General features: G+C 37.5%; 5 protein-coding genes across 13 annotated transcripts in view; 3 read left to right on the top strand and 2 right to left on the bottom strand.

The window, feature by feature from the left end:
* The window catches only part of LOC128621842 (membrane-associated phosphatidylinositol transfer protein 3-like), a 64,050-nt gene extending 60,319 nt beyond the window's left edge, over nt 1-3,731 (top strand). Inside the window, exons 19-20 of one of the 2 annotated variants that reach the window (XR_008388324.1) lie at nt 2,209-2,310; nt 2,942-3,731. The gene's annotated coding sequence lies outside the window, so the exon portion shown is untranslated. Of the gene's footprint in view, nt 1-2,208 lie in introns of both variants that reach the window. The other variant, XM_053647838.1, reaches the window with a different exon arrangement.
* A 31,811-nt stretch (nt 3,732-35,542) lies between these two features.
* Nucleotides 35,543-96,345, top strand: pitpnm3 (PITPNM family member 3). 3 transcript variants are annotated; one of them, XR_008388323.1, is made up of 20 exons: nt 35,543-35,871; nt 49,275-49,370; nt 59,445-59,549; nt 67,340-67,407; nt 68,683-68,903; nt 79,957-80,146; nt 80,856-80,978; nt 81,334-81,518; nt 83,234-83,388; nt 83,612-83,782; nt 87,019-87,210; nt 87,374-87,522; nt 89,072-89,188; nt 90,731-90,847; nt 90,961-91,109; nt 91,419-91,568; nt 93,127-93,310; nt 93,417-93,545; nt 93,684-94,065; nt 95,800-96,345. XR_008388323.1 is itself a non-coding variant. In XM_053647837.1 (19 exons), the coding sequence occupies exons 1-19, from the start codon at nt 35,847-35,849 to the stop codon at nt 94,002-94,004; spliced, it is 2,847 nt and encodes a 948-aa protein (XP_053503812.1). In that variant the 5' UTR covers nt 35,543-35,846; the 3' UTR covers nt 94,005-95,186. The 3 variants fall into 3 exon arrangements, 1 of the variants encoding a protein (XP_053503812.1); XR_008388322.1 differs by lacking the exon at nt 95,800-96,345 and adding an exon at nt 95,197-95,349; XM_053647837.1 differs by lacking the exon at nt 95,800-96,345 and having other exon boundaries at nt 93,684-95,186.
* Nucleotides 96,346-105,008: 8,663 nt separating this feature from the next.
* On the top strand, nt 105,009-117,248 carry slc47a4 (solute carrier family 47 member 4). Its single transcript, XM_053647385.1, has 17 exons — nt 105,009-105,375; nt 105,841-105,942; nt 106,068-106,136; nt 106,402-106,550; nt 108,117-108,159; nt 108,262-108,306; nt 108,433-108,530; nt 108,632-108,729; nt 110,633-110,746; nt 110,822-110,889; nt 113,891-113,999; nt 114,135-114,210; nt 114,347-114,416; nt 115,650-115,782; nt 115,894-115,988; nt 116,087-116,194; nt 116,297-117,248. The coding sequence occupies exons 1-17, from the start codon at nt 105,235-105,237 to the stop codon at nt 116,660-116,662; spliced, it is 1,884 nt and encodes a 627-aa protein (XP_053503360.1). The 5' UTR covers nt 105,009-105,234; the 3' UTR covers nt 116,663-117,248.
* On the bottom strand, nt 117,249-131,081 carry slc47a3 (solute carrier family 47 member 3). The gene is given in 17 exon segments (XM_053647678.1): nt 117,249-117,524; nt 117,555-117,619; nt 117,714-117,808; nt 117,890-118,022; nt 118,188-118,257; nt 118,623-118,698; nt 122,933-123,041; nt 123,172-123,239; nt 123,399-123,512; nt 125,977-126,074; nt 126,214-126,311; nt 126,381-126,425; nt 126,570-126,612; nt 126,718-126,866; nt 130,253-130,321; nt 130,485-130,586; nt 130,874-131,081. Coding segments are annotated over 17 exon segments (1,707 nt in total). The 5' UTR covers nt 130,979-131,081; the 3' UTR covers nt 117,249-117,256.
* Nucleotides 131,082-140,433: 9,352 nt separating this feature from the next.
* slc13a5b (solute carrier family 13 member 5b) overlaps nt 140,434-144,179 on the bottom strand; it is a 10,036-nt gene continuing 6,290 nt past the window's right edge. For 3 of the 6 annotated variants that reach the window (XM_053647306.1, XM_053647307.1, XM_053647309.1), the window contains 2 exons: nt 142,693-142,830; nt 140,434-142,481 (listed from right to left, as the gene is read on the bottom strand). In XM_053647306.1, the coding sequence (XP_053503281.1) occupies nt 142,356-142,481; nt 142,693-142,830 (264 nt within the window). In that variant the 3' untranslated portion in view covers nt 140,434-142,355. Of the gene's footprint in view, nt 142,482-142,692; nt 142,831-144,076 lie in introns of those variants that run through there. The other 3 variants (XR_008388281.1, XR_008388282.1, XR_008388280.1) reach the window with 2 other exon arrangements.

Below are 144,179 nucleotides of genomic sequence, written 5' to 3'. Positions count from 1 at the left end.
TTACCCATGAATGTCAATTTCAACCCCTTTTGCATCACTAAGAGAAATAGTTCATCCAGCAGCTGAAAAGACTCCTCTATTACAGAAGTAAGTCATCCATATAACAGAGTAAAACAGAGGAGGAGGAGTACGGGGACCATTCTGGTGGTGTTCCAGGATTTACTTGAGGATGTCCTCAAGTAAAAAGAAAAAGATATATTTATAATGTCTCTGCAGATCAGCTGTGCCAACATGATGAGGACTTATTGCACAGTTACTTAAATTAAATCTCTTTACGCTTCTTAAGGAGATTATGCAAAATGAGGAGGGAGACCAAATTATACTCCCTGCTGTTTTTAATACTGAAAACAGATTGAGCTTCTGAAATTGCCTCAATTGGACTGTGAGAAAGTAATTTTGCCTCAGCATATTGTTTGCATAATATATCCAAACGCAATGTTTTCTCATGAATTGGGAAATGAAATGTTCTCAGATGTTGCAAGAGAACCACCATGGATCATTGGAGCATTGCTGCTCACAGGTTGAAAACCACTGGTTTACAGTATGTTATATCGTGCCTTAGGTGTTGATTGCCTGATTGTTAAAAAAAAAAAACAACAACCCATACCCCAAAGAAATTCTTTGCTTGCAAAGCCCCTTGGCTGAAGTTAGTGCCACTTTCCTAAAATGCCAGCACATGCTTGAAAGGCTTTAGGTGGCTGTTAGTGCTGAAACTTCAACTGCTGCCCTGGTGAAGGTTCTAAATTGTCCTATCTGGGTGTTTAAGCTTTTGTATGACTGATTTGGGCACAGTGTAACCCAAATTTGCCTAGCAGGGCCTTAAACTGCAACTGTATTCTTACTGACCAGAATCACTTGACAGGCTGTGAGGATTCCCACAGAGCTCCCAGCATGCAGCTGCTCTTTGAAAAGGAATAATATTGAAATGCTATCCATTTTAATTGCAGTCATGGAACCAAGGTGATTATTTTATTATCAGTCTTTAGTAGTCATGCACACTGTATTGATTGTGCACTTATTATAAATGGATGGGATGTCTCTTTCAAGGTTACAAAAGTTCACTCTTAAGCATGACCGTAAATGTGGAAGTTGATAGATTTAAAGTAACTGATATCTTGTATCTGCATTTGCAGTGTAGTGACAGGATACTGCATGCTGGGAAAGGAACCAGCTGAAGCTGTTCCCAGCTGTCTGTCCACAGACACAGAGCTCAAAAGAAAGGGGGGTTCCAAGAATATATTGATGTGCAGGGAGGACTACAATTACCTGCGTCTGGTTTACTTACAAGGAAGTGATCAGCTTCAGATCCTGGACTGAAAATTATGACCTTGTTAAGTAGATTTTGTACCCGAACAAAAATACCACCCTGAGCCCTGCCCACCACTTCAGACTGTGCTTCCTACAACTAGTATTTTACATTAGGCCTGGTGGCTTAAAAGCACTTCAAACATCGGTGCCATTTTATATGTAAATATTAACACTACCGTATTTATCAGGGCTTTAATGTCTCTAATATTCTATGCATTCTCTAGCACACCCTCTACATCTTCATTACTGTAAACAGAATTAAGATGGTGGAATGCACAAGATCTTTGTCTTGATAGAGAGTCCTTGATGTTGTAAAGGAACAAAGTGTTTGGAAAATGTTCTTTAACATTCCTAGGGGAGAGCTGAGGTCTTTGTCCACTCATCATATGAATTGTGTGATGTGGGAGGATTACTTTAGTCATGATTCTCAATTCAACATTGAAAGACACAAGGTTGTTTGAATGTCACCAGTAAGACTCACTGTCAACATCTTACATTTCCAAGGAACTATTTTTACCATCAGAGGTTAAACTCCTTCACAGATGTGAAATTATTATTAATGGTTGGTTAAATGACAAATTATCATACTTGTGAAGACAGTGAACTCACAGGGAAAGCATGAGCTCTTGTCTATTCCATTCTGCATGCATGGCACACATACTGTAGAGTGTAATGAAATGAGATTTCTGAGTGAGTTTGTGTGTTTCGTTCAGTTCTTTCCTACAGAGTGGAAGAAAAGGCAGCCTTGGGTATTTACTGTTCACTAAGTGGAACACATCAGCCTTCAGCTTTTGGATTAACTGTCAATTATTGACTAATGAACTATTTTAAGACACTGTGATCTTTGGCAAACCAACAGGTGAGCTTGTGTTTTTGTTCTATTTATCCTATCTCTTGTAGCTGCAGATCCAATGATGGAGGTCTGAGCTGATGTCAGAACAGAGTGTCCAGTATGTTTGTGAGGAAGATGCAGTGGCTGTCATTACGCAGTCCTCACCATTAGTATGTAGAGGCCACTTTCAAAATTTTGACCAGTCAATCTCCTTCTTCTGTGTAGCAGCACTGTGGTCAATAAGAACTCTTCATTTTTATATTTATATTTCAATAAAATGTTAGTATGTAATTTTGTACACTTGCATTGCCATGTGCTTTTGTATGATTCGAAATCTGTGATTAAAGATTGTAATGCAGGTGTTGTTTTTGGTCCTATTTAGATTACAAAGTGATAAGATTTTAGTTTGTTACAGTGACAGAGTGAATGATCTGTTACTATATGTAATCAGTGCATGTGTGTCTGGACATGTATCTTTGTTCAAAAAGGTTTTGTAATGAGTTTTTGAGCCAAGGCTTTTGACAGCTTTGCTATTTTGAAGGACCCTTCAAGGACAAAACTTTAAATGTTTGAATGAATTATATTTATTTCCACATAGAATAAACCTCATTTATGACAGTAGCAAATATTTGTAAACTAAAGAACCAAATTGTTAGATTAAGCTAGAGCAGTTCAAAGTATAGTAGTACCACAAATCATTCAATACCAAAATTGAAGTAAAGAGAGAGAGAAAAAAGTGTTAAACTGATTAAATTAGTTCCCACTCAATAATCATTCATTTATTCTTTCATTCATCTTCAGTAATCAATTTATCCTGGTTGTGGAGCGTAGACACCGATCCATCGCAGGCAAGTGTAATCGATGTTATCTATCTGGCTGTCTTGCCTGGCACTAGAAGATGCTTCTCTGTAGATGCTCTTACAAGAATCTCTGTGCAGAGACTACAGCAACAAATGTTTTATCATTGAATATCAGTGCAATATGATTTTTGACAGCATACAGTGTTTAATATCCAACCCAAATCCAATCCAACCCATATTTCTGTAATTTCTTATGTTTTCATACAAAGTTAGCAATAGGTTTGTTTTAATGGTTTTTTTTTTAAATATAATTTTTTAAACATTTTTATTTGTGTTGTTACATATATTTGTGCATATACTTGACAGAAGTGCCTAAGTTAAAAATGCTTAACTTTAAAATTTGTGAAAATGAAAATATTGGAATGGGACTTGTGTAAAAAATGTGTTCAGCCCCATTTTCACATTTGCTTGTGTCAATGCTCATTTATTTCTGCATTCGATATTTTCAAAAATAATGCCAAAAACATGAATAAACTTACAGAAAATGACTTGAGTGCATTTTTTAAAGACATCTTTTACAGTTCCAAAAGCGGTGTTCTTTTCTGTTTCTGTTTTTTTTCTGGAATCTCTATGTCAAGCAATTTATTATACCACACACAAAATATGGTCTTTTACACAAATTTTGAAGCTTAAAGTTATCAAACAACTAAGAAAGGATAGAAAAATAAATCTGATCTCTTCTTCATCATACCACTTCCCGCAGTATCATTCTGCACTCTAGCATTACTCATTATTTTTCTGTACTGCATGCTAAGTTCTGGAATTACACTGCCCTCCACTAAAATTGCCACCCTTGGTAAATGTGAGCAAATGAAGCTGTGAAAAATTGTACTATTGTACAAAAATACTCTGTTCTCATGGATAGCACACAATTGCAAATAAAATACAGGTTTATAAAGAAAAATCTTTGTTAAATATAGGTGTGCAACAATTATTGGCACCCTTTTAGTCAATACTTTGTGCTACCTCCCTTTGCCAAGATAACAGCTCTGAGTCTTCTCCTATAATGCCTGATGAGGTTGGAGAATACATGGCAAGGGATCTGAGATCATTCCTCCATACAGAATCTCTCCAAGTCCTTCAAACGCTGGTGGACTCTCCTCTTCAATTTGAAGGTTTTCTATGGGTTTCAAGTCAGGGACTGGGATGGCCATTGCAGGACCTTTATTTTGTGGTCAGTAAACCATTTTTGTGTTGATTTTGATGTATGTTTTGGATCATTGTCCTGCTGGAAGATCCAAACACGGCCCATTTGAAGCTTTCTGGCAGAGGCAGTAAGGTTTTCATTTAATATCTGTTGATATTTGATAGAGTCGATGATTCCATGTATCCTAAAAAAAATTCCAGATCCTCTGGCAGAAAAACAGCCCCAAAACATTAAAGCGTTTTGGGGCTGGGGCACAATATTTAACCGTGGACATGAGGTACTTTTCCATATGGCTACCTCTCTGTGTGTGCCAAAATCACCTCTGGTGTTTATTGCCAAAAAGCTCTATTTTGGTTTCATCTGACCATAGAACCAGATCCCATTTGAAGTTCCAGTAGTGTCTGGCAAACTGACGATGCTTGAGTTTGTTTTCGGATGAGAGTAGAAAAGAATCTAGAATTTTTCTTGAAACCCTTCCAAATAACTTGTGGTGATGTAGGTGACTTCGGATTGTAGTTTTGGAAACTTTCTGACCCCAAGACGCAACTAAATTCTGCAATTCTTCAGCTGTGATCCTTGGAGATCTTTTGGACACACAAACCATCATCTTCACAGTGCGTTGAGAAAATATAGACACACGTCCAATTCCAGGTTGATTCATAACATTTCCAGTTGACTGGAACATCTTAATTATTGTCCTGATGGTGGAAATGGGCATTTTCAATGCTTGTGCTGATTTCTTATAGCACTTCCCATTTTGTGAAGCTCAACAACCTTTTGCTGCACATCACAGCTATATTCCTTGGTCATACCCATTGTTATGAATGACTAAGGGAATTTGGCCTGTGTGTTACTTCATATTTGTACTCCTGTGAAACAGGAAGTCATGGTTGAACAATTTCCTGTTCCTAGTCACCCAGGTGTTCTAAAAAATGTAAAATATCGATGGAAATATATATATATATATATATATATATATATATATATATATATATATATATATATATATATATATATATATATTAAACAAAGATCAAAAGGTTTTCACTGCCTTCTTTGCTCATATTTACCAAGGGTACCAGGTGGAGGGCACTGTACCTGCTGACAAAACCAATTACATGTCCATGGCATCTGCATGACTTTGCTAATAATGAGTCTCATTTACAGTGATTTATGTCATGGTACCCCACTAATTTAAATGTGTAGCCTAGAATGAATGTTTGAATCTTCAGACTTCTTTTGTCTACAGAATAAAAATACGGTATGAAGCTGCAGACTGTCCATGTAGATCAAAGTCAGGAATGCAATAAGACTCCAGTCAATTCATTTTGCTCTGAAATGTTTGTGAATCCATGACAAAAGTGATTTTCAGACCTATTTCACTATGCAAAAATAAATACAATGAAATAAAAATAAATAAAATAAATACAATGTTAATGAGTATTGAATATATAATTTCATTCCTGCTCACCACTATTCAGCAGGATCTCAAATGCAGCAGGAACTTTAACCCAATCACAGAGAAGGCCCTGCAGGCTTAATTTTCTACCACAGTGAAAGAAATATAAACCGCCACAGAAGCTGTTGATCCTATTCTACACAGCCACCACTGAATCAATCGGCACATCTTCCATAACTGTCTAGTTTATCTCTGCAACTTCACGCTTCAAGCACATTTTGTGAAGTATAGAGGAACTCATTGACTGCCAGATCCCCCAGCCCTCCCCCCAACACACACCTATACCAGGGTGAAGAAGAGGACACATAAAATCATGGCCAGTGCCTCACATCCCAATCACCCTCCATTCCAGTGTTTTCCTTCACAGCAGAAACCAAGATTAAGCACCAGCTGACATCCGCACAGCTTCCTCATAAACAAGTTCTCACATTCATCATCTTTAATAAGTCGAAATGTGCACTTCACTGCATATGGCAATATCAGTCTCAGTGTAATTGCACACACTGAAACATTTGCCGGTATGATATTTAACTGTACTTTTTTCCCCCAGTCATGCATATTTTTTAAAAATATGTAGTTACAGGTGTAGTTCATTAGCTATTTCCCAGGATGTGAAAAAAGGCTGTCAAAAAAGGCTCTTGGGTGTCACTTCCTACTCCTCTAAGCCCTGGCCATACTTCTAGTGTGCAAAAAATATCAAGATACTATCATGTTTAATAAGCAATGGCAGATTCACTATGTCACACATAAAAACACATTCTGTCCTCATCATATACTGTATGTGAAGATACAGTGCCCTCCACTAATATTGGCACCCTTGGTAAATATGAGCAAAGAAGGCTGTGAAATTTTGTCTTTATTGTTAAAGCTTTTTTCTTTTGTTAAAAAAATTACAAAAATACTCTGCTCTCATCAATATTAAACAGTTGCAAAAACAAATCTTTGTTGAATATTGGTGTACAACAATTATTGGCACCCCTATGAATTCATATGAGAAAAATATATTTGAAGTAAAAAAGCCTTTACTCTCATCCAAAAACAAACTCAAGCATCTTCAGTTTGCCAGACACTACTGGAACTTCAAATGGGATTGGGTTCTATGGTCAGATGAAACGAAAATAGAGCTTTTTGGCAATAAACACCAGAGATGGTTTTGGCGCACACAGAGAGGTAACCAAATGGAAAAGTACCCCATGCCCACGGTTAAATATGGTGGTGGCTCTTTAATGTTTTGGGGCTGTTTCTCTGCCAGAGGACCTGGAAATTTTGTTAGAATACATGGCATCATGGACTACATCAAATATCAACAGATATTAAACGAAAACCTGACTGCCACTGGCAGAAAACTAGTTAATCCAGCAGGACAATGATCCAAAACATACATCAAAATCAACACAAAAATGGTTTACTGACCACAAAATCAAGGTCCTGCCATGGCCATCCCAGTCCCCTGACTTGAAACTCATAGAAAACCTGTGGGGTGAACTGAAGAGGAGAGTCCACCAGCATGGACCTCGAAATTTGAAGGATCTGGAGAGATTCTGTATGGAGGAATGGTCTCAGATCCCTTGCCATGTATTCTCCAACCTCATCAGGCATTATAGGAGAAGACTCAGAGTTGTTATCTTGGCAAAGGGAGGTAGCACAAAGTATTGACTAAAATGGTGCCAATAATTGTTGCACACCTATATTTAACAAAGATATTTTTAACAAAGATACCTGTGCTTTGTTTGCAATTGTTTGGTATCCATGGGAGCAGAGTGTATTTGTGAATTTTTTTAACAAAACATCAAAAGTTTAAACAATTAAGACAATTTTTCACAGGCTTCTTTGCTCATATTTACCAAAGGTGCCAGTATTAGTGGAGGGCACTGTCCATACAGTATATGTAAAAGCATGGGTATGTGTATGTTACCCGCTGGCCAGTCATGCAGTACTAAACTCTAAGCATAGACTCCCTTGTGGAGTTTAGAGGGAGTCCCATGGAAAAGCAATACATGACCTAGTTGTTTGGTAGAGATTTAATTAAAATAGTCCTCTAATGCTTCTCTATAAGAGGTAAACACAGCTCTACAGCTTCTCTTGGGGTTTCCAGATAAATCTGGTACACATTTTACTAAGTGCAAGCAAGGGTTTGATTACAGACCTGTTAATTCTTGCATATTAGTTTATTCATTTCTGTACTTAATGATCTGTTAAATAATGTTATGTGTTCAGATTTCATTTTGTCGGCTTCTCCACCTGCATGGTGCTTTACACTGTAGCTGCGTGAAAAAAAAAGAAGAAGGGGGGAACACCAAGTACTGAAAAATAGTAACCACTTCATCCTGGTCTGGGGAACAGTGGATCTGGAGCCTGGGTGTTAGTTGGGAATACACCACGGAGAATACACAGAGCAAGCCCATGAGATCAAACGCTGAAACTCCACACAGTTACCCATGCTCAGGATTAAACCAGGGAGCTGAAGTGGTGAGGTGGCAATGCTACCTGCTGTGCCACCATTCTGCCCACCTAGAAAGTTTGTGCGTATTATTTGTCTGCGCTCATGAACCTCCAGGACATTTATATATTTTCCTATAATTCATAAATATATTTTATGAATAAAAATAAAAATAAAGTTTATTATTGTTATTAATTTATTTTATATATATATATATAATCCCATCCATCCATCTTCTATACCGCTTTATCCTTTTCAGGGTCATGGGGAAACCTGGAGCCTATCCTAGGGAGCATCAGGCACAAGGCGGGGTATACCCTGGACAGGGTGCCTATAAAAATAATAATAAATAAATTAATTAATAACAATAATAAACTTTATTTTTATATAGTGCCTTTAAAGCAGCTTCTCAAGGCACTTTACACAATAAGAAAATATCAAGAAAAAAAAACACAAAAAAACAAAAAAACATTAGGAAAAAGCTAACCTAAAAAAAATTTATACTATCAAAAATCATAACAAGGGCACATACAGTAAGTTTACACTACAGGCTCAGAGCCTTAAAACAGGCTCAGTAAATATGCCTGATCATTGGGTCATTGGACATTTTCACAAGTTGGCTTTAGCACTGACCCTCTGTTGCTCACTGTGCAGTGATCTGACAGTAACATGCAGGTCAAAGCACATGGCTGTATCCTACACTGGACTCCTTTTCCTCCTCACCAGAAAAGGAGCACATTTGAAACAGAAATTTGTATTTAATACTAATTCAAGGTCATGACAACATTGCACATAGTGTCTTTACTGACATCTACATTCTCTTAAGTGATCGAAATAGTTTAGCAAGCATGCAGTGCATGAACAATTAGGATTGGTGATTTAAATCAATCAGAAATTGCTAGAGGTAGCTGATTCTTTACTTAATTTATGATTCTACTTAATTTCTACAGCCATAACCTAACCTTTTATTAAGGTTTATAATATTATTACAATTTTATGTATAAAATAAATACTACACCACTAAAAGCATTCTTTGGTTAGAGCCGACCTTTGGCTATGATTCACTGAAGAACCTGCTGAAGACATAAGTCTACACTACAGGCTCAGACCCTTAATACAGTCTCAGTAATCATATAAATCATATTTTCATATAAATCATGTATGGTGAACAGGGCTATGCAATATTGCTTCCCAGTTTGACCAAAAATAAAACGCCGTAGGAAATGAGACTGCACTGTTAGCCCAGATTTCATATCTACTTAACAATTTAATTACAACATACTTAAATTATTTAGGTTTGAGTGCCTTACTAAAAAAATTAAGTAGATTCTACTAATTTGTAGACATATTTCAATGTGTGAATAATTTTAAATTAAATGGATTAAAATGATTAAGTTTTTGTCCTGACCACGCCTCCCCACCTGTTAGCTGTTGCAGAGTCAAGGGAAGCCATTTTCTTGTGTTTGCAGGAGAATTCGAGGAGCTGTTGATGAGTGGTTAGAAAGTATGTTTTAGCCAGTTTTTATTGTTTCTATTTTCCATTGAGAGGCTGTTTGTGAGTAATAAAAATATAGTTTGAAACAATTGTGGATGTTTTCTGCCACTTGAACTTGAACCAGGCGAGTTCAGGGGACATTTTATCGTCTGTTCATTTTAACTGAAAAATACTGTTTCAAACCATTTCAGATGTTTTCTCCTGCTTGAACCGTGCCAGGTGAGATCAGCGGACATTTTTTGTCTGTTAATTTTTATTTATTTATTTATTTCCCCAATTGAGGTGCTGTTTGTGAGTAGTAAAAAAAAACAAAACAAAAAAAACCATTGTTTTCAGCTTTTTAACTAGCTAGTTTTTCACTCACACGCGGTGGACACGATCCCGCTTGAACTCGCCGACATTTTTTCTTCTGTTCATTTTTAACAGTGAAAAACATTGTTTTAAACAATTTTGGACGTTTTCTCCCGCTTGTTTCTCCCCGCGAGTTCAGCGGACATATTTTCGTCAATCTGTTTCTTTCTCTGTTGGGATGTAACTGACAAGGACTTGTACAGTCAAACTCCAGTGGGGATCCTCTGCTTCAATCAGAAAGTCCTCAGTTAAACCCATTCAAAGTGAGCATCATCTTGCAGATCAAAAGACGGGTTTGGTGATGGATGAACTGGCCGACTTGCCTCAGGCCTTCTGTGTTCTTTTCGGACTGATTCATGCCCTGTACCTGGTCTATCATAAGTGTATGAAAAACAGTTTCCACTTTATTCAGCAGGTAATGTTCAACCTGGGAGGTAAGCTAGCACCCAAAATTCAATCTTTGAAAAATCAGCTAACAGTGTAAAACGGGCCTCCCTATTGTTCTGCCACTGCTCCACTAGCAAGTGGTTCATTTGTAATGTTGAAGTGCATCTTTAATGATATTGGCACTGATTTTGTGGTTTGATTCAATTCTTATTTGCAATGTTCCTATTTTATAGAAATTTTAAATTTATTTTATTTATATATATATACAGTGGTACAACACTGATGTCTAGTGAGCATTTCATGTGAATAGTCTCTTGGAAATATATTTACTGAAACAAATGTTGATATGTCCAATACTTATTTCCCCCACTGTGTATGTATGTAAGTATGTATGTATGTATATAATTATTATATTAAATATGTAATTTTTTTCAGCTACAATGCCAAAAAGAGAAACTTTGTAACGTTGCACTTTTAGAGTAACATGTTTACGGACAGGTTTCCTGACACTGATAGCTCAGAAGACCACATCTTTAGGAAGTAAAATTTGGCAAATAATTTCACAGAATTTTCATGACTGTGTGTATTATATTTTCAAATGAAAATATTTCAATTGAAATAAAACATTTTTTTTTACTTTTGGTATTTGCTTGCTTTTATATATATATATATATATATATATATATATATATATATATATATATATATATATATATATATATATATATATATATATAATTTAATTAATTCAAAGTTTACTTAATTTAACTTAAGAAACTAAGTCCCTCACGCAATCTGCGATCGATTAGTGACCGACGCTTAGTAGTACCTACTCAGCGTGGCTCAGGGTCTCTTTCCAGAACCTTCAAACTAACTGTTCCTAAGTGATGGAATGAACTTCTAACCTCAATCCGAACTGCACAATCTCTCACCATCTTCAAAAGACAGCTAAAGACCCACCTCTTCCGTGACCACCTAACCAACTCATTAAAAAAAAAAATTGCACTTACACCTCTACTTTGTGCACTTTGCTTCTTCTGGAACTCAATTAATGGAACTTGTATGGTAGCTTGATATATCGCTTTGCTTGTATTTTCTCATTTGTAAGTCGCTTTGGATAAAAGCGTCTGCTAAATGAATAAATGTAAATGAGGAATTGGACAGAACAATTGATATTACAAATGATTTTGAGTTAAATCAACTTGGAATTTAGTGCATTGAACTTTAAAATAATTGTTGGAAGGGCTGGAATGTTTAAGTTAAGTTCACTTAAGTTATCGAGTAAACATTACTTAATTTTTTTAAGGCAACCACTTTCCGCAAATTTTTAAGTACAATCAAGTTATCCGGGTTTACAGTGTGGTGCCATGTCCATAATAACAATATTGTGTGCATTTAATTTGGTAATATATTCTCTTAGGGTACTAAATATTGGTACAAGATTATTGTTTGGTGTGCTTTTGGTGTGTCTCTGATCTGCTGATATTCTTTGTAGTGTCTTTATAACAAGGAATGTTTGACCTTGGTGCACAAGGTGACGTGCTAGTAAAATGTGTTGTGATATGCTGCTGCTCAATCTCTATCTAGGGTATTTTTAAAATAATTAAAACACTGACATCTGGTCATTGTCATTGTTTGGTCATTGTTCTGCCTTACTTGTTCTGTATTCAGTCACTGTTTTGGTGGGCGTCTTCTTCTTTACTCGAACAGTAAATACAGAGAAGCCCAGTGTGTAGTGGTTATTCGTTGTAAGTGGTTTTGATTTTTGGTTTTCTCAAGGACACTCACTTTAACAAATCTGGGGTAAATTCCAAAACTCTAACTGATGCCTCCTTTTTAATTCCTTGATCCGTATGTCCTTCAGAAATCAATAGAAGCTAGCCAGTTTTAGGATGCACCAATTCTTAAAATACACTCAGAGAATGAAATCAATGAATGAGGAAGAAAGGAGACTTCTAGACTTCTGATACACAAATGCCTCATATACAGAACTATTTTTTTTATTGTTGTATTTGACATAAGCCTATATACTGTAAATACTTATCACTTCCAAAAAACAAATTAAATGATACAACAATATAGAACTGCAAACACAAAATTTATACATTTTAAATGAATACAAAATGTGCTAAAAAAAATATTTGGATATAAGTCAGTTAAAATATGGCTTAGTTTATGAGCCATATGAGAAGTCATGTGATGAGAAGAATCTTGTTTAGGCTAAAACATCAACATTTAAGTGTAATACATATACATGCAATTTTGTTTTCATTAAGGTTAATTCAGGGTGTAGGATTAATCTGCATAGACAGATCTGTTATTTAGTTAATACAGCTAAGCAGGATGTCGCAGTAACATGCTGCATCAGTGAGCAAGTCTTATTTGGTAAATACGTATGTTTGTCCTCAATTACACTTGTCCTCATTTTCCATTCCTGTCATCCTTTCCTCTGTTCCTTTGAGGAAGGAGCTAAGATGTGAGGAAGGGAAACAAGGTAATGAATCAAGGAGGTGCAGTGTAAGAAATGAGGCATACCCTTTGTATATAATGAAGATGCCTTCAGGGACACATGTTGACAGACAAGGTTTTGAAACATAAGTAATTCTGGTGAATCATCTGTTGCAATCGCTCAGTAAATACACTATGGGGAGCAAAATAATCAAAGTAGCAGTATGTAACTTTTTATTCATTATTATTATTTTTATTATTTTTCAACCCTATATTTGATCAACATCAGAAGCAGCTTCCACTAGGGTTTAGTTTTTGTTTTTTGTTTTTTTAAAATGTGCTTAAAAAAAATTACAGAATTAAAATTGGGCAGAAGGACACATACCCCCAAGTTCTTGTACACTAATTCAATGCATGTTCAGGAGTGATAATTCTGATGTGTTTGTTGTTCAGTGCTTTCATTTTTGGTGTTTCTGAACATTTTTGTATTGTGTATTTCAACTTCAGTACTTCCACTCTCCTCCAGGGATAACAGCCTTATGATTATGGCCTCATAGCCCTTATCATATTAAATAAGGGTTCTAAAATTTCCTATCTTTCTTTTTGTGTGTTATTAATTTTTAAAAGGATTTGCCTAGATCCCTTTGTAGGGGCAATGAAATTCTCTCTCTCTCTTTCTACGACACCCCGGTTGTATCTTAAAAGTCCGTCCAGCCAAAGGAGCTGTGATTACACAAGCATTTACCATTTGGACAGTGTGTTCTTGGAGCTGTTGGAAGCAGTTTTAGAGCTTACTGATAGCTTTGTTACATGGATTGATGATTAGCCTGGTGCACTCAGCATTATAAAGTAAATTTATATTTACTTCAGTGGGAACAGTTATCCACTCTCATGACTTCTTTGCTTTATCTGTGCTTATCTCCACGACTCAACTACTGCTACACCATGTGCATTGCACTATGAGGTAGATTCTAATAAATTAAGCAGAATGTCACCAGGAAAGTAAACTTTGTTTTGTTTTGTTTTGTTACTATGAACACTATGGCAAAGTAATGAGTAATTTATATATATATATATATATATATATATATATATATATATATATAGAGAGAGAGAGAGAGAGAGAGAGAGAGAGAGAGAGAGAGAGAGAGATAGATATAGATATATAGAGATATAGATATATAATTACTAATTTATATAACACCTCACCCTTGGTTGCACAAGAGGAGGTAAATGGTAATTATTTGAGAACAGTATTGGTTCTGAGTGTGACCTCAGTGTAATGTTTAGTCGTACTTTAGTATTCATTAGTTTGAAAAGAAGCCTCACTCCTGTATGAACTCATTTCTACAGACTAGGGAAAAAAGGCTGCACCATAAGGCAAGTCATTAAGCAGGACATTTGTTGCTTTATGCTGCCAAGAAGTTCATAGATGAATGCCTGAGGATAATTAATATTTTCAAGGTTAAATGTTATTGTTATGTAAGTCTGCATTGTGAATTTAATTGGGAAGAATCCAGAAATCCTAATCATGGTTCAGAAACAGGAGTCAAAACACAGGCAGACAAAGTAGTATAAGCAACTCCATGATCAAAACCTCAAAAATAACAGGACTGGGTCAAATCAGGTGAAATTCATACACAAAACAAGGAACTGCAACACAGAAAATCAGTGCTTAGGCTTACACAAACATCACTTTGCCAAGCTAAATTCTGAGACAGACAGTATCATGCATTGCATGCATGCTACATCAGAATCCATGACCAAATGAGCTGATTATAATGATTATTTTTAAAAGTTATGGTGCTATTATGTGAGACTGAGTAGGGCAAAGTTGGAGACTTCTCAATTCACCTGTTATCAATTCACTAATAACCTTAATGGAAGGAGGAGGTCTTATTAATGGATAAAGAAACAATAAGAAGAAAGTACACACATACAGTATAGTACAACTGATCACTATTAGATATTTATTTTGCTCATTTTGTCAGTGTTCTCAAATCTTAGCTCATTGTTCTCCTGCTTACTTTGTACAGTGGATTTTTGCCCATAAAAAAGTGTTATGGATTTAATTTCCTCTTGCCTTAACTTGACCGTGTTGTGACCTGGCAACCATTACCTGTGAGGCAAACAAGCAGGGAGCTCAGGGAACTGTATGTGTAAATTGAAGCTTTGTTTTGTCTTTGAAAGCACAGAGACCATAAATCTCTTGGCATACTTAATTTAACATAGTGTTAATTAGGGCAAGGAATTGAGAAATGATCCTCTGTATATGTATGTGAATATGAGAGAAGAGAACAGAGAAAATAATTTCAACAATATGATTTTTCTCTTCAAATATTTCTGTCAGTGCTCTCCATTTCCGATCTCTGGGGGGTAGGGGGACTGAGATCACTGTGTTGATATCATGATGTTTTTGTTTCAGTAAGCCAATAATAAGCCAGTCTTGTGCTCTCAATATGCCATACCAAAATATAGTCTAATTAATCAAAATTAGTCAGTGTTCTATCAATAGTTAAGACATGTCACTGTTATCCACAGTTGTTGCTTTACAAAAGTGGTGAAGGGCAGCAGGTTTCAAGCAGAGATGTACAACTCTGAAATCTGGAGCACACATTCAGAAGATGAATAGGTGTCATTCAATGTGCCTCTTCTTCTTAATGAAATCGATCTCAAGCGATTTACTCTGCCAATTCTCCTGTCAATCTTACAACTCAAATTCCAAAAAACTTGTGATGCTGTATAAAATGTAAATAAAAACAGAATGCAATGATTTGCAAATGTAATAAACCCATATGTTATTCACAATAGAACATATCAAATGTTTAAACTGAGTAAATGTACCATTTTAAGAAAAAAAAAAGGTAATTTTGAATTTGATGGCCGCAACACGCCTCAAAAAAGTTGGGACAGGGGCAACAAAAGGCTGGAAAAGTAAGTGTTACTAAAAAGAAACAGGTGGAGGTTAATTGGCAGCAGGTCAGTAACATGATTGGGTAAAAAAAGAGTATGTTAGAGAAGCTGAGTCTTTCAGAAGTAAAGATGGGCAGAGGTTCACTGTTAGATTTCCAAGTATCTCAGGAATCTCATATTTATGTCTTCAGATCTCCGTCAGCCCTTTCAGCCTGTTCTACAATTATTTACTTCTATTAACTTTTAGTTCTGTGCTACTATGAGCTAGAAAGTGTGGTTTTCCTCAGAGCGTTTCAGATCTGGGGAGCCTAAGTGAACACACACGGACACATGCATGCTCACGGAGACACCCGGTTTATTCATGCTAAACAGAAGTATTTATACACATTGATAACAGCAGTGCGTGGACTGTTGCAGTGCGTCTACTGGTGCAGGTACCAGCCAGATAGACAAAACACACAGCACACAGGGTCATACTACAAAATAAGTCTACATGTGTCAGCTATATTAAAGATGGCAGTTGATCAGCTTATTTAAAGAGGTAATTAAATGAATACATTCATCATAGGTATTTGATAGCACAGAGACACACAAACAGAAACTATAACCCAGTATTCCCCGTATCCAAGGTGTCTTAATACAGTTCATAATATGAGAGTACATGATATAAGAGAATTTCCTTTCATTCACCAGTCTGTGAAAAACTGCATCTACACTTTGTGGAACAATTTCAGAATAAAATGTTCCTCAACGTAAAATTGTGAAGACCATTAATATCTCATCATCTACAGTACAAAATATCATCAAAAGACTCAGAGAATCTGGAGAAATCTCTGTGCACAAGAGACAAGGGTGAAAATCACTGCATGGGCTCAGAAACACCTCCAGAACTCATTGTCTGTGAACACAGTTCGCTGTGCCATCCAAAAATGCTGATTAAAGCTCTATCATGCAAAGAACAAGCCATGTGCGAGCATGATCCCAAAACACCACCATCTTTTCTGGGCCAAAGCACTTTTAAAATGGACTGAGTCAAAGTGGAAAACTGTTCTGTGGTCAGAAGAATCAAAATTTGAAATCTTTTTGGAAACCATGGACGCCGCATCCTCAAAACTAAAGAAGAGAGGGACCATCTGGCTTTTTTAATAGTGCTCAATTCATAAGCCTGCATCTCTGATGGTATGGGGGTGCATTAGTGCCTATGGAATGGTCAGCTTGCACATCTAGAAAGGCACCATCATTGCAACATATGCTTCCATCCAGATTCCATCCCATCTTTACTTCTGAAAGACTTTGCCTCTCTAATATACTCTTTTTATACCCAATCATGTTACTGACCTGTTGCCAAGTAACTAATTAGCTGCAAAATGTTCCTCTAGCTGTTTCCTTTTAGTAACACTTACTTTCCCAGCCTTTTGTTGCCATTGTCCCAACTTTTTTGAGACGTGTTGTGGCCATCAAATTTTAAAATTAATTAATTTTTTTCTTAAAATGCTACATTTACTCAGTTTAAACATTTGATATGTTTTCTATGTTTTATTGTGAATAACATATGGGTTTATGAGATTTGCAAATCATTGCATTCTGTTTTTATTTACATTTATTTACACAGTGTCCCAACTTTTTTGGAATTGGGGTTGTATAATTTCATCTCCTCCAGGAAAGTAAAATGGTGCCAGGGAGCCATGGTACTAGCAAGATCATCTGTTGCATAATCCCTGGAGCATTAGGCATGGGCGCCATCTGTGTTTGGAGAGGAAGAGAAAGGTCAGTAAAAGAAATAGAGAGCATAACAGAAAGTGAGAAGCATGAGACATGCTCTGACACATTGATGCCCAGGGAAAAAGTAATAGAGTTTCTGAACCATATTCCCCCTACTTGCATTAGTGTTTTTATTTCCCATTTGAATTGCTGTTAGAAATGTGATAGATGTGTCTCCATAAAAAATGGCTGGCTTATACCATGCATGAGACATCAGCTAATTAGAGCAGAGACACCCGATGGTTGCATTGAACTTCTCTTTATTTTGAAATTGATGCATGCAACACATTCCAAAAAAGTTGGGACAGGGGCAATTTAGGTCTAAGTGACAAGTTGAAATAAGAAGGTGATGTGAAACAGGTGAGGCAATCGTCTAATCAAAAAAGGCATGGTCCTTCAAGAGCAAGGATGGGTCAAGACTGTGCAATCTACCAACAGATGCATCGGTGAATAATCTAAAACTCTGAGAACAACATTCCCCAAAGACAAATCGGTAGGATTTTGGGCATTTCACCTTCTACAGTGCACAATATAATCAAAAGATTCAAGGAGTCCGATCAAATCTTGGTGCGTAAAGGGCAAGGCTGAAAACCACTTCTGAATGTACGTGATCCCTCAGACATCACTGTCTTAAAAACTGTCATGATTCTGTAATGGATTTCCTGATATTTGCTCGGCAATACTTTGGTAAACCTTTGTCAGTCAACAACATTTGCCACTGCATCCACAGATGCAAGTTAAGGCTTTACTGTGCAAAGCAGAAGCCATACATCAACACTGTCCAGAAGCGCCACCAACTTCTTTGGACACGGCCTCATCTAAGATGGACCTGGTGTCTTCAGTGCCCAAACGCTTAATAAGTGTTTTTAAAAGAAAAGGTGATGTTACACAGTGGTAAACAGTCGACTGTCCCAACTTTTTTGGAGTGTGTTGCAGTCATCAAATAAAAAAAAAAGTAAATTCACAGTAGAACATAAGTAAAACATAAAATAATGTGTTTTCAATATAATACAGTTGGATTGGATTTTCAATTGACTCTTTTTTGCATTTTCCATACTGTCCCAACTTTTTCGGAATTGGAGTTGTACTTCTTACTAGCAGTATGCAGCTGTGATTGTCATTTCCTAAGCCAACTGAGTCTTCCGCAGCTTCCTGCAGTGCCCTGATGGACAAGGCTTCAGTGACCTGGTTGCTCTGGTAACTGTGGACAACTGTATAGTAATGAAAATGTTTGTAACAGGTGTCCTACACTGCTGATGAGATTAGTATTACCATTGATCTCAAAATTCTAGGCTCAGCGTTCAGTTTGTACCAGAGCATTGATGGGTATCTTACCAGTATCTGTCTAATTGAATGCACTCTTGTCAATTCATGATGCACAGGAAAAACTAAGAAAGTGGTCTTTGATTATAACCCTGAGTGAACCAGCACATTGGTAAGGCAGCATGACTAACATATTAACATTGTTATCATCTTATCATGAAGCTGCTGATAAATTTGGGACTGCTCAGTGAATGTGTTTGTCTCATGCTAATATTTGTGACAAATGGGATGTGAAACGTGAAAACAAAGCTTTGGGTAATATTCATCCAAACAATTACGAAATCATAGCATAACCATAGATTTTCTTCTGTAATTTAGAAATTTTGTGAAAGATCTCCCACAGTTGAGCTTTGACTGGCAGCACTGACTATTTTCAGGAGGTTATTTTAACACAAGAACAGCTACAACAGTATGTAGAAGTATTGATTCATCACTAAAACCCACTCCAAAGTCATCTTGCTTCTCTCTTATCTATCTTTTAATTTCATATTTGTTATTTTTCACTTTCAGGTACCTCACAAGTATCTACAATAGTAGCTCTGCTTTCATTCCTGGCAAGTACCCTATCCTTATATTTCAGACTCTCAGTTGCTGTGTTTAATTGCTCACCAGATATCTCTCACTACAGAAAATTATTTATTTATTTATTTATTTATTTATTTATTTTTGGTAAAACAGCTCTATGTAATGGTAATTTTTTGACCAAGTCATGTCTCTGGCTCATATCATAAGTTGGATAAACCTACACTTTTGATAGAAGCCATTTTGATGGACCCAGCACAAGCAACCGTGAACTATTCTGTCAGTCTTCTTTCTTGCTGCCTTTATAAATAATTAATAAAAGACAATGTTACCCACTCTGTCTCCTACAGTCTTCTATAAATAGTCTGTGCCAGTATGTGTATGCAGAAGAAGAAGAAATTTTCTCCTTCTCTGTTGTTTTAAATCTATATGGCCAAAGGTTTGTCGACACCTGACAATCACAGCCATATGGCAGAGTTGTCAGTAAAGTCCTTTATGTTTAGAGCAAAACATATTTACAGTAAAGTACTATAATACTTGAACAGATAATCCCTGTTATTTTAACATTATATTTCTATTTTTTCTAGTAATATACTGTAAATTTAGCAAATAAAGCACTTAGTAAAGTAAATATAATTATAGTATAAAATCAAACATAAACCTGTAGATTTGCTCATTTGGCTGATGCAGGATACAGCTGAGCTGAAAGTTGAGGTTCTTGCTCAAGGACCCACCCATGGCAGTACTGGGATTTGAACACACAACCTCATGCTCTATATTTCAGTATTTCAACCACTGAGACAAAGCTTACTGTAAATTTACTGCAATTTTTTACAGTGTGTTTTTTGAACATCTCATTCCAGATTTTGTTCCTCTTTGCTGTTATAATAACTTCCACTCATCTGGGAAGGCTTTCCACTAGATTTTGCAGCATGGCTGCGGGGATTTGCTCATTCAACCATAATCGCATTAGTGAGGTCAAGCACTAATGTTAGGCAAGAGGGCCTGGGGCACAGTGTTCCAATTCATCCCAGATATTCAGTGGGGTTGAGGTCAGAGCTCTGTGCAGGTCACTCGAGTTCTTTCACTCCAACCTTGGCAAACCATGTCTTCATGGACTTCACTTGCACATGGGCTTTGTAATGTTGGAACATGTTTTGGTAAATTAGTTCAAGTGAAGGGAAATTGTAATGCTACTGCATACAGAGACATCCTATTCGATTGTGCACTTCAAACTTTGGGGCAACAGTTTGAGGAAAACCCACACATGGGTGTGATGGTCAGGTGCCCACAAACCTTTGGCCATATAATGTGTTTTTTAAAACTGTTCCCCCACATTTTTAGGCTCATGTGTGTCTGAGCACAGCTGCAGCAAGCAGAAGAACAGGTAATGCTCACTAAAACTTTACAAGCACACATTGTGGTCTGTGGACTATATGGCAATCTATGGAATACCGGTCCATCACAGCGCACCATTCACACACATTCACACACCCATTCACACCTACAACCACATACATGAAAGTTTTTGAGAAATGAGAGGAAACCGGAGACCCGAATGAAACCCATGCAGACACTATGCAAAACTCTGTACAGACAGTAACCTGAGCTCAGGATTGAATCTGGCACTCTGAAGCTGTGAGTCAACACTACCGGTGCCACCCTACTGTCAAATCATTGTCTAACTTTATAATATGGAGAACATGGTGTGCAGTAAAAGACACCAAAAAAGTGAGAAGAGAATGAAGGAAAAAGGTGTTACAACTTCAGTGGCATCTGTTCACCAAACAATGCTGCAAGGAAGCAGAGCAGAAGAAGCCATTTTGCAGGACTTCTGCTACATATACTGTACTTTCCTCTGTGAGTCATATTTGTTGACTCACCAGGTCACAACTGCTTTCAGCTGTAGAAAAGCAAAAGAAAATGCTAGTCCTCTCACAAATAACATATGCTGCTCCAGTGGGTAATTTTTTTGCTCACAGATAGAAGTATTGTTTATTGAAATGACCGACTGCACCACAATACAAACACCTTCCTACTGCATGCTAACCCCCTCCCCCCTGTCATGGTTCCCCCTTGAAGCAGCGTGCTCTAAGCGCGAATGCGCGAGCACCTGCTTTTCCGTTGTTGACCGTAGTGACATCTGGACACGTGTGTTTTGTTTATGTTTCTGTCATGTCTCCTCCCTTTTCTGTCATTGGCTGGGATTTCACGTGTGTCTGTATTGCTCTCAGCTGCTAGCGGTTTAGACGCTGATAATGTCCGCATATATACCGCACGCCTCCAGCACACAACGCGGAAGATTATCATAGAGTTAGTTTAGTTCGTATAGTAGTCATAGTCACGTTCCATGTTTAGAGTTAGTTCGCGCTGGATTATCCGCTTCCAGTTCCTCGTCATAGTTCGTTTCTCGTTTTGCTTATCGACCCTGTTTTCCGTGACCACGACCTAGATTCCAGCCTTGCCCCGTGTATGCCTGTTTGCCAATCGCCTGACCTCTTACATGTTTGTGGATTACGTTTTGGATCACGTTTTGGATTTGTCTGCCTGTCTCTCTTTTAAATAAACAACTGTTCATACTGCACTTGCATCCGTCCTATCTCTGCTCCGTCACGATACGTGACCCCAATATATACAACAGGTGACATTTTCCCAGCTGCAAGGACACCTGCCTGTGTAAGGCTGGAGCATTATTGATGAGCGGCTATGTAGACCTTTCGTGGTCCAGGGCACTACTGTAGACCAACCTAGAAGCACCTAAGTGTCTAAGAGCAGTGACATGTGTGTTGATAGAGGCAGTGTAGCCTTTTGTTCACTTGGTACTCAGAAGTTGGAACATTAGTTACTGCCTTATGCACAGAATTCGGTTGAAAGAATAAAGACAGCAACTAAGGGAGGGAGGGGAAAAAGTATTGGAACAAAGCAGGACTTTGTTACATTGGTAAGGTCCAACTTTTTTCCTCGTCAGTCTTTACTATGTGTGTAAGGCTACAATGCAGACACTAGATATTCATGCAACAACTCTCTCTGAGAAACATCTCTTTTTTTTTGTTAAATTTGATTGCACAGATATTGAGCCTTTAATGAAAATTTTATAAATGGATATTCTGATACCTGCTACATTACAAATGTGCCTGTCCATTACAAATAAAAAGATCAGAGATCTCATTTTAACAGATCTGTTTGTCAAGATTGCTGATTAAGGCTGTTCAGCATTACTGAGGAGTGGATGTCTGGGATTTGCTACCTAGCACAAATAAAAGTTAATACTGTAACTTTGATTAATGAACCTTTGGACGTACTCAACTGCATGGCAATGCACTTTTCTGTAACTCCATACTCTAAAGTCCACAAATAAGCATATTTTAATGTTACTGAAGATGAATGAATGAAAATGTGTTTAATTAGTACATGCAATAATCCTCAGCACATAAAGAAATAAAACCCATAATTTAACATAGTTATACATCATTTGATATTGTTTAAGAATCGGTTGAGAGTCTGGTTTATGACAGTCTGTAGATGCTTTATAGATGGTCTCAAACAGACTACACAAATGAAGTGTTACTAATTATTCTATACAACTGGAGAATATCAAGAGTAATTAGCAATGTGGTCGATTACCATCTAGGAATAGGTTTAGGAATAAAACTATGTAAGGAATAAATTTGTGCTACATTGCAGTTTTCCAATTTTGAAATCCAAACACTGAATTAAGCAGTTGTAATCTTTGGGCCACTGTAGTTTAACACTGTAGTTGAATGTTCTTCCCCACTCACTGTATTCCCAGCATCCAAGCTGAGAACAGCCCAGTTGATTAGATTTACAGTAGAAAGTTCCCTGAAGCATTTGATGGAGCAGTGTATTTGAGTGGCAGGGTTCACTGCAGTCTGGTTCATAAACCCCAATCCCCTGTTCAACAAAGTTTCCAGAGAAATTCCTAATTTTATGTGTGTAAAAAGAATAGTGTCTTTTGTATTAGTCTGCATTAAAAAGAGGCCTTTTGATGAACTCAGTCCTTGTATTCACATTTTTAGTAAGCAGGCTTTATCTATGGTATGGTCAGATTATTAACCCATCTCTTTATGGGATTTAAAAAAAAAAAAAGGTGAGAGGGTCAAAGATTTTATTTTAAGGGAGGGAGAGCTCCTTCATCAGGGATTTTGAGATTTTGGTTATGTGGAACATCAAATGATTATTTTATAGTAACTATATATATTGTTACATTTTTCTCTTATGTTTTTTGGCAATGTTTCATTTGTTTTATTATGATGCATTTTTGTATGTGGGATTATACAATCCTAATTCCGAAAAGGTAAGGACTAATAGCGATGTGACAAGTTGAAATAAGAAGGTGATGTGAAACAGGTGAGCTAATCGTCTAATAGGTATAAGGGGCCTCCAAAAAATGCCTAATCCTTCAAGAGGAAGGATGGGTCGAGGCTCGCCAATCTGCCAACAGATGTGTCGGTGTATAATCCAACACTTTGAGAACAACATTCCCCAAAGACAAATCAGTAGGATTTTGGGCATTTCACCTTCTACAGTGCACAATAAAATTAAAAGATTCAAGGAATACAGTCAAAAAAGGGCAAGGCTGAAAACCACTTCTGAATGCGTGTGATCTCCGATCCCTCAGACGTCACTGTATTAAAAACAGTCACGAGTCTGTAATGGATTTCCTGACATGGGTTCGGGAATACTTTGGTAAGCCTTTGTCAGTCAACACCATTTGCCGCTGCATCCACAGATGCAAGTTAAGGCTTTACTGTGCAAAGCAGAAGCCACACATCAACACTGTCCAGAAGCGCCGCCAACTTCTCTGGGCTCGGTCTCATCTGCGATGGACAGTAGCACAGTGGAATCATGTTTTGTGATCCGATGAGTCAACGTTTCAAATGGACAAAACAGCCGTCATGTTCTCCGGGCCAAAGAGGGAAAAGGACCATCCCAAGCTGTAACAGCGTCAGGTCCAAAAGCCAGCATCTGTCATGGTATAGGGGTGTGTCAGTGCCTGTGGCATGGGTAACTTGCACATCTGTGAGGGCAACATTAATGCAGAAAGATATGTACACATTTTGCAGCAGCATATGCTGCCACCCAGAGCAGGACAACACCAAACAACATTCTGCCCAGATTACAAGCGCATGGTTGCGTAAACAGAGAGTGCGGGTGCTAGCATGGCCTGCCTGCAGTCCTGACCTGTCTACGACTGAGAATGTTTGGCGCATTATGAAGTGCAAAATAAGGCAACACAGTGGTAAAGTGGTACACAGTGGAAAACAATCGACTGTCCCAACTACTGAATTGATTGTTTAACAACCCGAAGGCTAAGCATTTCAAAAACTGCCCTTGAGGCAGCTTACTATAGCACTATTCAGTAGCTGAAAAACTTGTATTTCTGTATTTCATCAAAAAAAAAATTTATTACCAGTTCGACAGTCACAGTTATCAACTTCAGCTACGTAGCTTTCTGAACAGTTTTTTTTCTCAATAAAACACCGACTCAATAATACAAGAAAACACTGGTTTAAACAAAAAGAAGAAAATATACCAGACAAAAAGAGATCATAACCTATTTAGCAAAAGAAACCAAACACAAAGCCTATACTATCCATTCTGATATTTATGCTTTTAACAACATTTTTGTTTCAGAGCAGCAGTGATCCAAACAGAAAAATGATGACTGGCAGCATCCAATGCAATAAAATACTGACTTTCTGACTTTTTTGTGACTTTTAGCTTCACTCCATTTACCATAGATGAAAGTTTTTGTTCTTGAGATACACCAGACGATCATACACCAGACCACCAATATATGCTTGTTACATCCCATTCCAAAGTTGGTTCCCCCTTTTGCCTCTAAAACAGCCTCAACTCTTGGAAGGCTTCCACTAGATTTTGGAAAGTGGCTTTCTGCTTATTCAGCTACATGAGCATTAGTGAGCTCAGGCACTTGTGTCAGATGGGAAGGCTTGGTGCTCAGTTGGCATCCCAAAGGTGTTCAGTGGGTTTGAGGAACATTTTTGGGCTAGGTCCACATATGGGTTTGATGGTCAAGTGTCTAAATAGTCTTGACCATATAGTGTATTAGTATGTTTCACAAATGTCTATTCAAATGAAGTTTGTGTGGAGGTTTCTGTGGACCTCTTCAACTGCTTATAGTATTTGCATTGTATACATTACCTACATTTAAATGCAATATTTAAAAAAACAGATTACAATTGGTAACAATAGCCTTACTTCAAACTAAATAAAACACATTATGCACCTAAAATGTAACAAAAGTACAAGAATAAACAAACTGAGGTCAATCCCAATTTAAAAGCGGTGATGTACACATACATTAACCATTAAATGTAAACTTTCTGAAGCTGCTAACAGTGGGTTCTTAGCATGTGTGCATGTTCTGTGCATGTGACTATGTATGAAGATACCAACAGCATTTGCAACTGGTTCTGTGAGGAAACAACATTAATGCCAATCTTTTTGATAGGGTGTTGGGTGTGCATAGGGACTGAAAATTGGTAAAATGATGAACTTATTAGCTACACCCTGACCCAAAGTCTATTGTTGTTAAGGTAACATTGACAATTAAACCTCTCATGTGCAAATTTAATGTTCAAATTTATATGCAACATGCATGTACGTAGAAATCTGCAATCCTTTGAAGATTTCCATGTACATGCATTTGTATTCATCCACTACCACAACAACATCTTGTCTGATCTCAGAGATTAATTAATTTATACAATGTTTTCCATGTAAATGTAACCATCAAAAAGGTTAGATACTGTATATGGATCACAGCATGAACTTGGAAAATGTGGTTAACTGATTAGTAGCATAGATGCGTTCTTTCTGTATTCTTTTTGCAAACATTTCTAGACCTACTTTTGATAAATAACAGGATTGATAGGTTTGTAGCCCAAGGGACACTGAGCTTATGTCCTGCTTGTCAGACAGAGCTCTAGCAGACTGCATTCAATTGTGTTTTGGGAAATCCGTATTTTAACTTCATGTCTGCAAACAGAACTTCTCAAAGTCTGATACTCCTCTAAGCAGACCATGCATGAGTATATAGTGTCTTTATGTCATCCTGTAACTGACACGTCACTTTGTTCTTATAAGCTTTGAGGTGTGTTTACTGAGTTGAGTTATTTATTGAACAGAAACAAGCTCCTTTTCTCTTCTCACACTTCTCTCTCCTGTGTTAAAAGAAAGGACGGCTAGTCCTGTCTTCCTTACAGCTGGCTAACAGTGTTCCTCTGCCACAATCTGTCTGTCTTTCCTTTTCTCTCCCCTGTCCTCTCTTCTTCTTTTTATGTCTGTTAATATATTACCTTGTTTCACAGACAGTGTTTCAATACAGGCACAAAACAAAAAATATATATTTTTTCCTTTGCCCACTGTATTTTCTTTTTGCATTTGCTGGTGTTGGATATTAGACCCTGGTGATTCCTCATCATGCACCTGAAAGATGTTTCAGTGAATTTGTATTCTGCTGCTGACTTCAGTATCTGTAATAACATGAGAAATTAGACAGGGTGGAATAATAGGTCAGGCTCAGACACCAGAGAGACTTCCCCAGGAAAATCAACACAGTGAGGAAAATGTTGGGTAGATTTAAGCCATAGAGTGGCTCTACAGATTAAAGTAGATCAATCCTGCTCATGCTCCTTCCCACTGTTCAGAGATAACACTGGTGAACAGAACAGAAGAAAGGTATACTTTGGGCAAATATAGTCACTCATATTAGTAGTTGAACGGGTCAGTGCTCACAACAACACGCAAGCTGTGTCTCAACCTGTTATGTAGCCTTGCCTAATGGTATGTTATGTTTTCACACAGGCACCTGGTATAATGAGAATGGTTTAGGAGGACAGAGTACTTGACTTATATTTGGAAGCATTTAGCCACAGACACAGCAAGATACCACAATCGTATTGGAAATAAGTGGAAGCCAATCTTGGTCTAACAATATCCTAAGTGGTAATAAAGCCTTAAACCATTGCATCTTGCGCCATAGAGCTAATGCATTCTCTTTCTGAGTCAGCCACTGATTAAAGGTTTCAGTAACACAGCATCCCTACAACACATACAGATGAGCAAGCAGATGAATAAAATGGCTACATAGAAAAGCAGGTCATTTAAATGATTCATTTAATTGCTATAGACCCTGTGCTCTACGGCACAACTATCATATATACAATCATTTTGGGATTTATAAGTTGTGTGCTTGTGTGTGCATTTCAGTTTCTGTTATCTGGACTATGCACTGTATTGTCCTGATGAATTGACTGCATCTCCCCTGTGGCTCTCCTTTATCAGTTTCATGCCTCCTGCTGGGAATCTAGTAGCATGTGGCATTTCTGCTCAGACAGATAACACGCAAGCTCTTTTCTCTGGGTATCATGGTAAGTAAGCACGCAAGCAAATCTTTATTTATATAGCACTTTTCTAGATTCATTCACAGAGTGCTTTACAAGGCAATACCATAAAATACAACAGTTTAACACTGTTATAAAATAAAATAAATCAAATAAAATAAAATGAAATAAAAATAAATAAACAAAATAAAGGCAGCACAGCAACACAGTGGGTCTTTACACCATGATGTGTCTGCGAATGAATGTGTAGACTACTTCTCATTTAATGCCATAAACCTTGAGTTTAATGTGAAACTATAAATAAACAAGCCTTATCAAACCAGATATGGTAAGAAGGATGGATCCTCATCAAACATTTATATCATTAAGAAGCACTTTACATGCTGTATGAGAAAGTAAACCACAGAAATGGGTCTTGCCTCTGTTTGTGGAGTGGATAAGTTTTTGAGCCCAATGGTTTTGTCGGATTGCTGAAAACAAACACATAATTTCAAACAAATGAAAACAAAAAATTAAGACTGCTCAAACTCCTTTCTTTTCCCTTTGAAGCCCTGGAGGAAGCTGGCTATTAGGATGCATATCCTAACAATGACAAGCTAATGGTGCACTGTATACCCAGGTGTATATACATACTGATGTTTTACACACACACACACACACACACACACACACACACACACACACACACACACACACACACACATACATACTCCTACCTCTTTCTCCTCTTCTCCCCTCACTCATCCATTCTCCCACAGGAATACATCAATTGATCCAGTAGCATCAACTCCAGTAGCATAGTATAATTATAATTTCAATTCCTCACCCCAGTCTGGGTGCTCTGTTGAGAGGGTTTACCTACCCATCTAATAATAATGTGCATGATAAACTCCTAGTGTAATTATCTGTAACACTTTGTGGCTGACCTGACGTGTAATGATCTTATTTAGTTATCAGTTTGAGGCAAGAAAGAGCAGCCTTCACACACACTTCACTCAAGTGACAGCTCAGGAGGCAGCAGAGCCCTGACATGGTGGAAGAGTGTACAAAAATACCCTCAGTGATACCAAGGCTTTATGCTCATCAAATATTAGCTTTCTGCTCTTAAGCAGAGATTTTCTACTCAATAAAATAAACCTAAGTCTACCTGACCTTCACACACATAATTCAACCAACACAATGCCACTGAAACCTGACAGTGCACAGTCCTCCTGTTATACAAGTGTTGTCTTTCAGAAAACACTGCCATTCAGCTGTTTTTAGCTTTTCATTTGGGTGAAATAAAATAGGCAGGAATATTTCGCTGCTCTCACACCTCTTGATACACTAAGACATTTAGGTCAAAGTGGCTTTATTAAAAAAAAAACCAACAACAACAACTAAAAGCTCTAAAATGGTTAGTGAGTTTAGGGTTAGAGCTAGATGTAGGCATAGCATTATTTAGCTATACTATCAAAAGTCAAAGGAAATACCTCACAAAGCCAGAATTACAAATGTATATCTGTGTGTTGGTGCGTCTCTGTATTTACTGATTGATGTTTAATATAATCATATAGTGTGTTACCATAAGCTGTGGTGAGAATGTATTATAGAGCAGCTCAATTAATATGCAAATCCCTTAAAAATCGGAAACTGTTTAACTGCCTCATTAAAGACAAATCTCCTCAATTGAGCTCATTAGGCACTTTAGGTTAATGACTAAGCACTTTAATCCATGTAGTGCTGTCATTTTAACAATAATCTCCCATAAATCGCTCTGGTTAATGTGGTCAGTTTTGTGTAACTAAAACACTGCAGTGCTATATTAATTATTCTCACTGTCTGCTGTCACATTCTGCACATGACAGTTTCCTGGTTAGCTACCTCAGTAAAGAAAATGGGATTTTTCTTGACATATGAATAATTTCATAGAGCCAAGGTCGGTTTCATAAATCCAAATTTATTTTCTTTGATCTAATCCTGGATTTATTTGTTCCACAACAGTGGATCATTTTTTACCTGGGTACATCACCATGGTAACATGTTGCATGCCAACCTGCTCTGGGGCAGGATCATTTCAGCTCTTGAACTAATCGACTGTTAGAAAAGTGGGACTTGTTGACTAACTAAATCCAGCTTTCTGAGAAGCAGTCGTATCACTATTCCTTGAAAATCCCCTGGATTTAGAAGCATAAACTTTGGGAAGGTCATTTCTAGGATCAATATATAAATAAATAACATGAACGATAGATTTAAATTATTCACATGCAGTTTTATGGTAGATGCTACACATAATCTAAGACTAAAAATAAACACAGCCAATCGGTTTGACCCTGGCTTTTTAACTGAAATCTTAGGCATTGGTCTTTGTCTAATTTTTCACCTTTCCTCCTAAGTATGAGCATCAAACATAAGTTTTTTTCTAAAATCAGGTCAACATTAGCAGTGTCTGCCATTTCATGCCAAAAAGCAGCTACACTGGTAGCTGAAGAAGGAACTAGACTTATAAACAACAAACTCAGAAATGAATCTAAATAATCAATTGGAATTTTATACTTACACTTTATTTACAATATTTACAAATGACACCACTACTGCTGACTCTGAGCCGTTCCGACTGCTGCCGATATGTTTAAGTTTTGAAATGACAATCATGTTCTTTACCATTTCAGTGACTGGCAGTTGGTTATGAGTTTCCACACTTTTGAGAGTTCTACCAATAATTATAAGGAGAAGCCATGCTTCCAGATGACACAAATGCAGAGGACACTGCAAAATACACCCAGGGGACTCAAAATGATGTGTTAAAAGCCTGTTGTCCCATAAGCATTAATCTTTCATCCCATTAAAATACTGTGAACTTGAATTTGCAGTAAATACTCAGAGATGCACAGGCTTCACTGTGTGTCTATTAGCTCTGTATCAGGGCTTCAAAGGAGATTTTTAATGCAGGCTGCACTGTCTGCTGAAAACAGTTTGAGTTAAATGAACTAATTCACCAAAAAATATTGAATTCCACCAAGACTGATAAAAATATAGACACTTTATCATTGCCACATTTTAATGACATTTTAGGGAAAGCCAAGTTTCCCGTGTAGTCTTAAAGCAATTGCCTGTGGTGGAGCCTAGTTTTTGCAATTTACTCCAAGTCATCAGCTCATGGCATGTCACTAAAAGAAGAATGCCATGTTTTATATTTAGATTCATGAGACATACCCCAGATTCCCCTTTTCCAATTTATCAAATCAGAAGACACAATAATTTTATCCTCTGCTTGATCTGCTTTTTCAGACCTAGCCACCTTAGTGCATAAAGGAGGACAGTGGAATCTATTCTCAGTAAGATGTGCTAGTTATTTTCTTGAGCCTGTGGTAGGGCTCTGAAAATCATTATATACTGTATAGTAATTTGGGAAGGGGAGTGGATTGTCTTCAGAAAGGGTAAGAGTGCTTGATCTTATGTGACTATAGTTTATACAAAGTAGTAGAAGCTCACTATTCTGTCTTTGTGTTTGATTTTATGATTGTCCTTTTGTCTATCTTTTTTTTTTCTAGTAGTCTCTCACACACTGTGCTCTCAGTGAAAGTAGGCTATATTTTTACTCCTGTCCATGGCTGTCAAAAAGAACAGAACCTCCCAGTTCTTTCACGTGAGACTTTTTCCAATATACCCTCACTACACAATCCTGTTACAACCCATCAGTTTGATGAAAATCAGAAAGTGCCCCAGTGTGTCATATCTTGTGGCTTGAGGTTCAGTAAGCAGACCCCTTTGTTATTCATGTTCATCCTGCTTGCATGAGATTGATCTACACTCCTGCTGCACGCCTGTCGGCTCTTGAATCCTCTGTAGCATAGTAGAGTCACATACCCAATAATGACTGCAGGAGCTTGTTTGGAAAAGAAAGAGAGAAATAGAAGCAGGGAGAAAGTTATTTTTGGCTCCAGGCTCTATACTGTCAATGGCATTTAGGTCACCTGTGTAAGGCTCTGTAAAGGCATGTCAGTATGTGTGTTTTCATGGTTTTGTATGTATTTATTTAATTGGTGAATTTGCAGTGTTAGTTGTATGTTAGTGTAAGTTGTTAATGGTAGTGGGGTATTTGCAATGTTGTTGTGAGAACAAACCTCTGGTCAGCTTTGGCCCATTCAATGTATTTTAAATGAACATCTTTAGCCCAACTTCTGGCTGCCTTTGTCTGCAAAACAGCACAGGAGCAGTTTAAGCACATACCTACTTCACCAAATCACTTCTAGACTTAAAATTAAGAAAGAACCATAGTGAGGGGTAGTGAGGGGCACAACTCAGTGCTGATCACCCTATCCATGACCAAGTGTTTTTTGGCAATTGTGCAAAGAACCCGATCTGTTATGAGTCAACTGATGCTTTCAGATCAGGTCATGTCGAGCGCATGCCTCCACCAAACCGCTTAGGTGTGCAAGAGACCCACGTGCTAACAACCCTTTGGTCCCCTTCCAACATGCTGATAAAGCTAAAAAGAAGTCTTGATTGGACTGTCATAAACAAAAATGACCAATGCATGAAAATGGATTACGAGTAAAGAATCTATGAATATTAGAGGTAGCCATCCGTGGCCTGCAATCAAACATTGGCAAACTGAGCAGCTTTTTTCAAGAAGAGAAACCATCTGTTGTGATTGTTGGATGCTAGCATTCCAGATGGAGCTGACTGCATCTCAGTCCCTGGCTACAACCTATGCTGTCAATGAGACCGTGAGGATAAATCTGGTGGAGGTATGGCTGTATACTGCTTGGATGGAATAGTTGTTTACCATAACTCAAGGAGGGACCCAGAGGATTTTGAGCTGATGTGGTTTATCGTTGCTCTAAAATCAGGCAAGCTTCTAATTGCTGCTGTTTATCGACCACCAAATTGCAACTCTAGCATAAGTTACCGTGACTCATACGCCCACTTTAACATGAAAGAGTATGGGGCCAACTCGGTAAAGTCTGTGATCTTAATGTCCACCACAAAGAGTGGCTTGTCCATCATGGACTGCACCAGATTTGTCAGTTCTTGTTGTGAGATGTTACCCCACTCTTCCACCAAGGCATTTATAAGTCCTTGATCACGTCTGGTGGGACACATGATTACATGAAATTTTCCACTGTTTTTTCCACCAAATTACTATACAGTATATTTTACATGTAAATACACCATACAAAATGTTTGTGGACACCTGATCATAACACTCACATGTGCTTTTTGACCATCCCATTCAAGATTTAGTCCTCCCTTCGTCCTCCTGTTATAAAACCTCCACTCTTCTAAGAAGGCTTTTTTTTGGAGCATGGGTGTCTGGATTTGCCTGTTCAGCCACAAGAGCATTAGTGACATCAGGCAATGATGTCATTTGAGGAGATCTGGGGTGATGTTGGCATTCCAATTCATCTCAAAGGCGTTCAGTGGGGTTGAGCTCAGGGCTCTGTGCAGGCCATTCGTGCTCTTCCACACCAACGTTAGCAAATCATGTCTTCACAGACCTCGCTATGTGCACAAGGGCATTGTCATGCTGGAACATGTTTGGGCCCCCTAGTTCCACTGAAGGGAAATTGTAATGCTACAGCATACAAAGACATGCAGCAACAGTTTGGTGAAGGTCCACATATGGGTATTTATGGTCAGGTGTCCACAAACTTTTGCCCATATAGTGTGTTAGCTCAGTTTAGGAGGAATGGAGTGGTGCACCCTCTAGTACACCCACCACATCATCAGCATTGAGAACAGAATCTGATGCAATAGGCAAAACCATTGTCTTGGCAGTCCACTGAGAGTAATTGAGTTTGGTTAAACTTAAGCACACTTTCCCAATTTGTAAAAACAATCCCACAGATCAGCTTGAAGCAAGCCCAGAGGAGAATTTGTCCACTTTTCCTGTACACTCTGTGTGAGAGGAGAATTCGAAAATAGTCTTGACTGTGTCTAGATTTTCTGCGTTCACTGCTTTGGCTGCAGAACAAATACACAGATTATTTTTTAAACACACACACACACACACACACACACACACTTCAATACATGCTACCATGTGTTCAGCGGGGTAGGGGTAACGGGTAAAATGTGTCCTGCAAACTGTTTGGTGATGCTTACAGAACGGATATATTGTATATAGTAGATTTACCTGAATGTCCAATGAGTGTATATTTGAAGTATTAACTATTTTTATAAAAACATTTATATATGCACTTGAGATATCATGGGGATGCATGCCATAAAATGTTTGGTCTTTATTTTGACCCTGAGCCAGCTCTTTGCTACTATACATGTGGTTCCACCTTTATAATTGATCAGGAAAGTTAACTATTATGTATTGAGTGCAAAATGAACAGCCTATAAAATGCTAAAATTTTATGGCTTGGCTTTGTGATGGATTTTAGCCCTGCCATCTCCCTGTTACAACCACATTCTTAAGATATATTTGCATCTAGCCTTCATAAGCAAATATAAGAATGTCTTTCCACTTTTTTTCTTTGCTGCAATCCAAATTGATTTCATTTTAAAGAATCCATTAACAAGAGTCTTTGGGTTCCTTAGATCACTTAATGTACTGTCGGTTAACTTGAAACTATGAAAATAAATGTGGGTTGTTTTTTTTCTAAATACAGAACATTTTATAAAATTATTTTTAATTGTTTCAGGATGTTTGGTGGACGGCCATCCCATTCAGGATGAATTTCTGCCTCTTGTCCAGTGTTCCCTTGATAGGTTCAGGATCCTCTGCAACCCTAAGCAGGATAAAGCAGTTACTAAAGACGAATAAATGAAAAATTATTATTTATTACAATTTTTTGCAAATTTCTTTATAACACAATGGCAATGGACAGCAATGGATGAAAGTGAGCCATGCTTTTATTTATTTATTTATTTATTTTTTACCTAGAGTTTCCAGAAAGAGCCCAGCTGGAGGATTTGGCAAAGCACAGACACTGTTCCATTACAGCACCAGCATACAAGCCACTGTGCTGTTGTCTGTACTAGCATACAAGCCAATGTGATATTTGGTGTATCGAAGTTATGTAAAGCATGAGGGCATGGCACAGCAGTGTGTAGGCTAGAATTGTCTCTCCAAATATTCCCAAACTCGTGTTACCAACTTGAATCCAGGTAAAAGCAGCAGAAATCATTCATTCATCATTCAGCTTCAGTAAAATGCGTTGTTCTGAGCAGGGTCATGATGGATCTGGAAACGATCATGGCAACACTGGACACAATGCAGGAGAATACACTCCATATGGGAGGACACACAGTCATACACTTGTTCACAAAAAGGGGCAATCTGGCATAACCAATCTTCCTACCTGCATGTTTTTGGACAGTTGGAGGAAATATTCCTGAAATCTCAGGGAGAACATCTGAAACTGCACAAACAGTAACCCAAACTCAGGATCAAACCCAGGACCCTAGAGCGGCAATTCTACCCACTTGATGCCACCTGCAGCAGAAATCAATATCATGTATTTCCTACTTATCCATCCTCTTTGATCTTAATGTCTAGGCTATAACCACCTCTCCAATAATACCAAACTACCTTTATCAACTTGAATCCAGGTAAAAAGCAGCAGAAAACAATAACATACATTTTCTGCTTGTACATTCTCTATGATCTCTGCTGGAGAAAACAGGAATGCCCTCTATGGACACCACAGTCTTGATTCTTCTCGATGTCCAGACACTGCATGCGAGTGGAATTATTTGTGTATGGACTGTGCATGAAACGGACCATGAAATCCTGTATCATGTGTCAAGACATCACGAAATGCCCTCAGAGAAGGAGGATTGTGTTTTGACATGATGCAATTTGAATTTTCGAAGCGTCACAGTATGAAAAACGAAGAGCAGTCGCCTGCGCCGCTGGAGGCAGTCGAACATAAGGCGCTACACACACACACACACACACGAGCGCGCGCTGGAGAGGGTCGGCGCAAAAGACTGCACAAGTACAGATTTCAGAGCGCGCGCGTATGCGTGTGTTCAGCAGGAGCCGTGTTTTATCTTTCATGACTCGGGACTTCCTACAGACTGAATGCACTGACATCCTGAAGCAGAAATTAATGTGTGGAGGTTTGAGGTGGCGCGTGTCTCTGTCAGCCGCTTCCCCGCTGCACTGAGACGTGCGCGCCGTCCAAACTAACGGACACTCTTCTGTCTTCTGGACGGCGGGGAAACACACACACACATACACACATACACACACAGCACACAGCTGCGAAATGGCTAAGGAGACAAAAAGCAAAGGTGAGTTACAGATGCATTTTCCCCCTCATACACAGCCTCGGTGTTGTCATTCAGTCATGCTGTATTTCATTACTAGACACAAACAGTCACCGCACCTCACGCGCTACTTTGCTCGCTGATGTGTAGGAATGCGTGGTCTATGCGCTCGGAATAGCGCGCGGTCAATATTAATCACGCGCTCAATGCCACAACTAGCATTTATATCAGTATATCATGTTTACAAACTTATATTTCGTGTATACTAGAACTGCTCGATTCTATGCATTATTTTAGTACACAGAATAAAAGTACGACAGGTAGTAAGACGCACAGGTGAGGTAATTCAGAGAATTGGGAATTAAAAATTAAGCACAACTGCACATATATATGGAGGGTTTGACAGTGTTTACATTTTTGCTTAAACCATTTCTCTCATTTCTCTTTGTGCCACAACAATAAAAATTCAATTATGTTATGACCATTGCAAAGAAAGAAATGGAAAAGGAAAAAGAGACAGGCTTTATTTTGTTGTTTAGACTACTCTTGTTTTACTCTGTATACTCATAAAAGCCATGCACAACAGGATATGCACAATACACAAGAGACATGACCATTAAACTACTTGCAACTTAGTACAAGGCTGTCATTAGCACGTTTGTTTTACAGGTCCTGTATACTATCAGAGCAGATGGACAGTGTCGTTTTAATAGTTTTTGGCAGCTGGTAGTTGGAAACCATTGCTGTTGTGTACAATATGATGTAGCAGCATCCGCACTACAGCCAGTGTAATGTTTCATAGCATTATTTTAGTACCGAAAGTCAAGAGCACTTTAGTCTAAGGATTTCTAAAGCTTTCACACAGCTTTGCAACATTGTAAGCCTTCTCAGAAGTTTAGTGTAAGATTTATTAAGCTGTCTTTTTTTTTTTTGTGCCTGTGTATATTTTTAATCTCTCATTCCGAGATTTTCTTGTCCTGTCTGGTTTTAGTACGACATCCTTGCCAAAAGCTGTCAACCTATCTGAACTCTGACCAAAGAAATTGTTACCACTCCACTCCATTCTCACAGACATTGGCTGAGGGGCCAGAAATACAGTATTGAGAGAGAGAAAGCATTCCTTTTGCCAAGTGCATGTAAAATCACAAAAATCACCTTGGCACAGAGAATGTAGAATCAGCATGAAATAAATGTTTAGACAACTACATACAGTAAATAACTAGATTCAGATGTTTTGTGTATAACATTCAGTGTTTAACGCCGGTATCCTTCCCCAGTCCAAAGACATGTGTTGTAGGCTGATTCCCAAATTGTCTGTAATGGGTGTGTGAATGTGTGTGTGATTGTGGCCTGTGATGGCACGCCATCCAGGTTGTTCCCTGCCTTGTGCCCTGAGTTCCCTAGGATAGGCTCCAGGCTTCCCTGTGACCCTGTGTAGGATAAACAGTATGGAAAATGGATGGATGGACATTCAGTGTTTTGCTGGTCTAAATATAGTACTATTACTCTGTGCTTTGGCTCATTTAGCACCTTGCAAGTCTGTTTAACAGCTAACATCTGCCCATCTGTCCATGAGATTGGCAGGTTGCATGAGACCGGCATAATTCTTAGTATATGCAAACAATTATGAGTGTTACCAAGATAAATCTATGCCTGAGCAGGATCATTTTCAGTGTGCAGATGTATTTTTGTATGAAAGCAAAGTAAGGTGTGTAAGAGCAGATGGAATCCTGCTCATGAATTAAAATATTTATACCTTTGAATGTTGGAACTAAAATAATGCCTTAGTGATCGTTCATAGCAACCCTCAATATAGTTACCTTTATACCACTATATAGTATTTATGTTATGTTGCATTTTATCTGCTGCCTTATGAAAGATATTTGCTAACAGCCTGACCAAGACATCAAGACATGGAATTTAATGCTTCTCACATCCCACATCCTCAGTCCATTTCATTACAGGACTCTTCCCATCCAATCCAGGACTAACACCCCCCCCCCCCCCCACACACACACACATAAGCAATTTCTGTTTTATAACAGATTGGTGTGGTATATTTAATATGAAGAAGTAGGGAGATAATGTTGGGGAGACTGGTTTGTTTTTCCATTTGCAAAGGCAGTAACAGGATTTCCAACACTAAAATAGGGGCCTTAGTTTCTCTGCCAGTCATTCATTATTGGATCTGTCATAATGCAGTCACATATCAAACAGACATCAAAGAACACATTTAATTGGACACATGGGTGAGTACACATCTGTGGTGTTTAGAAATGATGTTTTCTTACTGAATGAAAAACATGTGAATGAAAATCTTTGTGTAAAACATCCAAGCAGAAGATTGTGTGACAGATAAAAGCATGGTAAAGTTTATATTCAGCTCAGGGTTATAAAAACAACTGTAGCTGCATATCATATTGTGTACAGTACATTTTCTTATTTCCAATGCATGACTCTTGTAGTGAAATACTCTGTACCTATGAAAATGTGGAATAATCAGCAGGTGTCCATGATCCCTTATGGGGAATCCCATTATTAGTGCTTTATTAATTTTAAGAGCAGCATGTTTTGTTAATAAATTAATTAAAGGTGATATGGAGACCATAATTCATGTAAAATATTTTGGTGTTATTCAGTAATATTTTCATAACATTTAATGTGGTGTTAGGCTGTAATAGAATAAAGAATGTGTTACTGGACTCAAACATCAAACTTTGACAGGGCATCAATATGGGGATCAAATATAACCTGCTGTGCTTCTGCTTTATATTTCTGTTGTTGCTATGGTGATTTGAATAAATTCTGACATGTCCAGCTTGCCTCGGTTAAAAGGTTAAAAGTCTCGATGACAAAAGGCACCCATTATGATCCCTCAGTCTGATGCAATTGTAATAAGGTATCATAATGAACAATATAAATGTTGTGTAAGTGTAGATATCTATATTTTGTATTAAGGTTGTAATATAGCTTAGCTGAAGTAATCTTGAAAAAATCAATTAAAACACATAATAATAATTTCATTTCATATGATCAGCAGTGTGTAATAAATTTATAGCGATAACGGATGCCTTTATTATATATAATAATATTGGCATCAGATTTCATCATGTCTTTTTTGAAGTAAAGCAGTATTTATAATAATACTATAATTATATAATAATTTAATATATAATATATATGTATGTTTTGAATTGATGAGGTGATATCCAACATCCTTAATGGCTTTAAATCAAACAGTGAATTTTCAGCTCTCTCTGAAATATTTGTGCTCTGCCTAATTTGCACAACCATTTGGATGAAGTACTGAGCTAAAAATAGTCTTCTATGAGATGCAATAACAGACAGCAGGTCCACTTTCACTGCTACCCTGCAGTCTTCTGTGAGCAGGAGACGGAGGGTAAGCAAGAAAGACAGGGAGCAAGCAATCACACTTCAGTCACTGCTGTTGGGATATATGTAACAATGAGAGCTACTTCCTTATGCAACTATGGTTCTGTCAATAACTGGATAACTGCCAAGGGTGTTGAGGATCACCTGGTGCACCTCATAGAGCGGCATGTCATGGGTATCCCATTTGTCTGTAGGCCATGGTGATGACCACCCAATGGGACATGGGCGCCCTTTATGTCTTTTTTCCATTGTCTGAGGTGCTATGTTTTATGTGACAAAAAAAGAAGTTGGTGTTATGGGTTGCTTAGCACCATTTCATCTAACTTGGGCACTCCCATTTTAAGAGTGGCTGGCAAGGCTAATTCAGTGCTTGTTAGCAGTGCCTGAGAGCTAGCAAAGACTAATATGCACATTCAAACATTCAGGTGAGGCTGGAGTCATTGTCCACTTGAAATCTCCCAGTTGCGGCAAAAGACACAGCATCCTGGTACGCCATTAATGTGTTTGGAGGGAGATGCTGTGTCTTTTAGATGGTCAATGCTGAGGCATTGAGCATAGCTGCTACCCATTTTTGGCTTAATACTTGTTTTTGTGTGCAAGAATAGGAATAGCACTCCTCAGTTACTAGTGGGTCAGTAACTGAACTTGCCATTACAATTTTTTGATAATAGCTCACTGTTAACCCTGTCAAATGCCTGCTGAAAGATGATGGCCAATGATGGACAAATGTTTTCATTATTAGGTCATCATCAAAAATCCCCTTACAGATTAGCACATAGATGCAACATACCAAATTTCTGCTTGGTCGGACTTACAGATCCTGAGAAACAGTTATGTGACTTTAGCTCCGTTCACTATGTATGACCATGCCATAAACTTTTGTGTAAAAGTCAAATCCCTTCAAGCAGTTATAAGTTACAGCTGTTTGAGTAAATAAGGCTCTGCTCGTTAGTATTGTTTGACAAGTTGCGGCCATATTTTTTTAGAAATGTCAACATTTTTGCTAATTATTGAGATTAATACTTTATTGAGTAGTTCACGAAAGTAGGTTTTGCATATTATGCAAATTCTCAGAATTCTCGGTGGGTGGAGCTAAATGGTTCCTTAGGATTTTTTGTTTGGGACAACCCTAGGAATCACTGGGGAAAAAATTTGTTTGTAGGACTCACTGATCATGAGATATAGACCAAAATGTAAACACTTTGCTTGCCTGATTAGCGGGAGGGAGTAATACCTATTGAACAAGTTTCATGCCTCTATGATTTAGGGTTTGGTACACCCAGTGTTGGTAAACCTAGTGTTGAATTAACACCCAGAGTGTTTATTTGAGTCCAGTGGACTTATATAAACACTGTAGGGTGTGAATTCAACACTGTGGGTGTTACATCAACACTGGTGATTTTGCTGTGTATGCATGATTCATTTTAAGACAGAAAAAAAGAAGAAAAAGAAGAAGAAAGAAAGAAAGATCCGGACTATTACAATAGGGTTTTGTCATGTATTCACGGTGGACACCGATGCATGTGCAGTTAAAGGTTTTTATTAAGAGGCAGGCAGCCATATCCAAAAGGTTAGGCAAAAACGTAGGCAAAAACAGGCACAGGGTCAGACAGTGAGCAAACAGGCAGAACTAGGCAAAGACAAGAAACAAAGTAATGAGGATATGAGTAGGATAAAAAATGGGAAATGAGGACAATGAACAAAAGTCTTAGTACGTAATGGGGGGGGTTAAATACTCAATGTAATCAACACAGATAACAGTTGAGATACATTAGGAAACAACCAATAACATTAAAGGGGCAGAGACAGGACAGAAACCAAAACAAATACATGTGAAACAGTGCCTCGTCGACCTCTGGAGGGAGTTTGGCTGGAGAGGCTGCCCTGATGGCCTCTGGCTCCATCTTGTAGGATGTGGTGTTCATCTGACAGGCTGGCCCTCCCCAAAAAATTTTTTAGGTCGGGTTTGAACTCTGAACTCCCAAACACCTTCAAAAGTTTAACAAACTGGGCTACACTACTTAGGCTGCTGGATTTCATGGCAGTCAGGAGCTCCGCCCACTGCTGGGCTGGGCCAGTGAGCTGGAACAGCAACAACAACCCCAGCCACTGCTTTTCTTTAGGCTTGGGGTCCACCAGGATTGCGAAATAAAACTGGCATTGCAGGAGATAACTTCCTGGATATCCAGCAAAGCCATCAAATGTTTCTGGGGGAATCAGAGAAGTCCACTGGGAAAAAATGACGGAATTAAGCGCTGGCACGGTTATCTTGGTGTAGGCGAAGTATTCTGTCATGTAATCAGGGAGGAGACAGATGCAAGTGCAGTTAAAGGATTTATTAAGAGGCAGGCAGACAAATCCAAAACGACAGGCAAAAATGTAGTCACAAACAGGCACAGGGTCAGGCAAACGGCGAAACTAGACAGAGACGAGAAACAAAGAAATGAGGATGAGAGCAGGGTTTAAAAAAAGGGGGAAACGAGGACAATGAACAAATGTCTTAATACATACTGGTGTTAAAACACAGACACAATACTTCTCCCTGAACAAAGACACACGAGGGGTTTAAATACTCAATGTAATCAAAGGGGATAACACAGAATAGCTGAAACACATTAGAAAACAACCAATAACATTACAGGGGCAGAGACAGGACAGAAACCACAACAAACACATGTGAAACAGTAAACAAAGTAATTATTAAAAACCTGGAAGTTTTTCTAATCAGAAAAAATATAAAAATTGTAACAATAGGGTTCAAGCACATTCAGTGCCTGGGCCCCTAATTAAAGGTAAGTGCCACTTATCGAGTACAGAAAAAATTACATGTGTGAGTAGAGAACAGCACAGTGAGTGTTAACTCACTGTGCTGTTACAGTAGTAGTGTTAGCAAGGGAAGCCATCTGAAAGCAAATGGGTGTCTAGAATTCTGTAGTGTTGCACAAAACAGGACGCTCGAAATGTTTAAAAATTACATTCATTGGGGTAGAAGAGACAAGAAGAGCTTAACCTCAACTTTGGAGGACAGGAAATCTGTAGCTCTGATTGTATTCACAAGCTGATATGCACAAAAATGTATCCAGATGATTCTTACCACCCATGATGGTTAGGAAAGGTATAATAGTAGTAATTGTTTGAGTATTTACTCAAACAATTGTATAATTAGAAGAGTTCAAGCAGCTGATCTGTTATACAATCTACTCTATACAGTAGCATATACTATGAGCTACTGAAACATAAAGAGAGGAAAACCTCTCAGATAAATCATTGTGTCACTCAGTACAATAAACAGTTGAATGAGGATCACATATACCGTAAGTACATATTGTACGTCTGTAACTGTTTCAAAGCGTTACCAGAGCAACAGTAACAGTTTAGAACTGTAATATTATCTGTTATATAATCTGTTAGAACTGTAATATTAATATTTTTTAAATTTATATTTCAAATTGGGTGGCCACAACTGTTCTGTGAGTAGATGAAAGTGGTTAAGATTGGATTTTTCACAGCCCATGTCATAGGATAATGTGGTGAGATAATCATTTCAGACAGTTTGTGGAACATTGTCCATTGACCTTAAATATTCTTAAGTTGCAAATAGGAAAAAAGCAGACTTTGATGGATACTCTTCCAAAAAGCAGGCTTCAGTCAGTGGTCACAGCAGCAGCCAGGTTCTTCATAGCAGTGGTTCTCAAACCAGTCTTCAGGGACCCTAGAGGGTCTATAATTTTGCTCACACAATACAAGGATAGAGCCCTGAGGACTGGGTCATGCATTTTTTCTAATCCCAATTCAAGCTTGAGCAAAAGCAGTGTGACAGTATTTCTGGTTTACTGTTATGTGCCCAAACCCATTTAAAGCAGCTCAGTTTGAATTCCTGCAGTGCTGTAACCATGTAATCAAATTCAAAGATGTTGTTTTTACTTCCTAGCCTGGCTGCTGTCTATATATTCTTGTTGCTCAAACCCCCCCAAACCGTTGTCATTTATTCATGCTGCAGAAGTAGATGTATGGTAGTTTATATAGCTTGTCCTAGTTAATTTGCATGCTTTTCCAGAAATAGTAACTAACTAAAGAATGCAGTCCAGCAGTGTTTTTGAATTTATAGGGTAAGCGCACTTGAACATTTTAATAGCACGTCAGTGTTTTCAGGGTTAGAGGGCCATATGCAGTGTTTCACAGTGGAGAGTGCCACTTCAGGCGGAGAGCTACCAGATGGGAGTGTTTACCAGCCGCACTGCACATATGCTGTGGGGAAACACAATCATAATGGTGACATATTTGAAGGTGTGTGTGTTTGTGTGTGTGTGATTTTTCTTAAATTTTTGTAGCGACACTGGTAGTTTAGCGGAATAGCTGATTGTCATCTCTGATGATGCTCACTTCTAGAAGCTCTCTGGATATGAGTGAAATTCAAAGACTCAAATGGATTGTGTTTATGTTTCCATCTCATTATTTAAATCAGGAGCCTGCACTTATGTTGGCGGCTGTGGCTCAGGTGGTTGAGTGGGTTGTCCACTAATCGTAGGCAGTTTGATCCCCAGCCCACGTGACTCCACATGCTGAAGTGTCCTTGGGCAAGACACTGAACCCCAATTTGCTCCCGATGGCAAGTTAGTGCCTTGCATGGCAGCTCTGCTACCACTGGTGTGTGAATGGGTGAATGAGAACCAGTGTAAAGTGCTTTAGAACTGCTAAGGTTAAAAAAACACTATATAAGTGCAGGCCATTTACCATTTGCATGTTCCCTTACCATTTAAAACTGTCTAAACTTAACAGCCCTCATTAAACTATTAAGCTAGTAATTAACATATTCTGCTGTTTTCAGAGAATCGATGCAAATTTATATACTTAACCATCCATTCCTTATGGATGTGTAGCTATAAAAGGTGTTTCCACTTTTCTGTTCTATAACCCTTGAACTTTTTTGAGTGTAAAAACTTCACCCAGCTTTAACAATTCATATATTACTATTGTTCTCAGATTGGCATCATGCAAAGTTCAGTCTGCATGATATATGCTATGTCCTTTATGGTGCAAGACATATGCAGTGGTACTGAGCTCCAAAGGCATGTGTGGGCAGTCAGAAATTAAGATCATGGAGCAAAGAGAAAAAGCACACAGCCAGTATGACCTCTATTTTATAATAGCATGCTCTCATTTTAGTTATTTATTCCAGAGAGAAGCGAGCACAGCTTGCCCCTTTTGTTTTCTATTGCTCATGCTTTCAAGGGTTCAGATAAAGTTCAACTAAACTCAGGGTGAACCCCTTTTTCCTGTGTTCGGTCTGACCTCCTGACTTCCTATAATGTAAGTGAGCAACCTTTATATTGCAAGTGAAATCATGCATTTTGTTTCTTGTGTTCATTAAAAAGAAACCAAAAACTACATTTAATGAACCTTTCTTTGTATTTGTGAGTTAGACCGAATGAAAACAGTCATGCAAACAGAGCTATATACAGTTAAAAGAAACAGCACTTCCACTGCTTCCAATGGCAACAGCAATGTATTACATTCTATCTAGATGTAGAGCTGATATCGATTTTCCCACCTCTGCAAGCTTTTAGTAAACTTGTGGCGCTCTTTATAGGTTGGTGAATCTGAAGGTTGTTGTCATATACAATTATGAAGGTGAGTCAGATGAAAACCTTAAAACTGCAACATAAATTAGAGGAACAGTACATTACATTTGTAGTTACAAAAGTAAAAATGTTGCATTGTTTGATGCACATTTGTGAAACTTATTTGCAGTAAACAATGCAAAATTAAACCCCTCATATAATCAACACATACATCATTAATATTATGGATGGCTTTAAATATCATCACTACCTCCCCTTTATTTTAAGGAGAGGGTCCTAAGTACCGGTGTTTTTGTGCAACGGCTTTGTTAAAGTCCAGTTTGCAGAGAAACGTGAGGCTAGCTGTCTTTGCAGATTCTTGGAGATGTTCCTTTTAAATGGACATGGAGTGCTTACAAGTGAGTGCTTTTTTGTGTACGTGGAATAGTATTAAATTTCCTCCAGTAGAAAGTATAACGTAATTGCTCTGAAAGCATAATTGTTTAATTGGTAGACTCCAAGATGATGTGTGAGCAGACTAGCACAGCTCTTGCTCAATTAGGCTAAACTGAACTATAAACTGTATATATATATATAAATATATATATATATATATATATATATATATATATATATATATATATATATATATATATATATAAAACCAGTACATTTTAAACACATTGTAAGGCAAAGTGGTAAGTGGTTAGTAAACTATTCTTCTACATGGAGATAATTCACCCACTGGCCTAAGTCATCATTTTGTTTTGTTATATGCATAATCTTTGTAAGACTACAGTATCTGAAAGAAATGAATACGCTGCAGCAAATGGTACAAGATATGCTCATAGTAAATAATGAACTTAGACTATATGGCCAAAAGTGATGTTGTTGCCTGTTGTTTGGTTTTCCACCATGGTCTGCATATTTTACCCCTTTTCAGCAGTGGCTATATGATGTTCAGATTCATCTTTTCACATTTAGGACAACTGAGGGACTCGTACACAACTATTACAAAAGGAGCAAAAAATGCAGTGATTCTCATAAAGGTAACACCGACAGTAAATATGACTAAATATGACAGTCATGTAAAAAGTCTGAATGTGACAAAAGACAAATAAAAATGCTGACAGCCTGTCCAGCTTAACTGGATGTGTACTTGAAAGGAACAACAACAACAAAAACCATGTTTAGTAAATAGACCAGTGAGGTCCACTCTACTTGATTACTGGCTTAGCAATATTAGGTAGTATTTGATGCAAGCCACTCTAATCATCACTTAAAACTCATTCATTGACAGTAATTTCTCAATTCCTCATTTGCTCTCATACAACATGTGATATGTTAATACTGCTGTGAGAAAATTAGCAAATAACCCACCAGAAGTCCATTCTAACTAGATATAGAATTGACATTACAAATGAAATTCTTAGGTAGACAGAAGATAATTGCATTATTTATAGTCATTTTTTTTTATTAAAACTATTGGGGTCTCATGGCATTAGATTATAATGCTATTAACATTGATTTGAGTGAGCCCGAACCCCTCATCTACCCCCTCAGAGACCTTTCTATGTTGTTCAAGGCCAACATTTAAGAAACACATTTTCCTTTTATGTAAATGCATATTTCAAACCCCACACACAATATTTTAAATGCATAAACTGTTCCTATTATTATTAATTCCCATTTTTATTTCAATTGAGATTTTTGATGTTTTGGTATAAATTTTAATATAATCTTAAACAAAGTCTTAGAGGTCATATAGCCTCTAAAATGGTGTAACCATCATTAAATAAGAAATAATATACTTTTCATACAAGAAAGCACACTTGTAAATCAACATTTTAAACTGAAAAGTCACAAAATGTTTGCCATATATATATATATATATATATATATATATATATATATATATATATACACACACACACATGCATATATATACACACACACACACACACACACACACACACACACACACACACACACATATATATATATATATATATATATATATATATATATATATATATATATATATATATATATTGGTTGTAAAGAGAAAACTAATAGACAAACTTTAGGTATTAGGCATGAATGTAAAATTGTAAATGTTCATTTACAATTTAAAATTGTAAATACTAAAATGTATATGGGTTTTAGGAAACATTTTGATAAAACCAGCTGAGTAAAACCTGTTACCCCATGCATTCGTGCATGACATTCAATATACTTTACTGGATTGATATGGTAGTGGTTAGGCTGTTGTGATATTGATTTTTCCATGCAAATTTAAAAAAAATCACAGCAAATGATTTAATCATCCAGAACCGATAGCCTAAGAAAGACAGTAAAACAAGCATTAATTTTAACTATAAACTTATCTAATGTTATCTAAATCAAATATACATTGATAGATTTTTTTTTCACATTAGACCATAAAATCTGATTGGTCAAAAGGTGTGCATTATTTTTATATAACAGCGCAACTCGGACAGTAGCTGTAACATGAACAATAGGTTATAGTTTGACAGCTATAACATGAACGATAGTTGTATTCATTTGCTTTTTCTAAAACATTATTGTTTCTATAGTTACAGCCCATACTGTACATGACGGATGCTCCACATAATCTAAGACTAATAATAAACAGATTTTTAAAAAATATATTGGTTAGCAAAGTAAAATTTGCTGTAGTGACAGAGACATGTAGAGACATTTATTTAAATGCTAAATAGTCTGCACTAATTATAGCAACTTTTAACTGTTGCGGTTCTACAAAGCTGTTTCTCATTCACCCATTCACACACACACACACACACACAGACACACACACACACTCCAATGGTAGCAGAGCTGCATGCTTGGCACTAGCCTGCCATTGGGAGCAAGTTGGGGTTCAACCCTGCGGTTAGTGGACAACCCGCTCTACCATCTGAGCCACAGCCGCCCATTTACTGTATTTAACATTTATGGAAGGAGTCTCAGTTGTAAGTGCTTTGTAACAAAGTTTCCCAGCTCAGGAAAGTCTTCAGGACAGAGGAGCTTTATAACACAGAGCAAGAGAGCGAGAGAGAGAGAGAGAGAGAGGCTGGTGAAGGAATAACTGTCTATCACAGCTACAGTTAGGTGGGAATGGGAACTTGTCATTTGGATGTTCCACAACATTAAATCTAACTTCAAACAATTAAAATGCTTCAAACAATGCTATTATTATGACAATAATGCACTTCAGGGGCATCGTGCCACATCACACCTCCTGCCATGCATTATTTTCATATAACAGTATGGGCTGTCATGTTTTATTCCTTACTTAATAAACTCAAAACATTCTCCATTTGTCAAAACATTTGGCAGAAAATGAGGCCGCATGAGTTTGGGTGGAAGTGCTTTTAGGAGGAGATTTAAAAATATCTGCGCAAATCATTTCAGATGGCTCAGCTCCCTTTTTATTGGGGAGAAAAAGACTGCTGTAGCATACTCCGATGTTAAGTTTAATAATGCCTACTCAAAATGAGTAAAGGTTGGCAGGTCTAATAGTATAATCGAAATGTTATTGTTTATTGTGACAGTGTCATATTGTGTAGAGACAATTAAACCGTTATATTGCACAAGACTAGTAGTGATACCATGGCTAGTAAACAATTATAATTTTTTTCCTTCTGTTTTTATTCACTTCAAACATTCATAATGCCAGAATGTGTTTTTCTGTTTTCTAATATAATGTAATAATATAACTACTTCACATGGTGGTGCGCAAAAAGAAAAAGAAATGCCATTAGACAACAGACATTACACAACATTTTCAAGTCAGTTTTGTCATTGTGTCTGTGCTAAGAGTTGGTCCAGAACGGTGATGACACAAATACATTTTCAGTCCAGACCAGGTTGTAAAACACCACAGTGCTGGCAGATTTTGAATGTCACACCCCCTGTTGTGCTGTTCCACCCACACCAATGTAGGCACTTTTATTTCTGAAAAATGGAAATAGCAGCTGAGCTCAAATGGGAAAAAAGGCTTCTGACCAAGCAAATTAACAAACACCAGCATTACATAAGTAAATTAAACTTAAATTAAAATTGAGCCCATTGTTTGTGTTTTAATTAACACTATTCCCATTTTCTCTCATTAAATTAAAAGGCTATTAACACTGATTTTAGTGGATCAGAACACCAGGGTCATTTCATGTATGCCCTGGCCCTAATTTTCTGAAGCCATTAAAAAATCATTTGGTGTCCTTTAAACTTGCCAAATTAATTCATATGATGTCCAATTCTGTTAATACATTTGACATTTTAATTAGATATATTTGTTTTCTATTGAATGCACTGTTTTAGTCTACATTATCTGTCTGTCCCTCCATAAAATTAGGCAGATTCATGCTAGTGATGTGCTGTATGTTAACAATAAAATCCTCCTAGTTATTTGCTTGGGCACTTAAAATGATTTTTCTGTTTTCTGCCCTGTAGTGACTTTACGCAAGCACAGCGCTTCCCACTGGTGTATGCGCAACATTGCCCAAGAATCTATGGACAGCTCTGATGATGAGTTTTTTGATGCCCGAGGTTAGTGTCATATTCCTCCAATGGTGTACTTAATGCAGCTTTCCTGTCTGCTTTTCTGTCTTTGTCTCTCTCTGTCTTTCTCTTGCCTTTTCTTTTTCACTCGCAGTTTCATTTCTTGAATTGCATCACATTTGGTTTTTGCTGAAGAAGTTTAAGGTGAACAAAACATACAGTAAAATGTGTGGGTGTGCAGATATGATTTCCCAAAGACAATGAATCTTCTAAAGGTTTATTTATTTCCCTCTGAATAATCTGAATAATGCAGTTCACCAAGCTTATAATAGCCACTGGAATCAAGCTAAGAGAAAAGTCTTGTCATCACAGAGCATTGCATGCAAAATGCAGAAGAAATGAGCTTGCATTATCTACATGTCAGGCACAGAGACGCTGCATCTACATTGACCTCTGTGATAGTCATGTTCTCAGTGGAGCTGAGAAATTGGATAATTGGACATTTTCACAGTAGTGAAGTACTATGAAGCACTCTGATAGGGAGTTTATATTATGAGCTAGGCATACCTTGGTAAATTAGGTGCTGTATCAAATGACAGAAATGCTGTAAATCCCAAAACAATTAACTGGATTGACCAGTAAAGTTGATGTCAACAGATGCATGAAAGATGCACGGCTGGGGACAGCTTCCATAGTTTCAGCCACTGCCAGACTCTCAGAAGGTGAATGTGGTTTAACCAAAAAATAATGTTTTTTACCTTACAAATTTTGCACAAAGCCTAATTTTGTGTGAATCGTATAATGGCTTGTGTGAGTCTACAGGTAAACTCCACGAGTTTACACCTACACCTGCGCAAAAGATCATCCAAACATCATGTTACCATACATTTCTTTTGGCAAGTCAATTAAGTATCTACTTTATTCACATCAGAGGTAATTTGAAAACAATTGAGCCAGTGCCGTTTGTCCTTGATACCATGAAAAAAATCCAAACAATTCAGCCAAGCAAAGTCTGGTTCTTACAGTAGGAGCAAATTTCAAAGAAATAAACCACAAGCATCTTTGCAAACTACAAATGCAAATATAAAAACCTTGGGACTACACAGACACTACTTCATTCAGAAAAGAGGCACAAATTAATTTCCAGGGATGAATGAACTTTGATTTAAAAGGTTTAACTGACTAAAACAAAGACAGTAACAAAGGGACTGGTGAAGGAGTTGGGGAAATCATATACCAAAGTATGGACTGCCACCAGAGAGACCTACATCACCATGGCCTGAAAATCTGCCATGTAAGAAATAAGTTTCTATTCTCAGACCATCTAAAAAAAGCCAGACTTAAGTTTTCAGGTGACCACTACCCTTTGGAGAACTGTTCTCTGGTCAGATTAAACAAAAGTTGAACTGATCATAATGATCAGTGCTATGGATGACGCATGGTGGTGGCAGCATCATGTGGAGGTTTTTGCAGGAAAAGGGACTGATGCACTTTAGAAAATAAATGGCATCATGAGGAAGTAGGATTATCTAGAAATACTGAAGCAAAACTCAGCAAGGACCAGGATCCTAAGCATACTTAAAAAGTTGTAACAAAATGGCTTAAAGACAACAAAGTGAAAGTTTTGGAGTGGCCATCACAAAGCCATGAACTGAATCCCATAGAAAATTTGTGGACTGAACTGAAAAAGTGTGGTTGAGCAAGTATACCCTCAAACCTGACTGATTTACACCAGTTCTGTGAGGAGGAATGGGCAAATATTCTGGCAAAGTATTGTGTGAAGTTTGTCGATAAAATACAACGAGCATTTGATTCAAGATCACGCACCTAAAAGGTAATGCCACCAAATACTAACAGAATGTATGTAAACCTCTGAGCTACTGAAAATCTGATATAGTACATAAAAGCTGATTTAAATATGACGCTTAGCTATTATTTTGAAATGATCTCTTATGGAAATAAATTAGATACCCTAATTCATTTACCACAGGAAATGTATGATCAAATGAAAGTTGTGGAGTTTGAATGTCTTTAGCCTACTGTAGGTGTATGTAAAAGTGTGGCCTCAACTGGCCTCATGTATGTGTACAATCTCTGTTCCTCAGTGTGCAGTGAGAGGTGAAGAGACTCATCACATATCACTTCCAAACTGCCATCATGTGTGTAGCACCTCAATTCAACCATGTGTGTAGCTTTCACATCTCTCTTATCACTGCAGTGGTGCAATGGAGCAGAATGTGTAAAGGGCTTCATGTGGTATTAATAATTAATAATGATTATTAATTATTAATTCACATTTTCTTTCTTTTTCGGGATGATATTGATATAATTATTGATAAGAGTTAGCAAGTTGCACTTGTCTGGGTATTTAGAGGACATTATTTTTGGTATTTTGAAGATTAACATCACACTTGGTTCTATTTGTGTTTTAGTGAATTAAGTACATGCATAGATCACACTATTTTTGATGCGTCTTCTCAGAACACCTAAAATGGGGTCTGTAAAAATTCATATACCTCTCCCAATATTAATAGATTGTATGTTTTCCCCTGTATCCTAATCCCATCAGTCTCTCATCCACACTTTCCAATGATGCCAATGGATTTAAGCCTTTTCCACACTCTTTTTAAGTTTATTACTGTGGGTTCCACATTGCATGGACTTAGACTGGACTCATGGCCCTTAGGAATATTTTGGTAAACCATTTGATGGTTTTCTTCACCAGAGCAATAGCATAACTAAATTTAAAATACGTATTCAATGTCAACTCTGTTTTCAGTGTTTTTATTGATATCTTGACAAATGCCCATTATGAGTAATCTGTTATAAAGAACACACTCACTTGAGTAATGACAAGAAGTTAGAAGTCAGAGTAGCCCTAAGCATGACATTTGCAATGGATTCCTCTATTTGTTACTACAGCCATTTGTATTGCTATCATTATGAATTAATTAACATAAAATTATACAAAGCAACACTGAAATGTATTTATATATATATTTTTTTCTTATTGATTATATGGCAGCTCCTGCAGCTCACTGATCGACTGCTAGGTTGCTGTTGTTGTTTTAATCTCTATAAACCATCATTACTAGTCTAATCAAAATCTACTTAGTAGGGCATCTGTGATTCCTGTCAGATTAAAAGGCTTGTCTAAAGTCTTCACCTTTCATTTATAGTGTATGTGGCTTTGTGTCTACATGTAACCTTGTGTGGGGAAACAGAGCATTTCACTTAGGTTCAGCATCAAGTGTGTTTTGTTTAGATCATCAAATGTATGAGTATGATAGGCAGGTGACAGCTGATCCCTTGGCACTGATTAGTGCATCTAAGCAAACAGCTGCACTAATCACAATCTCTGAATGTGTTTACAGAACAGTGTGAGAACAGTCACGTTGTAATTTAATTGCAATTGTTCTAATATATATATATATATATATATATATATATATATATATATATATATATATATATTGTCAGACTCTTTAAATGCCTGTTATCCAGAATGTGACCAGATTAATGGACCCTAAAAGTCATGTATCTTATTTTATTCTGGAATTTTGTGTTATTGGAGTGTATATATAACACATCTCAAGCCGACTCTATTCTTAAAATGCCTATATACAGCCCCAATTCTGAAAAAGTTGGGACAGTATGGAAAATGCTAATAAAAACAAAGAGGAGTGATTTGTAAATGTACTTTGACTTGTATTTAAACAAAAAACGACAAGGTATTTGATGTTTTACCTAATCAACTGCATAGTTTTTTGAAGATAAACGTTTATTTTGAAATTGATGCATGCAACACGTTCCAAAAAAGCTAGGACAGGGGCAATTGAGGACTAATAACGATGTGAGAAGTTGAAATAAGAAGGTGATGTGAAACAGGTGAGGCAGTCGTCTAATCATAGTATATAAGGAGAATCCGAAAAACCCTAGTCCTTCAAAAGCAAGGATGGGTCGAGGCTCACCAATCTTCCAAAAGATGCGTCCGCAAATAATCAACACTCTGAGAATTATTGGGGAATATTTTCCCTAAAGAAAAATCGGTAGGATTTTGTGCATTTCACCTTCTATAGCGCACAATATAATCAACAGATTCAATGAATATGGTCAGATCTCTGTGCGTAAAGGGCAAGGCCAAAAACCACTTCTGAATGCGTGTGATCTTGGATCCCTCAGACGTCACTGTCTTAAAAACCGTCATGAGTCTGTAATGGATATCCTGACATTCGCTCGGGAATACTTTGGTAAACCTGTGCCACTCGACACCATTCGCTACTGCATCCACAGATGCAATTTACTATTCAAAGCAGAAGCCATACATCAACACTGTCCAGAAGCACCACCGACTTCACTGGGCTCATTTGAGATGGGCAGTTGCACAGTGGAACTGTGTTTTGTCGTCCGACAAAAAAACATATTTTTATCAGCCTCAGGTTCAAAACCAGCGTCTGTCATGGTATGGGGCTGTGTCAGTGCCCATGGCATGGGTAACTTACACATCTGTGTGGACAGCATTGATGCAGAAAGATATGTACACATTTTGGAGCAGCATATGCTGCCATCCAGATCAGGACAACGCCAAACAACATTCTGCCCGGATTACAAGCGCATGGTTGCGTAAGCAGAGAGTGCGGGTGTTAGCATGGCCTGCCTGCAGTCATTGCCTGTCTCCAATTGAAAATGTGTGAAATAAGGCAATGAAGACCCCGAACAGTTGCGCTGCTGAAGAACTGCATAATGGATGAATGGGGAAAAAACTTAACCAACTGGTGTCTTCAGCTCCCAAATGCTTAATAAGTGTTATTAAAAGAAAAGGTGATGTTACATAGTGGTAAACAATCAACTGTCCCAACTTTTTTGGAGTGTGTTGCAGTCATCAGATTTGAAATGTGTATACTTTCAAAAATAAATTAAATTTACAAAGTAAAACATCGAATAATGTGTTAATAATGCGTTTTCAATATAGTACAGTGTGAATTGAATTTTCAAATGACTCTTTTTGTTTGTTTTTTTGCATTTTCCATACTGTCCCAACTTTTTCAGAATTGGGGTTGTATTTTTAATTAATTTCTGTGCTCTTTTCAGTCTCTCCAGCCCAAAGCCTGTTATCACTGAGACTGCCAACTAGTTATGAATATTTATAAGCACATCTCAAGTATTCATTAATATTCATTATTTGGCCCATGTTAGTTCTAAAATACAGTATAGCTTGACTGAATGACGCAGAGACAGATAGCAAAATATTCAACAATGAGGGCATCAAGAAAACTGAGAGTGGTGACTTTATTCAATTTTATCAGCAACAGTCCACTTAGTTATAGGAGTCAGCAAGGCACAGTGACTTTAGCTTACTCCACTTAAATGAGCTAGCTAATGACATGGCCAACAAAGGGAGATGTATTTTGCATGTCAATATAAGCCATCTTTAAAACAGCAACCTGCATAAAAAGGAGATGCAACATAAAACAAAGGCAACCTGAGTAAAAACACAATACAGTTTTTTTTTTTATGGAAGCAAAAAAAAGTTATCCAACACTTATCACCCATGTGAAAAACTAATTGCCCCCTTAAACTTAAATCTTGTTGTGCCACCTTTAGTAGCAATAACTGCAACCAACGCTTGAAGATCAGTCTTTCACAGCACTGTAGTGAAATTTTGGCCCACTCTTCTTTGAAGAACTGCTTTAGTTCAGTAACACTGGAGGGTTTTTGAGCGTGAACTGCCTGTTTAACGTCCTGCCACAGCATCTCAATTGGTTCAAGTCAGGACTTTGACTAGACCACTCCAAAACATTAAATTTGGCTTTTTTGAGCCATTCAGAGGTCGACTTACTCCTATGCTTTGGATCATGTTCCTGCTGCATAATCCAGTTCCGTTTGAGTTATGGACTGAAGATCAGACATTCTCCTTTAGGATTTTCTGGTAGAGAGTAGAATTACAATTATTAAGTTGCCCAGGCCCTGAAGCAGCAAAGCATCCCCACGCCATCACACTTCCACCACCATGCTTAAGCATAGGTATGATGTTCTTTTTGTGGAATTCTGTGTTTGGTTTACGCCAGATGTAACGGGGCTACTGTCTGCCAAACAGTTCCACTTTTGACTCATCAGTTCACAGAACATTCCCCCAAAAGGTTTGAGGATTATCAAGGTGTGTGTTGGCAAAATTCAGATGAGCCTTAATTTTCTTCTGGGTTAGCAGTGATTTTCACCTCACCACTCTTCCATGGATGCCATTTTTCCCCAGTGTCTATCTGATAGTGGAGTCATGAACAGTGACCTTTATTGATGTAAGAGAGACCTGTAGGTCATTTGATGTTGTCCTTGGGTTTTTTCTGATTTCCTGGATGAGTAGTTGCTGTGCTCTTGGAGGAAATTTGGAAGGTCGGCTACTTCTGGGAAGGTTCGCTACTGTGCCGAGTTTCTTCCATTTGGAGATAATGGTTCTCACCGTGGTTCTTTGGAGTCCCAGAGCCTTTGAAATAGCTTTGTAACCCTTCCCAGACGGATGTATTTCAATCACCTTTCAATTTTTGCATAGTGTGTTACTGGGTAAGACCTTTTAACCAATTCATGCTGTTGAAAAAGTTTGATTTAAGTGTTGATTTGATTGAACAGGGTTTGCAGTAATCAGACCTGGTTGTGTCTAGTCCAGCTGAACCCCATTATGAATGCAGTTTCATAAATTTGGGGAATTTGTAACTATGGGGCAAAAACATTTTCACACTGGCCCAGCTGGTATTGGATAATGTTTTTGCTTCAATAAATAACATTATCATTAAAAAAAACTTTTTTTGTTTTTTACTCAAGCTGCCTTTGTTTTATCTTAGATTTTATTTTAATTTCCGAAACAATTTAGTATGAGAGATACACAAAAACAGAAGAAATCAGGATGGGACTATGTACCTGATTTGGAGGCCAGGGAAATACACTAAGCAAAGCCTGAAGGTATTCAAAAGCCTTGATGCTTGGTCCTACTTCAAGGTGGGATTTGTTGGAGAAATTAAAGTGACAAGAACACCAAAAAACATTCTGGTTGTGTGTGGACAGGTATATACAAATATTTTTATTTTGTAAAAAATTTTTATCCGGTAACCCTTAAGCTAGCTAGTCCTAGTTTGTTTGATGCTAACACTGCTTCCGCTTTCTAACGTTATGTATTTGTGAAGATAAAACAGAGAATGAATGAGCCCCCATTATTCATCATGGAACTAAGCAGCGTTTAAAAAGAAAATGTGCAAACTATTAATCATTGTACAACATGAATACCAGATGCCAAAACAACTTACACTTACACTGCTGGTCTTAGTAAAAAAAGGAGTGAATGATTTTTTTGGCACTCTGTAGAATGATAGCTCCGAATTCTTGTTGAATCTGTTAGCAAAGTCGATCGCACAACAGATTTTTTCCCATTTTAGATGTGTTTTTGCGGAATTCACGCTGTACACTAACGCTGCCGTTCAGTCCTTTTGCCACTCAGTGGACATGACTGCGGCGAGACGTCACGGCTACAGTGACGTCATGTGACTATCAAGCAGAGCAGTCTGACCGATATCTCAAAATTTTCATTTAAGTCTTGAAGGTGAGCAGGATATAGTGCTGCTTTTAACTGCTATTCAAGGTATCTTTTTTTCTTTTAAAGATTGACTAGCTTTGGTTGCCTTTAATTTGTTTCGATGTGCATGCTTCCCCCTGAGTAAAGTATATTATTTCTTGTCCTGTTGCTCAGGATGAGAAACTGACAGCTGGTGTAAATGAGGCACAGCAGGTGTTTATTTCTTGTGACTGTTAGATAACTGTATGATATCCTGCATAATGCCTTTCCACACTATAGCATTAATGATATCTTATGTTGTTTCTGTGATTGTCTTCTTCACAAGAAGCTTTTTTCCCCTCTAACAATCATCATATTTGTTCTGGGTGTCATGTTGTTTAGTTTTGATAGATTGGCTGTTTATGTATTCATGTCCTTTCTGGTGTTTTATCTGTTGCAATTTAAAAGCACAGCTAAATATTGTGTGGAGTGAAATGAACATCACCTTAAAAGGCACACGATTGCCTATTTTGCATTGGCTTTCTATTACAAATAAATTAGACAATACAAAGTATATAATGTAAAATAATTGGTCAAATAATGTGATTAAAGCAAGCATACCAAATGCCTGAGAAATCTGAGGAACTCTGATTTTGTTTACGTTTCAATCTTATTATAGACAATTCCCCAAGGGTCCTTTACTTCCTCCTTTAGAGTTTAGAGGTTTAGAGTTTCCAGATACATTTACATCCTGATGCATTACATCAAATGAAATATATATTGAAAGAAATATTGGAACTGATTTTGGAAGAAAAAACAGTGGAAAGTGGATAAGTTTTTATGCTGTATAGCTGTATATCTTTTGTACATCTGACAAGAAATGGTAACTGGGTATCTTGGGTAACTGGTAACGGGGTATCTGCATTTTATGTAAGGCATGATTAGATTTAATTAGCTGGCCAGATAAAGCAGTGATTTTGTACCATGGCAGGACTAAAGCAGCTTCATGACAGGATGAAATCAGCTCATGGTGGGACTAAAGTAGCTCCATGATGGCAGTAAAACAGCTTTATGGTGGCATTGAAGTAGCTCCATAGCAGGATTAGTATCTCCATTGCGGCAATAAAGTATCTCCATGGCACAGTTAAAGCAGCTCCATGAAAGGACTAAAGATGATTTATGGTGGGACTAAGGTAGCTGCATGATGGCACTAAAGTAGCTCCATGGCAGGACTAAAGCAGCTCCATGGCAGCCTTAAAGCAGCTCCATGGCAGGACTAAAGAAGCTCCATGGCAGCCTTAAAGCAGCTCTATGGCAGGATTAAAGCAGCTCCATGGCAGGACTAAAGAAGCTTCATGGCAGCCTTAAAGCAGCTCTATGGCAGGATTAAAGCAGCTCCATGGCAGGACTAAAGAAGCTCCATGGCAGTCTTAAAGCAGCTCTATGGCAGGATTAAAGCAGCTCCATGGCAGTCTTAAAGCAGCTCCATGAAAGGACTAAAGATGATTTATGGTGGGACTAAGGTAGCTGCATGATGGCACTAAAGTAGCTCCATGGCAGGACTAAAGCAGCTCCATGGCAGCCTTAAAGCAGCTCTATGGCAGGATTAAAGCATCTCCATAGCAGATGTAATTCAACAATATGATGGGACTAATGTAGCTCCATGGCACGTCTAAAGTTGCTCCATGGTGGGACTAAAGTACACTATATGGGCAAAAGTTTGTGAACATCTGACCATCACACTCACTTCCTTCCTTCCTTCCTTCCTTCCTATCTCCTATTTTTGTTTCTGATTTTAACTTTACTTTGATTTCTTTTGTGTTTTTCTATTTTTTTAGGAGCAATTTAAAGCTTTCCTTGAGGTGTATCCCTCTAGTTGCTTTTCATTTAAGACATTCTTTTCAAATGTCAGAAGAACTCAATTCTATTTCTTCCTCTATATCCCTCCATTTTTCTTCTTTCTCTCTCTCTCTCTCTCATATAGCTCTCACTATTTCATTTGCTGTACTGATCAAATCCATTACTTGCTAAGTGACAATAAGATCATGGCCATTGTAGCTCCTTAGAAATGCGACAACTGTCATTTCTGTGAGAGTATGTCAAAACTTAACTTTACAGTCTTCTGAAAGCATTGAAGTGACAAGATGGTGGAGAGGGATTGTGAAGAGTGGCCTAATATCTGCAGAGCTTGATGGAGGCAAGCAGACCTGACAGAGTCCTGTCACAGCCACCCCTCCACATTCTGCTCTTGAGGACAAAAGACTGAACATGTTGCTGTCGCACCATGCATACTGATCTATCAACTGTTCCATCCTGTCTTGCACAGAAGAGGTCTGTGGGTGCCTCCCAAAAACAGTGCTTTGTCATTAGGTAGTCCCATTGACAGGAAAGTTGGTGAACATTACTGGTCTTTAATCTACATTTGATGTGTACAATTCATTTAGACTCTCAGAGTTTAGTACAGCACAAAAGACAATAGTGCAGGAATGGATCAACCAGAAAGAAACCAGATTGTATGTCATTAAACTGAGAATCTCCATACACAAACTGTTGTTTTTTTGTCTGTATGTTGTTTCTCACAGAGGTACTAGAAGGGAAGACTGCTATGCTGTTGGGAATGAGTCAGTGGAACTCCAATGACCTGGTAGAACAGATTGAGACTTTGGGGCAGATTGGCCAGACACAAGGTAAGAGCAAAAGGAATTTATATCAAATTTGCAGTCACTAAAGCAACTTCCCAATGAAGCACCGCTGGAAATATTATTATAACACAAAACTTCAAAACTGAATAGAACAAAACTGTAAGAACAAATATGGGTACAGAGCAAATGTGAGTGTTTCTCAAGTTTGTAAGTAGACTTTTCTCAATCATGAGGCAGTTTCTCATTGCAGAAACGTCTCACCAATATAAAGGTATTAGTCATGCACCGTAGATAGTGCTAATAATTTAGCTAGCGCAAATAAAATAACTATGTGTAAATACAGTGGATATAAACAAATATCTACACACCCCTGTTAAAATGTCAGGTTTCTGTGAATTAAAAAAAGTGAAACTTTTAATATGATTTAGCAACCAACAAAATGAAAGTGAAAAAGAAATAGAAATGTTTTATGAAAAAAAAAACTTATAATAACCTTATTGTACAAGTGTGCCCACCCTTTTATAATTGGGAATGTGGTTGTGCTCATAATTAACCAATAACATTCAAACTCATGTTCAAAATGAGACAAGCTGTTTCTGTAGGATTTTCTTGATGTCTCCTCTGACTGCTGATGTCTCCTCTGACTTCTGAGACTGCTAGACTACATAGCATGTACAGGACCTCATTTTGGAGAGGGGTACTAAAAATGACCAAAACATGAAGACATTGAAAACATGTACCATGGAACACCATGAAGACACCACAGTGGCATTATCAAGAGCAGGACAACCCACCAAAATTGCTGAAGCTGCCAAAAGAAGCTCAGGAATATCTGACAAGCACTGGTCACTTACTTATTTTTTATACTGTGTGTATATGTTTATCACTATTTATTACCCCACATGCAATGTGAGTTCTATTGTTTTGTCTTTGTGTTCTTGCATATTGGATTTGAAATGAAAGAAAGGCAAGAACAAGCTTGGATTCCATGTTTCTAACTGGACTGAGCATTGGAAGGAGTAGGTGTTCAGTGGGCGATAGATTAATTAGTCTGTCACAGCCTGGTGTGCTAAAGGCAGACATTAATTAGGAAATGCTGCTGAAAAGGCTCTATAAAATGCCACTGGTGGGTGTTCCAGTGCTAGCAGACACAAGCTTTTAAACATTCTAAGCTGTGCTCCAAGGTGTGGATTTCAGTGCTTTTAGGTGTATTATTGTACACAATGTCTGGTGTTTCATTTCGCAATCCACTTCTATCCTGCTTAATTTGCTAGACGTTGATGCTTTCAGACGTTTAGACTGTACTAGGGATGTCACGATACCAAAAATCTAGTAGTCGGTACCGATACCACCAAAAGTACACGATACTCGATACCAAAGTTGATACCACTGTGTGGTATAAAAATAAAATTAATAAAATAAAATTAAAAAAAACTCTCCTGGAGGACATCGTCCTCTGGCTGATACTGGCAAAGAGAGCGAGAGGGAGGGAGAGGGGGAGGGAGAGGGAGAGGGAGGCGGGGGAGGGTATTTTAGTTATCAAATACTGTCTGACAATGACTCTCCGGAGGTGCATTCCTAAACTCGCGCACGCACACACCTTATACTCTGAATGCATTCGTTTAAATTCACGGATATGGTGGCAGGCCAAAACGATGTATTAAAAGCATGAACATTTGAATAATTATTAGTGACATTAGGCTACATTTATCTGACAGGACACGGGCTGAATGGCGATGCATGGTGGCCCATTAGGAGGTAGTTTATAACATCGCAATGCGTTAGCGTCGTTAACAAATAACTGGCTATCGCAAACATTACATGGAGCATAACGTTAGCTGGTTTCACGGCCGCAATGCCAGCTGTCTTAAACAAACATAATATAGGACCGTCTTTCAGGTGCTTCGCCAAATTCCAGGTGTTTCCTCGCTTTGTTTGAAATGAACGATAGCATCGGTTGCACACTGGAAACCGATACTAGCTTTCCTCTCAACAAGTCGGGGCGGAGCTAAACTTGTTAAGCTAAGCTAAACTTCTGTAGTTTTTCCCGTGTGCTTGTCGGCGTTCCTCTTCTTCTTCACCACTTGTGGACCGACTAAAACACTTGTGCGTATTTGCTTCCCCCATCAGGTCCGGAAGAGTCACAGCCTCGGTACTTTCGGAACTTTCGTTACAAACGGTACTAAGGCTACTGCAGAAAAACAAGTACTGTCATGTTTTAAGAATGTTGGTACCGACTTGGTAGCAAAGTATCGGTTCTCGTGACATCCCTAGACTGTACTATTTAGCTGTAATGCTCTGTGTGAAAGCAGGTAGTTTTATTAGTGGTTGGTACATCAGCCAACCTGTATATTGGGCCAATGTTGGGCATTGGTCTGTTAAAAACAGACATTTCTGATACAGGAATTTGTGTGTATGTTAAAGTGCTAGACCAAAGGAGAAATATAATATCTGTACATCTATAAAGTAAATAATGTAACAAAGCTGATGTGGGCCAGGACACAAATGCAAGTGGAGATATTCTTTTCTTAGAAACAAAGGGGGGAAACAGCTGAACTTATATAAGGTAACTAATTAGGGGAACACAAAACAAGTGCACACAAACACAGGAAGTTGCAGGGAAATATGTGCACAAAACAAGGTCCATAAAGAAAACAAGGTCCATAGTTTGAGAAATTGTGGAGGAACATCAGTGGCCTGCACAGAGCCCTGACCAAATCCCACTGAACACCTTTGGGAGGAATTGGGACTTTGATTGTGAGCCAGACATTCTCATCCAACATCAGATCCTGACCTCACTAATGCTCTTGTTGCTGAGTGGGCAGAAATCCTCATAGCTATGCTGCAAAATCTAGTGAAAAATCTTCCCAGAATAGTAGAGGCTGTTATAGTCTCAAAGGGGGGTAACTTCACATTAATGCCCTTGGTTATGGAATGGGATATCCAGTAAGCTCATGTAGGTGTAATGTTCAGATGTCCACATACTTCTAGTCATATAGTGTATTTAGCCCTGAGAACAAACAGAGTGTAAAATGTTATCTAGTATTCACTAAATAAACAATGATTGTTTGTTCTGGTTCACCATGTTGGTGAACGTGGGAGTGTGACATGGTGCATAAAAACAGTGTAGGATAGGTAGACAGGGGTTGTTTATTCACGGATGTGAGTTGCGTGCTTCACAGAGTTGCTGTGGATTGAAACATTGGTTAAATTGGAAGCATATCTGTGTTGTGAGATGTGTGTGAGACACTGAATATATGCTCCAGGGTAGAGGAGTTCATTTGACTGTTTATAATCTCACTTCTGCTCCCAAAGCAATTCTGAAAATGAAAGAATAGGTTAATGGATGGATAGGTGGATGCGTGGGTAGGTGGGTAGATTAATGGATGGATGGATGGATGGATGGAAAACACTGCATCCTATGGTCTCCTATTTTAATGAAGGTGGCATTTTCTACTGAGTTGCTGCTGGTTGTAAAATTTGCCTAATATGCAAACTTCAGATATCTGATTTGTGCCCATTCTAGTTGAAAGCTTTTGTACTAAAAAATAATTTTATTGAACATTACTGAAAATATAGGGCCTTTGTTGTCCTGCGAGCTTTATACAATATGTGTCTGCCCACTCAAGCCTGTGTGAAAGAATAAAACCTGACTCTTTTGGTGTAAATTTGCCTCTATGATGCTGACAACCAGATCAACACTGACTACGTTTGTGCCCATTAACTATTACATCGATGGTGCAGCTTCACAGTGTTGCTGGCTGAGCTGTGTGTAAGAAACATTCCTTTTCCTCTTTAGCTTCACTGCAGTGGTGCAGTTGCTACTGGCAAGAGCTTGCCTCTGCTTCTACTGTAAAGGATCTAACATAAGCCAGTGAACAGGCAGCCTGTTCTGCAGTCTCTTTTTCTTTCTCTCATTCTCTATCTACAGTTTCCATGCCATGTTTAATCACTCCTTTATGTTAATGTATTGTTCCTAACATAATCAAGCTACTAAGGTATGTAGTTTTTTTGTACATGGGTGTTATACTATGATAGGAGCTTCAGAGAAATCTGTAGCTTCTAATAAAAAACAAGCCTAGTCAGTAGCACTACTGAAAACCCATTATGTTTCCATCAGGTCAGGGTTGGATTAGAGCACATGCTGGGTATCAATAAATTAGAACAAATAACTAATTAATCCAGAACGCTTTTGTAGAAAGTAAAATGCACTTCCTCTAGTTCCAGACACTATCAAAGACTTTATCCACTCTGGCCATCAAAGGCTCTGGCCACTCACACACACACACAAAAAAAAACACATTCGTATTTGTATTAATGTATTAATACTAGCTTCTACAAGTCACTTTTATTTAGCTGACAAAGCTACAATGCAACAAAGAAAGTTTGAGGGGCATGGGGTGGGGTATTCTAGTAAGGCTGAGCTTTTTTTGAGGCATGCTTGATTATTTGGTCATTGGATTTCTACTTCTCCTGAAGCAGTGCTGCATTTTTTCACCCCTAAAGAAAATAGACACAGGCTCATTAAACCTAAACACAAAGTCTAAATGAAGAAAAAGCGGAGTTTGCTAACATGTACTGTATGAAAGTGCTAGAGTTGGAAATAGAAATAAATGTGTCTGCTCAATTTTATGCTGTATGGAGCAATGAACGCAGCCGTGTTCTCTCTTTCTTGCACCTAAGTACCATATCATATCATACTTAATTAACACATTTCTATGAAACACAACTCTCTCTCTCTCTCTCTCTCTCTCTCTCTCTCTATATATATATATATATATACTGTATATATATATCTCATATAGGTTTTCTGTGTAACAAATGTCTTGTACTTACGTGTATACTCCAGTTTATCAGAGGTACATACTCATGAAACATTTACTCTGTTACAAGAATAAATTGAACTTGTAAGAGTAGTTTTAATGCATTTTTCCTCAGCTAAATACAAAAATATAGTTTAGGAGTACATGTCATTTTCTTTCATGAGTCAAGAGAGGTTTTTTTGCAACCGGTAATATTTGTTCCACTCAGCTGAACAACAGAATTGTATCAGACAATTGGTCTTTGGTTTGGTTTGGTACATATTAGCTTCATATCTTACTCTTTTTTTTTGGTTCAATTATTGGTCAATTATCTTTGGTCAGACAGATTGCATCTGCATGTCAGATCAGTACAACATGTAATCACTATGAATACTCAGGATTATTTAAGGTGAAATCTCACCTGTGTTCACCTCTTTAGAATGCTCTTAATCTGTTGAATGTTGATGGTTTCAGATGATTGAGATGTAATCATCACAGATAAGGTGTTTACAGTAAACAACAAAGCTGATTGTTTAGCAGGACTAGTTTGAATTTACATTGAATTAAAAACACTCAATTTGAGTGCAAACAGTCACGTTTGTTCATTCAGTGTTGTGTTATGAGCAGGGGGGAAAAGTACCACTCTTGTGGTCCATTGCCCCAATGCAAAGAGTGGTGAGTGGAACTGGCCTACAGTGGTAATTTTTCCAATCTTCAGCTGTCCAGTTTCGGTGAGCCTGCACCCACTGAAGCCTCTGATTCCTGTTCATGGCTGATAGGAGTAGATCCTAATGTGGTCTTATGCTGTTGTAGTCCATCTGCCTCAAGGTTCAATGTGTTCCTGTCAGCTCGATCAAGTCTGGCCATTCTCCTCTGACCTCTCATGAACATGGTGTTTCCGCCCAAAGTACTTACTGGATGTTTTTGGTTTTTACACCATTCTGTATAAACTCTTGAGACTGTTGTGCATGAAAATTCTAGGAGATCAGCGGTTTCAGAAATACTCAGCCCAGCCTGTCTGGCACGAACATGCATGCTATGGTAAGATCACATTCTGATGTTTAATGCAAACCTTAACTGAAGCTCTTGACTTGTATCTGCAAGATTATCTGATTGGATAATTGCATGAATGTGCAGGTGAATTGGCTAACCTAGCATTCACAGCAGCTTGCTGTGGATATAGAATGAGAACAACAACAAAATTTCAGAATGCTTGGTGCTAGTCTGGAGGATCAATACTGACTTGGGCGAAGTCCGCCTCACTTAAAAAATTAGGCCATCCCCAGAAGGTATCCCAGTTTTCAATATGATCCACATCTTTGGTGGCACACAATCTTTTTAGCCAGTTATTGATGACAGAGAAGGGGTTGAATGACTCTATGCTACCACAACCCCAATTCTGAAAAAGTTGGGACAGTATGGAAAATGCTAATAAAAACAGGAGAGCTTAGAACTTCAAGCTTGTTTGTTAGTGTGAGCTCTGGTAGTGATTTTGGAGGCGAATGAGGCTGGGTATGGTGGTGTTCGCATTTCAAGTTGACTAATTAGGTGAAATTAACTGTGGCCAGCATTTATTTAGGGTACAGTTGTAATCCAAAGCCATATTCCTCATCATGACCTCATGGTGACACTATTTTGCGGACTCAGTCATTAGACCTCAGCTGGAGACCAACGGATAGGCTGTGCAATCCAAGCAGCACCTGCAGATCCAATTCAAGGTCAGTCCTCCTCGATTAGGGCTGCGCCTGCTGCTCCAGAATCTACACAATATTTTGCTCCACACTTCAACGTTTGTATCTGATTAAGGTCAGCCCATTCTCAGTGTTTCCCTTACTACTGTGTTTCGTATTGCTTGTTTTTAATGTACGCCATACTTTTTACTAATTTCTTATTAAATTATTAAACACTCAGAATGACAGTGTTGGGGTGTCTTCCCACTTTCCAACAAGTCTGTCTCGCATGAGTTACGAGAGATGATAGGGTCATGGTACAGTCACATCCTTGAACAAAACAAGACTCATGATTTTTTTTTTCAAGGCTTCTTTGGACAATTGTCCAATGTGAGTTATGAGACAGTTATGAGACTGTCCAAAGTGAGTTATGAGACAGTAGTAGACAGTGTGGAAATTTCAGATGAACAAATACAGAACAAGAGAGTGAATTGTAATGGTTTTGGCTCAGTGACACTGATAGCACACTAGATGGAGAACCAAATTGTGAATTCACTCAGCCTGTACACTCATCCTGCAAACTTATTCCTTCTGACTCTAATGGCTCTAGCTTTCTAAAAATTTTTTTTTTTTTTACCTACCATGCTTTTGGCACAGCTGACTGTGTCCTGCACTAATCGCTAATCTGCATGAGCAGCTATGCCCTGTCTAGTAAGCATTTTATTTGCGATGTTCCTTGTAATTTTATTGAAAAATTACTGAATAAATGTAATTATTTTTTTCATTTGAATCTTTTTATTACAAGGCTGTCCTCTCCATCTTTGCAGATACACTGCCATTTGTGATAAGAATGGAGGCCAGGCCAGAATATAAAATCAGATAACAGATCTATTAGCCTCCACATGTGTGCCATGCTATAACCCTGAATTAGTCAGAGAAAGAGCTATGGGCACTAAGAACATGAGATGGACAGTGTGGCATGAGACAGTAGTAGACAGTGTAGAAATTTCAGATGAACAGATATAGAACAAGAAGGTGAATTATAATGATTTTGGCTCAGAGACACTGACAGCACACTAGATGGAGAACTAATTGTGCACTCACTCATCCTGTGCATTCATCCTGTAAATGTACACCTCCTGTACACATACCTGAGATTTTTTTTTTCCTGTGTCAAAATTTATTTACAGATTGTGTTGTTTTTCTTGGAGAGGTTTGACAGTACTGGATCTATGATTTTGTGCACCTTCCTACTGATTTCAGAGTTACCTGTGCATCTGTGTGAAGTGACCGGTAATGGTTCTTTTATTCTCTCTCTCTCTCTCTCGCTCTCTCTGTCTCTCTCCATCCATCTGCTGTTCAGAGAATCTGCGCCGTGACCAGCCTAGGTGCATCCACCAGAGAAGCATTGATGGACTAGATAGCCTTGAGGTAAAACCTCCAATAGCATCAGAAATGCTATATGTTTCTACAAATTATTTCTGTATAGATTTTGCTGTTGTGACTTTACAGTATATCAGCATATGCTGTACACTGCAAGCCAAATATTTGGAAGCAACAATAATGTTGTGAACATAAATATGAACATAAATATGGACAGAAATATAAACAGAAAGTTTGACCAAAATGTCTACAGCAATGATGTACATCTGTTTATTCTTATTATCTGATTTTTTTTCTTTTGCTCTTAAAATATAATATAGATAAACAAAAAATTTAAATACATACAGATCTGGACACACGCACACACACACACACACACACACACACACACACTTTTTATGCTATGTTTCGTTGGCAAATTGATGTACCTACAATATAATTTTGAAACTAAAAAAAAAATCACTTGTTTGCTTCCTTACTTTTGGCCTGTAAAAACAGTTTTGCTATACTGTATACCTTCACTTCATGGTATCTGCATTGTGACAGTAATGTTGATTGGCATTGAACTTAATTTAATTCACTTGTATCGGATATTATTGTAAACTCCATAAACTCTGTTAAGACCACCAGACCTCTTGTCCTTTTACCACTTTCCACCACTCTTTTTCTTTAGTTTGCTTTAGGAGATGTGAACACTCCTCTAGGACTCTGTTATGAACCAAACTACTAAACCTTCATCAACCAAAATTTGGAGGTCTCTACCCTTGTCCAAGTGAACTGTGGTTCAATATGTTGTTGGTGGAAGCACACTTTTATGATAGTCCACACTCAAATGAAGTGGAAAGGACTTTCCAATTGTATCACTAGTGTAAAGTACAAGCACAGAGAATGATGCACACCAACAGTGCTCTAGTTTCTGTAAAATTCCGCATGACTCTTTGTGTTAACACTAAAAAATAATGTCCACTGCCCCCTGCACGAAATGTATTTACAGAGTACATTTAGAACAATGTGTACAGATTTATTTTCCCTTAAAGCACAATAGTAGCTCAGTGGTTAAGACATTGGACTACTGCTTGGAAGGTTGAGAGTTCAAATCCCAACCCTCTTGGGAAAGTCCTTGAGGGTTAAGGCCCTCAACTGCTCAGTAGTATAAATTTCATGAATGTATTATAAGTCACTCTGAATTAGAGCTTTTGCCAAATGCTGTTTATCAAATATTCCCACAACCATACTTTTTTTATATAGCTCTTAAAAAATTCAGCCCTGTTGTCTCTTTTATTTGTTCATCTAAGCAAACTCTCTTGTCTCCTTTGTTCCCAGACGAGATGTAAAACCCAGGTGCTTGTATTGGTGGTGCACGGGGGGAACATTCTGGACCCGGCCAGTGGTGACCTGGGAGCAAAGGCTGCAGATGTGGCCACTCTGTCTTCGGTGCTGGAGAAAGTGGCACAAGCGCACTTTGAGGCTGCCACACATCACATACTACTCAAGCTGGTGCCGTGTCCTGCTGTATGTGCGGAGGCCTTTTCCCTGGTTTCCAAGTGAGTCACTGAGATTGATGTAGAGTCATAAAAAAGGATTTAATATAAAAAAAATTAAATAGTTTTATGGTACAATGTAATAGTATTTGGCTGGTTTAAGTAAATCTTTCATGGCATTATATATAAATTTTTAATATCACCCAGTGGGAAAAAAATCTATAAAAATCTACATAGTGCAGCTTTATATGAAATCCATTGGTTGATATAGGATAATTCTCAGTCTCTCTGACAATCATGATGTGCTTATTGGCAGAAATATGCAGATGTGTAAATAAAACTGATACATTTGCTCATTTGGCTGACTGATTCATGCCATACAGATGATTGGAAATAATTGATGGGAAACACCTCACTGAACACTACACGGATAGGTTGTACTCTATTCCTAATAAAAATTACATAGAGAATGGTTTATATTTTTGATATTAACATAAACATTAAACTATTGATGAAACGCATGAAGAGACCATGGTGGCTTAGTTCAATTCAATAAAATTTTATTTCTACAGTGCTTTTTACAAAGGTCATTGTCTCAAAGCATCTTTATAGAAATATATAAACACAGGATACAGATTTCAAGTGTGTGGATTAATCCCAATTGAGCAAACCGGTGGCGACAGTGCTAGCATGTTTGCCTTGCACCTCCAGAGTTGGGGGTTTGAATCCCTTTCATGTTCTTCCCGTGCTTCTGGGGTTTCTTCTGAGTACTCCGGTTTCCTCCCCCAGTCTAAAGACATGCGTTGTAGGCTGATTGCCTTTTCCAAATTGTCCATATTGTGTGAATGTGTGTGTGTGCGTGATTGTGCTCTATGATGGGTTGGCACCCTGTCCATGGTGTCCCCTGCCTTGTGACCTGTGTTACCTGGGATGGGCTCCAAGCTCAACCACAACCCTGTGTAGGATAAGCGGTATGGAAAATGGATAAATGAAAAGGAATGAGTGTATCATTTATGAGGTTTGTGAAATTGCATAAACGTGTGGGAAATGATCTATTATTGTTTTGGAAGTTTAATGAGTAATGATCCAGAACAGGACAGGACAGGAAAGAGATAATGATCCAGGACAAAGTCAGGATAGTATTAAAGGCAATGAAGAAAATAGAGTCCTTATTATGGCTCTGACTTCATCCAAATGTAAGAAGGCACTATGTATATCAGAGTATTGTCCACGTACTGTACAGGTATGCATGGTAGGTAATCTGGCAAGATGGCAGAATAGAACTTATTTCTTTCCAGCCTATTTGTACCAGTGATTGTCTTCATTTCACTCCACACCTCCTTTACACTGTTCTGCTGTTCTTGTACGTATAATTGTCCTTCCCCCTGCAGATTTTCTTCTTTATTACCAACCTCGCCCATCTGATACTTTTCTCCTGACCTCAAGGCCACTATTTTCTTGTTCAGCATGTTTTTCTTTTAGGTCCTTTATGTGAAACAGCAAGCTATTCTGCAGGCCTCCTCAGCCTCCTCCATATTTATCACAGTACTAGTAGTAACAGAAATCTCTGAATGAAAAAAAAAAGATGTTTACATTGCCAGCAACCACAACCACAACGTACTATGTTAAGTTTAAATTGTGCAAGCAAAATTTGCGTGCGGTTAAGATGACGCCTCTGTCTGACGGTGACTGAGGTCTTGTTGGGCATAAAAGGAAACATTAACATAAACCGTAAAATGTACCAGTTCATTTATGTTATCTGTTTGGCTATTTCGCTAATGCTAGCTCCATCACATTACGTGCGTTTGACGTTATTTGCCCACGACCCGGGAAACAGCATATACTTCCGGTTAGTACAATACCGAAAGTGTGCCATTTGAGATGATACAACCCTTCTAAATTTCATACACTAGACGGCAGAGTGTATAGCGCATAGTATAAGTATAGAGTGTATAGTGTGTCATTTGGGACACAACTAGAGTCTCTTTTTTATTTTTAAATAATATGATCACTCTTGGGTTTTTTTTTCTCCTTCTGGCTTATGACTGTCATTATTTACCATTGGGAGGACTGACAGAGAAGACTGAATAGATGTCAAGGAATTGGTTTCAGTAACTCAATGTATAGTTCACTGCATCTTTAATGCATGCATCCATGAAATACCGAAAATAAGGTTCACTATACCTTCTAACCTTTAGATACAAGGTCAACAAACAGATAAACACGCATAAAAATTTGCACTTTCTTCCCATGTCAACTTCTGTGTCATTGTCATTGTTCTGTGGATGAATGAAGCATGCATAAGTGGGGCTGCTTTATTGATTCAATGTAATGAAAATACAAGCTTCCTTCTAGCAGGCTAATTTAATGTCCCACTTATCTATGTTTCTGCTGGAGACTATTAGCGGAGGGTGAGAAGCCACAAAAGTCTTCAGAGCACAATGTACAGAGCACATGTCTGCTCTGTTGTTATGCAGGCATAGGAAGCATGTACAAATTCATACACAATCGGCTAGAACAATTAAACACTTGTGGTTAAAATGATTGTTATTGCCAGTTTTTAATTCAAGATAATAATGTGCCAACTTTGGCAGTTTTTTTTTTCAAGAGCATCTTTGTATTCTGTGGTGCAGTTTTTGAGAACTCTACTCCTTTTCCCACCTCATTAATTGTGCTGTCATATTTCCATTGTTGTAGGTTGAGATGTTAATGGTCAGAATGAGAATCCTGACGAGAACTTTCAGTGTATTGTAAGGAAACTTTATGTCTTTTGAAAATGAAAGCAATGAAAAATATATTATTGCTTGTTCTTTGCTCTGTGATGGACTGATGGCCTTGAGCCTATTGTTTCCAGGATAAGCTCTGGATAACCCTGATCAGGATAAAATGCTTACTGAACATATGAAAAATGTAAGAAATTAAGCTTATGAATACGCACAACGAATGACTTTACATGTGCCATAATAGAAGGCACTAGACATGGCAATTTTAACAGGATTCTGGGGCTTGTAATGCACAATAACTTGAAGGTTGTCATGGCAAAGAATAGTGCAAAGAACAGAAAACTACCAGTGGTTTGTGATCTGAATGACAAAAACGGGCTTGTGGGCAAAGGTGAATGGCAAGAATCATGCACGTAAACAGACAGGTCATATCTGAATTCAACATTAGTGTGAGTGTTCATTCATGTGCACTCAAGTGCTTTATGCTGATCAGGGTCACTGTGGACATTGTTGTGCCAAGCGTTGCTGTGCCAAATTGGAGTGTTATCCCAGAACCTTTAATGGATTGCAGCAACTGATGATCAAGTTAGGTGATGTCAGCAAAAAAACAAGAAGGCAAGTTTCCAGGGGGCACTGTGGTCTGAATCCATGTTCCTGGATTCTTGGCAGTGTGACTATGAGCAGAATGCTTTCCTAATACACATTAGTCCAGTTGATATCCATTGGAGAATGTTTGAAAAGCATGATGTACAGTATGCATGGTGAACATTGTTGCTAACCAAGTTCATACCTTCATTGCAATTTATTTACTTTCACATGGACCACCAGCATTATAATCTACCATGTCACCAAGCTTGTATATATCATTCAACATTGCTGCTAAAAGCATCAAGCATCTTATAGAATACATGCTAACGCAAATACAGGCTGTTCTGAAAGGTATAAGGAGACACAATCTTCTACTAGATCCAGTGGTGCTTGAAAGTTTGTGAACCCTTTTCTAGAGAATTTTCTATATATCTGCATAAATATGACCTAAAACATCATACAATTTTCAAACAAGTCCTAAAAGTGCATAAAGAGAACCCAATTAAACAAATGATACAAAAATATTATACTTGATCATTTATTTATTGAGAAAAATAATCCAATATCTGTGAGTTGCAAAAGTATGTAAAAAGAGTCATGTGTTTTCAGTCAATGGGGTGACAATCAGGTGTGAGTGAGCACATTGTTTTATTTAAAGAACAGGGATCTATCTGATCTTCACAAGTCTGATCTAAACAAAACGTTTGTGGAAGTGTATCATGGCATGAACAATGGAGATTTATGAGGACCTCAGAAAAAGAGTTGATGATGCTCATCAGGCTGGAAAATGTTACAAACCCATCTCTAAATGGTTTAGACTCCACCAATCCACAACCAAACAGATTGTGTACAAATGGAGGAAATTCAAGACCATTGTTATCCTTCCCAAGGAGTGGTCAACCAACAAAGGTCACTCCAAGGGCATGATGTGTCATAGTCCATGAGGTCCCAGAGCAATTTCTAAGCATTTAAAAATGAGATGATTAAAATGAGAGGCGTTATGTTTGGAGAAAGGAAAACACTGCATTCCAGAATAAGAACCTTATCCTTATCTGTGAAATATGGTGGTGGTAGTATCATAGTTTTAACAGGGCCTGCTTTGCTGCATCTGGGCCAGGACGGCTTGCCATCATTGATGGACCAAGGAATTCTGAATTATACCAGCAAATTCTAAAGGAAAATGTCAGGAAATCTGTCCGTGAACTGGATCTCAAGAGAAAGTGGGTCATGCAGCAAGACCAAAGCACACAATTGTTCTACCAAAGAATGGTTAAAGAAGAATAAAGGTAATGTTTCAGAATGGTCAAGTCACAGTCCTGACCTAAATCCAATAGATATGTTGTGGAAGGAACTGAAGCAAGCAGGTCTTGTGAGGAAACCCACCAACGTCATAGAGTTGAAGCTGGTCTGTACTGAGGAATGGGCTAAAATTCATCCAAGCCGATGTGCAGGACTGATCAACAGTTACCGGAAATGTTTAGTTGTAGTTGTTTCTGCACAAATGGGTTACGCCCGATACTGAAAGCAAAGGTTCACATACTTTTGCCACTCACAGATATGTAATATTGGATCCTTTCCCTCAATAAATAAATGACCAAGAATAATATGTTTTGTCTCATTTGTTTAATTGGGTTCTCTTTATCTATTTTTAGGACTTGTCATTCATTGTGCCTATTCATAAGCTTCTAGATAGTACACACTTCTCCTTCCGATGTAGGCACATGAGCAACATGTATCATATGCAGCTTGTTTGCTAATTGGGAAGATGTCAGTTTCTGATGGTAGTCAGTCATGTGCTATCCAGCTTAATGATTCCGCTAAAAGGTTATGTCAATTAAGCGATGATGAAAATCACAATGTGCTGACATTTTCCCAATTAGCAAACAAGGGTGTTGCGAAGTTGTTAAGCATTTGCATGACATGCTAACATATGTGCACTATCTGGAGTGGTTCTTTGGGAGCATTGCTGATTCTGAGTATGTGCTATAGTGAGTGGATTAAGGTTTAACGACACTGTTGTTTGTTATCTATTAATGAGATGAAAAACCAGGTAAAACTAATAAGCCTCCCAAATGTTTTGGACCATCTTAAAGGGTTATATTGAATGTCTTGCTCAACCCCAACTAAAGCTTGGCTATTTTGAGAGCTGACAGATATCACCTGTAGAGAATCCAAACAGGCACCTCAGCATGCTTAATTTCTAAAGCTTTGAAGGTTTTGCCTTTCAAAGCACAGATGCTACTAAATGCTGTTAATGAGGGTACATATTGTAGAAGGAGTTGATGTAGGAGTGTAAAAAAGAAAAGCAATTTAAGATCAATACCTTGGTTTCCACATTAGTTTACATTTGATCATTAGTCTATTTTTCTCCTTTATGGCTTTTCGCTTCTTTCCAGTTCAGAAGCCTTTGCAGGTGACAAACATGCAGCCATAGGATAACGATGTCCTTTAGGGATAAAAGTCACTGCTATAAATAATTTAGGCATCGGTGTGGAAAACAGCGTATTCTGCTGGTGTCATTATGATACAATGTTCCAGCATGCACATATTTCCTATGTTAATAGCAGACTAGTCGTGTATATTTCTTCCAGCAAGGTAAAACAGTGACAGGGTGCTACAGTACCTCTACCATCAGCTGCTTGCATGCAGTAATTACTTAATTGCATGTGTAGAACAAGTTCCTACATTTGTGCATAAGAACAAGCAGTACGCACAAGAAAATTTTGATTTATCACGTGTGTATGCACAGTTGTATATAATGGATGTTGATAAATTCCACACATTCTGAATTATTGTGCTTGTGCACGGCCACACTCATTTGCTTTATATAGTAAATAACGTCCCTTTAAAAAGCCCAGTAGTCTGCTGGAGAAGCCATTTGTCAGTCCTTCCTGGATTTTGCAATCGCAGTAATTAACTAAGCAGTATTCGGAGGCGCTTGCAATTTTTCAAAATTACCACAGTTTTCAACAATTTTGGGCCAAGACTCATCATGTGATGTAATCACAACGCACATTCAGGCAAAGCCTCTCCAATGCACATGCGTCGAACATGAGTAAAGCTAAAAGTTCTCAATTTACCAAGAAGTATCATTCAAAACAATATCGTGCAATTGCAATTTTGCCAAATTCACGTAATTTTCCGCAAAAATGCACAAAAACTCAGCAAATTGCATTGCAAATATATATATATATATATATATATATATATATATATATATATATATATATATATATATATATAAAACCACCGCAAAATCAAGCATTTTTGGCTGCAACTATCACAAAAAAATCAGCGAAATCCTGTATAGACTGGCTTGTTACGAACAACATGGAGCATGTTGAAAGGTCTTAAAAGATTAACTTCACTGTCAATGAAGTAGAGATACTGTTGCACAAAGTAGAGCAAAACAGAACATTTTTATTTGACACTTTGAGAATTAGTTTGTCTAATAAATAAATACGATTAAAAAAAACATTTTAGAAGTACATGTGTGCATTCTACTGCCTCAGTCACATTTACAAACTTCGGGATGGCATGTCAATTCATCATATTCTGCTACCTGTTCTGAAATGTAATGTATTGCAGTGTGAGCAACATGAATGCAGATGTGCCATTATTCGACTCATAGTTGGTTGGGAAATGCCACCCGTCTCTCGTAGTGATTGTACTGTAGCTAAAAGCGGGAGAATAGAGACCAATTAAAATTGTACTGGACAAACCAAATTGACTGACGAGCCATTCATTACTCTCAACAAAGTTTCCAGTGGTCTCTAAAACTTGGTCCTCCCTCTGCAAAGCTGCAAGAGCCAAATCTTCAAACAAGGCATCATCCCAAATGATCTTTAGCTGTGCATTTGATATGATTTTACTTTACATTCCATCTGTGTCACCTGTCTGCACTTTGTTGTGAGCACCAAAAAGCATGTAATTTCTCTCTTAATTATGGTGATATGATTGACTGTAAGCAGGATAGAAGCGTATACCCCATACTCAGTTTAACCGGTAGTTGACCTGCATATAATATGCATGGTCAGGTGTGTGCAGAAATTTATGCACATTCTCACGCAGAAGCAAAGCTTGATAAACCACATTCTGTGCATAGAAACATGCGTATGCATTGTTGAAACTATGTATACGCAAAGTTAATAAATGAGACCCCTGGTTCTTGTACAGATAGTAGATCAATCAGACTTTGTTATAGCAATGGACACAACCAAACTATGAAAGAAACAAGTGTCCACAAGGCACAGATGCTGCTGAAAGATGTAAAACTTTGTGACTGTTATGCCAAATTTGACAAACGACTTGAATATGCATAAGCAATACTCCAGTGGTGTCCAGAAATGTACATGTACTGTATACCAGAGCATTGAGGCTGTTATATTATTAGCAACACAGGTCTTTCCAATGTAAGATTGCTGTGAGAGTATCCACTTCCATCTCTGTCCTTATAACATGGTCTGCTTAGTCTTCTTAGTTCTTCATGTATTCATCAAAAGGATTCAAGAGGACTGACAATTCTAAAACCATCCTGGGTCCAATTACATAGGAGCTGATAAGGTCCTGTTTTTGCCAGTCCCCAAAAAGTAAAGATTAGCCTCATTAATGTGAGCAGATGTAGCTTTTTGATAGTTTGGATAAATTTATTACCCTGTTAGTTTAACTAGAGCCACCTCTGGAAAACCAAGAGCTGCAAATCTGTGAAAGCATTTCCCAAGTAAGGCTATAAGGCTCAAAGTTGATGGCATACAATTGATGAAAAATAGTTAATTTAGGGTTGCAATAATTCTGGTCTTCATGTACTGTATTATGGTTGATGTTAGAGATGCACCGATGTACCGGCCTATAATCTGTATCAGCCGATAAAGACAATTTTTCACCAAAAAGTTGACAAAGAGTTGACAAAAAAGTATATATTGCACAGAAAAATATATTTGTAGAGTAGTAACCTATATTTCATATGCAGTTAATGTTAATATATATAAAAAAGTTTATATTATATATTACCAGTTTGATGTTCAATGATGAAGTAGAAAAGCTTTTGTTTGTTGTGAGTGAATGTGAGACTAACAGAAGGTTTTTTAGAATTCAGTCAGTTAATTCTGTTAATATGAATTCATAACATTCAATAAGTTAAGTCTAAAGTTAATGACATTAAATAAGTTAAGTCTAAAGTTAATTACTTTAATCTTCAGAATTTAGTTAATGTGTTAATGTTAATTTGAGTAATGTGTTTTCTGTTTATGAGACCAGGTACTGTGAAACAACTTGGTGAAATGGAGAGAATAACGTTTTTATTTGAATTTCTTTCAGAATTATGGAATTAATTATTATTCATTTAAAAGAAGGCATAAAAGGCAGAAATATCGGTTTTAGGTATCGGCCGATATCACTCTGAATAATCGGTTATCCGTATCGGCTGAGAAATTTAGTATCAGTGCATCTCTAGTTGGTCAACGCTTTAGTTAATGTTTTAAAATCAATACAGATACAGGATGCCAAAAAAAAGAAGCCAAGGGCTCCTGAGTCTTTTGATCAATACTCAGACAAGACATCATAAAAGTCAGGGCCAGTTAAGTTCCAGAATCTTTTGCAGAATTCTGATGAAAGGTATCCAGCCCAGGTGACTCACCATTGTTCTGTATTCGCACAGCTCTTGTTATCTCAGTGAAAGTCAGTGGGCTTTATAAATCCCATCTGTCCTCCTCTGAGAGGAGCTCAGCAGCCAGAGAGCTGTCACCAGCCTCTGACTGATAGTTTCTCATAAAAAGGAATTGCAAATGAATGCATTTCTTGTGGGTCCATTGTTTCTTTGTCATCTTGGAGTATTAGCTGATAGAGGTGCTTCATCTCTCTTGCCTTATTTTCTAGTCTTAAAAGAGCAGTAGGGGAATCCATGTTGTGAAGCTGGGAATACCTGACTCATATGAGAGCACATTTGCCTCATTCTTCTAACAAATTCTTTAGAGCTTACTTGAGTGGTGCCAGTGAAATTTGATCCATCTTTGTTGTTGTGGCTGCATTCCTCAAGGATTTCTTGTTTGAGGGCCATAATTTATTTTTGAACTTTTAAGGCTCTTGTGCTATGTTTAATTTATTGTTTGCAAAATATCATTATCATTATCTGTGCTTTGTCTATGGCTCACCGCTGACTTAATGTCTGGAAAGCTGATAATTTGTCTCACCACAATTTTGAATGAGTGACCAAAAAATAATAGCACTGCTGAAAAATTAACCTTTATTGGCCACTTAAAAGATCAAGCCTTGCTCCAGACACCATTTTACTCCCATTTTTTCTCCCCAATTTGGTCACCTGCCAATTCCCACCTACCAGCCAGCTCTCTCCTATCATAAAACAACTACCAACTGGGGTAGGTGAAGGGTACACGTGCTTCCTCTGAGAAATATAAAGCCAGCCAAAGGCATCTCAATTGCTACTCATGCTGTGTCAATGTGTTCCACATACATGACGCCTGCATACACATGTGATTGACTGGTGTTACTGTGATTGACAGGGGAGTTTGAGTATTCCATCCCTCCCACCCCAATTTTGCTCCCTTGGCTCCCAGACAGGGATGGCTCTGGCATTCTCAGGATTCAATCTTGTGATCCACTTGCTTAGAGAAATTATATCAAAGAGTAATGCGAGAGTTGGCTGTCTGATGTCTTTTGGAAATGTTTAAGGAGAAGCACTTTGAAGGCTGAACTGTGAAAGGTAAAAATTAAAGCTAATGAAGAACACTGAGTGAAGGCTGATCTTCAGCTATTTAATTTATATCAGAAAGGTGAACCTGCTTACACATGATTTAGGCTGCACGCCTCCTTCAAAGCTAGTGATGAATAGACTTAGACTGTTTCTGCAGTCCTTCTTTCCGCTGAGCCATACGGCTGCATAGAGAGCTCATGCCAGCTGCAGATGACATTTAACAGAGAGCAAAATGTGTATATCACATTTTGATATTTATTAATCACTAAACCAAGAGGCCTGATTCTCCTGGGATATAAAACATACAACATCAAAACCATATCGGAATGCAATACTGAAATGTAGAACTTGGAAGTAACAATCAGGACTCAAGTTAGGGACTGGGACTTGAGTCATACTTGAGTTGCATGTTGCCCTGACTTGACTCAAACTAGGGAGGCTTGTGAAATTTCAGCCTTAATAAAAATGACCAAAAATTAAGTTAGGATTGACAGTCTTAATGTGTAATGCTTTGTGATTGTCATGCTAAGTAATTCATTGCATGGCTAGTTGCATTGCAAGCAGTGATCGAAGCAGAGCTGTTTTCATGGTGTGGCTAAAGTTTAAATTTATCCAGGACTCAAGATTTTTCTTTTGCCACAAAGTTTTAAACCTGGGCAGTAATTTTATGTAATAATAATTATATGTAGTGACAATGCTTACATAGTCTTCCATATTGTTAACCACTAATAAGAAGCATCACTGAAAACACATACTTCATATCTCATACCATTTGCTAGGCAGAACATCAGTGTTCATTAATTTGGAAGGAAAATTGAGAGAGAGAGCTTCCTGCTACATGTTTTTGACATGACTTTAAAGGGCATAAAAGGGCCCTTTTTCTAGGCTTGGCGGAGACCCAGACTGTGGCTCTGACACTGTCTCTAACTTCATCTCTCCATCTTTCCTACCAGATTTAGTTTGGATAAGAAGGCAGAATAATGTTATCTGTGTTAATCCAAGGTGTTGTATCATGATCAGGGTTGTATTTGCAAGATTTGTAACAATTTGCTTAGTTTTATCTACTGTACATGACATGTATCTCTTTCTGTCACAGCCTGAACCCTTACAGTTATGATGAGAGCTGTGTGTCGAGCAGTGTGGATCACCTTCCACTGGCAGCACTTCCCCTGCTTGCTATTGCAGCGCCTCACTACCAGGATGCTGTGGCAATAGTTATCGCCCAAGCCAATAAGGTCTACCACAGCTTCCTGCAGTCCCCTGAAGGACAAGGCTTCACTGGCCAGGTTGGTCTTCTGTGGATCAGAATCAGATCAGACTTTTTTTTTTAAACTATTTTATTTTACTAGCTTTGATTGTATGTCTCACAATATCCCAGTTAGAGCTTTGGTACTGAGAAGCTGTTCTAATCTGGTCTTAGTACAGCATTAAAATGCAACCTTCATCACAGTAGTAATGGGGAGAATTTGATGGGGGAGTGTGAGTCATCACTGATGAGTCATTCCACAGTAGGAGAGGACTCTCTGCCAATTTGTTCGGATTCCTTAGCCCACATGATAATTGCAGTAATACATGATTGTTAATTTACAATGCACAAATGATTTGTAGAGGAAGTGTCCTTTGTTTATATTTATATTCAGTGTGCATCACTTGAGTGGACCAAAACATTATGATACTGCATGACTAACAAATTAACCTCCTGATCAAGAAAAAAAAACATACGCATCTGAGATTAGGCTCTGAATTTGCCAATGTGTTTGTCATAGACTTTTCCCAAATTCAAATGAAATCCAAGCACAGTTACTGCATGTCATAAGTAATTAAGAAGCCACAACAGTTGTTTTGTTGCTGTAATTAAGGTTATTGACAGTCCTATTGAGCTGTGGCCACCACTAAGCTCTCCTACTGTGGAGCTCTGTGTTACAGCACACTGCTTTTGCTGTAGGATCTGATTTGTTTGTGTGTGTGTGTGTGTGTGTGTGTGCTGTTGACCAGGTGTGTCTGTTGGGTGACTGTGTGGGTGGCGTGCTATGTTTTGATGCACTGTGTTTCAGCAACAGCCCACAGCATGACACACCTAGTCACAGAGGGAGACACAACAGTATGGAGAGCCTAAGGGTGTGTATTTCACGCTAAAACTACTATGTAGCTTGAGGCTGGATTCTGGCTGTAAGTTTACTTAGATCCATTCCAAAGTTGTCTCACTCCACTCTTGTCTGTCCATTACCTCACGTGATTGGTTATTGTTTATTGGTTTCAATATAAGTTCCCTTTTTAATCCAATTTTGATTTTGTTTCCTCAGAAGCACCATATCATAATATGACTCTTTTAGTGACTGTATTACAGTGCTTTTGAAATACATTCCATTATTTAAAAGGAATTGGATTTTTTTTGTACTGAGGTAAAAGTGTTATGTAGTTGTAATGGCGATTCTTTTCTCCTGGCTGTATTGTATGCTCCCATCCAACACAGAATAACCCAGGGCTTCTAGAAGAGGCCAACTTGGGTTTACGCTCCAGTAAGCGCCTCAGCAAAAGCAACACTGACATTTCAGCCCCTGATGGGAGTCGCGTCAGGAGGAAACGGCTCACCCGCAAACAAAGTGACTCGTGTGCGATTGACTCATCCAAGAGCCAACAACATCCACTTCTCAGCAGGCAAGTTTCACAAACACAACAAATTCTCGTTTTCATCGGATTTGTGGCCCATTCTTGTCCCAGCTAAGGTAATACAAGATAAGAATACTTGCATGTATGTTACATTTTCTCAGAATTTCATACAAACATTTAAATCAACTGAATACATCAATTTAGTCTGGTAAGCCTGAGCATATGTGTGTAGCTGGCACTTGGCCATGGTCTCAGTGAATTTGTCAGTCTCCTTCAACCTGCCATTATGTGGCCCATCTGCCTTCCACAGCCTTATACCGTCTGTTCCCATATAAACATGCACTATGTGCATTTACTTCTGTTTTGAAATTTCCCACAGTTGCCTGAGATTCTCTGTGACGTAGAGTAATGCGGCTCTTGGGTATTCCTTGCAGTAGCTAGGCACATGGCAGTGAGTGCCAGAAGTGTAACACCAGCCTCTCCTATGTGTCTGACTCTCTGCAACCCAGGTCAATTTGGATGCTCATTGTAGAATTCACAAATGAGAGCCAAATCCAGCCTTTGCTTCTAGTTTCTCTGATGCTGCTGAGAAGCAATGGCTCATCTCTTGGCCACTTGAGCACTTTCCCGTGCCCTCTTGTACCTTGCCATCACTGCCTCTGGAGAAGGCTGTCTGGAGTTGTTAGCTGGGAAATCATGGAAGCTAATTCCCAAACTGTGCTTCACATGACTGCATACTTACAGAAGCAGTGATGACTTGATTATCTGCCCAAATAAGAATCTACACCTACATAGTGGGATTGTACAACAAAACACATTGCAGAAACATCTACATGCTGATTCTCTCAATCTGCCCTTTTACCCTTGGGATATGAATACCTGCGATTAGAAACCATGGAATGGAGATTACAGACCTGGTGTTGGTCATAACAAATAATGGGAAATCTTAAAGACATCAGCATTCAACCTACTCCAGGATGTCTGACCAGGATTTGATTTGATACAAAGTTGTTCTCTCTCTGACTCTCTGCCTCTGATATATCAGTTTTCCAAGACAGGGCACTTTGCATTGTTGGAGCCTGGTTGGTAGGTGTGGACAACATCAAAATTAAGAAAGTTAAGGGAAAAAAACATCTAACTTCCTTTATTAAAATGTCAAACCAGTGATGTCACTCTTCCAAGGCTAATATTTCCTGCTCCTGTGTAAAATAAGCACAAGACTGGGTTAGCCACCAATTTTTGAAACCATCTCCAAAACTATACTGTATATGGACCTTCACCATGAATGATTATGAGGGGTTTGGATATTGAAAAATGTAACATCTCATTACAGTAATTTCTGTTCTATCCAATTTTTAATATAAATTCTAGAAACGGACCTGTTGATACATGGCATCTCCATCTCACAGCCCATTGTTGGGAGAACTGAAGTCAGAGATCCTATTTCCACATATTTTTTAACAAGGTTTGTCAAGGATGATGACTGAGGTTGCTTTATATTACGGATGATATAGACTAAAGGATTTGTCAGGATTTTGTTCAGGTTTAATGCCTGTTTCAGACACCCATCCTATTATTGTTTTCATTAGAGCCTTCAGTGTATGTGATGAGTTTTGTAGGCAAATCTTATTTATTATGTTGTCATCAAACTATTAATCTCTTTTGCTTAGCATTGGTAAATATACACTGGCCATAAAAACATATTCTTTAGATATAGCTGATTTATATGTGCATTAATATTGTGTGTGTGTGTGTGTGTGTAGTCTGGTTCAGGATGGAATAGACCTAAGCACTGGAGGAAGCAGTCCATTGTTGCATCCAGGCCGTTTTGACTTCGAGGTGTCAGAATGTTTCCTGCTAGGCTGTCCACTTGGACTAGTGTTAGCCATGAGACGCACAGTTCTTCCTTCGGTCGAAGGTGAGTTTGTCATACTAAAGCACCACACAGCCTGTGGCACATTGTCTTCTCCATGCACTGTTAGCTTACACCTGGCAGACAGTCCAGTTCTTCATGAAGAGTGAATTGCCGTCACCTCATTACAGTGGCTAGCCGTCAGTTTCACTACCTTGTTCTATAGAAAACAACCTGTGTATTAAAACAACTGTAAATATATGCAATATTTTCAACCTTTTTGTTGTAGTGACTCAGTTGCAGCCTGCCTGCTCTCAGATCTTCAACCTGTTCTACCCCTCTGACCCGTCAGCCTCCAGACTGGAGCCCCTTCTGCATTCTCTCTTTCACCGGCTGCCTCCATTCACTGTTCCACGATACCAGCGCTACCCGCAAGGCGATGGCCGCTCTGTCCTCATTGGTGAGGCAAATAGACTAAGCTTTGCTTCTCTATGTTATATGTTATGTTATATAAATATAAAGTATCAATGAAGTCATTTGCAACCTTTGAGCAGTGTATTTTCACAACAATGGAGAGACAGTCCGTTATGAAGCTTCCAGAAAATACATCATGCGTACAGGAAAGTCATTGAGACATATATTTTTGGTACCAGGTTTTGGTGAAAATGTGTTATTTATTATGTTCCATACATAATTTTATGGGACCAACTAAAGGCACGAATATGAAAACTGAGATTTTTAATTGTGATTGGAGTGGTGTGTATGACTTACAGCTTCCAAGAAAATCAACTGCTGACTTACAGTTACGTGACTTAATTAATAGCCTATTGACAGTAAGGAAAAAACAATTATGTGTTGAGGATAGATATCAGTAAACATCCTCACACATATTCTGGTTTAGCGCAGTAATTAATAACCACATGGTGTGGGTCTGGAGCCGCCCCATGGGTAAGGTAGTTTCATCATTACAGTCATAATAGATCCGCTCTGCAGGTCTGGGATTAATGTGTGTAATATCCAGGAATAGCTGGCCTGTTTGTTTGTTAATGGTTTTCTGGACATGCACCTTTGTGGATTAGTTCCAAAAGCAAATCATTTATTCTACATGTATAAATTATAATATGATGAAAAATATGGTTGACATACAGGTGTTATTTTTTAACATTCTCAGACCATTGCATTACTTAAGTCTCTCAGTATTCTGTCTCTCAGTGTTCCCTCTCTCCTACTTGTCACAGCTCTACCAAATTGCCTTTACTGCGGAAATGCACGAGTGGTCTGTATATGACTGTATTTCACCTGATTTTTTTTTGGTTTTGATCTCTAAGCTCTCTCTTCAGTGTTCAGAGAGTGGAGACCCAGGTCCTTTATTTGACTCCTTTCAGCTGACTAGCTTTTTCTCTCCAACACAAACTTTCTCTTTCTCTTCTCTCCCATGCTCTTTTTTGTCTCTCGAATTATCCTTCATTTGTTAGTCACTTACATTCTTTCACAGTGTTTAGACAGAGGCAGAAAACAAAAGACAAAATAGAGACGTGTGCAGACAAGAAAACAGTGTATGTAGGATACTAGTGTCTGTGGCCCTGTATTGGCACAGGTGGACGGCAGAGATGAATAGCTGTTCACATCTGCTATTTTCATGTGTCTGGAAGACATTTGCAATGACCACTTATGATCGCATTTCTTCAGTAGCAGGATTACAAAATCTTCCAATGTTATTTCAAACCAGACCCCAAACTAGCCATCACCAAACAAAAATTCAAATAAAATGTTTATATTTAGATGGCATTCTCAAATTAAATCATTTGGAACTCTGGTGGGAGATTAAAACTAGATTCATACTGGCATCGGGGTGCAATGCATGCAGGGTGATCTAGAAATCACGTTTCAACAATCACATAAGCTAAAAGAGAGGGAAGTTAAAACCCAAAAGAAAATATGAGCTACACATATCAGTTTACACTCTGGGTTGCAAACAGTCAACCTCAGCTATTCTACAGGGTTATAACAATGATCTATCTCTGGAGTTCTCTTTTGGTAATGAAATAAGAATCTAAGATGCTGGGTAAATATAATAATCAGCTAATTAACAGCCCTGCCTGAGTTGAACTGAGTGTGTTAGAGCAGGGAAAACAAAAAATGTGCTGGACAGGGGATAGGACCAGGGTTGGGAACCTGTGACATATAAAGCGTGCACCACTACATCTGTATTCATCTCTTGACTCCAGGCTCTCTAATGAGGCAAGAGGTCTCTAATATCTCTTGTGCTGAGCAAAAACATCTGTGGAAAAAGCCAGGCTAGAAAACAATGGTTTTCTCAGCAGAACTCTATGCTATAAGCAAAATGGCCCAATTTATTTTGCAGAGTCAGTAACAAAGTGGATGCAGGAGCCTACACCTGATAAAAGATAAATATAGTATGTCAGCAGTGGCACCCCATTAGCATTCTTCTGACCAAATCTATCCCAGCTCAGTGATGAAACTACCTTAGCTGCCTTCTATATGCCTCTTTGGTTCAGCTTCTAGTTTCTGTGATACTGGGGCTAAAGTCTTAAAGATTGATATATGGAAGGTAGGATTTATCCTTATCCTTATTTATCCTAAAATCCTTTTAATAGTTTTTTTTTTTTTTGCTGTCACATTTACTAAGTCACTGTTGCCTTTTTGGTTGTTAATGTCTTTTGGACATATTGGCTACTGTATCAAGCACCTCTACAGTATGCCTATTACAATGGGTAATTCAGAGGTAATTCAGTATGGACTAAGATCAGAACACAGGACGTCACAAGCAAACAGGCCAGAGAGTAATGGCTTAAATTTACTAGAATATATTAAGACTTTGCAGCAAGCACCAAGTAAATTAATATATACGGACACAGCGCAAATGTGAGCTGCATGTGAGAGTGATGAGGAATCATGACAATGGCTGAATTTGGAAACTGATAGTCTGAAGCTGGTGTATAGAATGGGTATGGCAGTGTGTGTGAATTTGGCAATGACATACACATTAAAGTTCCATTTCTCTGTGCATGTATTTGACTTTTGAGAGACAATACCAGGCCTGGAAAACAATGCAAACTTACGAGCCTCAGCCTGTGCCAAATTGATCCACTTAGAACTTACACATACAGCAACCTGCTTTGTACATCACTGCTGTCTCACTAGGCTTGCTAATAAGAAGACCTAGTTGTTCTAGTAGCTGGTTGTTTGGCTCTGTGATGAATAACAGGCTGTGTGGTGGAGGCAAGCAGGTACAGGGACACATTAATTCAGAAAAATCAGGGAAGCGTAAAAGCTGAGCGTTTAAGGGTTCACAGTCTCTTTTTCTCAACAGTCACAGAAGTAAAAGTAGGGCAGGTTGATACCTAGAAATCAGGTCAATTGAATAAGGTCATTGTTTCTATTTACAGAAAGTGGTTAAGTGGTTGACTGTTTACTGTTTTTTTCCCCCACTTGGTCATCAATGTGCGTCAATGTAAAACATTCAATCTGCATATAAAATGAGATAAACCCTAATCCGGATTATACTGAGAACTGCTAGAAAGTTATTAATTATCAAGCCTGTTGGAAAGACTTGCCAGTGTGTTGTGAATAAGCAGCAAAGCATGAAATTCTATCTACACAATGTGGAGCACTGATTCATTTTAACTGAAACATTTCTCCCCATGTTGCCTTTTCACGTCTCTCCCCTTCTAGCTGATGATATCCATGGCCACCCTGATGTGTTCCTGGATGAAGAAACTGTTCTCCCATTCTCTCTGAGGGTAAATGACTCAGAGGGAACAGTGAAGCAGGTGGTTGGCAGAGGCCGCAGGGCAAGTCTGACCAGCACAGACAGTCAGGCATCCGGCTGCTGGGAGAGCAAGCTCAGCTGCATCACTGCCAACAGTGAGTGTGTAGGCACACTCTGTTATACAAGCTAAACTCACCCACACCCACTCAGAACTGCTATTCTATCAGTCATAGTCTAAAGGTTAAGCTACAGATGAAATACATTTACAATAACATCTAATATATATTATATATGCATGTGTCTGTATGTGTGTTTCAGTCTCCAGTATCTGGTGGGGCTCTAAACGGCTGGACTATGCACTTTATTGTCCGGATGTATTGACTACATTCCCCACTGTGGCTCTGCCTCACCTGTTCCATGCCTCCTACTGGGAATCTACTGATGTGGTGGCCTTTCTGCTCAGACAAGTAATACATAAATCTAACATCGTCCTCTCTGTATTATGGCACAAATATGCCTCTATTTTGTTTTCTAATATTTCCTCATTTCATCGTTTTGAACTGTTGTCCACGTCACGAGAATGAAGATTTACTGTTGAGTCATAATTTTACATATGCCTTGCAGAATCTGCTAAATGTTCATAGTTTAAAAAAAAATGGATCATAAAAATTGCATGTTTTTTATTTAGTACTGCCCTGAATAAACTATTACAAACATTTACTAATGCTCAAGAAGGCAACACACTACATTAACAGCCAGAGGGATGTAAACTTTTGAACATAATTATTGGTATAAATTATTATTTTATTCAAAGATTTTTTTTTACATTTAGTACTGCTTTTCAGAAGCTACATACGATATTTACATGTTTCCCAGAAGACAAAATAATAACAATTTACACCGATGATCTTGTTCAAAATTTTACATTCCCCTGGCTCTTAATGTAACGAGTTGCGTTCTTAAGTATCAATGAATGTTTGCACCTTGTAATACGTAAGTGTGTACGAGTCCCTCAGTTGTCCTCATCGTGAAAAGATGGACCTCAAAATCATATAGCCACTGTTGGAAAGGGATCAGATATGCAGATGCTGGAAAAACAAAGAATGTGCAGGACCTGGAGGATTTTTCTGAAGAACAGTGGGCAGTTTAACTGCGCAGAACAAACAAGGGACTCATGAACAACTATCACAAAACATTAAAAAACAGTCATTGGTCCTCCAGGTAACAACAACACAGTATTAAGAACCAAGCGTATGTAAACTTTTGAACTGGTTCATTTGTGTAAATTCAGTTATTATTGTGTTTTGTGAACTATATGTATACATCTGTTATGTGAACAAGCTTATTCAGGGCAGTACTAAATAAAAAAAAATTGCAATTTTTATGATCCCTCTTTTTTTAAATTTATTAACTTGTTCAAGATTCTGCAAGGCGTATGTAAACATATGACCTCAACCGTATATAATTGCTACGCATGCTAGACTCCCAGTTGTACATTACTTGTTTAATTTCTTTATGCTTATTGTCTGAATATACCTAAAGCAAGAGTTCCCATTTATGGTATAAAACGGCATTGCACCTTGTATTATTGGGTTATAGTAGGCTGGATCTTCAAAGAATGAAAGAATAATGAATAATGGAAAAAGGGTTTTAACATTGTTAACTACTTTCTTACTCAAGTATCAGAGAAAACCATCACAGTTTAATTGTTTTATTAAAGCTTTTTCTAATTTGTGGTCTCAGGACTTAATTCATTTGTACTATGTAGTTCAATATTATTGAAAAATCTAACTGAAGGATGAGAGATGGTACACAGGATAGATCCTTTTCAAACATTCATATCATTATGTAAAACTGGCAACACACTGACTTGTATTTTCAAACAGATTAGTTTATTATTTAGTCTGGGATTTCATCAGATGTCTGAAAACAGACATGGTATTTATATGATGTAATAGATTATATGGAGAAATACATTGATCATTGGTTGCCCATGTGTGGTTGTGTGATTGACAGGTGATGCATTGTGACTGTGTGAAGGCTCAGGAGGCAGACAGCTCAGACTGCATGTCCTTTTCCCCTTCCAGCCCCAGAGAGAAATGGCTACGGAGACGCACACATGTTAAGCTTAGGGTGAGTGGTACAACAGTGTCTCTGACTAAAACCAGAAGTGAGGTAACTGCCGACATAAATACAGAATGTGTCTAAGGAAATAAAGTTTTAAAACAGGATTTTTTCCAGTTTATAATGAATTACAGCTAATATATTTCACCAGTTGCTTCAGTTTTATTAAACATGCTTGCATTAGATATCATGCTAATGTTTATCTTGAATGCAGCTATATGCTCACGGTATTCATTTTTCCTGATTTGATAATCTGCCGATCCCTACCCAGTAACAAGCTTTCCACTGTCATGTGGTAACTACGGTCTGGGGAAGGTGAAAGCTAGTATGTGCTTCCTTCACAAGATGTAAAGCCAGCCACTGCATCTTCTCAATTGATTGCTTCTGCTGTGTCACAGAGCAGCTATGCATAGATATATGACACATAGATGCTACTTTGGCCTTGACATATTTTTATTGTTGCCCTCTCGGTGGGGATTTTATAGAAATAATATCATCCATGAAGATTTTTATGTATATGCAAGCAGACTGGACAGAATTTTGATATAAGACTCTGTACATTAAAAAGGAGACTAATTGGCTAATATTTGAAAGCTCGTGTGGTTTGGTAGTTTATAGTTGGATTTCAGATTTGGATTTGTGATTGAATGCATTGACTTAGTTTGTCAGCTAGGCTATGTTTATCATGATTTAATTAAGCTAGTTTGAGACTTCGGCCATGTTATATTTAGCTTGCGTTGTTACTTGATCAATTTATATCCATGAAGTAAAGCTATTTTTAGATTAAGCTTATGACTGTGATTTTGTACAATTTTCATTTTGCTGATTTCTGTTATATCAATTTTTTAAAAAATTTAACCTTTTCTTGGTTCTGATTTATTACTAGGATTTAGGTGTTTTTTTTTTTTTTTTAAGTGTGTAGTACTTTTAAAAGTATCAATTTCAGTCAAATTCAAGTTAGTTTAAGTCAGGCAGGCCTTGTTTGTGATCGGTTCTCTCCTGCGCCTCAGACTCGCTCGTCTCCTCTGTTCCAGGCAAACCCGTAAGCATATCTCAGACCTTTGTAAAACAAATTTTATTGGAGTAGATCGGCATCTCTCCATAGACTTGCACTGGCTTCTGAGTGATGCACTAATGTGTTGGGTTGTTGATGTATGAAAGTTGTTAGTAACAGCGGCATTTAGATTTCCTATATTTATGGCAGTTGAACTCAGAGGAAAGCAACAGTTTTTATATCCAGTTTTATGCCTCACTAGTTGCTACTGTGAGGTAATAGATCTAGTTAACTGTAAGCAGTAGGTCTGAGAATTTAAATGTTAGTATTCTGGTTGGTTTATGCTTGCAGTCTGGCTGCCTCAGTTGTTCAGTTTCACTAAAAATGAGATTTATTGTTGGAGAGTGGCATTAATGCAAAAGACTATGTGGACAGATGACACTCTCTTATGGAAGAACCCTGCACTGCATGAAAATGCCTTTTTGCGACATCATAATATATTCCACTGAATAAATGAAGAAAAGATGAAATGTGTATGCTCTGTTTCTCCTTTACAGAATGTCACTGCCAACCACAGAGTGAATGATGTCATTGCGACTGAGGAAGGGCCTCAGACTCTGGTTGGTCGCTTTATGTACGGCCCTCTGGACATGGTTACTCTGACAGGAGAGAAGGTATGAAAGCAACGTTCATTAGCCTCATCAGTCAGAAACACTTGTGAGGTCTGTGTATAGTTATACATAGTCTAATATTTCTGTCTCTTTTTTTCTACCTCTTATCTCTGTAGGTGGACATATATTTAATGACACAGCCTCAATCAGGGCGCTGGGTGCACTTTGACACTGAGGTCACCAATAGCAATGGCAGAGTATCCTACACTATCCCTGACAGCAAAAAGCTGCCTGTGGGAGTTTATCCTATTAAAATGATTGTCAAGTAAGTTTATGTAATGTGCCTATTTTCTGAAGTACCCTAAAGATTATTTTTGTTTCTATGTTTAATAGTTGATGGCTGTTTTATTCACATAATTGGCATAATTTGCCAAATTGAGACTGTCTGTGTAGGCTTTGCTTTGAATGAGCAAATTTATAAAATATTTGGTTAAAGGTGGATGCAGAGCAACTCTTCAGTAGGTGGTACACTTGTTTTCATGGCCATTTATCCTATTCACCCTCTTTCCTTTTTTCTGTTTCTGTTTCTTCCTCTCTTATTTCTCTTGACTTATTTCTCTGCTTTGACCTTCAGGGGAGACCAGACGAATGCAGAAGCTTTCCTGACTGTGCTGCCACGGGGAATGGAGTGTGTGGTGTTTAGCATTGATGGATCCTTTGCTGCTAGCGTCTCCATTATGGGCAGTGACCCTAAAGTACGGGCTGGTGCTGTGGATGTGGTCAGGTGAGTACTAATTAAAGAGAGAAATATAAACAGTTACAGAAAACTAAGATACAGCACAGGTAAAAGAGAAAGTAGATTGATGGAATGGATTACATAAAAATAAGATACTTGAATATTTACCTTATTAAACATCAGCTAGCATGTCACTGTTTGCAACTGACAGTTTCATGGAGATCTTCTAGAAACATAAAATGAATTAAAATTCATAGCATTTTTAAAAGTCTATGATCTACAACTAGAAAGACATATTTTGCACAATGGGCTGTACTCAGGGTTGGCAACTTAAGTCAGCCACTAAAGTTCTAGGATAGTCTAAAACAGTGTTGGTGGCATACCACTCAGAGAACACCAACACCAAACACCATTCAGTGAATTATTCGCACGGTCTGTTTTGCCTGGAAAATATAAAAAACAAAGCTCCATTAAAAATGGTGTCATATAAGAAAAAATGCTACTTTGCATAGTATTTTTACAGAATGTGTCATTTGAGTGCCATCTACTGTGCAGTTTAAATGCTTCTATAAGCACCGTCTCCTTAGCCAACCAAATATTATTTTTATTTTGGACTGCTCCAGTTACTTTAGTTATCTGCTCCAACAGTTCAATTATCTGTACAGTTCGTCAGTTCAGTGTGTTTACTTTTATATATGTTTTATGACAAGTCAGTTAAACTGAGTTCTTTGTATTAGACTTTGAAGCATTCTTTTCAAATGTATCTCAATCATAATTGAACTGTATTTTTTACACAGGTCAGGGACATGCAGAGAAACACCTGTAATTATTGCAGTAATATTAGATAGAAGAATATATAACCAGGGGGAATTTAAGATTTAGATAAGTAGATGTAGTAGAGAAATGAATGCTGACATCTATATAAATAATTGTTATTTTTCAGGATATAAAAATTTGATATTTTTCAGGATATTTTCAAGATATTTTACTGACTTTAAGTATGAAATGAACCCATGATATTGGCCTTCTGTTAGCAAGAATGAATAATATATTTATCCATATTTATAATGAGATTAATCATGATAGAAACATAAGAGTGTTTGAACTGTAGGCTCTTAGTGTGCAGCACCCTGTCATAATGATAAATGTCACATTTCAGTTGAATCCATCAAGGGAGGATTACTAAAATAGTGAAATCATTGTTTAAAAAAGAGATGTATAATCAATCTAGGCTGTATAAGCTGGGGAACAGTTCTGTGACTACATGAACATAATGATTACATGAACAAGTAGGATCACTTTACTATCCAGGGAAACTCCAGTAACCAAATCCATCTCTGGTAAAAACTTAGTAAAACAATAGACGGATTTGTTATTGTTGTAACAAGTATGTTAATTAAATTAATTTATTTACATATTGCAGAACCTAGTAATGAAGAAGAAGTAGATTTCTAGCAGGTAGTACTAGTAGGTTCTACTAGCACCAGAAATATTAGAGGTTCTGTATTAACTCCTTACACATGCCTAATTCATCTCTGAATATGACTCTATTTCTGTAATCAGTTCAGTGTGATTGTGAGGAATGGATGTTGTGTTTTGTGTTAAGACACTGGCAGGACTTGGGTTATCTAATTATCTACATCACTGGGCGTCCAGACATGCAGAAACAGAGAGTGGTGTCATGGCTTTCCCAGCACAACTTCCCCCAGGGCATGATCTTTTTCTCCGAGGGGTTGGTGCATGACCCACTGCGCCAGAAAACCATCTTCCTTAGAAACTTGATTCAGGAGGTAAGATTCTCTTTGTCTGGTTTCTGATCTAGCCTCGCTATCAAATTGTGCACACACATCCTTTTGCAGCAAAAGAACGTAAAAGCCACTTTTTCCATGTTGTTAGTGTCACATTAAGATCAACTCGGCGTATGGCTCCATGAAGGACATCTCTGTCTATGGCATGCTGGGTCTCAGCCCTAACCAGATATATATAGTGGGCAGACCATCCAAGAAATACCAAAACCAATGCCAGGTGATCCATCTTTTCAGTCATCCTTATGTATAACAGGAATCTTTTATTACTGGTGTGTCTTGTTGGTGCTCTGTTTTGCTTCCCTTTCTACTGTTTCTCTGCATCCTGACCTGACCCTGGTTTTACTATACTGTGCAGTTCCTCAGCGAGGGCTATGCTGTGCACCTTTCTTCACTGCAGTTTGGCCACCGGGCTCGGGCCAAGAAGACCTCATCAATGCGCATGGTGCTGCGTAAGAGCTCTTTTGGCCTGACGTCAAAACCAGACTTCCTCTCCAAGCGCACACACCTGCGACGTACCATGTCTGTGCAGCAGGCTGAACCTCCCATGACCTTGAATCCCAAACCGGAGCGTGCCCAGAGCCAGCCTGAGTCCAATAAAGAGACTGGGGGTAGTGAAGGAGGTGGCCATGTGATATGGGTGCGGGCAGGCATGCACCGGGGTAACACCACTCCCTGATCACACAGAAAGCAAGAAGGATGAGGAAAGAGAAGACATGGTTTCTCAGTACAGTATTTTGGTAAGTCTCTTCTCTGTTGACAGTTATGTGTACTGAAAATAATGGAGAAATTAGTATTGAGTGTTGATTATGATTTGTCTCCACTTTTGTCAAGATGAGACAGAATTTTATTAGTGTGGACCATAAGGAGTGGAATGCCCTTTGCCATAGATACTGTCCCTCTTGGGTACTAGGTCTTCCCTATAAACAGTGATTCTTGTTCACGTTTCCGATGTGTGAATCTTGTGTCCTACTGCACTTTGCAGTGTGTTTTCCATGGCTTTCCCCCAAGAGGATGCATTATAATTCTTTAACTGTCAAATAAATTACACAGTACAGATTTATCTATACTCTCCAACTAATCCAACTATTCAAGTACTACACTCTTTATGTAAATGTGTTCAATAATATTCTGGCTATATATTGAACAGCTTTTTAATCCTGTGGTTCAATTTAATTAGGTCCAAATTGACATTATTTATAGGGCTACATGTTTTTGAGTTAGTCATGTTTAGTTTAAACCCATTCAAATCAAGTGACCAGACAAATGGGCTAATAACACTTAGAAGTCAATCATAAATGTAGTATGTTTGATAATGTTGGGTTGTGATTTCCATCAATGTAATAAAAAAAAAAAAGATGGACCCCTGAGTATACTTCATGGACTTCACTTTGAGAACCACTATGACATACTTGTTTTTAACCTGGAAAGCATGAAAGTCATTGATCTCTTGATCATTATGAACAACAGCTCATTATGAACAACAGCATTCATGAACGCACTGCATTTCCCTTCTAGACTATTCCAAACTTAATATAGAGGGAAATCTTCTTTTGATTTAATCTATTAAGAAAGTTTTCCTTTTTTTCACGAGAGCCTTATTGATATTCATAGCCAAACCCTAGGTAGAGCTATTATTAGGAGCAGCTCTCTGCATCTCCTACTCTGTCATTGCTCTTAACACTGCTGAAATCTGAATGCATATGTCCATTTCAGCTGCCTGTGGTCTCTTATCTAAAGATAGATTGCTCAGACTTTCTCCAATTCAGTTTTTACTTAGTGCAAAATTATGTTTGCTTCATGAGATGTGTGGGTTGACTGATTATGTTCTGGTTAAATAGCAGTTCTGTTTATCTTTTGAATGAATCTAGGTATTCAGATGGGCTTTCGTTTGAGGATTTGCACTCTTTGTCCATCCTTCAGTGCTCTGTTTCTCTTCTGCATTATCTTCACATCTAAACCTTTGATTGAGGCACTACAAATCACATCTCTGCTTCGAATATCACTATGTACAGTTTGCTTCATCTCCCTGTGGATTTGACACATCATATGTAATGCAACTACTGCCTATTTCTCAACTCTCCTGTTTGAGTTAAGGCAATAACAGAGCTTCAACAGAGTTGAAATCATCAGTAAGTAGTAATTAATCAGTAATTAAGTATCAGAATCCGAGTACAAAGCTATTTTTGAGTTTCAGTTTTTAAGGAGCCAACAACACAGAGGTATTTTTTCTGCTTGGTCTTGTGAGAATTTGACTTGCTCTTTTCTTGAGCTTGGCCTCCAGGCATCCTATTTCAAGGTATTCTGTCAGTCCGGTGCCAGGCAAAAGGAAATTTATAAGATTCCATACCGAAACGTCAGGATGTCTAATGCCCAAGGAAATATGCAGGGTTGAAAAGGCAAGTTCATAACATGCTTCTTGGACGGGTCTTGATGCTGGCTCCCGCAATAATCTTTTTGTGTAAATATTGCAGACTCAACACTGCTCTCTTGGCAGCTGTCCGTGAGCTGGCTGTAGAAATGGGGCTAGGCTGCCGTACGCTAACACCATGCCAAAGTGCCAATTTGACCCAAACCCGCTGTTTCATGGTTCAGCTGCACAGCCAGAACAGTGCATATGACAGCATGGAACCTTTGCTAGGAGAAATGCTGAACTTCCCCCTACCTCTGTGCGAGGTCACGCCTCATGTCCCATCTCTCATGCCTGTTATATCAGTAGCTGTGGACTGACTACCAGACGAGAGGATTATCAAACATCAGTGGTTTCTGTTATGGCCAATATTCTCCTTGACTTAAGAATATGTAATGCTCATATGTGCTTTTTTTAAACTGTACGTGACATATGTCCAGAAATTTCAACTTTCAGAGATTTAAAATGGAGGCCAGCTTAAGTGTATTACATGTATTCTGTACATTGTGATGTCCCTCAAGTTCTCACTTAGGTGACTATTGTAACTTGCACTAAATCAAATTGATTATGGTATTATAGGTGTAATTGTTTAAGGCTGAATACAGCAATGTTTACCATTCCAATAATGGTTTTGTATTTGTATTGTAATAGTGGTTGTTGTTGTTCACAAGGTTGTGACTCTTCTGCCCTAATATTACACAGTAATAAGTTAATTGTTTAATCTGATATTGATATTGTTTACATATAAATGACTCATGCATAGACGGCACACTACAAGCCAATGGTTTGAATGTAACATTACTTTGAAAAAACAAAAAAAGAAAGAAATCGTTACATAACATGATGGTCAGTGTGAAAATAAAAGCCCCCCCCCCCCCCAAAAAAATGGTTCTTTAGACATATGCCACAGCAGAACCAGCTATCTATATTTTTACCTCTTTAGAAACTGAATAATCACAAGAAAGATTGGGGGTATTGTTTTTAGCTTGTTTTAGTTTGGCAAGATTCATCAATGAAAAGGTCTTTAGGAAACCATAAAATTGTTTTTCTATTTCACTCTGAAGAACCATTTCAGCCACCTTTATTTTTAAGTGTGTAACGGACTGTAGTCAACAAAGACCCTGAGGGCTTTTTGTCTGTAATACATCAGAATAAGAGTATCACTCTTAGGTTAAACTAGATGTCAATAAATGTGTTGGTTGTTAGTGGAATGACTAAATTGTACAATATTTTTGAAACTCGAAACATTCATTGCTTGCTTTCATACTGTTGGTCAACATAATCTATATAAATTGAGATCAATATGACATATGAGATGTTAATTGTCTCTTGTGTTGTATTTGTTGCTTTTATATTAATGAAAAGTGTTTCTTCACTGAAGGAACTGAAAACTGCAAAGTTTCTTAATTTGCTTAACCAAAGTAAGTGACACTTGTATAATATCCTAATGTCAGTGTCCTGTACATAGACCAGTTAGTGTGTGTATGTATGTGTGTGTGTGTGTGTATGTGTGTGTGTGTGTGTGTGTGCGTGCGGGCGTGCGTGTGTGTGTGTGTGTGTGTACTACTATACATACATGCAAATCTCACGTCTGTGTTGATTTGAACTTTTTGTATTTATTGTAAATGTTTGAAAACATTGTGTAGCAGTCATTGTGTATTTCCTTTTCCTTTCTGTCCTTACCCAGAGGTCATGTGATTGATAAATCCAATCTTAAACTGAGCCTGCAGCTTGAGCCTATGTGACAAAGAAATTTTAAGACAGCTTTTGTGAAGTGCGAACATTTTAGTGTCACTTTCTGAATTAGTATACTCAGTATATGAATGTATTTTCAGCCTTATAGACATGTGTATAACCTTTCAAAGACATAGACTTATCTGTATATTCAGAGAATATATTTGTAATTTATTCAAGTTATTTATTTTAAGATACAGCTATATTGTTTATGACAGGACTAAGGTGGTATAACTCACGATTGTGGTAGTTGCAGCCAATAAAATTGCTTTTGGCTCAGTGTGTGACAAAAGCCTGCACCTTTCCTCTGTGTTATACCATCAGGTAATCTGCAGTGAAACCGTCACTGCATCTTTACAATTCACAAGCAGTTAACATTTTGGTAACCAGTGGTGAATCTAATGTACATACACTGAAAATAAATGATGTGTTGGATTTACGTACAATATATATGCACCATTTTTTGATTCACACTTTTTAATAAATTCTTAATGAGTAAATTCTAAGTAAAATTTTAAGTAAAATCAACCAGAAAATTTTTACGTGTAAATAAATATATAAGTTTACTCAACATTCTTTACTTGGTATATGGTAACACCAATAGACTCTACCAAGTATTTGGAAGTTGATTCAAAGGTACATTTAAGCTTTTTATGTAGCTCATTTACATAAACAGAAGGTAATTAATTGAGTTGAAGTATTGAATAAAACTGCTCTGCTTTCTGCACTGCTCTCGAACATTCAATATCTTAAAATAAACAACACAGACAATTAGCACAAAATAAAGCATTTTTAACTTTATTTTTGGACAGAGGTTGCAATAACATGGTAAAAAATAAAAACATAATGAATTGAGTTTTCAGACAATTAGTACAAAAATTAAGACTTTTGTTTTGACAGAGATTGCAATACTACTCTGAAAAAAAAACCCTGTTACTCAGTGCATGTACATATACTTAGGAAACACTCACGCAAACTCAATGCATACTTGCAAACTTTTCTTTATGAAGTATTTAACAAGTTTCTAATGGTTGGAAGTACTAACATTCATAGCAATTCAAAAATTAATTGTTAATTGATGCTAAAAACTAAAACTCTAATATTTTACTTTGTTTATTTAAAGACAACTTACATGAAAATGTTTTACCGTCGTCACCACATTGCAGGTAACAAGACTCACATTCAGCTCACCTTGTAATTGATATTTTTGTGTTGCACGCACTAATGTATGTTAAGTAAAGCTAAACATTTTTTAAAATGTAAATTTTTGTGTTTAATCTATTTATATTTATACATAATGATTATTTTTTTCAGTGTAGGAATCTGCATGCTAAACATGTTTCCCCATAAGAGTTTGTACCATTTAAAACATTTACAACTAGCAAAAGATTCCTGATTTTATAACTAAAATATAACTGACAAAGTCTGAGATGCTCAGAAAACATACCAAGGAGCAACACATTTTTACTTCCTAAGGAGTGGCTGGGGTGGCCATTTTCACCCTGGCATGAAGCACTGACATCCCCTGGACACCCTGCTAAGAAATTATTATTTAGCTAGCAAACACAGAAGCGAATTATTCCCTGGCCCCACTGACATAACAAATAAACAGGTAAGCAAACACTGGTCAACTTTTTTATGTTAACAATCTTCATTATTTGGAGGAATTGAATATCTTTGAATTGGTAACACTAGTGTACTTCATGAAATGTAGCCTAATATTATTAGCTATGAATGTTTTGTAGCTTGCTGGCTGACTAGCAAATGTTACTTAATTATGTGCCTTTCATGTCCAGTGGGGATCCTACTCAGGCCATACACAAGTAACCACATTATTACTTTCTATGGATAAGGATTAGTATTTTTTCTCCACCCTAGTTTATCACCCACGATAAAGTCTTACCTTTGTCTAAACCCAGCCACCCCACCTTTTGGTCAGTTTTAGGACAGTGTAGTCAGCCACAATCTGATCAATTGGGCTAATGCTCAGCCATGTAATTAGAACCATTTTTAGAACCTAAATATATCTGCATAAATAAATATGGTTCTAACTGTACTGTGTATTCTTGTACAAAGACATCTGCTCTCAGTTGCTCCATCACATTAGTGGAATTAGATGAAAGATAAGTAATGATCAGAATACTCCCTCTGTCTCTGCCACCAAAACACAGCCTTTTACATAAGCATGTTACATAAGCACTGTTCTGAACCGCAGGTTTGACCCAGCAGGCTCATGGGGATTAGTTTCCCACTGACTGCTCATACTGGGAAAGTCTTGCTCGGCCCTGAATACTGCACGATCGATTAGTTATCAAAATAAAGAAATGTTTCCTTCCCCTGACTACCTCTACAGTTAAATAGAGATCATGTAATGGGTTACTCACATATATTAACTATTTTTATGAATAAGAACTAAAAGAGTTACTCATGCAGATAGTTTATGAACTTCCTTAAAAGCTGTCAACACTCTACCTCAGTAGGTTCAGATTATGTTTGTGACTTTCGTTCAGAGGCTTTTCTCTTTTGTAATCCATGTCATTAGGAGAGTTATCAGCCTTTGAAATCAATATCAATATCAATATTTAAATTAGTATAATGGTTTTATGGTCTTGGCAAAGTCATAGACTTATTATAACTGTAGTTATAATAAGTTTATATATATATATATATATATATATATATATATATATATATGTGTGTGTGTGTGTGTGTGTGTGTGTGTGTGTGAATGTGTGTGTGTGTGTGTATGGATATATACACACGGTATCTCACATAAGTGAGTACACCCCTAACATTTTTGTAAATATTTGATTATATCTTTTAATGTGACGGCGTGTGTGGTGGCGTGTGTGGTGGCAACCAGGTGAGGAGTACAAAGACAAGTGTGTCTTGCCTACAGTCAAGCATGGTGGTGGGAGTGTCATGGTATGGGGCTGCATGAGTGCTGCCGGCACTGGGGAGCTACAGTTCATTGAGGGAACCATGAATGCCAACATTTACTGTGACATACTGAAGCAGAGCATGATCCTCTCCCTTCGGAGACTGGGCCGCAGGGCAGTATTCCAGCATGATAACGACCCCAAACACACCTCCAAGACGACCACTGCCTTGCTAAAGAAGCTGAGAGTGAAGGTGATGGACTGGCCAAGCATGTCTCCTGACCTAAACCCTATTGAGCATCTGTGGGGCATCCTCAGACAGACGGTGGAGGAGCACAAGGTCTCTAACATCCACCAGCTCCTTGATGTCATCATGGAGGAGTGGAAGAGGACTCCAGTGGCAACCTGTGAAGCTCTGGTGAACTCCATGCCCAAGAGGGTTAAGGCAGTGTTTGAAAATAATGGTGACCACACAAAATATTGACACTTTGGACCCAATTTGAACATTTTCATTTAGCGGTGTACTCACTTTTGTTGCCAGTGGTTTAGACATTAATGGCTGTGTGTTGAGTTATTTTGAGGGGACAGCAAATTTTCACTGTTACACAAGCTGTACACTCACTACTTTACATTGTAGCAAAGTGTCATTTCTTCAGTGTTGTCACATGAAAAGATATAATCAAATATTTACAAAAATGTGAGGGGTGTACTCACTTTTGTGAGATACTATATATATATATATATATAGAGAGAGAGAGAGAGAGAGAGAGAGAGAGAGTGGAGCTTACTATAATAGTAGGGGGGAGGTCAGGTGTCCACATACTTTTGGGCATATAGTGTACGTCACGTATACATTTTTGTGAGAACAGAAGATGAATCATTTAAAATCTTCTATTAGGAACTGGATCACTTGAGTTTTTGCACTTTTTCTAATGATATATTAATATCACTTAACCTATGGGGTATTTTGGACCAATATATTAGACAGTGTTCTATACCATTCACATCAAAAAACCAACTGAAATAATTTTGGGGGGAAATGGTGTTTTAACTCTCCAGGAACAGTTCCAGAAACCTGTAGAATATATGTCAAGGCATATTGAAGTTGTACTGGCAGCTCATGCTGTTCTGACATTACTAACATACTTTTTGTTGGTTTTTCCTTTAATTTGCCACTCTACAGCCTACGTGTTCTAAGGGGGGGGGGGGGTGAAACTTTTCTATCCAGATGCGCATGCTCTCTGCCAGGATGACAGCATCTCCATCCACAGGGTACAAGGGCTTACTAAATGATTAGATGAGTATGAAAATTATTTAATTCATTGATATGCTGTGGCCGTCACCTTCACCAGATTTCAATCCAACTGAACATGTATTGGAGATGTTGGAGCAACTTTTTAGACAGCACTCTCCATCACTATAAACAATAATAGACAAAGTACCTTTTAAATGAATGGTGTTCATCCCTCCATACAGTTCCAGAGCCAGTAGGATCTACAGTATGCCAAGGTGCATTAAGGTTGTTCCTTTCATTTACCACCTAAGTTTATATGACACAAACCAGTGAAATATATCCATATATTTCCAATGAGAAACAGTTCAGTGCAGTAGGAATTCAGACACAATGAAAAATAGTATCCTTGGTTATTTATTGACATATTACCACATTTTGGCAGTATATTGAACTTGGTTTGGAAAATTCAGTTTCATTAAATCACCATTATCTAAATGTTTCATTATTTAGGGAACCTTCATAACAAAAAGAAACATCTATACATCTTACCTTGTTAACAGCTAAGAGTGGAAACGTTTGTTCTTGTTTTCTTTCATATACTGTTATGTATTTCTCTGGTGGCATCTACTAAAGTTCATGGTAGTGTAAACCATTGTGCATTGTTTATAGGCATACAGTTTTCATTCAGAAGAAAATGTACATTCTGTCTATTCTAATGAGCTCAAAATGAGTTTTCCTTTCAAATCCTCAGTAGAGGTTACATGGATCTAATTAGTAAAACCTTTAGGAATGTTCAAATAATACTTTGGCATCGTGACCTGTGACTGCACAGCTGTGTCAGAAAGACTGTCTCCTGCAGTGATTGTGGTTTTAGTGAAAAACACAACTGTTTTTTTTTTTATTTTAAGTTGAGTCCAGTTCAAAGATGTTGTTTAGATACCTCTATCAGGTCAACTGAAAGACTACTCTGCAGTCTGTACTTTATACTCTGCAGTACCGCTGGTACAACATCAACCTAGCATGATTATCATTCTGTCTGTCTACTCTCATGTACAATGCATAGAGAAAGATCTTTTAAATCTCCTGATGTGACTGTTTATTCACTATTGCTTTAGATGTATTTATCTCACAAGATAATATTAGACATAATTACAATTAGTGCTATTGTTACACAAATAAATTATTACCTAATGGTTTCACAACCTCATGCTCAATGCATCCAGTTTTATTTTTCCGGTTTGTTATTCTATATTGTGTCTCACATCTGAAATATTTGCTTATATTTGTCATAACAGGGTTAAATATTATAATCTCAAAAAAAATTTTACCACTACTAAGTGGAATGTTACTGACTGTACAGTCTAGTGTACAGTCTAGTCTATCTACATGGATAATAGGCACAGAGAGCCTGTTGCTAACATTAACAGACCGAATTATGATCAGTGCCCAAACATAACACAAATAAACTTAAATAAACCTAATCAATTTAAAATTGTTTCTTTCTTATACTTGGGTTGCAACTGATGGCACAAAAGGTATCAGTAGTGGTTTCTAATTGGGTAGGCTCATCTGCCCCTAAACCAGAGGTTACAGTTCCTGAAAATCCTGATGTGCAACATCCTCCAGCTGCATACAATGCATTCCACATTCCATGCCCCGACTGCACATTTCACACCAGTATGCAGGGCATGGAGCATTCAGTTCTATGCTTTCTTGCACTGATTTATTAAATATAACATACACACATCTGCACTGATGGCTAGATTCTTACAAAAATGCATTTTATACAATCATATAAATAAAGGCTGGTATGATGATAGACATAGTTTTATGGCCATTTTATATATTGGTGGTAACCGGAATTTAACATGCTATAACTTTGAGATACAGTTACAGTTACATTTATATAGCGTTTTTCTAGACACTCAAAGCGCTTTACAATGTATGGGGGAAATCTCCTCAACTACCAAAAGTGTGTAGCATCCACCTGGATGATAGACGGCAGAAAAGTGCACCAGAACACCCAGCACACACCAGCTATTAATGGAGAGGAGCGTGATGTAGCCAATTCAGGGATGGAGATTATTAGGAGGCCATGATAGATAAGGGCCAATGGGGGAATTTCGCCAAGACACTGGGGTTATACCCCTATTCTTTACGAGAAGTGTCCTGGGATTTTTAATGACCACAGAGAGTCAGGACCTCGGTTTAACGTCTCATCCGAAAGACAGTGCTGTTTTTACAGTATAGTGTCCCCGTCACTATACTGGAACAATAGGCCCCACACAGACCACATCATGAGCACCTCCTGCTGGCCTCACTAATACCTACATGCTAAAGAAAAACATATTTCAGTTATGGAACTATAGATATTGTTGAAAGTTTTACCATGTGAAGGGCATTTATAATGTAAAAACTGTAGTGATATATTGTTTTGATAAGATGAATTGAAGACCATGTTTAAACTAAATTTGATGCCAAATTATAAATAATAATACACTGAACATTGCAGTGGTTTTAAGCTGCTTTACTTAGTTGACTTGTTCTGAATAGTTCTAAATTTGTTGGTGTTTAATCATTCATACAGCCATTTGTATAACACAATAATATGTGTCACATCAGTTAAAGAAAATCAAAATTCATAGATATGGTTTTTATTTTATTTGAGAAATCTCTCTGTACGTTCACATCACTTGTTTGTTTCACCAACATGACAGTATGAAGCCTTTTATCTCTGCTCTCTTTGTTTCCCAAGCTCATGCATCAGTTCCTGAGTTTCCTCCTTTTCTTTGAGGTTCACTGTTTGTAACCCAGTTCACTCATTTTCGACATGAAAAGTCAACATGGAATGTTTGTCTTAGTAATACTGCACATTGCATTATGGTAGTGCTTTCTTCCTAAAAAGCCGCCTGATTTTTGGGTGATACACATGCTGCAGGGAAAAGTGTTCAAGCTGTGGGTACACTCCTAAAACATTCCATAAGGTAAATACTGAAACATGTTTTGTATTTTTTGCATTTATAATGTGAATATTTAACAAATTGTCTGGAAGGTGTGATGGGAACTGTAGCAGTTGTAAAATGGCAAAATTAGATCCTTCACTAGTAAAAGCAGAAAGTGTGCAGCTTAAGTGTGAAAGACTGGATGTTGAATAATGCAGCTATCTATTTGAGATTTCTAATGTACAGTAAAGATGTATGTTACTTATATGTTATGTTAATAGACATATTGGAAATTACTGAATATTATATAAGTCAAAAAAGATATAATATTATTTAGTAATAGTAACTTTTTTTTTTTCCAAGGCATATCTAGTGATATTAATGTTTTATGCAAGTTTCATTGGAACTAATTTAACAAGATTATATGCTATAGCAGTTGATGTATCATTTAAATAAAATACATTTTAAAAGCACAGTTTTTTTTTGACAAAGTTTTTTGTATTTAAAATGCAAGTGAAGTTCTAGCCACTACAAGGGTGCATTCCCATTACTAATTTAATCAAAGCTTTCCACTGTCTGTATCTCACTTAATCAGTGAGCTTTTAAGGGTTGTGAAACCTTTGTCCTAGAAGTCAGAGGAATGCACAGCTGCAGCTGAGGCACAGTTACTTTTGGTGAGCTTAGTTTTTGTGAGGACATCTGAGTAGATCATGGATGGATGTAACCCCAGAGCTGAAGCTCCTTCAATGGAGCCCAGTGCCAAGCTATTCTGCTGTCGCTGTGTGAGGCGCTGCCTCCCTCTGGTTTACCGAGAGGAGCTCTACCACATCCTGAGGATGACTGGGCCCCTGGTGAGTGACTTCTTTCTCACGCATATGCAAGAGAAAATGTTATCATTCTTGCACAAGCTTGTTCTCTCATCGATTCACAGCATAGAATGTTTGTTTGGCGATGTAAAATGAGATGTAGAATGATATTTTGGTATCAAAAATTGTTCCTCATTATTTTGTGCATTTTACTATGGCTTGCCTAAATACAGAGAATTTATCAGATTCACATTCAGAAACTCTACTATTCTATTTTGTAATATTTACATGACCGTAAACATAGGTAGTACTATATAATTCTGATTTTGTAAGTGACCATAGCTCAGTATAATATAAATATCAAGGAATCATATAGGGGGAAAAAAGATCAAGCATAATACTGTTATTATTACACATTGTTAAATGTTCTTTTAAACACTGGACAGCTGTTTGTTGCCCTATCAGCTCTGTTGAGTCTTTCATCTCTATTGGTTATGTTTGTTTCTCCAGCTTGTATGCCGGGTCTTGAATTTCCTTCTTTTCTTTGTGGTCACAATGTTCTGTGGCCGCCTGGGGAACACTGTACTGGCAGGTTATGGCATGGCTTCAGCTGTGAGTTGCCCACTGTACTGTATCCCACTTTGGGTCAATATTTTTGCAGAATTCATTATTAAAATACTCTTCCTTTCTATTATGCACATTCATGAAAAGTAAAAATCCATTTATTGTGTTTTCAGACAATAAATGTAACTTCTGCAGCAACTGGATTAGGGCTATGTTTGGCCTGTGATACAATGGTTTCACAGGTAGGCAAAATAAATTTGACTCTTTCATTGTCAATAACTAAACTCATGGAATTCTTATTTATATTCAGTATTTGAATAGTATTGTACTTTACTACTTTAGAAGGACTACCAGCTGCTATGCATTAGGCATGGAGAAATTATAGCAGTAAAATCTGAACTCATTCTATGGCAAAGTATAGCAGCCATACAGGCACGTAAGATCTTCACAATTATTTTTCTTCTCATCAGTAATTATGATTCTGTTTCAACATGCTCTTGTACACAGACATTTGGCAGTAAGAACTTGCTACATGTAGGAGTAATCCTGCAAAGGAGCATTCTGATCATGCTGCTCTTCTGTCTTCCCTGCTGGGGTATGCTTATTAACACCCAGTCCCTCCTGCTCCTGGTGGGACAAGACCCTGACATAGCCAGGTCAGGCATAATTTATAATTGGTTATAACAGGTTCAAATGAGACACCTTTATACACCTTATAGGGGAAGCACAGCTAAGCACTTTATTAGGAACAGCTGTACACCTACTCATTCATGCAATTATCTAATCAGCAAATCATTTGGCAGCAGTGCAGTGCATAAAACCATGCAAATATAGGCCATGCATAATATTCACATCAACCATCAGAATGGGGAAAAGATGTGATCTCATTGATTTTGACCGTAACAGGAATGTTGGTGCCAGAGGGGCTGGTTTGAGTATTTCTATACCTGCTGATCTCCTGGGATTTTCTAGAGTTTACTCAAAATAGTGCAGTAAAGAAAAAACATCCAGTGAGTGTCCGTTCTGCGGAACGAAACACCTTGTTGATGTGAGAGGTCAATAGAGAATGGCCAGACTGGTCCGAGCTGACAGAAAGGCTACAGTAACTCAGATAACCACTCTGTATAATTGTGGTGAGAAGAAAAGCATCCCAGAATGTACATCTTGTCAAATCATACGAACCCTACCCAGCATTAAATATATAACAGAACGTTTTGGACAGAAAGTCCTTTGTCAGCTGTGCAGCTGTAGTGAATTGGAATCTAAGACTAATAATAAACACAGCTAATACATTTTTCTATACAAAGACAGGATTTTTTCTCCCTGACATTTGAGTTAAAACCTTAGGTGGTTGTTTAATTTTCAGTTTCTGGTTAAGGCTCTGGGTTACTGATCAGAAGGCTTGGCACCACCAAGCTGCCACTGTTGAGCAAGGCCCTTAATCCTCTCTGCTCCAGGGGCGCCGTATCGTGTCTGACCCTGCACTCTGACCCCAACTTCCTAACAAGCTGGGATATGCAAAGAAAAATAATTTCAATGTGCTGTAATGTATATGTGACAAATAAAGGCTTCTTTTTCTTCTTCTTCATATAAGTTTGAGAATCAAAAGACTTTGTTAATATCAGGTCAACATTAGCAGTGTCTGCCATTTCATCCTAAAAAGCTGCTAGCTGAAGAAGGAAGTGACAGCTAGCTAACTAGACTTAGATAAACAAGATAAATTTCAAAAATGAATGCAAATAATCAAACAGAACTTTATACTTACAGTTTATTTGCAATATTTACAAATTACACCACTACTGCAGTCTCTGAGCAATTCCAACTGGGGCATATATGTTTAAGTTTGAGATGTCAGTCATGTTCTTTCCCAATTTGATGATTGTCAGGTGTCAAGGTTCTGCCCCTTTGAGAGGTCTACAATCCATCATAAGGACAAGCCACGTGTCCAGGCAGGACAAACAAAGACCGTACTGTTCAATAAACATTGAAATGTTGTTTTTTTTCTGTGCAAAATGCATTTGCCCACACTCAATTCACTCCTAGTGAATCCATGCAAAGCATTTAAATCAAGGCTTGTCTGCTATCTGACCCCCCTATAGTGATGTTAATGCTTTTGTCAAGCATTATTTTCTGTCATGTTGCTGTGCTATATTTGACCACAGTGACTGCTGAGGCATTAATATTTGTTCGGTAGTATAACTGACTCCATTGTTGTTTTTTAGGGTAGCCCAGATTTATGTTGAGGCATACCTTCCTGCTCTTCCAGTAAGGCAAATTTTACTCGATCTATTTTCATTCTGTAAACATGATAAAACAAATACATTTGTAGGTTTATCCTCATGTTGACTTTATGTTTCATGTTTACAGGCTTTATTTCTGTACCAACTGCAGGTGTCTTATCTCCAAAACCAGGTTTGTTGGATGGAGTGAATTGCTCTGTAAACAGTCAAAATACCCAGGATCTATATGTATCTGTGTCTCATATAGTAATGTAGTAATTTATCATGTAGTAATGCCTTGAATATATCTCTGTTACAGGGTGTGATTGTACCTCAAATATATGCATCTGTGGTGGCCAATATTGTGAATGTGCTGTTCCATTACATTTTGCTATTTTGGTGGGATTTTGGAGTACAGTGAGTACTTTTCATTCATTCATTCAACGTTTCAGTCCACTCCTGAAAAAACAATGGGTTTTCTAATTTTTTTTGTGTGTATTTTTGTGATTATTTTTCAGTGGCTCTGCAGCAGCCAATTGTTTTGCACAGATCTTTTCCTGTTTCTGTTTGTTTGCTTACATTCGCTTAAAGAAGCTCCATGTTAAGACATGGGGAGGTGAGCATGTTCCTTTGCACATTACAGTTCATTTCAGCAATTAATGCTGAAAGTTAAAGTTAATGTGCCCTAGATCTCATTCCTACAGTCATGTGAAAAAATAATTAAAATATACTAAGTAATAAGTTTGTGTTTATTTATTTTCCTAAATATTTATATTTTTATATTTATGCTCATAGTTTACATAGCTTTAGAGTTTTTTATGCTTCTCATTTTCACAACGTTCTCTCTTGTTTATCTTATTAATATTATTTTATTTCTTGTATTTTACTGTTGTTGTTAAGCACCAGTACACCAAGACAAATTCCTTGCACGTTTATTTATTTATTTATTTATTTATACATATTTGGATAAGCAAACATTTGATCCTCTTTGAAACAGTGCCAATTAATAAAGATGATACACTCTATCAAATGACACATAATATTTACATTTTGTAGTAATTTTCACAATTTAAATGAAAAAAAAAAACCCCACACAGATCAGTCACATGAAAAAAGTAAATATACTCTATCATTTATCACACCTTCAAATCCATAATATTAGAACCAGTTGTTCAAGATTGATCAGGTGAACAGAATTTGCTTAGGGAGTGCAGGTGGAACCTGTCTTATTTTTAGCCCTCTCATATCTAGTATCTGTTGTTCCCTTTGTTATTGAAGTGTGTGGTGTCATCATGCCAAGATCTAAATCGTTCTGTAAGGCCTTCAGAAAAAAGGTTGTGGATGACTATGAGTCTGGCAAGGGATTTAAAAAGATTGGTAAATTATTTGAAATACATAATTCCACTGTAAAGAAAATCATCTACAAGTGGTAACTTGTCCAGGACTGGCCGTCATATCAAATTCAGCCCAAGAGCAGACCGTCTGATGCAAAAAGAAATCTCCAAGAACCCCAAAATTTCATCACAGGATCTGCTAGTAAGTCTTGCAACTGTTGGTGTCAAAGTGCATGCTTCTACAATCAGAAAGAGATTGCACAAACCTGTTGACCTGCATGGGAGGTGTGCCAGGAAAAAGCCTTTGCTGTCTAAAAAGAACATTAGAGTAAGACTACAGTTTGCCATTGAACATATAGGCAAAGACCAACCCTTTTGGAATAATGTGCTCTGTACAGACGAATCAAAGATATAGTTGTTTGGCCACAGTAACAGCAGACATGTCTGGCGTACACCAAAGACAGCTTTTTAAGAGAAGCACCTCATACCAACTGTGAAGCACAGTGGTGGAAATGTTATGGTTTGGGGTTGCTTCACTGTGTCAGGGACTGGACAGCTTGCATTCATTGATCCCACCAAAAGTGGACCTTTTAACAGGATAATGATCCTAAGAACACTAGCAAATCCACCAAGGAATGGCTCAAAAAGAAGAAAGTGAGGGTTATGGAATGGCCTAGTCAAAGCCTGGATTTGAATTCCACTGAAATGTTGTGGAGGGGGGGTTTGAAAAAGTCATGCAAAAAAAACACCTGAAACATCTTGCAACTGAAAGAATATTGCATAGAAGAGTCAAAAATTCCTACAAGCCGATGTCAGAGACTGGTGGACATTTTTATGCAAAACGCCTACAAGAAGTTATTTCTGCTAAAGAGGGCAATACTATCTTCTGAGGCCAAGGGTATACTTACTTTTTCCACAGAAGAACATCACATCTATTGATATTTCTGTTGAATAGATGATTGAAAAAGCTATTTTATCTTGTGATTTTGTTATATCAACGTTGTTAACAGACACTTTTTCAAAGATGATCAAATGTTGGCTTGTCCAAATATGTCAAAAAAGCCAACAATTTTCATGGGGTGTACTTATTTTTTCACATGACTGTATATCTGTGTTCACTTAAACAGCACTTAAACATTACAATGCCATTATACAGTTGATTATTTCTCCTGCTTTTAAATTCAGGCTGGTCCTCAGACTCACTGCAGCTGTGGGGAAACTACATGAAGTTGGCTATTCCCAGTACACTAATGTTGTGCTTTGAATGGTGGATCTATGAAATTGGAGGATTCTTAGCAGGTAACCTCTCTGTACAATTTTTAATTAATTAGAGTGTTACTATAGAACCATAACTTACTTTGCTCTTTCTCACAGGAATGCTGGGAGAAGTCAACTTGGCTGCTCAACATGTGGTTATAATGCTGGCTTATATAAACTACATGGTAACATAATCTCTCAGTATACGTTCACCATTATGTTTTCTAACACATTAATGAGGATGATTCCTTATAAACTTATACTTGATGCAGTTGTGTACCATTATCAGACATGGAAAATAATTTGCCACTATACATATATGTTAGGTATTTAGGGGCACTGTCGCTTAGTGGTTAGCATGTTTGCGTCACACCTCTGGGGTTGGGGGTTGTGTGCGTGGAGGCTGCATGTTCTCCCCGTACTTCAGGGGTTTCCTGTAGGTACTCTGGTTTCCTCCTCCAGTCCAAAGGCATGCACTGTAGGATTGGCATTTCCAAATGGCTGGGGGTGTGAATGTGTGTGCGATTGTGTCTGGCAGTGGGTTGGCACCCCATCCAGGATATCCCCCACCTTGTGCCCCGAGTTCCTCAGGATAGGCTCCAGGCTTCCCCACGACCCTGTGTAGAATAAATGTCATTTATACTTTACTTATTATTATTGAAAGTATTCAATAATTGAATATTATTGACATAAAATACTTGTACTCTTATTAAGTTACATTTCCAAGAAAAAAAAACCTATTTTTTACTCCTTACATGTCTCATTTTATTATATAGACCTTCAAAGTACTCATTATAAATCACAAAGGTCTCATCTTTTCTCATCCAGCCAATGACTGTACGCTATACATATCAATCAGTGGGTTCAGCTTAGCATCCAATTGTTTCAGGTTAGCATTCAGTCAAGTTTATCAATGTAGAAAAAACAAATGATTATGAATTGTGCCAGTTCATGTAGCTATCCATGTGCATTTGTAGCTGGATAAGTGTCAAACTTGAGGATGATCACCCCTGGCCCTACCCCAGTAAAGTGTTTCTGTATGTTATACTATGCAAAGACTTCCATTAAAAAAAAAGTATTGCCTTTGCCTCCCTAGTTGGCATGAACTCCATCTATCCATCTAATTTGAAAAAGATGCCAATTTGCGAATCAACTGATTATATTTAACTAAGTTAGTCTGTTTTCTTTGCTGATGCCAGATTAGGGTTAGTTCGATTCCAGTAGCTAACATAATTTATTAGGCAGCAAGTCAAATTCTAGTTAATGGTAAATACTAGTTATTTACATGATAACTAGATTAATTACAGTATATCACAAAAGTGAGTACACCCCTCACATTTTTGTAAATATTTGATTATATCTTTTCATGTGACAACACTGACGAAATGACACTTTGCTACAATGTAAAGTAGTGAGTGTACAGCTTGTGTAACAGTGTAAATTTGCTGTCCCCTCAAAATAACTCAACACACAGCCATTAATGTCTAAACCACTGGCAACAAAAGTGAGTACACCGCTAAGTGAAAATGTTCAAATTGGGAACAATTAGCCATTTTCCCTCCTCAGTGTCATGTGATTTGTTACTGTTACAAGGTCTCAGGTGTGAATGGGGAGCAGGTGTGATAAATTTGGTGTCATCACTCTCACACTCCCTCATACTGGTCACTGGAAGTTCAACATGGTACCTCATGACAAAGAACTCTCTGAGGTTCTGAAAAAAAGAATTGTTGCTCTACATAAAGATGGCTTAGGCTATAAGAAGATTGTGCACGTGCGCAACGTCATATCCAGAGGTAGTCTATGGGAAATAGACGTATGAGTGCTGCCAGCATTACTGCAGTGGTTGGGGGGGGGGCGGGGGGTCAGCCTGTCAGTGCTCAGACCATACGCCACATACTGCATCAAACTGGTCTGCATGGCTGTCATCCCAGAAGGAAACCTCTTCTAAAGATGATGCACAAGAAAGCCCGCAAACAGTTTGCTGAAGACAAGCAGACTAAGGACATGGATTACTGGAAACATGTCCTGTGGTCTAATGAGACCAAGATAAACTTATTTGGTTCAGATGGTGTCAAGCGTGTGTGGCGGCAACCAGGTATGGGGCTGCATGAGTGCTGCCGGCACTGGGGAGCTACAGTTCATTGGGGGAACCATGAAGACCAACATGTACTGTGACATACTGAAGCAGAGCATGATCAGTATGCAGTATTCCAGCATGATAACGACCCCAAACACACCTCCAAGACGACCACTGCCTTGCTAAAGAAGCTGAAGGTGAAGGTGATGGACTGGCCAAGCATGTCTCCTGACCTAAACCATATTAAGCCTCTGTGGGGCATCCTCAAACGGAAGGTGGAGGAGCACAAGGTCTCTAACACGCACCAGCTCCGTGATGTCGTCATGGAGGAGTGGAAGAGGACTCCAGTGGCAACCTGTGAAGCTCTGGTGAACTCCATGCCCATGAGGGTTAAGGCAGTGCTGGAAAATAATGGTGGCCACACAAAATATTGACACTTTGGACCCAATTTGGACATTTTCGCTTAGGGGTGTACTCACTTTTGTTGCCAGAGGTTTAGACATTAATGGCTGTGTGTTGAGTTATTTTGAGGGGACAGCAAATTTACACTGTTACACAAGCTGTACACTCACTACTTTACATTGTAGCAAAGTGTCATTTCTTCAGTGTTGTCACATGAAAAGATATAATCAAATATTTACACAAATGTGAGGGGTGTACTCACTTTTGTGAGATACTGTAATTATCAAACTACACAGTTTTAGTCATGCATATGATCAGTAAACCTACAGCGACTGAATGAAGTTTTCAGGTGATATTACTTGAAAATCATCTTAGCAGTTTAATAGTTTAATTTTTTACAGTTACTTTTAAAGTGAACTCACAATATTAACTGAGTTTCCTCAGCTCAAAACATTTTCTTTTTACTTTTTAATACTTGGATCCTTTTTAATACTTTAATACTTTGACTTGAATTTGAGTTCCATTTTTAATTGAGTAATGTTTTGACACATTATCCCTTTCACTTAAAAATAATTTCTTAATACTTTCTCCACCCCTAACCATAATCCATGCATGTATTCTGTCTTGAGCAGAACTGTAGATTAAAGGAACTACACTTCTTACAGCATGCATGTTTTGTGCACATATTGTGTGTGATACACATGTAGATCCCAGCTGGTTTACAAGGTGCAGCTTGTGTGCGTGTGGGTAATGCACTAGGAGCTGGAGATACAGCTGGAGCCATTCTCACTAGCAAAGTTTCTCTCATCTGTGCAGGTAACAGCACTATACAGTACATACCTTATTTCATATACACAGCTTTTATATTTCATATATAAGCAGTACTCATAAGCTCTTTTAAAGCAATTTATCTTGACCAAATGCACTTAATTGATTTGACTCAATTTTTAGCTGTACTGGCAATCATTCAGGGTGTGGTGCTTGGTGCCACAAAAACAGTCATTGGATTTTTGTTCACTTCAGATGAGTAAGTACTCGTGATCTGGTTATCATTTGAATATTTAAATATTTGAGTAGGTTATTTTTTGTCAACATAAATCAAATGATGAATGTTATTCTTGAAACATATAAATTGCATTTTGACTCTTGGCCTTCACTTTCAGGACCATAGCAAAATTAGTTTCTGAACTCATGAGCATCTACTGCCCCCTTCAATTCTTTAGTGGACTGTTGGTGAGTCTAATCGATTTGACTCGACTCTATTTCAAAATACTACACTCTACTATACAGCATGTCCCAAAAGTCTCCATACAATTAACTCTTTTTAGCGAAATGTAATTTTATTTACAATACATCCTCTACAATGTCCTCTACAATGTAAATAAAATTACATCATGTAGAGTCTACATGATTGCCATTTCTTCGTAAACACACAATAAGCCATCTCTCCCAACTTTGGCTCCCAATTTGGCAACAGTGTCATGTGTGAAGTGCTTGCCATGTTTCCATCTCAGTCTTGTGACAGCTTCTTGAGCCAACCATGAGAATGATTTCAGTACGTTGTTCTTTTGTCAGAGGCATTCTTAAAGGCTATCTGAAAAAAATATATAATATAAACTAAGTTTGAACAATTTTGGAAGACATTTTGCTAAAAAGTGTTAATTTCCCCTATTTATGGAGACTTTTGAGACACCCTGTATTATAAAATACTATACCAAGGGTTCATACAATAATATGTCTTTAATTATTTATATATTTAAACAAATTAAATTCAATTATTTAAATATTTAAACATTGTTTAAATGTGTACAATAATATGTAATTGTACACATTTAAATAATGTTCATGAAGTAATTCTGTACTGAGGAGGTCTGTGGAATTTCTTTCACAGTTCAAATAGTCCCTGGCTGCAAACTTTTTGAGAACCCCTGGTATAGTCTAGTCTAGTCTAGTCTAGTATAGTATAGTATGGTATTGTATAGTATAATACAGGGTGTCTCAAAGGTCTCCATAGATCCATAGAGGTTTCTTTTCCTGAACTTTACACCAACAGAACACACGTCCAATTGATATTATTTATAGGCTAACTTTGAGTGATTTTTCTCTGTAGTAACTAAATAAGATTTTTTGTTTTTCTAAATCATGGACCCACCATGCTTCATCCTTATGCTTCATGGACCCCTGGCGTTCTCCAGACCCAACTTTGAGATCCACTGTACCATATTGTACTGTACTGTACTAAGCTATAGCCTACTATACTATACTATACTATACTATCCTAACCTATACAAGATTTATCCCTTCTCTTGACACATTACAGTGTAAATAATAGATAATGGTAACTGTCTTGTAATTGCTTGTTTAAACAGGTCTGACATTTTGGCATGGCATGATGATATTTCTGTGTCTGAATCAACCACTGTTGTTTGTTTACCGAATGTGAGATTCTGACTGTTATTTCCTCAGTGTGTTGGGATGGGCATAGTACTGGGCACTGGACAGCAGAGGATTGCAGCCATCGCTAATCTAATTGGATATTACTGTATTGGACTTCCACTAAGTATTGCTCTGACCTTCCCAGCCAAGTTACAAGTCGCTGGTTTGTACTTTTCAAATCAATTGTATATGTATAATCCTTGCATCAGCAGAATTGTTCTGGATTTGTAGCCGAAAATATTATAGAAAGCCAATCTTTTTTCTTCGTTAACAGGCTTTTGGTGGGGCCTTTTTATTGCTGTCTTCTTGCTATCAATCTTTTTCATTGTCATCATCTTCAAATTAAACTGGAAGAAGATAACCGAAGAGGTATGTCCTATCAAGTGTTTATCTCGCATGAACTTGTGTTTATGGTCACAATGACACAGATTTCATGATTTACCGCTAAGCACCTATGCTTCTTTAAGGCTGTTGAGCGTGCTGGGAAAGGGAAGAGCAGAGGTGTAATGCACACAGAGTTTAGATCCAGCCACCGGCTCTCCGATAGCTTTTTTCTTGCACTTAGTAATTTAGAGGTGAGTTTCTCTTTCCTGAAATGCAAGTTGTTGTTTTTTGTTAGCATTTCTGGTTAAGTATTGGCAAGCACAACAAATAATATATTAATCACTGTAAATCAGCGTCAGAATCAGAATGGCTACACAGCCGTGAACTCTCAAGACGTGGACGAGGAAGAAAGCACTTCAGTGGCTCAGGAGAGATTGAGAGAGACTCAGGAAGGAGGAAGGAGAAATGAAAATCAACACTCCACCTCACAGAAGAAACTAAGCTTAACTCAGGAAGGACGAATGAGCAAAGAAAACCAACTCTCCACTTCTCAGCTCATCATCAGGAGAGGACTGACTGCTCTGACTGCTGTCCTTATCCTCACTGTAGGGATTACTGCACATTTCACCTTGCCTCTGCCTGAGGTAGCTTCCATCACCAATAGCACTTTGGACTTAGAAAACTCCACGTTATCTTCTTCCATTGCCACACATATGTAGTCCTTTTGAGACTAGTGGATTCTTTCTGGATAATCGTCAATGTTTTCATTTGGTATTGATCTTATACTGTATACTGTATTATGATTTTAGTGTATTGATCTTAGTGTCATTTAAACTACCAGGATACAGTATGGTATATAGGCACTGCTGAAATGTGAGAATGTTATCACTACATGAGGTAGAAATACAATCATACATAATCATAATACAATCATGAATCGTAAGTAATACAGCAAAATTAGTTATTATCTCTCTATCTAAAGAAAATAACATAGGAAAATTGTGTTAGGCTAAGACATAGGCTAATTAATATTTGTTTTAATTGCACATCTATATGAATAATGGAATGAACTTCATAAACAAAGAACTAATGTCACTTTATAACAATAATAATAATTTTAATAATGTATTAAAATGTGCATTTCTATAACTTCTGAAACATATAACAAGAGATTGTAAACCTACTGTATGTATGTAGCATTGCACCTTCATGTAGCCTTTTGTCTGAAGGCCAAGACAGAGTGAAAGTCCATACAATAAATACCCTGTGACTATTAACTTTCTAACATGGTTTTAGGCCAACTGAGCGCATTGCTACATCTTCACAAGTACACTTAAAGCAATCCCTACAGCCAGAATCATGAACATAGCCAATAGAGTCAGGCCTCTTCGGACCACCAAGACCCCTAAAAGTAGTGCGTTTATTGTTGTAGTCAAGTTGGGCAGATTCTCTGTCAGCATCTCGGTGTCAGTGTGAGCGCCTCCATCACTCAGATGCACGTTGTTAGCCTGCTGTACTGTATCTGCCAATAAAAAGATTCTGTTAATGTGATAAAACTCTGCCCAATTCTTATTACAGTTACTTTAGGTATCCTAAACTAAAAATCAGTACCTAATATCAGAGAGATTCTTACCGTCCTCTACACAGTCCGACTGTATTCCAGCTCTTTTCTGTGCCTGTGATCAGGGCAAGGTGTTAATGTCACTGATGTAGTAGGGGTATAATGATAGATACAAGTCAAATGTTTTTTTTTTCCCCTGGAGCTCTCACCTCCTCTGTGGCTTTCACCCAGTTTATCTTTATTAGGAGAACTATGAAGAAAACTGACAGCAGGAACACACAAACTAAAAGGCCAATCCAAAGACCTATTTGAGACAAGAGAAGCATGACTGAATGCAAAGAACTTGAACAATAAAAGAGAGTGGGAGAAAAAGTTATATTCCTACCAAATATGCCCATTTTAGCAGCAAACATCAGAGACACTCCAATAGGAAAGCCTATGCCATAATATCCAACCAGGTTTCCAGCTGCCCCAAACATCTGCATTCCTAGGGCTCTGACAGTACTCCCACCAGCTGCCTGATTAGTGAAGAAACAGAGTCTAAACACATTCCTCATGTATAGCTTTGACCAATTTCCCTATGAAAAATGTGTTCTAATGTTACAATAATAACAATTCTCTGTTAATTGTGCACTGGAGTATAAAATGGAGTTTAAACTTTAACTAGTTGGCTCATTACTCACTGCTATTGTGTCAAGGAGATGGAAAGGGGCATAGAGTACCATTACTCTACTGACTCTCTTTCTAATATGTCTGTGAGAAGATAGAGACATTTTGTCAACATACAGTTCAATTATTTCCCACCCTTCACTGTCACATAACCACATAAACTCTAATAGGTCATGTATTACATGTATTACATGGACAAAGTTCAGGAAGGAGTTGAGTCATTGAAAGAAAACTATGAGTCATGCCATTAAAAATCTATAACTTACAGTGAAAGTAAATGATAGCACAATTTTGAGATCACATATGAATGATTAATAGATAGCTCATTGATGGTTTGAGATCATCTATAAAAATATTCTCAAATAAAAAGTGGGTAAAATGACAACAATAAAAGCATTTACTTTACAATGTTTAGTAAATTAATAATGAATTAAGTGTGGTGCACTCACTGATCATTAGTGAAGATGTAAGAAATGACATCTTTGAGACTGCCAATGACAACTGCCAAGCACACTGATATGGAGACTGTTTCAAAAGCACAGTATAATTAACATGGAGCATGTCAATGAACAGTGGGATTGATTTAAGTGTGCCAGACACACAGTCATATGTTTACAGCCACAGCAAATCTGCTGAGCAATTACACATGCCACAATATTGAAATTTTTTCTGACTAATTGTCACACCCATTATTGAAATTAATGATTTAATACTTTTCTGTTGTCTTTTTGCCACTATAATGCAAAAATGGGTGTGTTTTCAGATAATGACGAATCTTAGTGAATAACAAACAACTTAACAATGGACTTATGTTGCATACAAGCTTGTTTTGTTTGTGTACCCCAAATGCCTACAGTAAAAGAAATTAAATCATTAAGGTCTAAGTCCTTTTTTGTTGACTTCACCTCCGCCCTGGCAAAAAAGCTGCAAGTTATCAAACAGTAAATTCACCATCCAGAAGTAAATTCTATAGATGCATAAGCAACTGAGACAGTATAAATAGATGCCCATAGATAGGGTTTATAAATGGTAGATGGAAGACAACAGCATAATCAACAATTTACAACAGAAATTACCTTTGATTGGAAGAGAGAGCACAGGATATATTATTTTCTAAATAGCATGTCATGGTGAGGAAAAAGGGGAATGACATTGTACAGAGACTGTGTGCGCAGGTCTGACAGTCAAACAAGGAATAATTTCAACAAAGATTTGACTCAAAAGTGCTTTGGTTAATATAAACGAGTTTGTCATTGTACTGTTTTATTGTTGTTGTGTTTTTCATGAAGACTAATAATGAACCCATTATTCAAGCAATTGCTGCCCCCAATTTGTTGCTAATACGAAAGTGAAATGCACACTCATTCATAAGCGATTTAAAAGTGAGGGGGAAATTGGGCCAACAGTCTAGGAGAAATTCGAGAAAGTAGGTTTTCAACAAAATTCAAAATGGCAGACAGTAAGTTTGATAAACTATGGAATAGTATCATTGTTCTTGGCATAACTCACGGAATCTATCAAGATAATTTTCATTACAATAGGCAAAACTATTCCAAAGCTATTAGCGTTTTTAAAAATTTCATAATACTTTCTGACCACAAGGTCAAAACTTCTTGAGTACTTTCAGGTCATGGTGCCGATAACACATACCAACTTTCGCAACAATATGCCAATGCATTTGTAAAATATACAAATGTACTTCAAAATTCAAACTGGCCGATGCTCAAAATAGTCTGACATGGAACAGTTGGGTACCGTATGACAGTATACTCTACCGAATCTAATAAGACAAGGACATCAGTTAATTTTTGGTCAACCTGTTCAGAAGTTATAAGCAAAATCTGCCATTTTTCTTATCTCGTGACCACTAGGCGGTGCTGCAGCAAAGCTGTGCAGGTACCCTCAGGCCATGCTTGTGATGACACGTACCAAGTTTCATCTTAATATGCCAAACCTTTGCGGAGATACAGCCTCATGTCCCTTTTGACGTGCTCTTTGTCGAATTCGTTGATGCGCTATACAAGAACAGTTTGGTCTATCAAAAAGCTTTTGGTAACTTTTTACCAACACTGTCTGAAGATGATCTGTTTAAATTGTGGTGAAAATCTGGCAAAGTGCTTAAGAGGAGTTTGAAAAAAAATTTTTTCCAGAAAATTCAAAATGGTAGATAATTTTCATGATATCATATGATGCAAATGAATCAGCTTGAGCCAAGGAATCAGAAGAGAATTTTTTTTTTTCAAGTCCTTACGGTTCAAAAGTTATTAGCATAAACATAAGTGAAAATTTGGATAGTTGCTGGCGGTAGAGGGTCTGAGGTAACAACTCCAGCTTTGCTGTTGTAACAGTGCAGACTGTCCTCGGTTCTATGGGCTGCCAAAGACTCAAGAGTGGAGTAATAATAATAATAATAATAATAATAACAATAATATCAAGAATAATAATTAAATAATAATAATAATAATAAATATAGCTGCAAGCAGCAATTATCGGGGTTCAAGCCATTTAGGGCCCTTAATTGCTCGACCAAAGGCAGCCATGCTTTTTAATATTCACAATTGTCCTCTTATATGCTGATTGGACCTTGTACAAGGACAATTCTTGCAAGATTTATTTATCAAGTCTATTGGACCATTGGTTCCACATTTACTCCCAATTTCATATTTTGTTCTGTTATAGCACCACCAACTGGTCACAATGAGTATTTTTTTAAAATTGTTCTCAGATTGAACCCATAAGTAAGTATGCCAAGTTTGGTGAAAATATCTCATTCTGTTCAAGAGTTATAGCCATTTAAGTAAAAATGTCCATGCATACTTCAAAATTTTTGATGTACCCTTACGTGGGTAACTTCAACTTTTTCTTGATAATTACTGATCTAAGTAGTCCAAAGAATTATACTCCTAGAGGATTATTACAGTTGAGCAAAAAAAAATAACACTACTCTGCAAAACTATGTTTCTGAAATAATCTAAAATATTTAACGAACAATTTGATTGACTGCAGTGGCCCTAGAGGCAAAGTTGCTCAGAATCAGAAGATCTAATGTTTGATACAAATAATATGTGTATATCTGAAGCATGGTATGATATTCAATCATTTACATACCATTTATACAGCCATTTTCAAGTTTTTTTCTACTGTTATAGCACCACCAAGTGGCCAAACTCCTCCATTTTTGACAAGTTCAAGAGTCCGTGTAAGAGTTACAGCAATTTAAGTAGAAGTGGCCACGCCCACTTCAAACCTTTTGATGTGCCCTTGTGAGGGTAAATCAAAAGTTAAACTTTTTTGATAACTATTGATCTAACACGTCCACAGTATTATCTTGCAATAGATGTATTTCACTAGATGAAAAAACCTATGACTAGTTAGCAAAAGTAGGTTTATAAGATTATCTGAAATATTTACTGAACAGTTTAACAGACACCAATGTTTCTTCAGGCAAATATGTTTAGAATGAGAAGGCCGATCATTTGATATATAGTGGTTAAGTTGGTTCAAAACACTGCATTATATACAACTGTTAACACTGACAAAAATCGTGATATCACCACTCTTTGGCCGATTTCTTTCAAACTTTGGCGCAAACCTCTTAGACAAAGAGTCAAATAGGTCTACCAAGTTTGGTTCCGGTCAGCCATTGGTAACCTTGAATAATACCTACTGAAATTTGATTGGCCAATGGCGGCCATGTTTGTTAACGTACCTGAATGTCTTCATAGAGTGTAATGGCAACTGCGACAAAGACACTGTATGCAAATTTTGAAGTGAATCGGATCAACCGTTGCATAGTTACAGCCAATTTCATGATTTTTTCAGTATTATAGTGCCACCCTGTGGCAAAACTGCACCAACTTCTCTGTACTACCAAAGATTGTCCTCGGACATAACCATGCCAAATTTGGTGAAGATATCTCATTTCGTTCAAGAGTTATAGACATTTACGTAAAAGTAGCCACACCTACTTCCTGTGTTTTTGCATACTGTAGCTACGTCAAGTCAAAAGTTCACACTTTTTATGATAACTTTTTATAGTGAGACTCCATAGAATCGTATGGCACTGGTTTGGTCCCAATCGGACGAAAAACCAAGGTCAGTTTTACAAATAATCCAAGATGGTGGAATATTTTTACAGGCCGAAATGAAATCAGACATATGCGTTTTGTTAGATATAAGAGACTTGCGTTTGTGACAAACGGTTCAAAAGTTATGGCCATTTTTCTATACATGCTCACTATAGAGCCACCATCTGGCTAATCGGGCCAAAACTTTGCGATGCTGTAGTACTTTGGTGTACTACCTTCCCAGCTAAGTTTCAGCTCTCTAAGCCTTACAGTTTGGTCTGCACGATCAGTTTTAGGGCAGAATAAAAAAAAAATTAATAAAAATCCTTACAATTACAATATGGTTTCAGCCCGAAAAAAAATCCTTGCAATTACAACAGGGTTGACCCCCTAATAATAAATCACAGTTTGGACAAATGGATTAGTGAACATTTTTATACCAAAATGTTTGCCCTCTGCTGTAGGACTGCATGCAAGACGCAAATAAGGCAGTTAATAATGAATGGGTCAGGTTACTCCTTAATTTATGAAAAAGTTTATATATTATTTTTTACTTAAGATAGGTTTTAGGAGATGCTCCTTAATTAAAGACCATTCTTAAAGAACATTATTAAGCCAACCCCTGACAAAGATTTGTTCAGGAAGCTTATAATAAAACACTTTCACAGTTATGCTGCTGCACCCAGAAGTACCTGCGAAGGCTATAGAGAGCTTGGCAGACAGTTTGGCCTGTTCAGGGTTTCCAGCCCCCAGAGCATTTCCCACTCTCACACTGCCTGCCACACTGAAGCCTATAGGACACTTTCCAAAAAAAATACAAATAAATGTTTAGACAGTGTTCAATATGGATGTGGTCAACAACATTATTTAGATTTAAATACATTACTAACATAGATGAATTACTTTATCAGAATATCCTTGAAGTATTTACCATATATGCAATATTTGCCAGTTCATAAATAACTGATTGGGCTCCCAGCTCTACGTCACTTATCAAACCTGCCATGCAAGATACAGGCAGCAAAAATGATCAACGCTGCAGGATAAAGTATATATTTAAATTATCTATGTCCTTGGCACTTTTACAAGGCTAAACATTATCATTTCCTTCAAAACACTATTAATCATTTGCCAAAAGATCTTTTTCATACATTTTACCTGCCAAAAATGAACCCAGTTCATAGGTCCACCACTCTGTACCCAGCATTAACATGGCTGGAATACCCAGCCACATAAAATCACCCCACTCCTGTAGACAATCCATGGACAAGCCTGCACAGTGGAGAGACTTGGGATGTACACATCACTAGCTTATGACTTTCCAGAGTGAACCCATCTTTTGTAGTTGTGCATACATGTATACTTTAAAAACAAAAGTTTGTATGAGTTGAGGTTTGTGTGAGATCACCTCTTTTGACGATACTGAGGCTTTTGTAAAAGTAAATATATAACATTTATTCTTGTCTGTATGCAAATCAATCATATTGCATATCCTGCATCCTGTCTTTACTGAAGATGCTATCAGACACAATAATAAACAATAGTAAATTGTTTTTAATATATTAAACTGCACAATTATCCTGAATTATACATTCCCTCCAAAACTATTGGAACAGCAAGGCCAATTCATTTCTCTGTACGCTACACCAAATATATTCGAGTTTGAGATCAAAAGATGAATATGAGATGAAAGTTTTTCAGCTTTTATTTCCTGGTATTTACATCTAGAGGTGTTAAATAACATAAAACCTTTTGTATCAGACCACCCAATTTGTAGGCGAGCAAAAGTCAAACATTTACATTTATTAATTTAGCAGACGCTCTTATCCAAAGTGACTTACAAATGAGGGAATACAAGCAAAGCGATATATCAAGCGGAGAACAATACAAGTAGTGCTACCATACGAGATTTATAACTGAGTTCTAGAGAAGCAAAGTGCGCAGAGTAGAGGTGTAAGAGTCAGTAAGGTTTTTTTTATTTTTTATTTTTATAATAATGTGGGGTTGGCATTTTAGGGTTTAGTTAAGTGCTCATGGAAAAGGTGGGTCTTTAGCTGTTTTGTTTTAAATAGTGACAGATTCTGTGGTCCGGATTGAGGTTGGAAGTTCATTCTACCACTGAGGAACAGTTAGTGTGAAGATTCTGGAAAGGGAACTTGAGCCACGCTGAGTAGGCACTACTAAGCGTCGGTCATTAATTGATCACAGATTGCGTGAGGGAACGTAAGCCTTAAGGAGAGTGTTGAGGTAGGTGGGTGCTGTTCCAGACAAGGTCTTGTACGTGAGCATCAAGACCTTGAATTTGATACGGGCAGCTACAGGAAGCCAGTGGAGGGAGATGAAGAGGGGGACGAGTAATAAGTAAATTAAATAACACTTAATATTTGGTTGCATATCCCTTGCTTGCAATAACTGCATCGAGCCTGCGACTCACTGGCATCACCGAACTGATGCATTCTTCTTTTGCGATGCTTTTCCAGGGTTTTACCACAGCCTTTTTCAGTAGTTGTATGTTTCAGGAGTTTCTCCATTCAGTCTCCTCTTCTGTAGGTGAAATGCATGCTCAACTGGGTTAAGGTCTAATGATTGACTTGTCCAGTTGAACACCTTCCCCCTTTTCCCCTGATAAAGTCCTTTGTTGAGTTGGCAGTGTGTTTTGGATCATTGTCTTGCTGCATGATAAAGTTCCTCTCGATTAATTTGGATGTATTTATCTGTAAATTTGTAACCTTCTGAATTCATTCTGCTGCTACTATCATGAATTACATCATCAATAAAGAGTAGTGATCCTGTTCCTGAATCAGCCATGCAAGCCCAAGTTGAGCTTGTATGTTTTGGATCATGAGCAGATGCTTTCCACACTCTCCACAATTTGGCCTTTCCATCACTTTGGTAGAGGTTAATCTTGGGTCCACATCTTTGTGGGTCATATCTGTATTTCGTTGAAAATCCCAATCTGGCTTTTCGATTCCTACTGAGTGGTTTGCATCTTGTGTTATGGCTTCTATATTTCTGCTTCTTCAAAGTCTTCTTCGAGTGGTGAATTGTGAGAAATTCACCCCTGTTTCTGTCATCAACTGTTATTGTTTTCCTTGGCTGACCCATTCAGTGTCTGTTGCTCAGTAGACCAGTGGTTTCTTTCTTTTTCATGACATTCCAAATTGTTGTACTGGCTATGCCCAGTGCAATGGTTCTGATCGATTTTCCCTCTTTTCTCAGCATTAAAATGGCTTGCTTTTCTCCCATAGACAGCTCTTTGATCTTCATGTTGGCTTATCCTTTTTAATAACAGGTTAACCAATAATCTTCACAGCTAAAACCATGAGTTGATGTTCAGAGCTATTTATTGTTTAGAAAATCAATCTAATATGACACACCTGGATGACAACAACACCTGTCAGTCACATGTTACAATATTTTTGCTTGTCCACAAATTGGGTGGTCTGATACAAATTGTGCTATGTTCCATCTACATATAAATACCAGAAAATAAAAGCTGAAATTCAAAATTCTCTTCTCATATTCATCTTTTGATCTCAAACCCAAATGTCTTCAGTCTAATAGTTTTAGAGGGGACTGTATATACTTACCGGAAGAACAACCATGTAAACCCTCATATATATATAAAATTTCAAAATGCTCATTTATCGCAATAAATAAATAAATAAATAAAGAAAGAAAGACAGACTACCTCTGAAACCATCATTAAACATCTGGTTCTATTATACAAACTGACCGTGCCAAGTCTCCTTATGAAGACCTTTATACAGGATGTAGACAAACAGCATAATAGCCATGGCATATTGTGAGGCAACATTGGCTGCTGCTGATCCACTGTAGATTAAAAAGTCACATTAACAGTGCTTTTTTTGTTAAATTATGTTCCATCATGATCTCTTTACACATATTATGGTCAGGCATTTCTATAGTTGGATAATGTATACTTGAACCATCACTAATTTTCTCTACTCACGCAATGCCAAGATCCTAAACAAAAATGAAAATGTAGTTGCACAAGGCATTGATCACATTGCTCACAGCTCCAGAGATGACCAATGGCCACATGATTCCCTAGAAGGAGATGCTTAATTAATTTTTTTTTTTTTTACACCATACTAACTTGTTTTCTTATTTACTTACTTGATTTTGCAGATATGTTGCCTCAGCTATGAATGTAAATAATCCCTATAAGGAAAAAACCCCACAGAGGACCGTATATGATTTACTTTGTGAACTAGGTTCCCAGTGGCAATGAATACTTAATTTTATATACTATACTAAATTTGAGTGTTTTAGTGTTGTCAAGTCATATAAGGTATATATACTTACTGGAAGAGCAGCCATGTAAATCGTCACGTATAACTGAGATACTCTGAAACAGACAAACATGACTGGAAACTCAGGTATTTAGGTTAAAAAAAATCCAGATTTTTAAACACAATTATTTATATATAATATTTAGCAATAATAAACCAACCTAGCAACCTCAGGGTTCTGTTTAACAGCAATCAGTAATGACTCTGTGTTTATTAAAATGGCCCAGCAAGGGAAGCAGGCCAACATTAAGATGAGAAACGTCCTCTGCACAATCACTCCAACTCGCTTAAGGTTACCACTCCCAAAAGTCTGTTAATATTGTTTAACAGAAACAGCACAGGTTTATTAATAGGAACCAAACATATTGGCGTGGGATGTTACAACACATCATACGTAATATATCCTGTAAGTGAGGCCTCCCTATAAATGTGTTGATTATTCTTTGAATCCAACAATAGTTATCCAAAAAACTTTTAAGGGTGTGTCTCTCTAAACTGTACTGTAAGTCTATTTAATAGGGTTTTAGCTTTTTGGCTTACTTCTGATAGAATAAGAATATTTTTGGACTACTAGATTACAAGAAGAATTCCTCTAGATGTGGTCATTAGCCAAACACTGACGTAAAGGTAAGCAAAACTGTCTTGTGATTTAGTGCCACTTACTACAATATGATTCATATTAATTCAGTAGAGACTTTATTATACAGGGTGTCTCAAAAGTCTCCATACACAGGAGAAATGAACTTTTTAGCAAAATGTCTTCCAAAAATATTCATACTTAGTTTATATTATATATATTTATCAGATTGTCTTTAAGAACGCCTTTGACAAAAGAATAACGTATTGAAATCATTCTCATGGCTGTATCGGGAAGCTGTCACAAGTTTGCATTGGACTTTAACAGGAAACATGGTAAGCACATCACATATGACTATAGAAGTATTTTGCGGACAATATTCCAAAGCAATTGCAAACTGTATTTGCAATTGCATTTTCTATTTGTGGATGCATAACTAGTGACATAAGTCAAAAGAAAATGTAAATCGTGTATAGTGTCGTACAGTGTCTGCCAAATTTCAAATGGAAACTCAAAGTCCATTTGCAATTGCATTTCCCATGTGTTACAGGTTATGACCCTGTCCTATTGAAATATCAATAGCAAGTACCCCGTTTGCTTATCGCCTTACTTGTTCTTAATAGCTGATCAACTCCTTACCTTTTTTTTGTTAAATAGTCAATTACAAGGGATTAAGATAATTGATAAACATATCCTTATAAGGTAATTAGCTGAGGACACCACACTTAAAAAAATATATTATTTACAGATCCCTACCGCTCTTGATCACATCAAAGTTTTCTCTAAAGCTTCTGGTGTTTCTTTGAATTTTGATAAATGTGAAGTGCTTCCTTTAAAGTCTTGTTCTGCCCCATCCCTGCACAATATTCCTGTTAAGTCTCAAGTAAATTATTTGGGCATAGACATTTGCAAAGATGACAATGCATGAGGAAAACTAAAATTTGATCCGGTAATTGCTAAGGCTAAGAAAAAGGTAAATTCCTGGCTCCAAAGAGATTTGTCTTTACGAGGAAGGGCTCTCCTCACCAAATGGGAGGGTGTTTCTAGATTGACCTAGCCTGCTCTCTCTTTCATGTGGACAAATCAATTTGTGTAGAGGTTGATAGAATGCTTTTTGACTTCTTTTGGAAACACGAAAGACATTAAATCCAAAAATCTGTTGTCATAAACAGCTTTGAACACGGGGGTCTAAATTTTCTTTAAACAATACGTTTAAACAATACATCTAATTTTTTTCTTTAAACAATATGGTTAAGATAAACTGGTTGGGGCAATTCTTGAACCCACGAGACTTTGCCATAGTGATGGATGCCATCCCTATTGCTGCTGTTGCACTTTAAAAAAAAACTCAGCTGAATCTTTACCCTCTTTTACCTCTTTGTCACCTCCCTGTGAAACAGCGATAGAGGGAAGGTTTGCTTTTTGTCCAGTCCTTCTCTCAGGAATAGAAAGAATAGATAACTCTTTCAGAAAGATATAATTACTGTCCCTTCTGTATTATCTTATTGGGGTAATTATCTTAATGATATTCCTTGGAAGAAAGTGTGGTCTTTACCCCACAAACATTTAATCACTAATAAGGTTAAAGAGGTATCTTTCAAGTTGCTACATCGATTTTACCCTGTCAAGCTTTATATATATAAAAAAAAAAAATCTTTCCTGAGAAGGATCCCCTTTGCTCCTTTTGTGGAGAGGAAGAGGAATCTGGCCCTCACCATTTTTGGGATTGTGTCCACGTAGCTACTTTTTGTAGGAAATTCTGTTTGTTTGTCTGTGCTTCTTTCTTAGACAATTTTTCTTTGTTGTTTAAGGATGTCTTATTTGGCTTATATAACTTTAAGAAGAATTTAAAAGATAAGTATTTTCTAATAAATCTATTTAGTCAAGTTTTTTATACATAAGTGCAAATTTTTGTCTGTAAAACCTCTCTTTATTATTTTAGTAAATACTATCTAGCCAAGTTTTTTATACATAAGTGCACATTTTGTCTGTAAAAACCCTCTTTATTATTTTTTTGTAAAGACTTGAAACGTTATTCGGATACTATTTCTACCTCAAGCGATGCCAAAGCCTTAAAATCCTTTACATTGTGTACAATGTATAATATTTATGCTTTTTTTATAATGTACAATTGATTGTGTGTTGCATATAAAAGGGAGGGAGGGAGGGAGGGGAACAGGGAAAAGTAATAGAGGACTCAAGGCATTTTTATTTTTTCTTTTCTCAAATTTCATTTATTGTAAATTATATATTACCCCTGGCCCAATGTTTTGTTTTTCTTTGTTTGTTTTTTTCCTGGTTCTTTGTTTACTCATTATATTTTTGTTGTTCATATCTGTTGTGAGTTGTAAACATGTGTCTGTGTATTTACTTGTGGAACTGAGGAAACGAAATAACAAACGGGGTACTTGCTATTGTTATTTAAATATGACAGGGTCATAACGCGTAACACACGGGAAATGCATTTGCAAATGCACTTTGCATTTCCATTTTATATTTGGCAGACACTGTATGTTAGTGTAAATGACAATGCAAATGGTAATACATGATTTGCATTTTCATTTGAATTCCACAATTTATGCATCCACAAATAGGAAATGCAATTGCAAATACAGTTTGGAATTGCTTTTGAATATTGTTTGCAAAATACTGGCATACACGACACTGTTACCAAACTTATTAACAAATTCAACTGGAAGTGTAATCCCTGCTGGGGGAAAAAAACACAATAGAAACCATCACAGAACCTCTAATGGTCTCCACTACAAATACCATTACAAACCATCAGCTAACCATTAAAATCATTAACATTATTGGTCCTTAACGGTATCCACTAGACATAACATGCCACCAATAGAAGGCAACAAATTACCAGTAGAGACCCACAGGGACCATTACAGTTTTCATTAAAACCAATACAATTCCCATTATAACCATTAAAACCATTGCAAATTCTATACTGGTTTCTATTGTTTTTTTTCACCAGGATGGCCATCAGACAAACGCTGATATACAGCAAATTTAAACAAAACTACTGACTACCTGAGGACTTTGGATTATTTTTGCATCAGTGGGGCGTGTGTGCGTGTATGTGTGTGCGTGTGTGTGTGTGGGTATACTTGAGATACTAATGTGCCAGAGGCTGATGCCAAACCATAGCCTACAGAAACAGCTGAAACGTTGATAACCTGTAAATAAAAGCACAAAAAAACAACAACTTGTATTTCCAAAACTCTCTTTTGTGAAAACTGCGACCAGCAAACAACATTATATCAGCGGTACTGGCCATACTGGTTATCTAAATAAACCAGGGAAGAGTAAATAAAAAGGGAAGAGTCTAAATGTGCTTACAGCTGTAGCTAGGCCCACACCCTCCAGGATTATCCTTCCCAAATGTCCACAAAATATAACGCTGACAAAACCGATCGTGTAGACCATAATGTAGGACAAAAACTAGTGGGATAAAACAAGTAGAAGGTTAGTATAGTAAACGAAAGACACAGAGACGTAACGGCTATGGGTTTAGTTTTTGAGGATGAATTATAATCATTAACAAGAAAAGACCAAAAGACTCTGGTGTGTTTTCTAGCGAGAAGAACTTCTACGAATGCAGGAACTTCTTGAAAGCAGCATGACACCGGGATGGACTAGACTCCTGTACTCACTTGATAATACAATATACGAGCTCGCTATGAACTTATATAAAGCACCTAACAACAATTCACAAACACACTACTAACCACAGGCAAAGCCAGAGATGACAGCTCCTTCACTTCGCTTTTGAACTCGACTGGTATGAAACTGCGAAGACGCCTGAGGAAAGCGTTGTGCAGATATTCAGCCATCTTTTCAATTAGTTGAAAGATCCAGTACTGATGAGGACTGAAGGGTATTTGTGTTTTATTAACTCGCTTGTGAACTCCGCCCCCAATAAAAATAAACAGTAAAGCACAGCCTTATCTATCTGATCTGTCTAATCAACCAGCCAAGAGCTGCTGCAGAAACAGCTTTACTGTTTAAAATAATATAGCCTACGTTTGGTTTTCCTGGAATTTTCTGAGAACAGTTCTTTTTAGTTCTTGTTTGGTTTCCATAATAATAATAATAATAATAATAATAATAATAATAATAATAATTGTTATTATTATTATTATTATTATTATTAATCATAATCATCATCATCATTTTCATCATCATGGAGGCATGGTGGCTTAGTGGTTATCACGTTTGCCTCACACTTCCAGGTTTGAGGGTTCGATTCCCACTGCAGCCCTGTGTGTGTGCGGAGCTTGCATGTTCTCCCCGTGCTTTCGGGGTACCCTCTGGGTACTCTGGTTTCCTCCCCCAGTCCAAAGACATGCATTGTAGGCTGAATGGCATGTCCAAAAAAGTGTCCGTAGTATATGAATGGATGTGTGATTGTGCCCTGCGATGGATTGGCACCCCGTCCAGGGTTTCCTCTGCCTTGTGTCCCATGCCTCCTGAGATAGACTCCAGGTTCTCTGTGACCCAGTAAGGATAAGCGGTACAGAAATTGGATGGATGGATGGATTATAATCATCATGTTGTGTCTCTATAAATTACAGATACTCTACACAGAAACTAAGAGGTGTAGACAAATTACACCTGCTGAAAAAATGGTTATAATGGTCTCTACTGGTAATTTGTTGTCTTCTATTGGTGGCATGTTATGTTATTTAGGACAAGTAATGGTAATGGTTTTAATGGTTAGCTGATGGTTTATAATGGTATTTGTAGTGGAAACCAGTAGAATTTCTGTGATGGTTTATTTTGTTTTTTCAACAAGGATGAGATACAGAATAACTGTATAAATGAACACTGCTTTTAATTAAATAGTCAATGCTGTATGGTCTGTGTGGAATATGGGCTAGAATAGGTAAAATTTTTACCTGCAAATCAAACAAAGAAAAACACACATTTACTGTAAGATGACTAGCCTTTTTTCTTTCTTTTCTTTTTTTTCTTTCTGTTCTTTTTTTTCTTTCTCTTCTTTTCTTTTTTCTCTTTTGTCTTTTTAAGAAAAAGTTGATAAGCATAAATATGTGGCTCATACCACTAGATGGCAGGATAGCTGAATGTTTTAGGAAAATTGCTCACTAGTCTCTAGACAGTGTGACCATATAGTGGAGCTGCTTCCTCACAAGTTGCAAAAAGCTCAAATGGGAATCGCTGGAGTCTCAGTGCCCTCTCTCATTACAGCTTCCTTACTAAAATAGCCTGCACATCCCTCTTAAAATTCCATTCTCAAAAGTAATTATCATACACCTGTCATCAGTTAAGTGATTCTGATTAACTCCAAATAATGATCAGCTGTTTCTGTAAGATCTTCTTGATATCTTCTTGGTTTCATCCGACTGCTGAAACCATTGTTCGCAAAGAGCTTACAAAACACATGAGGGATCTTATTGTTGAAAGATATTAATCAGGAGAGGGGAACAAAATAAATTCCAAAACATTAGATGTACCATGGAACACTGTGAAGTTTATCATCAACAAGTGGAGAAAATGGGGCCCCACAGTGACATTACCAAGAACAGGACATCCCTCCAAAGCTGATGAAAGGACAACACGAAAATCTATCAGTCAGGCTGCCAAGTGACCTATGGTAAGGTTAAAGGAGCTGCAGAAATATTTTCCACGCACTGGTCACTCCCTGCATTTGACAACAATCTTTCATATTCATCACAAGTCTGGGTTTTGGGGTAGGGGAGCTAGAAAAAAAATCCAACTCCGCCTAAATCAACCCCAAACCATGTGGCAAAATGTGTTTTCATCTGTTGAGACCAAGGTAGAACTTTTTGAGCATAATTCTATAAGATATGTTTCACACAAAAACAAGACAGCATGTCAGCCAAAGAACACCATACCCACAATGAAGCATGGTGGTTGCAGTAGCATGCTATAGGGCTGCAACTCTTCAGCTGGGACTAAGGCTCTAATCAAGATCATGGGTATCATGGATAACCTCAAATACCCATTTTGGCAAAAAACAAAACAACACAACAAAAAAAAAAACAGCATGCAGGCCTCTGTTAGACAGCTGAAGATGAAGAAGATGATGAATGTTTTGGAATGGCCCAGTCAGAGCCCAGATCTAAATCCTATCAAAAACCTGTGGAATGATTTGAAGAGGGCTGTGCACAAAAGATCATTGCAATTTGATGGACCTAAAGTATTGTTTGCAAGAGGAATAAAATTGCCAAATCAAGATGTGCTAAGTTTGAAGACTTTTAACCAAAAAGAGTTTTGTATTACAAGCTTAAGGTTCTTTAACAAAAATATGGGGTGTGCACACTTATGTAACCAGGTTATTGTAAGGTTTCTTTCTTTTTTCACAGGGCAAGAGCATAGATAAGAAAGTACATTAACAAAATACAATATACACTCACAATTCACTTTATTAGGAACACCTGTCCATTTGCACATTCATGCAGTGATCTAATCAACCGATTATATGGCAGCAGCTCAGTACAAAAAAGCATGCAGATACCGGTCAAGAGCTTCAGTTAATTTTCACATCAAACATCAAAATGAAGAAAAACTGTAATCTCTGAGACTGATCGTGGCATGGATGTTGGTACCGGATGGGCAGGTTTGAGCAATTCAGAAACTACTGATCTCCTGGGAATTTCACACAACAATCTGGCGTGAAAAACAAAAAACATTGAGTGAGTGACGATTCTATAGGTGGAAATGCTTTGTTGAGGGAGGTCAGAGGAAATGGTCGGATTGGTTCGAGCTGCCAGGAAGAATATAGTAACTCAAATAATCACTCTTTACAACCATTGTGAGCAGAAAAGCATCAGAATGTACAACACATCAAACCTTGAGGTGGATGGGCTACGACAGCAGAAGACCACATCTGGATCCACTCCTGTCAGCCAAGAACAGGAATCTGAGGCGATCGTGGGCACAGACTCACCCAAACTGGACAGTAGAAGACTGGAAATAGATCATGTGATTTTTTATTTCTTCTAATCTTCAAGTGTCCAGGTTGGGTGAGTCTGTGCCCATGATAGCCTCAGAGTCTGGTTATAGACTTCCTGTCAGCTCAAACCAGCTCAAACTATAGACTTCCTGTAGGCTCAGTCTGGTCATTCTCCTCTGATCTCTCTCATCAACAAGATGTTTCATCCTACAGACCCTCCGGTTACAGGATATGTTTTGTTTTTCTGAACATTCTGTGTATATTCTGGAGACCCTTGTGTGTGAAAATCCCAGGAGATCAGCAGTTTCTGAAACTGTCAAACCAGCCCTTCTGGCACCAACAACCATGCCACGGTTAAAGTAATAGAGATCGCACTTTTCCCCCATTCTGATGTTTGAGGTGAACATTAACTGCCACATGATTGGCTGATTGGATAACTGCATAAATAAGCAGGTGTACAGGTGTTCCTAATAAAGTGGATGGTGAGAGTATGCTGCAACATAGTGATGAAAAATACAGCACATATTATTTGATACAGCAGTAGCAGCTGTGAGGTTTTTTGGGTTCAAAAACCTCCTTAAATTGAGACACCTGCATCAATCTTTATTTCATTTATAGGTTTAATTATTGTTTCACAGTCTTGATGTTCTTGATTAATTTATACACTGCCATAATTCTGGCATGAGCTTAATCCTATATTCAATATTAGTTGTATCAAGAGTCTTCTTCACAAACACCCTGCTCTGGGGGAACCCCAATTCCACAAATCCCCAGTCTGAAACCATGCCCACTTCCCAAGTCCCTCCCAGCTCAAATTGCTCAAACTCATTGGCATTCTAAACAGGTTCACCTGTTACTCGTTCGACTCTGTGAATATACAGTATATACTGCTCATTGCTTATTTGCATTCCCTGCTTACACTATTAAGTCACTGTTACTCGTGTTCTGGTCTGTATTTGTCGTGCAGGATTTTGCTTTGGTTTTCAGATTGTTACTTGGTTTGTGTTCTGTTTGCCTTTGGCTTTGTTTTGCCCTGCTTGTTTGTTATAACAATAAACCTCATTGCTTATTTCAACCTGCATATGTATCCAGTTCTCTGGTCTAATCCTGGCACACTTCACAAAATTCAATAATATGCTGTACACCACAGCGCAGTTGAATGATCAAATCTGATCGGTCAGAAGGTGTTGATTAATTTTCTATAACATCAGTTCTGACAATATTTCTGTCTGCAGGGCAAATCACAGGTTTATATTAACGTGCTTATTCTAATACATTATGATATTTATATAAAACAGCCAATTCACAGGGGCTTGTATGGAGGAGGCTCCAAATATTCCTAGCATAATAGAATCAGATTTAAAAACATGTTATTTAACAAAGAGAAAAATGTAATTGTTATGGTGATTTTATTTGTGAAGAGACATTTATATAACATTTATGTCTATTTCAATTTCATTTACGTCTATTAAGTCATGTCTGTCAGCGCTTTGTAACAGTTAGTAAGTTTTGTACTAGGAAAGAAACTTAACGACAAAGGACTTTTCATCAACAAAGGATTATGTTTTTTTTAACTTTGTTGTTTATTTTCCATTAACAGTATGCCCTATTCTATTTTAATTCACACATATAAATTGTATTATTCAATTTATTACTGGTGTCTTGGTCAATATGTTTAGCATTTATGAGTCCTTACTGGACAAGATTTGCATATATATATATATATATATATATATCTATCTATCTATCTATCTATATATATATCTATCTCTCTCTCTCTCTCTCTCTCTCTCTCTCTCTCTCTCTATATATATATATATATATATATATATATATATATATATATATATATATATATAATTGCCAACAATATAACACAAGAGGGAATTAGGGAGTGTTATTACTGCAGTATTTATTTGGTCATAGTTAATCACAGTTGTGGTGTTGTATTTACAGTAACTGTCCAATGTTTGCGTTCTGCCTTCAGCATGAACTTAAATAATAATATCACTTTCTTCCTCCACATGTGGTCAAAGTTACTACAGGATGTAAGTACTGGTACGTACCAAACCGGGGGGAAAATCCCCTAAGGGAAATACTGTATATAACAAGAGACTGCTGGATTTTGTTTTGCTGGATCTTGTTTCTTACAGCAGTGAGTACTCTGGTGTACAGTGGTTCTAAATATTATTTGCTTATGATTAAGAGACTTATTTTTGAATATTCTTACGAATTCTTTTGAAGTTGTTGAACCAACAACCAGTTGTTGTAGAAATGGTTAATCTCTTTGCTAGAGTTCATCATTGAAATGATCCCTTGTCATGCCACCTCAGCAAAGTAAATTCCGTGCCTACTTTAATTTAGAATCATACTTTCATGTATAAATAGGCCTAACGGGTGCACCGTACATGTTCTTGTTTCTGGATAATGAATGGGTGTTTGAAAAACAGTAAATGAGAGAAAAGCACTGTAATTACATTTTCCCATGTTCCCAGAGACTCATGATCATAGTGATCAGAGTGCCACTGCACATCCAACCGCTTGTTAACTGCTTATTCGTTAGGCATCTGACCTCTTAATTGCCTCAACAGTAAAATGAGATTTTGTGGTAGGGCCTTGACTTTTTTTACAGTCACGCTCTGCCTCTCCTTGTTAAAGCTGATGTTTATATTTCATTGTAGGCTCTTCCGGTGGATCAAGGAGGAGTGCACATATTTGTGTCTCTCTGCTCTCAGTGCTAATTTGATCTGATTCTCAAATGGCTTCAACCTTTCCAGACTAAAGTTCTTGTGTGGTTTTGTGTACAGGTAGCAAGTGTGACCACATAGCAGGAGATTATAATGCTTGTGAAATTCAGGTTTTTGTATGAGCTGTTATTATTCAACTGTCTCTGCCGTGTCTAAGTCCATGATGTCATCAGATATAATGACTGTGGTGCACAGGTCTGCCAAACAGAGGTTGGATTTGTTTACTTAAGCCATAAAAAACAATCTCAACAACAACAACAACAACTAATAAAAAGTCTAATATGTCTTTTGAACTCACCAATGAAATCTTTTTGTGATAAATTCTTTGATTTTGACATTAGACACATACATCAAATTCCTGAACCTGAAGATTTTCCCATGTTCTCCCTAGAACTAATACCAATGCTGACATTAGCATTTATAAATCTCTGTTTACAATATTTGTTTCTATTGTACAATACTACTACAATTTAGTAATTCTTATTCCGTTACTATTGGATCAGACACAGAGTCTTTCAGATAATTGCTTTGCTCTATTGGTGTGTCTGTCCTGATCTGTTCATTAAAACTGCATCCAAACCGACCTGAGTCTGACAGAAGACTTCTTATACCAAGGATGTAGTGGGTTATGGACAATTACAGCAGGTATTCCTACCCCAAAGAAGAATGGTTGGGCAATAGCAATAACAGCTAGCTGCCATCCATACAATCCTCTCCCAACAAACGTTTTCTACATAAGGTAGAAAGTTTTCAGAGCTCAGTTTTCAGAGCTCATTGATGCATTCATCAACATACAAACTGCAACCAATAAATTCATCTATGCATGTTCAAGCCTTGCTTTGTTGACCAGTAAGGGAGAGAGTCATTCCCTATTGTATTACTCCAATGTGTATGGAGACAAGTTACTTGTTAGATCATAAACCAAGTACCCTACTGGTCTGGAACTTCCCTAGCTACAGACTCACAACCTTTAACATTTACCACAATGTTATAAATCATGAATAAAGATTACATATCAGTTATATGACTTATAAACTTGAACTACCAAGACAATATTGTTTATGTCCCACTTTTCATGTTTCTCTGTTGAAACCCCTTGGTCCCTGAACCTCTAGAAGCACCCTTGGATTTGGGAATACAACCTGCTTACACCATATGAGAGATACTGGATTCCAGATGGAATCTGGAATGGGATGTAGGATGCAGTATTTGATTGACTGGGAATGATACAGCCCTGAGGAACGATGCTGGGTTCCAGATCAGGGCATCCTGGACCCTGTCCTGAACAGTTAATTCCATACTTTCCACCCAACGGACCATCACCATATGCCTGAGATAAACAAGGTATATCTTTCTCATAGTGTTTCTGTCTCCATTGTCTCCAATGAAACACATTCCATGATACTAAAATAAGAAAAAAAAAAATGATCACATGATCAGTCATATGATCCATGTTCACAAGTCTCTGGACTTTTAAATAGTTATACCTGTTCACTATCACACACAATCCTATAAAAAACCTGGACAATCTTCAATTCTTTGAAATGCTTACTTAAACCTTTAACAGTAACATTACTGAGCTTTTATTCCATGACAATTGTATAACTGATTTTTACTGTGTTTTGCCTAGTTGTCTTTTTTGTCTGTTTGTAGACCCTTTGCTAATCTCAGGTTCCTGATCTTTGTCAGTAAAACCTGTCTTTGTATCCAAAAGCGTCTGTGAAAATATTTGTGTACGAACATCAGTTGTTCAAGTATACTTCCAACATACCTCATCTCTAAAGACTGTTCCAAAGTTAAAGAAAAATACAAATTGCATGAAATTGCATGACTGGCTTCACATTAAATACTGTAAGTGGGTAAGCGGTATTTATAGTTCACAGTGTACTTTCCACATTGTTGATGTTCTTGGCCACTGTCGTGCTTTGGTCACTTTTGTCCTGTGCTATAAAAGCAGCATAAGCTTGACCAAACTTTAAATTTTAGTTACATCAAGATCCCTTTGAAGTAATGAAATGCATTTTTAAAAAGTCACTTGGCTGAAGAGAAGTACTGCACCACAAAGTTACATAATGTTTAACAAATAAGCAGTTAACAAGTGATTGTATGTGCAGTGGCATCGCCTTGTAGTCTGGGTTCTACATTCATGTTAGAGATCATAGTATATACAGTACAGTATTTCTACACTTCCTACACAAGATTTAGATGCCTGTTATAATTCACTAAAATACGTCTAAGGTAATGTAATGACTATTTGTCTTTAACCATCACACTGTAACTTCAGTTAGAAACATATTTTAAATTAAAAAGTAAATTGATTTGATTGAGTTGGTACAGCACATATGTTGGAAAAATATAACAAAATGGGAGAAATTAGAAAACACAAGATACAAGGAAATAATAGAGAAGACAAATGAGTAATGTAATGATCTGTTTTTATTAAAGTTCTTGCATCTCTACTTGCATCTGTTCTCCAGCAGAAATGGAAGGCCACATTTCTTTTACATACCTGACTTAGTGCATCACTTTAAAGAGCCAATCATGAAATCACTGAAACTAGTTTTTATTGCAGTGATTTTGTTTCTTTTAAGATTGACTACATTTTGCAATATTTTTAATGTATAAACTCAAAATTTCAATAAATAAACTTAAACTGTATAAAAACCTACAAGACACAAAATATAATTTCAATCAGACATAAACTTATAAAGTTTTTTGTTTGTTTGTTTGTTTGTTTGTTTTTTTAACAAACATATTGACACAGGTCACATGCTCCCTAAGCTGAGACCTTGGTAGGGTCTCTACCCTATAAATACCATACAGATTTTATATGTACAGTTATAAAACAGTATAACATTTCATACAGCACATAACAAACAGGTATACTGATGGAATGCCCTGTCTATAATTGTTAGGCTGCTTAGGAAAATATGTTGATGGCAATGATGAGCACTGGCTTCATTCAAATTAGCAAGAAACAAAAGTGTCCTCATTGGGATTTCTAACTACATTGCAAACAATATAAACTTACAGTACTAAATCTTCCTTAATAGTGTGAACAATAACACATTATGAACTGAATATTACTAAATATAAGCTCCACTTTTGTGTATTAATAAATATGACTATTAACATTAAAATAAAAGAGTCTATCAGAAGAAATTGTACAACACTAGCACAGCAGGAGGTGTTTAGAATGCTGGCAAGTGAAGCTTAGTCTTAAAAAACAATCCTCAACACAAGACTCATAATTGCACTTCCCTGGTGACACATAGACTAAGATTTAATGACTGTTTTCTTTCTAAATGCATTACATTTAAAGAAACACTAATTAAACCCTGGCATCAATGACTTGGACTTTGATTTCTGAAATATACAGTGGTGCTTGAAAGTTTCAAATTTTGTGCTTAAAAGTTTAGAATTTTCTGCATTAATATGACCTAAAACATCATCAGTAAACTGTATAAAAACCTACAAGACACAAAATATCATTTCAATCAGGGATAAACTTATAAAGTTGTTTTTACAAACATATTGACCCTCTTGACACAGGTCACATTCTCCCTAAGCTGAGACCTTAGAAGGGTCTATGATACAAAATAAATACCCTACAGATTTTATTTGTACAGTTATAAAACAGTATAACATTTCATACAGCAGATAACAAACACGTATACTGATGAAATGCCATGTCTATAATTGTTAAATTGCTTAGGAAAATATGTTGATGGCAATGATGAGCACTGGGTTCATTCAAATTGACAAGAAAAGAAAAAGTGTCCTCATTGGGATTTCTAACTATATATAAATATTATGAACTGAATATTGTATTAACAAAGCAGGAGATGTTTAGAATGCTGGCAACTGAAGCTTAGTCTTAAAAAACAATCCTCAACACAAGACTCATAATTGCACTTCCCTGGTGACACATAGACTAAGATTTAATGACTGTTTTCTTTCTAAATGCATTATATTTAAAGAAACACTAATGAAACCCTGGCATCAGTGACTTGGACTTTGATTTCTGAAATATACAGTGGTGCTTGAAAGTTTCGAATTTTGTGCTTAAAAGTTTCTGCATTAATAAGACCTAAAACATCATCAGATTTTCACACAAGTTCTAAAAGTAGGCAAAGAGGACTCAATTAAACAAATAAGACAAAAATATTATACTGAGTTGTTTATTTATTAAGGAACATTATCCAATATTACATATTTGTGACTGGCAAAAATATGTGAACCTCTACGATTAGCAGTTAATTTGAAGGTAAAATTAGATCAGGTGTTTTCAGTCAGTGGGATGACAATCAGGTGTGTGTGAGCTCCCTGTTTTATTTAAAGAACAGGGATCTATCAAATTTTGATCTTCACAACACCTGTTTGTGGAACTGTATCATGGAATAAACAAAGGAGATTTCTGAGGAAAGATTTTTTGATGCTCATCAAGTTAGAAAAGGTTACAAAAGGATCTCTAAAGAGTTTAGACTCCACCAATCAACAATCAGACAGACAAGTGGAAGAAATTCAAGACCTCTTTTACCCTCCCCAGGAGAGGTCGACCAACAACAATGATTTCAAGAGCAAGATGTGTAATAGTTTATGAGGTCACAAAGGAACCCATGGTAAATTCTAAGCAACTGAAGGCCTCGCTCATGTTGGCTAATGTTAATATTCATGAGTAACACTGAACAACAATAGTGTGACTGCTCTCCAAAAAGAACATTGGCTGCCCGTCTGCAGTTTGCTAAAGATCACATGGACAAGCCAGAAGGTTAATGGAAAAATGTTTTGTGGCTGGATGAGACCAAAATAGAACTTTTGGTTTAAATGAGAAGCGTTATGTTTGGAGAAAGGAAAATATTGCATTTCAGCATAAGAACCTTATCCCATCTGTGAAACATGGTGGTGGAAGTATCATGGTTTGGGCCTATTTTGCTGCATCTGGAACAGGACGGCTTGCCAACATTGATGGAACAATGAATGCTGAATTACATCTTTGAATTCTAAAGGAAAATGTCAATGATTAAAGAAGAATAAAGTTACTGATCGGTAGTTACAGGAAATGTTTAGTTGCAGATATTGCTACACAAGGGGTCATACCCGATACTGAAAGCAAAGGTTCACATACTCACAGATTTGTAATATTGGATTGTTTCCTCAATAAATAAAAGAGCAAGTATAATATTTTTGTCTCAACTGTTTAATTGGGTTCTCTTGATCTATTTTTAGGACTTTTGTGAAAATCTTGCATATATATGATCATATATATGCAGCTATGTAAAAAATTCTACAGTATATCCACAAACTTTCAATCAGCACTGTACAATCCCAAGAAGATGAAAGCATGCGTAAATGCTACTTAGTGAATTGGGTAATTTGTGTTAATAATAGGAGCTGTAAAAAAAAAACAACAACACATGACTAGCCCATCACAGATGGAGTATAAAAAAACTCACATTTGGGCTCTGTTATGTTGCACCATTTATGTAACTGTATTTCACTCTTCACTTGTGTCTGTCATGGCTTTCACAAGCCTGTGCTGTTGGCCCATGTAGGGAAAGTGTCCAAATGGAACATTGCCTTTCCCCAGGTGTTGATGGCCACTGTGATGCAGAAGATTCCTATAATGTTCATCATTATGCCGGCCCTTGCCTTGAATAGATGAAAACCACCAAATGATTAGATCATAACAAGAACAAACTCAAAAAAATTGATAGTAGAGCATATGTGACCTAAGAATAAATGTATGGTCAAGGGTAAGGTTGTTAATAGTACTCAAAACTCAAAAGTGCACAAATTACTAACCAATCAGACTATTTACAGCTTTCAAGAGCATAATTATTATCTAAGAGAAACAACTCACCATGTCCGACACCTTGAGGTAGCCATAGGAGAATACAATAGCATTGGGGGGTGTTGCCACGGGTAACATGAAGGCAAAAGAGGCACTGAGTGTGCAGGGCACCATGACATACAAGGGGTTCATTCCAATGGAGTGTGACTAAAATGCAAAAATGAATCATTATATACATGACATTTGGTTAAAGCTCTACTATAATTCTCTAATTCAGATCTGTAATTTAAATGATGGTTTTCTTTGCTGTGAGCTGTTATTTAGTGTGTGTAATTAAGCTGGGATCCTTCTGGATGTTACATCCAAGACTGACTCATGTCTGTAATAAAGCAGCCGGTCCTCAGAACTATTGCACAACTGGGGAGCAAACCATAACATAACAGCTGACACATAGTAATTTAAGCTTTTGAGACATGGCTTAGATCTTTTTTGGGTGTAAAAGAATGGAGCTCGAGGTTTTCGAGGTGTGTGTTTGCATGATTGTCATATATATAAAGATGTGCTTAAACATGCTTAAACAGGAATGGCCATAATTAAGGCAAGACACTACAGGTAGGAACAACAATTTTAATCATGTCAGTCATTTTTGGTGGATTTAGAAAGTCTTCTCTTAAACTGTAGTAATAAAAACATCAAAATTCAAGAGAAAAATGTTTATTTCACTGTTTTTGTTCCCTCGCATCCACCGCATGTGATACTTTTTTGAAGAACGCTTTAAGTTCCACCATTTCATATATCCCTGAAAAGCTTATTCCCTGATATATATTTTTAATTCATGTCTCATTATGATATAAATATTAATTTCCTTTATAAATTGTGTTTTATCGCAGTTTTTTATGAATTTTTTTTTCTATTTTCAGAACCAAAAAATCTCTCTTTCTAGATTACCTACATTCATGAAATGTTGCATGTTTATTCCAGTCCCTAATTAGAAAAATACTATGCAAGGTATTTCCTTGAATAAACAACAAATAAATAAGGAAAGTATGTTCCAACATACATATCTGTAAATGCCATTCTCCTGATAGCATCTTCACAGTGAAATGAACATTAATAAAATAAAGAGTTGATTTGTGCTCTTAGTAAGTATGCAAATTTACTGTGTATTTAATTACATGAAGCCTCATTTGCATAAACAAGTATATTTATTTAATTTTAGTTCCAATACAAAATACTTGTAAAATAATATCAGCAATCAACTGGTATATATTGTTTGCTATGTCAATAGTTTTAACTAAATTTCCCTATTCACATATAATGACTTAAAAGAAAATAATATTTTCTCAAGCACTTTTACAAAATTATTTGTAGATCAAAATCAGTAAGAAATCAATATGGATACAGAAATAGTATATGTAAATGCTCTTGTTCCTCATTAACTCTCATTTTCTACCTCTTTTTACTGCTCTCTGTCTCTCTGTTCATTTATGAATGTCACTGCTGCCTGAATGTCACTCCTGCCTGGTTCATTTGCAGCCAAGTCTCACTGCAGAGCT

Source organism: Ictalurus furcatus, chromosome 17 (assembly GCF_023375685.1).
Source record: "Ictalurus furcatus strain D&B chromosome 17, Billie_1.0, whole genome shotgun sequence".
In the NCBI taxonomy this organism is placed as follows: Eukaryota; Metazoa; Chordata; class Actinopteri; order Siluriformes; family Ictaluridae; genus Ictalurus; species Ictalurus furcatus.
This window is presented reverse-complemented; position numbering and strand designations above follow the sequence as displayed.

What these genes read in the sequence shown, in the direction of transcription:
- slc47a4 (XM_053647385.1), top strand. Translation starts at nt 105,235, where the DNA reads ATGGATGGATGTAACCCCAGAGCTGAAGCTCCTTCAATGGAGCCCAGT. An exon ending in CAAGACCCTGACATAGCCAG is followed by an intron (nt 106,551 to 108,116) that starts GTCAGGCATAAT and finishes GTTGTTTTTTAG; the next exon opens with GGTAGCCCAGATTTATGTTG. An exon ending in TGGCTTATATAAACTACATG is followed by an intron (nt 110,890 to 113,890) that starts GTAACATAATCT and finishes ATACACATGTAG; the next exon opens with ATCCCAGCTGGTTTACAAGG.
- pitpnm3 (XM_053647837.1), top strand. Translation starts at nt 35,847, where the DNA reads ATGGCTAAGGAGACAAAAAGCAAAG. An exon ending in AGTTCTTCCTTCGGTCGAAG is followed by an intron (nt 83,389 to 83,611) that starts GTGAGTTTGTCA and finishes TTTTTGTTGTAG; the next exon opens with TGACTCAGTTGCAGCCTGCC. An exon ending in TGGCCTTTCTGCTCAGACAA is followed by an intron (nt 87,523 to 89,071) that starts GTAATACATAAA and finishes TGTGATTGACAG; the next exon opens with GTGATGCATTGTGACTGTGT.